The sequence below is a fragment of the Barbatula barbatula genome, assembly GCF_947034865.1.
Source record: "Barbatula barbatula genome assembly, chromosome: 5".
NCBI classification, from domain to species: Eukaryota; Metazoa; Chordata; class Actinopteri; order Cypriniformes; family Nemacheilidae; genus Barbatula; species Barbatula barbatula.
This window is the reverse complement of record NC_136769.1, coordinates 15,529,985-15,673,203: the sequence shown is the minus strand read 5'-3', so window position 1 is coordinate 15,673,203 and position 143,219 is coordinate 15,529,985. Positions and strand designations below refer to the sequence as shown.

Here is a 143,219-nt window from a genome sequence, read left to right as displayed (position 1 = left end):
AACGTTAATAGCGCTGTTTTCATGTTGGACTACTTACAGTGAGCTAACAAGGTGTTTTGTTGTTGGATGCAAGACTTAATTTAGTCCCGACATCGAGCCTCTGAAGATGCTGTGGATTAGTTAGATTTCTCAACGGAATGTGCAGAAGACATCAGTTTAAGTCACTTTACATCGGGATGCTTCACAAACAAATGTTAGTAAAATGCTGGATTCAAAATGGGTCATATTTTCAGTTTTTAAATACATGACTCGTTTGTCACATACAAAAACAATGTGCACATTGTAAAGACATTTACAGAACATTCCCTCAGGAAACAGCGCCCTCAGTTTTTAAACAAATAATCGCGTTTGTGTTGTGTACTCTCACTTATACAAAAAAATGTGTTTTTAAAGATGAGGCAGTGTTTTTCATTCACTTAATGACTGGATTGGACTAATTGACTGGTGGTGAAACAAGTCAGAACTGTTCAGTGATGGCATGCAAATGAAGACAACCGCAGTTTAGTCTGTCGTCCATAAAATTAATATGTCAAACCCTTAAACACCCCTGGAATGTCCTGTGGGGTTTAAGGATGTTTTAATTTAGAGTAAAATAAAGTCTGCTGTTAAAAGGATAGTTCACCCAAAAATGTAAATTCTGCCACTCAGTCTAGTTCCAACCCTTTATACATTTCTTTGTTTGAACACAGAGAAAGATATTTGGACGAATGCTTGAAACCAAACAGTTCTTAGACCCCATTGAAAAATGGGGTTTTGTGTCCGTACAATGCAGGTCAATGGGGGTCTATGCTGTTTGGATACCAACATTCTTCGAAATACATTGCATTGACATGAGAAACAAAGAATTGACATTTTTTGGGAGAACTTTAAAGGTGATGTACTGCACCTGCTCGGCAGCTTCTCGACTCATGGCAAGAGCCAGCTGCAACTGTAGCTCTTCCTCACCGCTGGTCTGAGGCCTGGCTTGCTCCAATTCTGAAGATGCATTGGGTGACGTGGCTGAAACACAAAAAACACATGACATTATCATCACTGCAACAACACCTCTTTTGGCTGGACTCTTCCTCTGTGAAGCAATGAGCATGCATCAATAAACAGAACAACAGGCTGAACGGGTTATATCAGTTACTAGGTTAATGCTCATAACCTCAACACCATGAGAACTAGGCAAATTTGATAAAGGAATGCTATTGTTCTGATAGCTCAAATAAGTAATTCATACACATAAGGGAATTCTAATTTTTGGGGGAACTATTCAATCTAAATTGTTGGATGTGAATATAGAAGACTCCAACCTGCATGCTGGGTAGGTGAAAACAGACTGATCATAAGTTTGTTGCTACATCAGCGGACGACAGCTTAATGCTGAAGTACCGAATACCAATGTGTATTTTTGTTATGATATGTTATGTGTATTATTATGAATATTATTTCTCTCTGCACTTTGCCTACAAAACCATCACTGATTTGGCAACCCCATATCTTAACTCGGTAATTCAAAACCCGCCCAATCCCTGTGCTCAGCTATCGAACAATGGGCCTCATTCATGAAACAGGAGCAGAACGATTTTTGTGTTAATCGTTCGTAAAGTCGTTGTGATGTACAAACGTTATTCATAAAAATGTGCGTATATTCTAATTCACACCAACCATCGCATCTCCAGAATAACGCGCAGTGCCTCCAAAGCTTTCTCAAGCACCACCAGATGGTCGTACTCAGAAGAGCACCAGGTCCTTTATTTTAGCTGACTAAAAACGCTTTGGTGGACACAGTTTAATAGATTAATTATTCTAAAAGAATAAATAAATACTTTGCCCTGTATACTGTGGGAGGCTTACCGAGAACAGAATGAGTCACCTCATACCTGCTCAATATAAGCATATTGCATGAGTTTTTAGTGTAAATGTTTCTCTGTGTGTTATGATGAGAAATAAGGGTCAGTAGAGGAAGGAGGATTGACAGTGTGATGCGATCGCTTTTACGTTACAGCTTTACATTGTGTAGTTACAAGTTGTTTGCGAAATTTGCACAATTAAAAGGTTGTGTATTTTTAACTGCAACTGTAATGTTATATTATATTAATTTATGGCCATACCGTCCAACACTACAATAGCTCTTCTCCTGGCACTGATTGGATTAGCAAACCCTGTGTTTAGTAAACCGACGCACCATCAGCCAGCTTAAAAGCACATGGAACAGTCACAGGTCATTGAAAACCAAGAACCTTGCAAAGTACATGCCAAACAAGGTCAGAGTTAATACTGCCGCACACATGTGTGATGCCTCACAAATACACAATTGGGTTAATGTCCAGATTTTTTGAGGCTCCGTCATTAGTTGGAGCTCTCATCAATCAATGGATTGCCTAGCTGTGATCAATACAATCTGACAGCCATTAGGTTGGCGAGTCTTGATGCATTGCTTCCATAACGATTAGAAAGATGCGACTTGAGACCTTCTGGGCCTTGAGAAATCCAAGAGTTTCCCGCTTTCAAACCCAGAGGGAATAGACAAGAAAATACAACCAAAGGGCTTGATTCTCTGGGAACAGAAGTAGAGGCGGGAAGAGCTGTGAGATCACAGATGACATCACTCGTGCTCAGGCTCATGCTAATATGAATCATTAACTTGTTAATGTAGGTGAAGTCAATTTCTCTATTGATAGAAATGCAATATAATTTACATTGATGTGTATTTATACCGGTTTCGGGTATTTATTGCACCACATTTTCTAATGATTGAGAGAGGAAATAATGCAGTTGATTGACTTAAAATGCCCTTTTATACTGTCATGGTGAGTAGTGAATATTGTAGAAAAATTCCACACTAGTATTATATGCGTAGATCCCACAAAAAGATGATGTTTATAAAGAGGTGACACTCATGATAAAGTGAAGGAATCAGGATGACGACAGTTGCAGTCAAAATACAGAACCTTTTAATTGTGCAAATTTCACAAACAACTTGTAACTACACAATGTAAACAATTCCCTTCCCCTATAATAACATCCAAGTTTAGACTTATTTAACAACTGAATAGCATGCAAAGGTAAATAGCATACATAATATTTAAGAAAATAAATAGAGAACAGCGCTCCAAATTAACTTTTCCCCTTGTTAGCACCATATCTATGGGTAGCACTGGTGCTCCCAACTTCAAGAGAAAATGTATACCATCTGTCTGTATAGTTGAATACAAAATAGTAACAATTTGACCATTACAACATGAATATGATGTCACAATGGCTTCATGATTTCCTGAAATTCTTTTTCTTCATAGAACAAAGGCTTAAATTAGATATGTGAGCGGAAAGCGTTCAGCCGCAGTGTGCGCACCCATTGTGTCGCAAATGGAATAAAATACGTTACCGCTTATACGCATGCGAACATCCAAAAGCCTTCGTTTAGCGCACGTTTATATAGAAAAATTGTGTTACAGTAGTGCAGCAACATAGAAAGACGCATTCTGTTTGAATATCCGGTCAGAGTGCAACAGTGAAAAAGAACCCCACCGAAACGGTGTTGCCCAGCGCTCCGCATGTTGTTTAAGTTACATACACCGGTAATGCAGTATATTAAAAATTCCTATAACAAAAATACACACCAGTATTCGGTATGAACCGGTTTACCGCCCAGCACTACTTGAATGAACAAAACACACAAGATTATGCCAGAAAGCCTGTTTTGTCTAGCATTTTCATTAGCACAGGTTTCAAAGAGTTAAATAAAATCATAAATGAGTGCAAAGAGTTGTGAAAATGGGAAAGGGTGTCAGATCTGCGTAGAAAGATTATTCTTAATCCTGCTACTGTGACTAAGTAAGACAAAAGTAAAAAAAGAAAAGAGCAATTCAATGTGTTTTGTAGCTTTAATGAGAATTCTTCTGTATTCAATTTGGCATTAAAGCCTGTAAAGTGTTGAGAACTTGATTCAACTTCTGTAAATTTCCTACCTGTTAGACATGATAGCTCTCATTTATAATCTACTTCAATGTTGAACAGCTGTAATGAATGGCAAAATTAAGAAAAATTTATAAATTAAATGGAGACATCAGTTGCAGTACTACAATCAAAATTTTGCCTTTTATTGATACAATTATGTTGCTGCAAAGTGAGCATTGCGCAAGGTGTTAGCAACGGCGGTTCGTTGCAGGATTAAGCTGAGCTGTTAAATAGTCATATTTAAATAACCAGAAACGTGAACCAACCACTAGGAAAATACAAGTATCAGAACGGCAGACACTAAATCTGATCGGGGCACAAAAAAACAGGATAGGGACATCCCAAAATAATGTTAATGTAATCTGTTATTTCTCCATTAATTTGGAGAATAAATGTGAAATTATTAGAATGTGTAATGTGCGATTTAATCGATTGACAGAACTAATATATATCTATATATATATATATGCTGTACAAAATGATCAACATATAAAATTGCTGGGTATTATTCTTTTCATTTTAAAAAGCCATTTAGAAAAACAAATTCATACAAACATGACCAAATGAAGTTTAAAGAATAGCTGTCGTACATGCAAATTTACATTTAGATAAGCAAAATAACTAATGATGTAACCACAAAATATAGAACATGCACTGAGTTATAGTTTGAAACGATACATTAAAAGAGCTGGAACAAAGTTTTGCTGGTTACAGTGGCTGTATAAAGGCATGCAGAATCTATTTAAAACACAGCTCTTTGCTTGGCTAAAAGAAACAACATTAAACTAATAGCCAAGAAAGCCTAATCCACAGCCACAAACAAAACACGGGAGCTAAGGGGAAACAGATATTCACTGCCCAGCTGTACTTTCTCTTGGTTATACACACATACAACTGTGAACGTTTACTGACACAAAGACATTATTATCTGTAGTGAGGATGTTTTTAGTATAGAGCTAAAATAAGCAAATGGAAAGATTAAAACCATGTCTCGGACACAGAGCAACCACACACACAGGAAATAATGCTAATTTTGATATCTGAACAAGACTTGATGAGAAATGTTTGCTAATTTAGAAACCAGAGAGGTTTTTCTAGAAGTTCCATCAGCAGTTATCAACAGTACAGTGATTTTTAGTCATCTGTCTAGAACATTTATAAAGTTGTTGACAGCATATGGGTATGCTGACACGACATGATGTCTACATTCGCTGACAACGACTACATTATGAGAAAGACTTTAATTAATTTATGTAGTTTTGCAAAAGTAATATTTAAAGTGATCAACTTTCACTTTTATTTTACGTATTGCAAGATTATCCAAGTATAATAAATTATTATTAAAATGTATATATTATTATTATTTTGGCTCGGTTTCATGTGGTCCCTGGATTATACCAATCATTTTACAACACAAAAGTAAAAAGTCTGTTTAAAATCTCTTTCGAGAGACCCATTAGATCAGTGTTTCTCAAACTTTTCATGCGAGCCCCACCTGTCCCCAATATCTAAAAAAAAGGGTAATAAACTTTAGGTCCACTGTCTGTCTTGGTTTTCTCTGCAGGTGCCGAATCTCCAGTTTTCTTTTCATTCCATAAAATCATTCTTGCAATTTATTTGCAATCTGATGTTGTTTTAGGTCATTTTAAATTTTGAGTGTATGGTCAATAATACAGTAAATAATAGAGATGACAAAATGTCCACCGATCTGTCGTGCCCCACTTGTCATGTCTCTATTCCCTACCAGTGGGGCCCGCCCCACACTTTGAGAAACACTGCATTAGATGGACACTGTATTTATCAAAAAGTCACTTAACATAAACAATGAAAGACATATATTATTAAATAGTAGAGACGAACGGATATATCAACCAATAATCTGTAAAAACAGCCAATGAACAGGGACGATATATACAATAAAAGAGGGCAGGAAAATGCAATTATTTTGTGCTCTGCATATAGAAATGTTAAGAAACATTACCAGTTTCAATGTACAATATTATTAGACATTATATGAATTAATAACATTCAGAAAGTTAAGAAATATAAATTGAATCTTCAGAATCTGTATCGTTATCGGCAGTCAAAAGAGAGAATTAATTTACAGTTTATTCCTGTACGCTGTATAAGAGATAGAGGTCGGCCGATATTTAATTTTTTTTATATTTCGGCAGCGGCCGATATACGCGTTTGGTTGCGCCGATTTAAAGTCAGGCACGTCCGCAGGCAGCCCTGTGTAATTGGTGCGGTGGAACGTGCTGCTGCTGCAGGTGAAGGATCACAAGCCAAAACATTTGGAAAATTCAACAACAGTCCTGGGAGATAAAGGCATGGCTAAAGTTCTGATATTTCAAAGACATATGCAGTGCCGCTGCTAGCCCTTTTGGTGCCCTAAGCATAATTCCATTTTTGCTGATCTGAAAAATGATCTGATCCGTGACTCAAAATCATTAGTATGATCTGAACTGTTGTGATCCGTTGCACCACTAGTTTTGTTTCTTTTACACTTTTTTCAATTTAATTTAATTTAAAATTTAATGTGTATCGAATATTGGAATTATAGACTGAATTGAAGATGAAGGCACTACTAAAATGGTAACCATGAATGGTTCTTGTGTTTAGTCATTGCTGTCTGAACAAAAATCGAATTAGAAATGTTGCGCGTCTACTTATTATTAGTGTGACATTTTAGCCTCCAAATGAAGGGAAAACTTCAAAATATCAGCCGTAAAAATAGGCAAAAAAGATCAGCAGCACATATTGGCCATCGACTGACCCTGACCTCTAAACATTGGCTATAGTCGATGAAGAGCTATTGTAGTGTTGGACGGTATGGCCATATCAGTCGATCTCTAATAAGAAACACCCTTCCATTAACGTTAACAGTTTTTTGTAATTTGATGTAAAGTTAATAAAATACAAAGTATAGTGTTGCAAAGGTACATTTAAAAAAAATATATATATACAAAAGGATTTACGATGTTGATGGCCGATAAACGCTTCATCAGTCTTGTGAAGAAGGTCCAGGTGTAAATTTGCTTCTGTTATATATTGTACTGAATTAATTTCACAGCTACACCTTTGCTTAACTGTCCTAATCTATTTTCTCACAGTCGGATAAAGTGCAAATTACATTCAACTGAGAGCCTGCTTGCACTTTCTGGAAAAACAATTCCAGGAAACTTCCACAGGAACGCAAAACACCCTCCTGTTAACTGCTTTTCTTCGAATTGTCTGTTTTTCTTGTTATTAATGACATTTACACACAATTTTAAACGCTATTTATTTCTACCAAACTCACTGTGCAGTTTTCACCACATTAGCTTTTGAACTTAACGCTATGCAGGTGCTTGAAAAACAGCCTGACTTCCCTCAAGCAATCAAATTTTTTTATATAGTGTGAAAAGAGGAGGACATATGCAGCTTCCTCACTAAAGCAGACCTGAGCAAAGACCTCAGGGAGATCAGGAATTCTGTCTTCCTGTACAGAGTGCAGGAAAAGGGGCGGGACGTCGAAAGGAACGCACATGTCCGGGGCAGACATACAGCCACTCGGTGCTGCAGGGACGTACAACAGAGGATGTGTCTCCTGCTGAGTAACAGCAGACATGCAGTTTCCTGGTCTGCAGCATCAAGAATTTGCCCCATGCACTCCGAGCTCCAGGTGTGCTCAGTTTCTCCTTCGTGCTCTCTGAATGAATTAACCCAAGTTGACTTTTACGACGACACTGTCTCAGATCAGGCGGTTGCTGTTAACAGCAACATTTAAGACTTCGAGGGAAGAGATCAGCATGCTACCAAACTCTTATTGTTGACAGAGGGCCTAATATGGTACTGGAGAATAAAGTAACCTTTTAGATGATTAAAAAAGGTACAGCTTTAGTTCCAAAGCAACACTTTTTTCAAAAAAACCCATGCAAAATTCTGCAGCAAGCAAAGTCTGTTTGTACAAAACTAAAATGCACATCATTATCATAGTCCTACGCATTAAGCTACCAGTATGACTGAACAACCAGTTAGGAAGACATATCTCAAAACACAAGCTGAAGCAACTTACATCCATGATATGATGCAGGTGACCCCTCCGACTTTCCGTACTCCTCGGAGTAGCTAGTGGACAGGTTGGGCTGGCTTGAGCCGCGGCCAAAGCTGATCTGATTATTGCTGCCCACGCTGGTGGAGACCTGTGCCATACGCTCCTTAGTCTTCAGGGCCTGAGAACGTTCACCCTTCAGGCGATCGTCATCCTTGAGAAGCACCACCAGCTGCTTGGACTTCTCTCTGACGTTGATGCCCTGGTCTTTGCCGTCCCGATCAATATACTGGAAATCTTTGAGCGTCTGAATAGCAAAGATGTTCTCTTTACACTGCAGTGCCACTCGCTCAGAGCCCGTTTTGATCAGGTAGTCTAGCAGTGTCAGGGCCTTGTACACGTGACGCCAGTTCTTGCCGTGGTCATTCAGCCTCCTCCAAATCATGCTCATTATCTCTGAAAAGGCCACCACATTGTAAGTGAGGTCGGCGATCTCTGACATCAGAGAACTGGAGGGGCCCCACGGGTCATTGGAAGTCGCTTCTCTGACCTTCTTCTCTGGCTCTGAATAGTTATTGACCACGTTTTTCATTTGTCTCCGAATCGTAGAGCTCGGCATGGTGGTGTGTAGTGTTCAAATCCTTGAGATTACAAAATCAGTTCTCTTCCTTAAAAGCAAAAAAAGTCTGTGGTGCAATAGTTTGAAAGTTTAAACAGTTTCTCTGTGTTACTCTGCGCCTGCTAAAACCATTTCCACACAGTGAAGAGAGCCAGCTCGATGAATTCCTCCATTACCTGAAACACAAAACCAAAATGTCAGACAGAAAATAAAAAGGTTGGAACAAAGGCAGTCATTTTAACCAAGCACAAACTGATGATACGATTTCAATCTAGTGACCTGGAAAACACAGATCATCACAGCATTTGTCTTTGATCAAAACATTCTTGTATGTGATGAAAGTTCAAAGGCTTTGGAGGGAATAGACATTGATAAAGAGAAATGGAATGTAGCTGTGCACAACATGAAGTTAACATGTGATGTGCGAGGAAAACGTAACGGTGACGTCAAATTGGTTCCTATTACTCATCTTTACGGTAAGACGATACTCTGTTGGCATGTGGGAAGGAATTGCACCGTACTGCACTTTCCGTCACAGCATGGCATGTAAAATCAGCCAATATTCTTGACAAAAAGACTTGGTGTTACTATAGTTAGTATAGTATATATATATATGTATACACATTACTAATAATGTGGCTCATCAAACAACACATCTAACAAAGATTCAGGGTCCTACTAAATACACGTTTCCTGTCGCACGCTGGGATGCTTCAATTGCCAACAAAACATCTCAGTCTATCCCATAAATTCATTAAAAGCCACTGAAATGTGACTCCCGCTTTCCCGCAGAGCAGCCAATAGAGCGCTGCTTTCCGAGCAACCCCCACTGCCTCTCGCCCAAGTCTGCATACACATGAATGTAGCCACAGCCTAATGAAACATCTGCTGCTTTAATGACCGATTCAGGCTCAGCACATCAGAGGAAGAGAGGGGCAACTGTATCACCGCCGGAACAAAGCTCCAGTGGCTCTCACTGTGACGGGGGCCCAGGAAGCCAGCACACAGGCCAGGGTCTGTGTGAGCATCCAGGGCAGGCAGTGTCCTCCTCCATACTAAAGAACAGGTCTGGTAAAGTCTTGCCAATATCAAGGAGTCTCAGTGATTGGTGTTGAAGCCGAGCCAGAGGCCGACCATAGCAAGTTCTGTGAGAAGCTTCTGACATTGATTTCTCTGTCTTTAGAGAAAGATGAACTTTTGATTTTCTCAGCAACATAAAACCTGCCTGGAAAATGAACTAAATAAATACTTTAAAATACTCGACTCTTGAAAGATAGGAGTGCAACAGATTGTGATTTGTGAGAGGAAATCAAGTCCCACAAAATCTGCTTTGAGTCTATAATATAGAGTTTGGAGAAAACACTTCTCTCGCACTACATGGAAACAATGCTTTTTCAGAAATCAAAGTATTATATCAACACCAGATGACTAGAATGCACTCATTCTGAGAACTGTTGAATATCTCCTTGAAATGGCCTTTAACGTTTGACGAAACTAACAATATATTTGTCCCTGCTTGTGAGGTAGTACTTTTCCAGAGTTCTGGAAGATTAGCGGGTGGGCCCTGGTTGTCGAATATGCTGATTGGTTAAAAATTCATGCTGCATTTTGTTCCGGTAAAAAAAACATTTTAAAAGTTTGTTGCGGTGCTATAGTTTCAGCTGTTTATTGTTTGAAATGGATAAAATATACGACAGATGAACTGATGACAAGGTCCAGGCATTATTTTGTGTTTTTGCTGATGACGAAAACCAACGGGTATTGGAAACTATGACTGCAATGAAAAGTTATACTTAAAAGTACAGCGTCGGCTACCCAAGCTAGGCATTGTCGCATAAAAACAATTTGTGAGTGTCTGTCGCTTTATGTGAAGTCATCGTTGTTCGACATTACCGCCCCCTTCAGGACTGGGAGGAGCATTTACATGCAGTCCTACATCACAGGACTGATTTGCCTAATCTTCGCGGTAATTTAAAAGCATCATTGTCTACAAGTAAAACCAAAAATACAACCATGTAGTACAAACGACCGTTACTGACCTCACTATTCCTCCATCATCTAAAATGCAAGTCCGCGGGCCATGCCAATCCATGACCACCTGCATGACCCTTGCACAGCGAATATTAATCCTGCTAAAGAAAGGCCTAAGGAAAAGCAGATCTGCACAGCTCTGAAGGACAGTTTTCCCTGATATGACTCAGTTCTTACAAAGGATAGCTTGCATGGCATGTGCCAACACGTCTCTTATCTTTAAGGGTTTAGTCTGGAAGTACTAGAGCAGGGTGTGTGGTCGCAGAGACAATTCAGCAGCAAAAAAAGCAGACGTTAAGACTTGCATGAACTCTTCCACCCAGGGCAGAGATGATCATGTCAAAATATATATATATATTTTTAAATCAATGTCATTCTTTATTCCACACAAGTCAGGTCTTCTTAACCAGTGAGAGCACTTATAACACGGGTGTATTCGCAAGGCACAGGTAAACAAGCTGGTTCTGCCACTTTGAGCCTTAAATGCTTACAAGTGACCTATAAACAAGAAGGCGAGATGTCTCGGAACTAGGGCTGCACCTGTATGTACAATTTGGCCAATAACAATAACCAATAATTCTTTAGCATTGGAAGTTGACAACAGTTATATTGGCCGATATACAGTAGCTTGATATAAAATTTCCTAAGACTGAAATAAGTCAAAAAGTGGAAAACTGCTTTTATTTGAAAGGTTGGTTCACTTCTGGTTCACTTTTTTCCCCTGAAAATCATGTACCAAGCCTACTTTACACTACTTAAAGATTCTTTAACCTTCAAACTTTTCTGGTATGCGTTTTATTTTATAGAAAAATATGAAAAAATGTCTCGGGTCTCAAAACAGAAAGCATTCAGACAGCAGTCTGATTCAGACAATATGCTTTTGTACTTATGATTGACACATTCATAAATACTGTAACTTCGTACTGTACCTACAGAGACAATGTTTTGCTAATAGCAGTAAGTGAATGATCACGACAAAGATGGCACTGTACTGTATTTTAACTGTGAGAAGCGTGCAGCTGAAGAGGTTTAACCAGAGGACATTTTTTTTCTGCTGTAATATATAGGCCTACATGTTATTTTCGGCCAACACGATAACATTACACCTACTCAGAACATGTAAAGTATTTAATGTACTCAATTGCCTTGTGCTTGAGTAAAAGTATGCTCCCTTACTGAATTAATGAGTTAGCCAAGACATGAAAAATACTAGAAAGCGCAGTACTTCAATGGCTAAATTAAGACATGATCTTCTCTGAAGGGAACATCACTTGCCCTCCAGAGAGCATGTTTGTCTGATTAGAGGAAGGAAAAAAGGAAAAGCAAAAGTAACATACAACGTTGCTTAATACCAAGGGTGTGTCCTCCATGAGTTCAGAGAAGCCTAAAGGTGAACTGTCCATGCTTTTGGGATAAAACTTGTTTCCAGTCAAAGTTTCATACAGGTATAACATTTTCCACAATATTTGTGGCGTTCCAGCTGTAGTGTCGACAAAACAAACTGGTCAACCCACAAATCTGTACGAAAACTTCAACAAAGTGGTTACACAATAATCTCACAGAGACACCGAAAACAAAACTAACCCAGGAACAACGTAAATAAAGACAGATAAAGTATTTCGTAAAAATATAACTTGGATAAACCAACGTATAATCGTGGTAAAAAATATGTATGTAAGCCATTATAGACAGGCGGAGATACACGTACACTTCTTAAACAACGTTAACAAGAAATCCACAACTGAAATAAAATATTTAAAACGACGCAATTCAGACAGCAACGCAAAAAATGAGAAATGAGATAATAGCAAGCTAGCACCACCATACTAACAATACGCCTCGTCGTTAACCAACTTGCAAACTCGTTTCATAATAATCCTGGAAAAATGTGTTAATAACCATAGTTATATTAAAGACGAAAGGGGCGAATCAAACGTTTCCTTGAAAAATAAACTTGCTAGCTACCAAGCTAACGTTACAGAACGTTTTAAGGGGTTAATGGACTCTTGTGAGAGATACAAAGTGAGTTTGACTATTAGCCGCTCATGCTAGCCAAATGTAGCTATGCTCCGACTAACTTGCTCGTTTAACCAAATGTTGCTTTCATTTCACGCAAACCCCCACGAAAACTCGACTTGACCAAACCGATTAACTTTATAAACTAACTTTATAGAAAAATGTTGTAATTGCGTTAAACTTTAAGCCGAAATATGCGCGGTGTTGGTTGGAGATATCGCCACAGTGAGATAAGCGATTAGGTAACAAAATCAGTAACTTACCAAACCTCCAGTGATGATGATGACTGGGAGTAACGTCCGGCATAAGTACAAAATAAACGTCTGAAAGGGCTAGAAACTTTATTTTCTAGCAAACACCCGGGGTTGGTGCTATGTTGGAGTGTGTGTTAGTGTTAGTGTTAGTGTGCTGGGCTTGTGTGTGACACCCACACCGTTCAACATGGCGCTCTAACTGCACATTCATTTTCCTTAGGAGGGGCGAGACAAGGCAAAGGGTGTGACCAAAGTCACTATGCTTCATTCTTAAAACTGCCTTTTCCCCAAGATATGACCACAGAGAGCGTCTAAATGACCATTAAAGTCAACAGAGACACTCGTGTCAGATGTGCAGCTAGATGAATTGTATATTTTCCGTCACTGGCAAATAAAAACGTGCTCTTGAATTACCGAAAGTGATGAAATCAGCGGAATGTGGCCCCCAAGTGGACTTGTAGATATCTCACTGTGGCCCCGGGGAGGACGGTTTCTAGGAAATAAACATCACATCATATTCCTGTAATCTTTCATAAGAGAGCCTGTATCGGATAATACGCATATAATAATAATATGCATATTTCACAGTAATTTGGGATCCTTAAAGAGATAGTTCACCCAAAAATGAAAATGTTGTAATCATTTACTCACATTCTTGACATTTCGAACCTTAATGACTTTCTTTCTTTCCTAAATACAATTGAACATGTTTCGAAGAATGTTGATGACAGAACCCATTGACAGTGAATGTTTTTGTTTACCATGATTTTTTAAAATATCTTCTTTTGTGTTTTGGAGAAGATAGAAAGCCATACAGGTTTGAAATGACAAGAGGGTGAGCAGGCTTAATGATGACAGAACAATAGTTTTTACTATTTACATTCCTACAAACCTGTTGGAATTGTTGTTAAACACCATACATGGTTGGTACAGGAGTACTAGTTGACACGAGTAGACCAGCAGAGGGCAGCATGGTCAATAATTTACCTTCAAAAACAGACGTGTGTGCGCAATAAAAGGACCTATGTGGACATTTTAAATTCATTTTAGTCCGATGGAAGGCGTGTGAATATGATCACAGTTATTATTAATAGGCTATAGTCTAGATGTGGAAAACGAACTTACAACTGACGTGTTCAAACGTGTGTACTTGTGACCGGAGCAGAAGTGCGATCACTTTTTAAATGGCTGTTGTGACTCTTAGCACACAAGCCCTCCATATGTTATGTTACAGAGGAATAATTTAACAAAGGTTTCCATTTAACTGTGTAAAAATGTTGTTTGCATGGTTTTCGTCCAATTTACTCTAGTCTGCATGTGGTTAGATTATTGTATTATTGAAGTATTGTTTAAATTACTCTTTTAAACATTCTTTAATAAATAAATTGCATTAATAATTTGGTTGGGAAATATAATAGCTGTACAGTTGTAGTTTAAAATAACCCATGGGCATCGATTAGCTTGCCAATTGTTTAGAACAAATCAGTTTCATTTGTTTAAGAGGACATGTTGTTAATGGATTTGCTTTATACATTATGAAAGAATGGATTTGCTTTATACTTTATGAAAGAATGGATTTGCTTTATACTTTATGAATATCAAATGAGGGTGTAAATGGTGATTACTCATAAAATAAATTTGAGCGATCTTTAGCAGTTGGTGATGTATACATACATCTGTAGGTGAGATGCCTCAGCTTGTGGTTTCCTTGTTGCACACTCAGGAAGTCATTTTTCTGTCCACAATCTAGTTTTTATAGAAGGTCTATAATAACTACTATGTCAGGTGTGTTGCTTCGGAATTGTTTTAAACAAAGTCATACTTCTCTGGAATCAAGCAATAAAGGTAAAGAGCATAACTAAATCTTTTGATCATGGCAGTATAGTCGGTATGTTTTAAAACTTCATCTTGATGTAGTAGTTGTGAGATATCAACAAAGGTAATTTTTTCTTTTATCATCCTGTGATCAAATGAAAGCATTATAATGCATTTACGGGAGAAGATACAAGAGCGTGAATCCTGTTCTGTCCTACAATACATTGAAATTTTGCCATACTGTGCAGTCTTGTATCACATGTAATCACAAGTGTGAATGCATCTGAGATTCTTCAAGTGTCCGTTGTGGTGCGAGTCACATTTAAAGTCAACCACATGTGTTGAATATTGACTTTGTCTAAGGCTAAGGCTCTGTAACGAGCAAGCGGGACGAGAGCCGTGAGGGAACGGCCCGTGGTCTGTGTGCGTATGGACCCCATACTGTTGTCTTGCATCTCTTATAGTCAATGACAAGTACCTCTTGAATTTGACATCTTAGTTACATGATTAATAGGAGAACTAAGATGGTGTACATTGCAGCACTAAAAAAATTAAGTGAGGAAAAGAAAGATCATTTGTTGACGGGCCCTGTTTTTACCATGAATTAAACATGAAGGTCAGTGAGGGTGTTTTCTGGGCGGATGAGTCATAGAACTCTATAGGGAGATTGACTCATTTAAAGATTTTTTAAAGATTTATTTATTTATTTTCAACCAGGGCTGTTTATAGACATTACGCAAGCAATGAGCAGTTGTTCAACATACAAACTTCCACAAGACACATGCGCTGTTATCTGATAGCTGTGTGGGACAGCTCATCACTTGTGTTGTGTGTTTTTCTCACCTCTAATACGCAAATCCGGCTTTCTGATGAGAGGACGTTTAAGAGGGGCTATTTTTTTCGTTGTGCTCCTCATTTTTTCAACTTTTCCTGTTTCTCACGTGGCTTTATTTCCTTCTATTAAAGCACACTGAGACAGGAACTGCCACCCCTGCCTGTCTCCCACACGTTTTTTTCTGACTCTCTCGCTTTCTCACGCATGTTCACAGTTCATTCTCACAGTTCAGTTTTTTGACAGCGGACGTGCTTCTGTCCTTGTCAGTGGACGGTCTGTTTCAGTGTGGATGCTCTGAGGACAGCAGCTCCCAGCCCAATTTGATCCACCGTGGACTGTCGTCATCACAGCTGTCCCAGGATGGAAGCGGTGGCTATTTACAACTTCTGCGCCACTGAAAGTGACGAGCTGAGCTTTCAGAAGGGAGATGTACTGAAGGTAAGACATTCAGTGTCATTTAATGATGTGTTTCAGCATTACCTGTGAGGTTTTTTACACACCAATGTTGTTTTTAAAGCCACAATTGTTTCAATTCTAGTGTTTTTTTACACTAGATCACCAATATGGAAGATGATCCTAACTGGTACACAGCAGAGCTGGCAAACAGAAAGGGCTATGTGCCCAAAAACTATATCAGCCTAAAACCACACACGTAAGTATCAAAGCATCAATTGATGTCAGTGGATAAATGCTGGTTATTGACTGCTGTTGATGTAAGGCAAAGGATTCTTCAATGAGAGCTATTTAGGAACTAGATTATTTTTGTATACTGTGGCAGGCTATATGAGACCTGTTATATTGCTTTTTGTTGTCCTTATGTTGTTCCAATTGCTACCATTGCTGTGGGTAAAAGCGTCTGCTAAGTGACTAAATGTAATTTTGACCATAATACCAATTGTATATACAATCAACTGTATGTGTAATTTGCAATATGTGCTATAACCAAATCTTTAGCTTTGTAATCTGACTTTTTACTGTTAAAATTAACAGTATTTTGGATGAAAACTTTCTTTGAATGTCAAAACAAGGTCATATATGAAATAAGTATGTGGAACTTAAAACTCATTAAAATCTTCTATTATCTATAATAATAATGATAATAAGAAATATAATTGTTAAACCACTAGCTATTAAAGAACAACCTTGAACAGTAAACTTTCCTATTGTCTATATACTAATCATTTCAAAGTTTAACATATAATAAGACATAGAGCAAGGCATATTTAAATACAGCAGGATGTCATATATTTTGCAGGTTGTTGCCATTATTGCATGTTACATGTTTGAACAACTGTCCACAGATGGTTTGCGAGCCGTATCTCCAGACATGTGGCTGAGAATCGACTGCGTCAGCGCGAGTGCGGCAGCTTCTTGATGCGAGAAAGTGAGAGCGCGCCAGGAGAATTCTCCCTGTCAGTCAGGTGAGCGGGTTCCATCGATCATCCCAACCTGCCAGATTTGATCTATTTTTTTCCTGGGGTCATTAAGGCTGTTTGGATGTCACATGCATGATAAAAGCATGGGTAAAATTGGATTACAAAAAAATATGGTTGGCTTTAGGAAAACACATCTGACCTACTTTTCAAAGGACAGCAACATCCTCGGCTGGTTTAGAAAATGCATCGGGAAGTGTTGTGAAAATGAGAGCATCAGAAATCTATTACACCTGGGCAGAGATTTCATTTAAAATTTATCAAATGCTCTGGTGCGGGGTCACATTATTATTCCGTTCGGCTCGTTATTCGGTTCTTGATGGCAAACACCTGGACCTGCACCCAGCCTTGAGCAGAGTTGACCCCAGGTGTGGAAGTATGACTGTGGGACATGAAAATGACAGTGCTGGTCCCTGATAGAGATTAGTTATGAGATTATTGATTAATTAGATATTAATTATGTTATGTTATTGTTAAAATCACCTTCTATTCCTTTTTGGGTCGATATATAAGCCATCATTTTAAAAATTGTAAAAGGTTTCTGTTTTCGTAGGGCAAATCAGTCATCTGTGACAGTTTAGTGTGACGTATACAAAATGCATATTTCTCTTGCTTTTATGATTAACACCCTGACGTGAGGATGCTCATGGCACTTAGTTTGCCATTTTACTTTTCTACTCAAAGAGAGGTTTCATTATGTTGCTTAAAATGGCAAGGCAGATTACAAATTCTCACTGTCAAATCATCTTCACCTCTTGAGTGAGTGAACGGAGAGAATACCAGCAAGCAGGTAAACCTGTATTGGGGAGCAATGGTTACCACTGTGCTTTTCGGTAAAAAAACATTTGACCGTCAATAACATATACAGTATTTAAACTAGACTAGTTAGCAAAATACTTTGTAGTAGTCTATAGACTAAAGGCCTTAGCATGTGCAATACTCAACAAACTTGCTAAAAACCACAACATTTGGCGACTGGGTTGGCGAATGTGGGTCATTCTTATTGAGACTGAGGGCTTCGATATGCTGGTGTCTACTGAGAACCACAAATGCATCTATTTAAGCATCTACTTACACATCTATTTAAGTACATTCTTTTCATTTTAACTCTACTGGCCATGTGAAATCAAGACTGTAAACTCAGATTGAGTCTATTTTAATCAGTCCTTAAATAGAATTACATGATCAAGCACAAACCCTCTGACTTTCAGGAAATTTTTGAGGAAGTATACTGTGCGTCACATTCACAGTCATAAGTTTGAAAAAGTTCTAGTTTAGGTATGTATGGATCACACTTCAAATGAAAACAAGTGAGTTTAGTTTGCAAGTAAGATCGTCTTTTTGTTGATTCATGCTTCTTTGCAACATCAAGATATCTTTTTAACATTCTGAAAGCATTTATCTTTTCACTAACTTTTCCTTACACAGTTGAGTATTGGGTTTGGATCACCAAATTATTTAACCGTCTGGCAGCTTTGAACGTAACATTTTCAAAAGATTAGCAGAATCTCTACTAAACACATCAAATAGCAATGTGAACGTAACTTTATAAAAAGTCTCCTAAGAAATGTAAAATATTGAACTTGCTCTGAGAAAGTTTGAACCAGTACTCCTATAGAAAGTATTATTTAATACCTCAACATATTTACTGTGTCTTAATATAGATAAATATACCAAATGGAATGAAACATTTTGGGGATATATTTATCATTTTTTGTCTCCTCTGAGCAGCTATGGCGATCACGTACAGCATTTCAAGGTGTTAAAGGATAGAGATGGCTTTTACTTTGTTTGGGAGGAAATCTTCCCTTCCTTAAATCAGCTGGTGGAGTTCTACAAGACCAATAGCATTGCAAAGGAAAAGACTGTGTTTCTTAGGGATACAGAACACACACAAAAAGTAAGAAGAAACATATTTCTTAAATCTAAATTCTTAAAACGGAATAACTGTTGGTAGCAGTGTTTAAAAGCAAGTGTGATGGCATTCATTTAGATGTGTGATTTTCAGCCTATTTTGATAGTTTTAAGTATGCACTACCTGTCATTTATGCAAAACAAAGCGTAATTCACATCACAAATATGTGTCTGTGGACAAGCCAGTTATTGTTCTGTGGTATCTGTGTTCAAATCACTGCTGTAATAAACTTTGTCTGTTATTGTTTCCCAGCAGAGGCCCCATCATGCACATGCCCTGTTCGACTTCCATCCACAGAACAGCTCCCAGCTGCACTTCCTGCGGGGTGATGTCATAGACCTGCTGGACTGCTCAGATTCTCAGCGGTGGAAAGGTCGTTGCCGTGGACGTGTGGGCTGTTTTCCTCCGGAATACGTGCAGCCTGTTTATCAATGACTACAAAGGAAAATACATAACAACACTGAGTGTACATATCGGTCGACTGGAGGAACCTTTTTTATTGCTTTTAATGTGACATGAAACGAGTGTGTTTGAAATAGACTCTGTAAGCAAAGAGACAGAATTAATTCAGGCACAGTTACTAAATACACAGCCGACACTAAAATGGCACTTTTCAGCTTTTAAGCTTCTAAACTGTCTACTATAATGCACGGCTATAAACAAAATCATCATGCGTACTTCATAAAAACACACATTACAATGCCAAAAGGGAATTTTGTTGACACATTTTTCAAGAGATTTCTCAATTTGCTGTATTTATAACACTCCTTTTTTGTACATAATGTTCATAACTATGTTGTGTTTTATTTCAGATGAAGTATTGCCATTTTGTCGACAAAATAAATATAAAAGCATTTATAAACAAGTACGTTGAATTTTTTTGGTCTTTAAACCACACCATATCACATTGTTAAAGAGTTAACAGTTTTCACTTCCAATCCAAGCATGCTTTGTTATATGGGGACACTTTTGGTTGCACTTTATTTTACAGTATGTACACTTGCGATCAACTGATGGGTCGAAATATTGGTGTTTATGGATGTATTGGTGTTTATTACATGTACTTCATATGGGTTAGAGGTAATAAAACAATTAATTACACAGTAAATATACAAGCACAATAGTACGGTAAAATAAAGTGCTCAATATGGGGTACAATATCTTAATTTCGTCCATCAGAACTAGCCAACATTACATTTTTGTTGAAACATTAAAACGTCACATTAATACATAAAACACAAAAGACGTTTCAAACTTATTTGTGACACAAACACAACGGGTTGGTTTTAAATAAGTTCGATAAAAACAATATTGGTTTTTATTATTATTATTGGTTGAGTGTTAGATCACGTGACTGAGGTGTGCCCGTTTACCTGCTCTCGCGCCTCCCGCACTCATTAAACTTCACTCAAGAGTAGGAGGCGGCACATATATGCACGTGTTTGTTGCTTTTTAGTATTTAATATCGTCAACAACAAAAAAACAAAGAGGTAAATTCCAAACAAATGACTGGCAAATCCGTTTTAAATGTACAGTAAAACAGTGTGGAGCTGGAGTAATGGCACTGTCACAGGTACAATGCCTGGATGACAGTCACATCAACCTGAGAATCAGCGAATCCAAGACGGACTTCTTCTACAGCGAGGACCAGAGACATGCGCTCGAGACACTGATACACGAGGGACGGGACGCCTTTGAGGAGCACATCAAAACCAACAACATTCGCTCTTTTCTATCGGACCTTGAACTCGAGAGGATTCTCGACACTGTGGAGGTGTACAGCCCGGGATCCCCTGATGAAAATGCGGAACTTTACGGCGAGAGTGATGGAGAAGACGTGTCTCTCCAGTACTGGCCCGACCTCTCGGATTACCCTACCCCGCAGCTGGATATCGGGTGGCCCGACTGGGCGTCGTACCGTGGAGTGACCCGTGTTCAAGTGTACACTCAACCCCCTTATGATGGCCAACCACACATAAAAGAGGTGGTCAGAAAAATGATCGGCCAAGCACAGAAGGTAGATTATTGGAATAATAAGTACTTTTTTCGTATATTTTCTTCTTTTTTTTCTGACTCTTCTTGGGAAGCTGGTCAAAGTCCACTGAATGCGCTGAGTTCCGATGAAGCTCATAAAAAGCATGTTGTCATATTTAAAGCTCCATACATTGAAGTATGAATGGGCTAGTTAAATAGTAAAGAGGCTTTTTAGTTTCATTTTATTGTTTATTAACTATTTCCGCAAAGTTTTGTTATCATTATTATCATTAAGTTGTGTAAAGCTAGTTATATATAGGTTTAGTATATTATGCCATTCTGCGCTTCTCCTTTTTGGAGGCCCTTTTGGAGACTTTCAGCTCCTTTTTAATGTTTTTATTCATCTTTTTCTTTTATGTATCTCATTTTTGTCTGATAATATATGTGATCATTTTTAACGACTTAACTCATGGTCATAATTTCTTTCTCCCCACTTTTAAAATGTGTTTTATTTGCGTCTCTTGCAGGTTGTTGCAATCGTCATGGACTTGTTTACAGATATTGACATTTTCAGAGATGTTCTGGATGCAAGTTTCAGACGGAAGGTTGCTGTGTATATTTTACTGGAGAGTGCAGGCGTGACACACTTCCTGAAAATGTGTGATAATGCAGGCATTCACACAGGACACCTGAAGGCATGTTGCATATACTACAAACTTATTAGACCAGTGGTCTCCGTGGGCACCTGGTAGCCCGCATGAACTCTGTAAGGTGCCCGCTAAACACAGGGCTCACCAATAAGGCTCAAGACAGCTGACAAATCTGTGACTATACCGATCAGCCAAGTGCTACATCGTCATGTACGTTTATTATTAGCAAGTGTTATAAGCTTTAATATCTGAAAGAAAACTGAATTTGGTTCTGTGAGCGTAAAAATAAGGCATCACATGTTTAAAGTTTGAAAGTATGTTATCAACAAGTAGCCCTCTAGAGGATTTTTGATATTTTGGTAGCCCTCGCTTACAAAAAGGTTGGAGACCCCTGCATTAGACCTACAATAACAAACTGAGCCGAGCAGAATTATTTATCAGTAGAGAGAGAATCTCTGAACATCTGCAGTTTAATGAGTAGCTCTGATTCTAAACTTAGCTCTTTTGTTTTCAGTCAAGAATGATTGCTTATTGTAGTTACATAGATAACATAATAGATACATAGCTATATGATGATGAGATGTTTGTTAAAGAAAGATTTGTTGTAGTGTGTGTTTATATAGACTTTAAACTTCAAACCAAAAAATCTAATAATCCATTGGATGTTCTGTGATAGAAGAGACCAGTTTAGACTTTGCTACATCGTCTTCTGTTAAACCATAAGGAATGATTTTCTTAAAGGTGCAGTGTGTGAAATTTAGCGGCATCAGGTGGCGAGGTTGCGAGTTATGACTCCGCTCACTCTACAGCTCTCTTTCAAAGTACAATGGAGGCTAACACGGGACTAAGATCTCCTCCCGTTTCGCTTCTTTGCCAAAGAAGATAACGTATTTACGAAACATTCCATGCAGCGGACCTGCGGTGTACTATGTCGACTGAAAAAGCACATTCTAAGATAATAAAAACATAACAGTTCATTTTGTGAGGTCTTTATACACATCTGAAGCAATAGTTATGTATATTATATTGCATTTCTGACAATAGATCCTCCGAAAAATTACACACACCACCTTTAATTCTATGTTTTGGGTTTTATTTCAGAACTTGAGGGTACGCAGCATCAGAGGGGCAGAATTCTTCACCCGATCTTCAAAGAGAGTGTGTGGAAGTCAGAGTCAGAAGTTCATGTTTATTGATGGAGACAAAGCAGTATCCGGCTCATTTAGGTACGTCTGGTCAATCCGGTCTAACAAGATTATTGTAACACTCTTGTGCGTAGAAACACTCGACAAGCTAAAACATTCCAATATTATTAACTTTAATTATCCAATACTACAAATAACATAATGGAAACCACAAGCAACATAACATTAGATATATACAATACCAGACAATGAACAAGGGAACAGATTGAGTATTAATAGTCCATGGGTGACGAGGCTGATGTCGGGCAGGTGTGGGTATTACAGATACGAAACAGGTGCGTGACAGTGGAGGACTATGGGTAATGAAGTCAGAGGGAGAAACACGGGGACAGACAGAGGGAACCATGACAGTTATAACTTAACAAAAATATTTGTAGTTACATTTAATAAATTCATAAAATAATCATATAAAAACAGCTATTTTTCTTGACTTTACAGTTTCACGTGGTCTGCCTCTAGACTGGACAGAAACCTCATCACTGTGCTGACCGGCCAAGCGGTCGAGATTTTTGACAGCTTGTTTCAGGACATGTATGTGATGTCTAATCGGGTGTGTCTGAAAAAGATCAATGTGGGCTGTGAGCCTGAACCAGAGATTCTCCCTCAGGCAGTACCCACTCTATTCCCCACAACTAACACTGCGTTCAAGCTCAATAACCCAAAATACACTCTGGTCACTGGCTGCACGTTCACTACCAATGGACCTGACCAGACAAATTCCAAAAATGACATCACTAAGAATGAAAAAGAATCTGTCAAACATATCATAGCTGCACCAGTATTATCACCTATTCACCCGGGACTACTCAACCTAGAGAAGGCAAACATGATCCATTATGTGCCAACCTGGCCCGATCCCGAACCATCAAGTGATGTCATTGGTTTCATTAACATAAGGGACAACAACAAGCCACTACAAGCACATCTAATGCGCTCAGAGCTCTTTGAAGTCTCTCAGGCCATCCGATTTAAGGATAGTATTAGTGAGCCAAAAGAGCCTGTGATGGCGCATCCCATATCCAAACCCCCCTGTGATTCTGAAGCTCCAGCTCAGACACAAGCCTGTACAGAAGCCCAAAGCAGGTCAGATGAGATGGAGAAGAAAGCTGAATATTTTGATCAAAATCCACAACAGGAGAGCAACCAGAGCGAGGATCTTATCTCACCTTTACAATCTTCACAGCCCGAAACGGTGAATGTGATTACAGGCAACAGAGAAGCACCAGATGTGATGATAATAAAGAATGGAAACATCCCTACAGACTCTCTGGATTCCATTTCTTTTAATGCTAAAGACGATACAGCAAGCTCAGAAATGAAGCAAATCCTGGATACTCGGCAAGCTCTCCAATGTCCTGGCCAAACTCCAAACAATCCTGATGTAAAGTCAATATCAGACTCATTTGAGAGCCTAATTGGCAAAGTCATAATTGATGTGGATACAAAACAAGTGTTAGCAGTGGATGCGAGACAACAGAATGGGTGTGATACACACACTTCTAACACAGACTCCAACTTCTCTTCCTTGTCTGATTATTATGATTGTTTTAATCCTCTGACTGATCTGAGGTCTGAAAGTGAGGTTTTGATACAAGAAATAACGTCAGATTTACAATCACATAATCAGAAAAACATTCAACAAGAGCAGGAATTTCCTTGTTTAAATTCCTTCAAAGCTCAAGACACTACAGATAAAATGACCTTATTTGCCCCAACACTTTTGAAATCATCTTGCAGCATCATTTTCAGTTTCCCATCATTCGAGTCAAACTCAATCTCAACTGTTCCTTTCAAGAACACCCCTTTTTTAAATGGCGAATGTGCAGTAACAACTTCAACAACTTCAGAGGAATACTTTGAGTGTAGTGATACGGTGGGATTTGGGTTTGACGGTAATGTGATCGAAACAAGCACACAGCTCAAAGTCAATGACTTCAACCGAAATGAACCACATGACACAGACAAAGACTCCATACGAGCTGTAACAGTACAAATACAGAGGCTGACAGAGGGGAGCAAGCAGGAAGATTATAAACTCTGCGACCCTGAGTTGAGCTGTCATAATGTGGCAGGAAGTGGATCAGAGAAACAATCTGTAATGGAAATGACAGTCAACAGTCACTTGGAGACAAAAAACCCTGAGACTGTTTCAAAGACTGAACATGATTATCAGGATCAGACGGATACAAATATTCACAGATACCAAATGCACAAGCCTGAAGTTACACAGGGTCCAGTAGTACATACACCTGAGATGATATTAGAAATACAACCTGAGAAACTGGAAACTGAAAAAACACAGTCTGAGTTTAGTCTAGATTTCATGTGTGAGGGAGAGTCTGTACAGATAGTCGAGAAATCTGTAAAACAGCCAATGTTAGACTTACAACCTGAGGAATTGAAAACTGATAAAAGGCCTCTGATAGACTTTCAGCCTAAGATAAATCTAGATTTAATGTGTGAAGGAGAGTCTGTACAGATAGCTGAGAAAACTGAAAAACAGCCAATGTTAGACTTACAACCTGACTTAAATCTAGATTTAATGGGTGAGAGACAGTCTGTACAGACATCTGATAAACAACAAATACAGCCTGAGGAACTGAGAACTGAAAAAACACCAGAAATAGACCTTCAGCCTGATTTAAAACATGAAGGACGGTTTGTACATACTGTTGAGAAAACTGAAAAAACCCTAACACAAGATTTACAATCTGAAGTAAATCTCGATTTAAAGTGTGAGGGACAGTCTGTAAAGAACGCTGGGCAAAATGAAAAACCCCTAAAGCGAGACTTACAATCTGAAGTAAATCTAGATTTAATTTGTGAAGGACAGTTTGTAAAGAACGCTGGGAAAACTGAAAAACCACTGATGCAAGATTTACAATCTGAAGTAAATCTAGATTTAAAATGTGAGGGAAACATAGCAGCTATTTGTGCTTCAATCCTCAAACCTTCTGAATTAAATGGCTGCCAATCACAGTCACCAACAGATGTTGAATCCGTCTGGGTTTCAGCTGTGCAGGACAAAGCAGCTGTAGCTCCTGTGATACTAGAGAACACCACTGTGACAAAGTCCACAGACCTGCATAACATCGAGGAACGCCAAAACATTTTCGCTGATCTAGAGTTTGAATCCAAACATCCACCCAACCTCAAATCTGACGAACATGTCAATGAATTAAAACCAATGAATGCTGCGCACATTCAAACAGGGTTGAAGGAGAACCCCGTGGAGCTCAGCACCATAGAAAACCATATAAACCTGCCTGAAGATTTTGAAACAGTTGAGTTGTTGATTTTGGAGGATTCTGACCTCCAAGAGATTGAGGAAAAAGGGATAAACCGGTCAGATCCCAGAAAGTCAAAAACTGCATTGAGTGCAGAAACAAAACATCATAAAATCAAGCCTGCAGGACTAAAGATGGTTCATGCTAGAAAGCCGAAAGAGAATAAGTCTGAGCTTAACAGTTATCATGTAAAGCCAACGTGTCATTTGACAGCTCCTGTGAAAAAGAAAGAAAGGGAGCGTGTTACTGCCATTCAGGTGAAAAAGAACCCGCCGGAGGCAAAACCAAAGCTTGACTGTCAGGTTAAGAAGGTAAGATTTTTTCACTGAAGTTACTAAAACATTTGAAGAATTGCATTGAGCTTAATGTTACTAATGAACAATGTTTTCTTTACTCAGCAACCACATCAAACATCAGACAGAACTTCTATTGCTAAGGAAGCCAGCGGCGAGATATCTCAATCACACATCACCAAACCACCCAGTATGAATCACTCACCAAGACACCCAGCTCCTAAAGCTGAAACACATCCGTCTGGACAACCACCTGGTCACAGTAACCCCTGTAAAACCACACATTCTGACCAGCATGTGTCAAGGAAACTTTCTGCATCCACAACATTATATAGTTCATCTTCTGGAACTTCATTTCCAAGACAAATCAGAATTTTCAAGCAGACATTTAAAGAGACTCCTGCAAGCAAAAAGAAAAAAGAATGAGGATAAGGTTTCCTTGTTTAATATTTGTATTACATTTAATGATATGCAATAGAAAACAAAATGAAGCCACTGTTTTATTATAGTTCATGTTTTTCCCCTACACAAACATGTTTGTGTCTATAATGCACATAATGTATAATGTCTCAATAATGGTCGCTTTAATTATTTTTGATTCAAAATATTGAGATCATATTTAAATCATCATACGCCATAAACTGCATTAATCTTTAAAATAAATTATTTCTTGGCTGGATTTGTCCAAACAGTGATGTTCAATGTTGTTTGGTTGCCAAGTTAAGAATGACATGCGGGTGAATTAATGATAAATTCCTTTATATTTTTAGGGGAACTATCCCTTCAAATGCATCATATTCGCTTCATAATGGAGTCGCTGTGAAAATGATGCAAGATTTTATAACAGGAACTTGCAAAACATTTACATTTAGCAGACACTTTAGTCCAAAGCGATTAACAAATGAGGTAAACAATAGAATCAATTGGAACAACATATAAAGGCAACAAAAAGCAGTAAAAACTGGTCTCATATAGCCTACCACAGTATACAAAGCAAAGGATTTTTTTAAGGATAGAAAGAATAGAAAAGAAAGAGAAGTTTCAACTAATCGGTCAGGGGTTGACGGAAGAGATGGCTGCAGAATCTGCTGATCTTTTAGCAGCGGGCAGATCATTCCGCAAATGTGGAACAGATCCAGAGAAGAGTGAGAGGTTTGTTTCCCTTTTTGGTATGACACTACAAGACGTTGTTTGTTTGCAGGGCATAGAGATCTGGTGGGTGCATATACAGTATAATCACATGCAACTCCTGTGAAACATCAAAAAGATTACAGCAAACGTTGATCTCTGTTTTACATGGAAGTAAGATTAGTCACCCAAAGGTCCTTTAACAATATCAACTTAAGTTTTATTACACAGCAGCATGCAAATACAAGTCATATCAGTAGCAGCAAGCAAATTCTGATACGTAGCTTAAAGGGCCGCAATAAATTCAACGCCACTACATCTCACACCCAACCTGAAAATGTTTGTATTTGTGTGTGACAATTCTGCGTTGCTGCCAGTTTGACATGTACTTCCCATTAAACGATTCCAGTATTGACAACTACAGAATGATGGGAGGGACTCATGTATCCAAAAATACAAATCGAGAAAACAATGCATGCTTAAAATTCTGTGGCGATTATGTGTTGATTTCAGTATTAATGTGTAGAGAACACAAGACTGCAAATTATTAACAAAGATCTTAAGGATTTGTTACTTCCCTAAGAAACTGTCTGGCTACTTATGATTAGCTGGGTCAAATAAATCAAAGTTTTGTGGTACTTTCCACCAGAGGTATAATTGAGTTCTAAGTTTATCTGAATCACTCTTGAAGAGTCAGAATGGTTGACCTAAAGAAGAACAAGCTATACTGTACATCTGACGAAATGTAAAAGTATGAAAACAAACCTGTAGAAAATATCGAAAACACAAAGCTGTAAAATATCTTTTTCAAAAACAAACACCCTTTTATTATTCTGTTTGACAAAAGCAGACGAGAACAGGATAAACAACCAATTACTTCACAGCTATCATGGAAGTCATTTATGCATTTGGCTGACTTGTTTGGCATTAAGAAATGTGTAAAAGGAAATGATGAATGCCCCCTGCTGGCAAATCATATAGATGCATTTTAAAATAAGATGAAGAGCCGTGAACCGTTCAACATCTTCAGCATAAGCATGTTTCTGAACTCTGGCTTAGAATTGTACAACAAAGTCCAAACACTGTGTTGTCAATTTATTAACCCTGCCAGACTCAATAAAGGGATCTATAACATACATACATAAAACTTTCATTTTTATTTATTGTCATCAAGTGCATCAAGTGAATAAATATAAAAGCCTGAAATATTAGTTACATAACAAAAACCCTGCACTTCACTTGAAAATGAAGAAGTTCTCATAGGCAAGATATTTAAGGATTCTGGCAGCCATAGACAAACATTTATGAGGAAAGACCTCTTCTGTAGTTCCATTAATGGCGAAACAAAAAAGCTAACGATTTTAATATATTAGAAGCAGGAGAAACATTCAGTCAAGTACATTATGAAGCTTTGGCTTCTACCATAAGCAGGACTTTTAAGTGCTATGTTGAAGACTATGAATGTACCTTGCATTTGATTTAACTTTAAATAAAAATTTTAATTAAATATAAGTGCTGTCAGCATTTACCACTCAGCTATACACAAACATCTAGTGGCACAAGAATAACACAGATGAGGCACTGACATGATATGTAACAGCATTCGGCTATCATATACGGTTGACATATTGTTGGCCATATATCAGTGCTCACCATCCAACGAATAAACTACAGTAGACAAAAGAATGATGAGATTAAAATCGAAATGATTTGGTGGCCATTTGAGCACACAATTATAATTTCAACATATTACACATAAAACAATGTATGATGGATTTGATTGGGGAGAAGGTTAATGACACATGCTATAGCTATAACTGACAAAAAAAATCTTGACCTCTGTGCACATGTTAGGTAGTTGGCCCCGTTAGTCATCCATGCCTATATTACGGAACAGGTAGGACATGGACTCTCCATTGTGGATCCGGCGAATGGCTTCAGACAGAATCATGCTGATGTCCACTGTCTTTATCTTAGGGCACTGAAGTTTCTGGATCTCATGTGGAATGGTGTTGGTCACGACTACCTGTACAACACAACATGACAGCAACACAAATGTCAGAATTGATGGCAACACGGTTGTGATTTTTAAAGGAAAAACCTGTACCTGGACTACTTTCTTCTGTGGATCAAAACTGAATAAATGAGGAAGCATGTCACGGTATTCCATATAGTAAATTATAAAGGCTGTTCCAAGGAAGAACAACATGAGGGCGAGGGAATGATTACAAAGTTGAACTTTAAACCAAAAGTTATTGCAACACTACATATAATAAGATGTAATAATGACCTCATGTATGGCCGACTCCTCTATTAGTCGAGGTGCATCAGAAGACAGGATTCCATGGGTGGCCATGACGAAGATCTTGTAGGCACCTCTTTCTTTCAGTGTTTCAGCTGCTGCCAGAAAGCTATCCACATCATCGATGATGTCATCCTGAAGATAACAAAAAATGGGATATTAAAAGCAATGACTCAGAAAAACCACCTTGAACGGAGGAAAACATATGAAAATTTGCTTCCAAAATGAGATAACACTGTTTTAAAAATCATGTTTTTTTATTGTGCATTCCAATTAATATCAATCAAACTGCAGTCAGTTTTGTTTCAATTTAAGCCATAAGTACTCAAAAATACAGCTTAATAACACAATAAAACATGATATAAAAAATATATTAAAACAGAGTTATCTCATTTTAGAACCAAACTCTTCAGATATCATCCTACCACTCACCACTATGATGGCGATTCGTCCACCCACATCACCCACCACAGTGATTGGAGGTTTTTCTTTGGGAATTAGCACTACGCAAAAAAGAAAAGACAGCTTGATATAAACTCTAAAGTCTGAGTAACTGAGAGAAAGAGTCTTAATGACGCAAGATTGATGAAGTGAGATTCTCACAAGGTATCTCTAGGCTTGGATGAATGGCCCCCATGTTTTTGACAGTGGGTGGGGAATGGCGTCCATCCACTAGGTCCGATTCGGCATCCTGGGCTTCACCGTGGATAACAGCGATGCCCAGACGTAATCTTTCAGCGAATGATTGGGCCCTGTGAGAGGAATATAAGAGTTCATGTGCTCAAGTTTGAACAAAATGAACATCTGGCTTTACTTTTTTACACAGATATATTTAAAAATAAATCTGGGGACTAGGTTAAAACTACAGAACAAATACAAAAGTGGTAAAAGATCTGCACCACACATTACAATAACCATCTGACAAAGATTTCAGATAAAGCATCTTTTAATTGACTAAATGTGATGTCTACTGAATCCATGTGATAAAGCACAAATAAGAAATAAATTTACCTTTTGGCTGATGCTGGAGATTTGGCCACAATTACAGCATTTCTGTAGTCAGGAATCTGGAAAAGTAAAAAAAAACATTAAGGCCTCACAGTCTCATTATTAACTAATGGCTACCTGTGCATGACCTTCCTTTGAGGCAGGGCGAAAAATAAATAAAAAACCTTGAGTGAATGAATTTATTCAGCAGTAAAGTCTGGGAGAAAGTGCCAGTGTCAGTAATGGCAAGCTCACACTACGTGCATTTTGGATAGATTTCCAAGGTCTGCGACAAAACCACTGAATAACCTGAGGGGTTAAAAGGACAGGCAATACAGCAATAACAACTATCCAGACAAGTTGTGGAGTTCATGCAAATGAGATCTACATAAGGACTTACTTCTTCCTGGATGTACTGCAGCAGGAATGGCGAGGCCCTCAGATTGTCAACTGGAATGTTGAAGAAACCCTGGATTTCCTTTTGATGCAAATCCATAGTAATGAGATGAGTCAGACCTGCTCGGAGCCACGATGGTCGGAAAGAACAGACAAAGCAAATGAGAAAAACCACATTTACCCTTAAAGCCAAATTTAGGGAGGGACAATTCTGTCTAAAATTCTGACATCCAGGACAGACTCGCCTGCTTTACACATCATGGAGGCAAGAAGCTTTGAGACGATGGAGCCTCTCTTTCTCATTTTGCACTGTTTGCTGTAGGGGAAATAGGGAATGACACCGATGATGTTCCGTGCACAGGAAGTCCGGCAGGCGTACACCATGATGAGCAGCTCCATGATGGTGGTGTTAACATCCCTGCAGATGAAGAAAGCCTATTTAGTTTTCAAAGAATTCTGATTCCTATTGTTGTGTATTACAGCCCCTTACTTGGACACAGTCTGGATGATGAAGACATCTTTACCCCTCACAGACTCTTCAATTTGGACCCTTGTTTCTGTGGGGATACAAAGCAAATCTTACTTTCATTTTCATTTTTGTCCATCTGACCCTTTAGACAAGTTTTGGAATACGCCCATTTCAATATACGCAAGCATTACCCAAAACAAAACAGTAGCTCTGATACTAGGCGTTTTGTCAACCGTAGTATGGCATGCAGAAAATGAATAATTCCCTCTTTAGCCAGCACCAGAAGTCATCCCAGGTGTATACTAAATTGAATTTAAACTACAAAGATGGCTTTACCTCTGTTAGTTTCCTGATAGACCTGCACCTTCCCAAGCTCAACTCCCAACCTCCTGTTCAAGAAGGAAAGTTCAGAGGAATATGATTCAAACACAACGCAAAAATCACAGTGAAGAAACCTACATATTAATCCTTGAGATTCTTACATTTCCAATGAGAACTTACTCAGCTATCCTCTTCCCCAGCTCTCTGCTGGAGGGGTTGGAGTTGGCTGTGAAGATGACCAGGCCTCCTTTGGCAGTAGTCATGTCCTGACGTTTTCTGGTATCTACCTCTAGGGACTCAGGCAGTGGCTCCCTGGGCACCCAGGCACTGCTGAGCCCTTCCTAACAAAAGGACCACAGGCACACTGTTATTTTAACACCAGACACTTCCTGTTAGCACAGAGGGATGGTGGCATGCATAAACAAAACAAGCATCGCACTATGACGTGGAAAACTAACTCCTCATAGCTTTATATGAACCAGACTTTGTGTCAAATGTGCGTTATCTCGTCCTGTGATCAGGTGTAAAACCGTCTGTCAATAAGCACTATTTAAAATTGCGATTTATGACCTATACGTAGACAAAAACATAATTTCGAGTCTACCTTACTGTAGCGTTATCACTTAAGTTGCTAAGCTAGCTGCCTACATATCTACCGTAAATAGAGAATGGGAAGGATGATTTCAGCTTCAATTATATTGGTGTTACATATACCATATTTATGGTTGTATGCCGTGAACTGAAAATATCAACAAATCTCACCAGTTTTAATGTTTTTATTATAGCTCTTCGACTGGTTGAACGTTACAGAATCACATGCAACAACGTGAAAAGTACCCAAGATGGCCACTAGACGCACGGCGCTTCAAAATAAAAGTCTCTCGGATTGTTCTCTTGCACGTACTGTGACTTTTCTTTTTAAATTTCACCTTTGAAGATTTTTGTAGTAAATCGACTGAAGGAATCAAGTGGTCTCATAAGTATTTACTTAAATTATCTCATTCATGTGTACGAACTTTATATTATTTTACTTCCTCAATTATACGGGGTACAGCTGAATTTTTTCAACGTAAGAGTTTGTTTTCAGTTGACCTCACATGAATAAAGGTTTAGGCAGGATTTCGATGTCTATTGTTTATTATCAGCTTTTGATTACAGAACGAAAGCTCGTTTCATTAACGATTACGCCTATTACACATTACTATACCTGCATACTACCATCTAGTGGTCATAATTATTTGTTTTAAATAACTTTATACTTCAGTTCAGTTGAAGCACTTCATCTTTTTGTTCCTTTTCTATTCTAACGCCGTTATAAAACACGTGGGAAAAGAATGGAAACAGGAAATGAAAGCTGAACTTTGCAGATGAGGAGAAAAGCAGATGGCGCAAGTTTGTGTTTGCTGACTAGATTCAAAAACCAAGGGTGAGACCATTAGACTCCATTAGCCACAAAATGGAACTGAAAGCACGTTTTAAATGGAGGACTAAACATATCAGACACTAGTTGGCCAGTTTTTCAAAAGGGTCATGAAAGCAACACACAATCAATATCACAACTAAAATGTTTTAATACTGAAAATTAATTAGTTTAAACACACATGATCCCAGGATCCTGAGTTGAAATGGTAATGGTAAAACATTTATGTAAGTAAATCACAATATTTTAGTGACCAAAGAAAATTTTCTCATATTTAAAAACCACCAGCCAATGTGTTTTTTTAAACACACACGCAAACACAAACTTTTTAGGCATAAAGGTTTACCAACATGTAAGCATCACTCTCTTTCTCTCATAATGAGCAGAAGTAATGGTGAACAGGGAAGGAAGCAGCTGCAGAAAGAGCAATTCCCAGACTGTCCCCTACACTTGCTGCAGCCATGGCGAACTCTCTCTCACGGTCAGCAGTCTGTTCAAAGACACAATGTATATGTTAGCACTGTGGACTATTAATGGCTATATGTGTCTCTAAATGAAAGTACAGAATGAGTGAGGTTCACATACATCCTTGCTGATGAAATAGAAGGTGTTTACATATGCTGCTCCTCCCAACAGACCCTCATAAAAGACAATAATAAAAACCACCCATGGGTTTGGCAAGAACTGGTAGTATACTGCGACACTCAACAGTGCAGCATTCACACACTGAGAGAGAAAATGTGAGAGAGAAATCTGAGTCACAAATCTCCTAGCATTACAAAAATAATAATAATCAGTATGTTTACATTCTAGTATATATATAATATAACAAGGACAATAATTCAGACAACATTTGGGCATTTTGAAATAATCAGCAATGTGTTATCATGGAAGATTTACATTGAAGATTATTTTCCAAATCTATCAATGCCCCAACAATAATAATTAAATCGTAATATTAATAATATAATTAAAATGTCTGTCTTTGAATGTTGTTGCATGTCTTATACAAAATTCTTTTTATGCTTTTATGATATTGATAATTTGTATTGTGTAGCACTTTGAGAGTCGTGTTACACAAGTATGTACTATATGCAGCATCAAATCTAACCTACATTTTATATCCATTATCATATATCACAGACCCTCAAGATACTGTCATTGGCATCAGCCATTGAAAACCACTTAATTGTAGAAGTATGCAACTCTTACCTGTAAGAGACAAAATAGCAAGATTTTCCTGATCTTGAAACAGAAAAGTGAAGTCCGGGAAAAAAACACACCAATCTGGTAAAGGGTCTGATACCTGCAAAATAGAGCCGTAATACATTCCTTTGTAACATCATCGCACAAAATCAAAAACACAATTTATTATTTCTTATTAAACAACATTCTTGTATGTTGACTGTTGTTTTAGTAGGAGCCACTAAAAATATAACTCAAAGGTATGAAATTCAGATCGATATGCAACGTACCAGCGATATTGTTCTGCATGTGAGAGACGGGAGTCAGGAAAGTAGAGCAGCTCAATCTAATGTGTGTGTGTGTGTGTGGGGGAGAAAGAAAGATGACAGTAAATGTTACATTATTTGTCTCTATAAATCAGAGCAGGGGCAGTACAGACAGCACTCACCAGTCCTTGGTTAATGTAATACTCCGCGAAGTATACCAAACCAAGTGGTACAATAAACTTCAGAAGACCCTAAAGGAATAAAATAAGTAAGCACACATACTGAAGAAAGAATCAAATGGAAAGAAAAAGTGCACTCCAGTCCTGACTGTAACACAACAAGGTAAAACTTAGATACAAGTAATGCACAAGACAGACACCTAACCCTTTTTATTTAAAAAGTCACTTTTGAGCAAATAAGATTCACATAACTAAGGACCAAATAAATCACAAAGCTTACTTTCATGATGTATAGTTTGTCAATGAAGGACAGAGGTCTGATGAGCTTGCCTTCTGTTAAAAGGAAAACATGGAAAGGACAATTATCAGAATGATTCACTATAAATTGACTTGAACAGATGTTCACCAAAACCCATCACCTTGTTCCTCTTGATGTTCTGTATCCGCCAGCTCCTCAATTAAAGGACGTCTCTCCTGAACATTCTCCACCGCTGAAGACCTGTGAATAACCTCAATGTCGGTCCACTGCGGAAATGAAGCTGGAAACGTCAGCAGGAAGAAATAGCTAGAAGAGACAATGGAAAGCAAAGAGTACATTTTCACACAAAAATGTCTTCACAGGTATATATGAAAGTTAAGGAAGTTCTTCTGACCTGACTGCCAAAATAACAGGGACAACCAGCATAATCATGAGAGAAATACGGGGTGTCAGACCAGCCTGTGTAAACACAGAGTAGAGAAGTGCTCCTGCAACCCCTGCTGCCCCTGTGCCAGACCCCCAGCCATTTAACACGTTTCTTTAAGAAATATTAGAAGAAATACATTTTCAAAAGCAGTGAAATCAAAGAATTAGGATTAAGTAAGTAAATAGTATAAGAAAATACATGTGTTTTTTATACTGCACACAGTATATTTCTGGATGGTTAAAAGGATGGATCTCTAAGAGGCCTTACCGGTTGAAAAACACTGACAGGGAGAGAAAGGAGAGCTCCCCCAATCCCGCACTAACACTAGCAAAGACAACACCTGAGGAAAGATTTAGAGATTTAACGAAACATTTGATCATTTCTTACTGCAGTTCAATAGCAGGAGAAAACACACACAAACACGTATTACCAAATATGCTCATCAATACGGTTGAAGAGAAGGACACCATCAGGAAGCTCACTACTGCCGTGATGAAACACACCAAGACACGGAAACTATTCATTAATAAAAGTTGAAAGAAAATATGAATATTATAAACTAATAGTAATATTAATAATCAATAAGTTGGTAAAAAAAATTAAGCTGTCTGTCAAGCTGTTACAAGCCACTATAGTAATACCTTCAGTGCTTGTCAAATTTATTAGACCACCGGTCATAATAAAGAGAAAACTATTTTTTTAAGAATCTGTCAAAAACAGATGTATTTTCATTTACTACACAAATATCAAACTGAATTGACGAAATAGTGTTTATTCACATATAAACATAAAAAACTTTTGTGTGGCCTTCTTCTGCCTTGAGCTTGCTCTTGTTTTTATTTAATTTTCAAAAGTCTCTGTTGCTATAGACGATAATTTGTCATCTAAATAAAAAAAATCATAAAGTGCACTACAATTTTTCTGCATTCATTTGAAAACAGCAAATTCATGCATAACAACAATCATTATATGTTAACATTCTGCTGGATTAACCATTACAGAAACCAATACTGTTAGTTCCATTGGGTCGTGGCGGTCTAATACCTTTGTATTGTAGCACTGTAAATATATGGATGTTTGTAGTTAAACATAAGCATGTGTCAACTTTACCCATAAGGCATTTTGTGTATATAGAAGGGTGCTGCGAGTTTTATTATGAGGGTGGGTAGTATATCAGCCAGCAGCACAGCCTTAAGAGACATAAAGAGAAATATTACATAAGGTAATTCAGGGAGCAAACATACGCTTAAATGTGAGTGACAAGACTTACTGCAGTGGATACAGGATTGCAGTCATAGCGGCTGCTGTTGCTGTTGTTCGACGTTTCTACATTAATCAAACTCTGTGGGGTAAAGAGGATCAAAAACAAGAACATCCGTTGACTTGACTCTGATGGCATTGACATAATACTGAATTCTTGTCAATCACGTGAAGATGCTTACATGTGCTGTTGTGTTTTGGGATTCTTGTTTTTTCAAGATGTCATGAGCAGCACTCAGCATTACCACATATCCAAAGTTATTGCAAAGCCCCAACAACCTAGAGAAAGAGATAATGAATATTGCTGCACTTAAATCACGTGTTCACAGTAAACGTTAAACAGACAGATTTACATACCAAAACCCAATACAATTCCTCCAACGTTGAACACGACCTGGGAAAATAATATCTTATGTTAAAATCCCTATTCCTTTTATGGGTATTTCTGATTGCAATGTTAAAGCCGACATTAAAGTAGCCCACCTTCACCGTCAGTTGTACCGACAGGGTCAGAGTTTACACTGTCTGCTTGATCCATTGCGAACACTTTATATCACTCGACGTTTAACCGCAAATGTCCATAAAATTCACTCATTACTTAAAAGGTCGGTATGACCATAGCTCATCTGAAGAGATATGCATGTCAAAACAATAAAAACCAAGGCGAAACGGGTCCATCTTAATCCACTTTCAATATCTAATATTGCGCAAGTTGACATAAACATCACTAATCACAGCAGGAGGTGCAACACAGAAACACGTCCGACTGCGCTCTGCAAGGAGACATAAACAGTTCTGCCACACAACACCGTTTCACAGTCAACTCACAGAACAAATCATTTCAATTTAATTACAAATAATTATAAAGTATTGCACTAAGAAATTAAATATTTACAGGTATATATGGACTATTTTCCATATATTTCAAATCATTCCATTAATTGTTAAACCCATTAATTTTATTTTCAGATAAAAGAATTCATCCAATAATTATAATTCTGTCTTCATTTACTCACTTTCAAATAGTTCCAAATGAATTTCTTTGTTCTGGTTAACACATGAAGATATTTGAAAGAATGCATGTAACCAAACAGTTCTTGGCTTCCACCATTGACTACAAGACATTTATACAGATTTTGAACAACTTAGTCACCATGAAACGGAAGTTGCTTTTCCGTATTGTTACGTGTATCCGAGTGAATAGGGCTCTGCTAGTAGAAAACAATGTAGGGCGGGGCTTTATTTTCCATTCCCTTTATATTGGTTTGTTGAAAGTTGGGCCTGGAGGGGAGGACTAAAAATGCCTGGCCATTGGACAGTCAGCAAACGCCCTACCTCTTTTTTGTTGCTGACGTCATTTGGAGAAGATTTGTTGCATTATGTTTTTGATTATTTTTTTTTAATAATGGTGTGCACGGATAAATCATTCATAACCACTGCAACACTGTAAAATAAATTTTTCCTGTTTGATTCCATGGGGACATTAAGGGTGAATAAATAAAGACAGAATTTGTATGGTCCCTTTAAAACTAAAAAAAATGGGCTACTTAAATGTATATATACACACTCACTTTTGCAAGCAAGGTAATATTTTGTATGAACAACACCGTGAAAGACAAGAACAAACAGCAAGGCTCAATAATTTAGTCTGGAGGGTAAATACATTTACATATTAAAGCTGCTTTACGGTTTATAAGGCACTCCAATGTTCTTGATTGCTTTTTTTGCCAACGGTCTTGATCTACCATCACATACTGCACAGTTCAAAAGATGACAAAATATACAATTACACTACCAACATAGAACCACAGAACAGTTTGACACAACATAGAAAACGTCAAAACTGAGGTCAGCTGTGAGAGATACTTTAATATTTTTTCAGTGTCATAATAAACAACAACATACCACCGAAAGGCAGTTGTGCTTAGTACAAGTCAAATACAATTTATATACGTGTCTACAAGTACAAGAGCAATGTTTCACAAAGTGATACAGTAGCACACATGGGAGTGTTAATAAAAGATGAAGAGAAAGATCATTTTCCGGGCTGAAAACATCTAAATCTCAAGTTATTATATTACAATTTATTCATTAATATAAATACTTAAGGCCTCATCTCCCCTGATTTCATTAGGTTTTTTTTTCACAAATATTGAATGAAAAGGGAATGGGTCAAATAACAAGAGTTCAGAGCATTTCGTGCAATGGAGTTTCATTATTTTTCAGGAATAACATTGAAATATAAAAAGGCCTCTTTGGGTTTAGTAGGCATGGTTAGCCACAAAGAGAGACTCAGCACCAGCAGCACCCTTGTCTCCTGTAGACACATATTTCCCGGTACAGGCCTTGCTGTTGTTCTGTAGAGGAGAATAGAAATGTTATAAATTAATAATCTAGTGCCAATGGATTCAAATCTTCTATATACTTAAGACTTTGAATACATTTAAACATTGTTGCTGCTGGTTTTCAAGTCTGTACCCATACTTACAACAGCTCTCTTTAGGAACTCATCCTGGCACGCCTTGCCATTCTCCTTCTTGCCACCCCAAGCTTTGAGTGCGGATGCCTGCAGGGCACGACCATAGGAGAAGGTGAGTGCCCAGGGCCTGTGCAGGGGACACTGGTTCATAGCGTTCAGGTTGAGTGTGGCCTCCTCCTCACTCTGGCCTCCAGACAGGAAGGTGACACCTGTTTTTAGAAGCTGAAAACATTAGGATGCGGGCATACCTTGTAACGTGTATGTGAGTTATTGAAGTTATTTACTAACCAGGCACAGCAGGCGGAACGGTGCGGCGAAGAGCTGTGACGGTCGCCATGGCGATCTCCTGGGGAGTATTCTTATGGGAACAGGAGTGCCCAGCGGTTACCATGTTAGGTTTGAGAAGAGTGCCCTCTAGGTACACATGATGCTCAGACAGGGCCTTGTACATGGCAGCCAGAACCTTCTCGGTCACATACTGGCACCTCTTAAGGTCATGATCGCCATCAGGCAGAATCTCAGGCTCCACGATGGGCACAATGCCATGCTTAGGAAAAAGCATTCAGAGAAAATCTTAATAAATAATACGCATACATTTTTAAGATTATTCTGTGTGGATATACATCTGTGTATGTCTCACCATCTGACAGATGCTAGCATAACGTGCAAGCACATTAGCATTCTCCTTGATAGCCAGGCTAGAGGGTGTTGTGGGGGTGATCTTCAGCACACACCTCCATTTGGCAAAGTCCGCCCCATCTTTCTTATACTGGGCACAGCGCTCGTACAGCCCATCCAGACCTGCAATATAAAGTGGGAGTATTTTAGTCGTTTAATACTCTAAGGTAGCGACAGATTCTTGACCTTTGGATTATTTATCAAAAACACAGCTCTCTTAACCTTGTGTGGTGGTTTCGCCATTGGTGCCCGCCAGGGGGACAACACCCTTGTCCACTTTGATGCCAACAACCATGCCCCTTTCCTTAAGGAGCTGGGAGAAAAGTTTGCCATCATCTGTCTTCTGGTAGAGGGTCTCATGGAAGAGAATGACTCCACCGATACAGGGCTTCATGCTGTCATCTGCAGTAAAGAGCAGCTGACGGTACAGCCTCCTGTTCTCCTCGGTGTTCTCAGCATTGATACTCTGGAATCGCTTTGCTACGCTACCTGCGTAAAGTCAGCAGTAAGGAAGTATGAGATAATAGGTGTAAATGGGCAAAACTGCTTATTAGATATTTAACAAAAGGACCAAATATGTACCTGTAGACTCATCGGCAGCCAGAATGCCTTTGCCAGGGGCAACAATCCTGAGAGCAATATCATTCAGCTCCTTCTTCTGGTCCGGGCTGAGAAATGGGTAAGAGTGGGGCATTTTGACTCTGGGGAGAGAGATATATGGGATGATGAGATGGAGATAGCTCAGATTACATAAACAATAACTTTTGAGTATGATTTTTTTTTAAATCAGACACAATAAAACTAACAAAAGCTCGTGAAATTAAGTGATGACGCAAAAGACACACACCAAACCCGAGTAAAGGTCAAAGTGTTCAGATGGGCGTGTTTACTTCACACACCTTTCTGATGAAGGAAGGAAATCATTTATTTTTTACCAATTAAATAGATCTTATTAATTACTTTTAAACAGTCCTCACTCGAAACGTTCTTGAGATGTGACCACGAGTAAGGCACGTTAGAAATAACAGTACAATAAAATATTTGAATAGCAACGGAAAATGCTAAAATCTACTAGCGAAAGACTTTAGCATCCCGCTTCGTTCGAAATATTCGTCTCACTTGGAAACGGCACTTTATGTTATAAAGAAACACTCACCAATTGACTGCGGTTAGCGATGCGATAGCGTTACAATCACAGCGTCATTCACCGAACACGATATTTTCCTGCGTTGCAAAGAAGTTGAAATGAAGGAAATAATGTATGACGCAACCCGCATATTAGCCAATCAGGACGTGATAATGGTTTGATTGATAGCGCGCAGAAGGCGGGAGATCAAGTGACGCTAATTTTGTAGAGACACTGATTGGCCGATGTGCCAAAAGAGGCGTGCTTCAGAGTGACTCACTTTATACTTCAATTAGGGGCGGGTGTATATGTTTTGGTGATACGTGACTGGCATCACATGCTGGAAACAGAGCTCATGGTGATGTGGTTATACAATGTAGGCTATGCAAGAAGATACATATGACCTTGAAATTTGCCCGTGCATTACCAAACAGTATTTGGTACTGTAAATTCCTCTTTGAAGTTTTCGGCCTTCATTATGTTTATTGTCATATACACAATACAATTCTTAATCATTTGAATAGAATAAAGATATAGAATACAAATATAAGTGGGAGGTAAAACAATTTGTGATATAATATAGAAACAATACAATATATTATACAAAATATACATGATGTATATTGTATACAATATATAATATAAATGTATTCACTTCCCCTGTTTGCATCTGGTGAAGGTTTAGTTTCCATGGTTTCTCCAATAGCATTTCGGAATAGCACAGAGATTGTGAATAGCAATGTTCTATAAAGATATCTCATTGTGTAGCAATTTTATGAACCTTTATAGCATAGTTGGACAAGGACCTTGAGTTCCATGGCTCTTAACATTCCAGCAGCACTTCTAAACCCCACTCATGTTACTTTGAACACCAAAGGCCAAAATTAAAAATAGACACGTTCAATGGCTGAAAGCCCATGGTCAAGCTGAACCCCACATAAAATATTTCTGAAGGCAGTCGATTAAAAAAGTAAATATGATGTTGAATGCTCAGCTCAATCAATAAAGATTGTATGCAACCTTTATTAATGACGCAAAAGCTATTAACTAAAATTTCAGTGCAAATGTTTGCTACAAAACTAACCTGAACGTGCAACAGTACAACTTAATTTGCAACAGTTTAAAATAATTTGATTTAAATATGACTACAGACTACAAGCTGTCAATGATTATTTTGCAGTACAAAACAAAAGAGAATGGAGAATGCATGCTTTTTACCGTTATCTGGAGGAAGGAAGGTACGCTGAAGAAACTCCCCGAATGGAGGCAGAGGAGATCTGGATAGACTGTGTCACAAGACTGATGCTGGATGACCTGTATTTATTCAGATGATGTGACCTTTGACATTCCGTGGGTTGGGCTAATCTTAGCAGCACACAAGCCCACGATGCAACTGGAGAAGGGCGATGTGACATTCACGTTCCCCGGCATGCAGCAAAGAAAGGTTAAAGAGAAAGAGACACAGAGAATCAGGGCACTATGCTATTAAAGGAGTTGCTACAAACACACATTATTCCATGCAATCACAAATAAACAATGATGAAATGGGGGTGGGTCCAATAGATGAAAAGTAATAATCTGAATTCTTCTGTCATCAGGAAATGGATCTACTGTGACATTATGTCATGACCTTTAATCTTTGAAATATATTCTCTAGATTATCAGAGCCAATAGGAAACCATAGAAAAAATAGAAACTTCAAAGATCAAATATCTTTCCTGTGGCTCAGTGGTAAGAGCATTGCAAGGTTGTGGGTTCGATCCCAGGGGATTGCAGATACCTATGTAAAATGTATAAGATAATGCAATGTAAGTCGCTTTGGATAAAGGCGTCTGCCAAATGCCTAAATTTAAATGTAAATAAATTATGCCCACCCCAGATAAATCCAAGACAATGCAAATGTCAAAGTGAATTCTTTAAAATTCTAACATTAATGCTTGGTGGCCAATAACTCTAGTGGACACAACACCTTGTAAAAAATCTTTAATTCTTAGAAAAAAGTACACTTATAAAAATACATTTTGAAAATGTAATACATAAAACAAATTACAGTTAAGGATTGCAGCTGCTTTCTGACAAGAAAAGGGACATCCAAAAGTCATAGTAATATATTCTGGATCTAAGTATATCAAAATCTGGCCACAAAACTGTATCATATTTTACAAAAAGAAAAATATATACATGCCTTTCATATTTTATAACCAAGATGCCTTGTAAACAATTAGTAAATCACTGGACAACATTTTAATTGCACTTGTATAGTGTTTCATGTCACTGGAAAATCATCATTACAAATTTACCATCTATCAAATTATACCAAAGAATGCATAAAGCAGAATTAAAGGAAAGTTAAAGGCGGGGTGTGCGACTTCCAAATTCCGCTTGTTTAGACAAAGTCGGGCTGAGTACCAAAACAACCTTGTAGCCAATCAGCAGGTGCACAGTACGGACATTAGTCGAGCCGAGCTATGACGAATGCGAAAGATGGGGGTAGGGGTGTGTTTGTTTTGGTGATTTGAACTTCAAGAGAAATCAGACATCCCGCCTTTAACCCAAAATAAAAGTAGACCTTTTTACATCAACTTTCATGAAAAAAATGGCAGATAACATTTTGGGGTGAACTTGCCCGTTAAGTATTACTGCTAAATACTATGAAAAGTAATGCAACGACATCAAAAATATGTTAAACTGTTTTGTCGAAATGTATACTGAATGATGTGCAAGCAGTATACTTAATTGTTTAAAAGTATGTCACTGGATAAAACCACACTCCACGCTGGTTGTAGATATTGTGTTTTATAGGTCTCACACAGCAAAGCTCTTCTTTTTCTCTACCAAATAACTATTTTGGCTAAAACCTTTTCAAACGTTTGAAATGTTAATGCTAAAGGATGATAGTTTTACAGAAGGATGTAAGAATGTACCAAAGAATCCAATCATTATAAAACACTTAAAAATGTCTTGTGTCATAGCTAATTGTGACTTGAGCAGATTTTAAGGTGTCTTTAATGTGAGGAGGCCCATCCACGGTCCCTTTATCCTTTTACTTAAACTTGATCTCAAAGCAGAAGCAGTTGATGGAGTCACACTCTGGAGGTTGACAGGTACAGGCACAATCCCACATTGCACACTGCAATAAAGAAGAAAATCATAAAATCATATTATAATACATGTCATAAACATTCATATTTATAGGGATGTTTGCTGTCTAATTGTATGAATGAAGTTCATCTCTACAACTGGGAATAATAGCCAGTGCGTCACTTACATTAGGGGAAGGGCAGGAGGAGTCAAGACAGGAGCGCAGAGAGGGTGGACGACAGTCACATGACTGGGCACACACTAAACAGTACTCACAAGGAGAGAAACTCGCACAACAATCTGAACACTGAGGATTACACTTGGCCTGTGAGGAAAGAGAACCGGGGTCCAAAGTGAAAACTTAGAAAGGAAATAAAAAAGAAGAGACTGGCTCATCATGATCTGATAGCGAGTTCTACCTTGAGACAGTGATGACACCACAACACACCCGCAAGGAAAATCATGTAGATCCCCACTGAGATCATGATGATGGCAGGCAGAGGGAGGGAGAGAGCCCACGCAGGAACAGCCTAACAGAGGACATTATATAGAGAGTGCGGTAGAATGAAAACATCAACGTGTTTAATACTCACGAAAATCTAAAAGGTATTTAGTTCTGCATTAGCCAACAAAATAAAACTATTGTAAACAAATCGTTAACGGTATTGTTAACAAATCGAAACCACGATGTAAAACCATAACTATTTTTATATACATCAAACGGGACGCCCAGAATCAGAATGAGCATCTATCTGAAAGCCGTCATGGCAGTGATACAAACTAATCTTGTCAATAATGAGGCTAATAAAAACTTACCATTATAACGTCCCAGCATTCCCAATACAACTCACGGGAATTTTAGTTATCTCAGCAAATTTAAGTAAATGTTTACTCCAGTTAGCGTGATGCTAAATGTGGCGGAGTTGATGATCAGTGTTGTCCTGGCAACACATTTGCGACTTCCGGTGACTGTATGGCGGGCTGGAAGGGTCAAACTCATTTCATACTAAAAACTGGTTTGGCAGTCGTATGTCGTATTCGGTGTTGGGTAAATAACTAAATACCATTGCTACTTTAAATCAACTTTGTATTTAAATAACACCATCTTTAATGATGGTGTCTATAAAGTAATTAAATCCCACATACTTCTCAAAAGCATTTAAAGCCATGTAGCGAGATGTAAAAACAACAACATTTCAACAAAATTTCAAACCATCAAGAATTTCCACCTCTTAATTTTTACTCCCAAATTTACATTTCAATATTGTTTTATACAGTTTACACAGAATATTTGATATCTATAGTATGTATAGTATGTTTTCAATATCCCTGCTTGCAATAGTTGTATTTGACATATATATATAATCTGTATTTATCTGTATTTTATATATATATAAATACAGATTATATATATGTCAAATACAACTATTACAACTGTTATATATATATATATCTTTATTCTGTGTTAGTTATTTGTATGCACCATGGGTCTGAGAGTAACGCAATTTCAATCCTCTATATGTATGTACTGTACACGTGGGAAAATTGACAATAAAGCAGACTTTGACATTGAAAAAGTCACTGACATCGACTCTGTGGGATCAAAATGTGTGCCATGAATGACTGTATTGATGAAGGAATGAGGTACACCGCACTTGCAATTAAAAAGGGGGAGGAGATTGAAATAAACTCTGGGTATACCAAAGAAAACCTGCTCCCGACCAGGTTAGGTTTACAGAGTAAGTTACTATAGCTACTGAATCTGAGTATAAGTTACCTCTCTTTTAGAAACGGGCTTGAGTTACCCCATTCCTCGCATTTTGAAACGGAGAACCTAGAGTTTCCCTCATTTCAGGGTTAATGTACTCAGAGTTTTCACAAAACCTGCTATCTTATTCATAATCACAAATGTATTTTGAGAATTAGATTTGTGATATATTGGGATTGTGGTTATACAGATCACTCTGCTAAATGAGACATGTAAATGGATCGAATGAAAGTATTTTTAAGAAAAACAAGACACATTTTAGTAATTTGTTTTATTTGGAGTACAAACAGTGTTGTGATTTAATTTTAATTACTTCAATACTTTCATTTATTTAAAACAATTACAGATTACAGAAAACAAATCTCAAAATCTTTAATGAAAGATCAACATTTTAAGTAAAGGGCTCTCGAACATTCTGTGATTAATTATCTGGCTTTACATGCTGCCTTTGTCAGTGCTTTATTCAGTGCTAAAGTGACAGGGAGTTCAGCCTTGATAAAAAGCCTGTATGAGGGCTGGCAGAGAGAGCAGCAGGATGCATGTAAGAGAGAGAGGGGAGAAGGACTCCACTCCATCCATAATAGATGGACCATTGTAGGCAGTCTCATAAATGAAGTTGTTGAATTGAGATGTCTTCCTGAAGACTTGCATTCTTGGGCCATATTGTGGGTACATATCTGGGTGAGTACTGTAGTCCACGGACAAAATACCAGCCTGAACCCACATGTCACCCAGTTGACACATCAGAGGACTGCCTTCATCATCCTGTGAGTGAGACAAACGTGAGTTACAAATGTGTATAGGTGACAATAATATTCAGCAAATTTTCAGAACAAAAGTCCACACACTCGTGTCCAATTGTAAATCTAATTGCGTTCAATGTCACCAAATTCAAAAGTGACAGCTGAATTTAAACAATGATAATACACATACTTGCTGTGCGTCCACAGGCTCTGTGCAGATATACAAGTCAGAGTCGATATAGGGGCCACAGGGTACAATGTTTGTCTGGAAATCCTCAAGACCTGGGGCTGAGGCAATAATAACAGAAACTTGAATTAAAAATAGATCATGTCACCGACTCATCTAATGATAATTTATGTGTAATAAAAAAGATATATGTGGTTATTAATATAATTCAGTTACAAGCACAAACAAACACTCACATATGCCATTTCCGGTGTTCCACCCCACTACAGAACATTGAGTTCCGGGCATAAAATCATGATTAAACATGTTGAACGACACCACATTGATGTCGTTTGATAATAGTGGTTCTTGCATCAGTTCCACAAGTGCCACGATGTTTTCTGGACCTTCGTTGAAAACAATATTTTGTACTGGGAAAGTCATCTCCCGGTCGCAATCCCTGGCTAAACCGACCACCACTGACCAATGAAATGGCATCATGGCTCTGAAGGATGAGATGGATGTCAGTACACTTATCTGTGATTGAGTCACTGATTTTACAGAACCTTTGATTACCCGTTAAAGCAGCTAGCAGAAGTTATGACATAGTTTGGAGCGATCAGTGTTCCCATGCACGCATGGGTACCAAAAAAGCGCAGACTAGCCATCATTGGCCATTTCCCAAGGTTATTTTCACACAGGTTTTCTGAGGAGAAAAGACAGCTTGAGTTATTGTTCGTGTGTGTGTATGAGGTTTTTCTACATTGCATTAGAAAACAGCATTATAAACATACTAAACATTGTCTTGATAACAAAGTTTTAATGCAGAAAGGTTTTTGTAGGAGTTTGTGTTTACGAAACATAATAGCTTAATATAAAGAAGTACAATATATTTGAAATTATATAAGTTTCACATATAAGTATATAAAAAAATTAATGAACTTATATATAAAACCTAAATATATGTGAGAGTATACAGCATATAATACTTAAAACATTTAAAGAATTCAGTCCCCACTTTGACCGAAAAAACATGTTAGATGGTGTGTGGGTGATGATCATTCTCAATATTAGTATTAATTTATTAGTGAGCCATAAATCAATAGAATTAAGGTAAACATCACCTAGACTAGCACTTACAACACCAAGAACATAACATTTCTGAATTGCCCGGAATTAATCATATGTCACTTTGGATAAAAATCTGATTTTCTAACAGTAGCCTGGACAATTACAGTTGCAGAGAAAATAACTCTGATGTTTGTCTTACTGCCTAAATTTAGACCAAACAAACCTATGAGGGTATGAGAGGGAGCTGTCAGATAGGGCTTCTGATTAGACAATAAAAGGAACCAAATTAAGGTAGAGAGTGAAATGGAGGGATTCAATTAGTATATGGTGCAAAAAAATATATACATATGAGAGGATTGTGTGAATAGCAGTTAACATACGTGGACAGGTTACATTCATGTCAATTTCATCTTCGATGGAATTATATCTGACAAAACCCGTTCTTTCTGCCTCTGTATAACCACTGATCCATTCCTGATATTGAGAAATTCTGGAATACACCCCAGGGTAGTCAGGCCAGGCACAACCGTTACCAAAACTCACAACACCGGCCTGGACCCAAATAGGGCCGTTTCGGATGACAATTGGACCTCCAGAATCCCCCTATACAGTGACAGAGAATTAACAACAGTCTGTTTTGGATATCTTGTGTCTGACAAGTAAACGTTTTAATGGTAAAATCCTCTTTATGTATTTATAGGTAGAATATTAAATTAGGTAAGTTTAATGAACATTTTGATACCTGGCATGAATCTTTTCCTCCCTCCAACAGTCCAGCACACATCATGTTGTCTGTTATGTTTTGGTTTCTATAAAGGCAGCCACACTTTCTGTTTCCAACTATAGGCACATTTACATCCTGCAGGTTTTGAGGTGAAGGAAGAGGCTCTGGGAGAGGTTGAAGAACGAACATGATCAAAACTAAACAACGACTCAAAACTCAAGTCAATTTTTTTCATATCCAGACGATGCATTGCATGTATAAATATAACTAAGTTTCTTCTTACCACCAGAATTTACAGCCCCCCAACCTGAGACCCACATTTCCAAGCCAGTGTTAAATGTGCTTCCCGCTGCGGCCAGACAAGCTGGTGTGATGTTTGCAGTGAAGGTCACAGGTGAGGAGAGTTGAAGAAGAGCCATGTCATTGTCATAGGTTAATGGGTTGTACTCTGGATGTGATATGATTCGAGCTATGCCTCTGGACACCTCATTTGGATTGGCGAGTTCCTGACTGTGTCTTCCCAGAAACACTGTAAAATTGGAAGGATCAGGGGCCCTGAAAGGAAGAAAAAACAATTATCATTAAAAGTTTTAATGAAGATTTTTAAGCCTAGTTTTGGTAACTGAAATTGCGATAATTATTTTAGTTACCCAGGAAAACAGTGAGCTGCTGTCAGAACCCAATCATCATTGATGAGTGATGCACCACAGAAATGGCCATCATTGTCATGAAGGCTGACCTGCCATGGCCAAGCACCGTTTGGAGCCTCCTGTCCCCCCACTATTTTAGTGTTGTGTGTAGCCCTGCCACACACTTGGAGAAAAGTAAAGGACTCTTAGACTGACACTCACAGAACAATGGTATGTGCTACAAATGTAGTCGTTAAGAGATGAGAATAATTTACCATCAGGTTGGCAGTCACACCCTGAAAACAAAAGAAACAAGATGAGATGTCAGTAGTTTTCAGATTTAACAAAAAATATTTATCAGATTAATCATGCACATTTAATTTACGCTTTCTGTTACCATTCTGTCTTAAAAACCTGTTAAAAAATATATTTTCATCAGACTATTCAAGCCGACGCACCATAACTAACCAGTCACTTTACTGAAATGTGTCTTTAAAAAATTTGACTTGAAGGCATATGCTTAAATGTTTGAAATGGGCTTTATGACAAAGATATAATTGTAACAACATATTGGTTCTTTCATTGCAAAGCTAAATAAAAAATGTAAAAATGGATGACTTCTTTTAAATAATAAATTCGAAACTGTTCAATAATGTGATAGAAGCTGGTTCATGAAATTCCATACTTTTTTTTCAAACAGGTTTTGTTTCTTAACTTAATGTTTTGTTAAGGTTAGAGCCGTATACAGCCATGGAAACAAACAAGAGCCAAGTCCACATTTTAATACCAGTCCAGTGTCTATTGAATTTCAACAAAATCAAACCTCAGGAGGGACATAAAGTCATTCAACAGCAATTATGAGAAAGACTGACAGCATGACAAGAAACATGAAAACTGTGATACAAAACCAGTGGCCTGTATCACAAAGCGAGAAGATCAGGTTCTGCTGTAGCACAAACGTTCTTTTTCAACTCCGGTTTGATCCAGAGTTTGTGCACCTGAAAGTGTGATACTTGCGGCAAACAGCCAATCACACGGAACATTGAAAGCATCATCAGTTTGATTGACTTTGTCATGATCCTGGTTTTCGAGTCTTGTGGCAGGATCATGTCAGTCCCATGTGTTTTGTGTGGAGAAAGAGCATTGTTTTGGTTTGTCACGCCATGCTCTCTCTCCGGTGTCGCGTCCTTTAGCCCCGCCCCTTGTTTCCCTGTTAGCGTCCCATTAGTGTTAGTCTTGTCGCTGGCCCTGGTCCATCTTTCCCTTAGTGTTTCATTCCCCTCACCTGCCTCGTGCAATCCTCCTGTTAGCTTTCCTTTAGTGTTTTATTCATGTCACCTGCCGCACCTCTCCCTGTGTCATCAGTCCTTGTTAGTGTTTCCCTTTATCTAGTCCCAGTTTTCCTCTGTCCCTTGTCGGTTCATTGTCATTATCATCCCTGTTGTAACGGCACCTTGTTGGATTATTCCTGTTCCAAGTTTGTGGATTTTGTTGCATTATTATTCAAAGAACTTTGTTTGTTTTGTCCCCCTGGTGGGAAGTTTTAGTTTTCATGTGTCTTGGTTTTTGTTCATGTTTTCCCCATCGTGGGTCTTTTGTTTAAATAAAGTTTTGTTTTCTCTCACGTCTGCCTGCGCTTGGGTTCTGTCCATAACCGTGACAGACTTCTCACGAGTATCAGCACAATTCACTCTTTGGGTGAAGATGAAGAGATAAATATGAAAAATTAATTGAAACACATTTACAAGGCAGGTATAAACACTGCTGCAGTGATACTTTGAGAAGGCAGCTACTGACTATATCAATGCAGAATAAACTAAATTGAAATAAGTCATATAGGTTAACAATAAGATCAAAAGATAATGTGTATGCTTTATTACTTTAAAATGCTTTATATATTGAAGTTTGTTTTAATATGAATATAGTTATATTAATTGCTATGTTTAATATTAATGAATTCATAATAATTATCAACTCATATAATAATTATATGAATGTGTTTTGAATTATAATCAATAACTGTAAATATACAATACAAATAAACACTTAGCAGCTAAATATTTTCCCCTTAACATCTTATCACTTCATTTGGAGCGAGAAATACTGTGCAGGGTAGCCGTGTAGCCTTAGCTACCATGGTGACGAAACCCGCTCCAAACCAACCTTCTTGAGCCCGAAAACTCGGAGTATGCTCAAACTAAACGCAAACTTACCTGGATAAAAATCCAGACCAACTTCGTAATATAGGCCACAGGTCATCACATAAAAAATATTCTGAACTTTTTGTAAATATTACTGTTGTGTTGCTTAAAAGTGAATATGAACTTGTTTTCTTTGCAATATTTGAGGTCTGAACAAATACAGAGCATCTTTTTTGTTATTTTGAGTTTCTTACATTTTTATTTCACATTCATTTTCTGCAAATAATTGTTAGTTCATGAAACAAAAAGGAGCATTTACCTAACAAATACCTATAAATAGTCCATTATTGCTGCAATTTTCATGCTCAATCTCAAATTCTCATGACAATCGAAATATTCTTTAATCTTGTATATTACAAATGAGTATATGATATTGGTTTGATCATATCAGTTTCTTCATTTTCTGTGCTTAATTGAGAGCTGTAGCCCTCTTAATGTGCTTTTAGAAATTAATAAACTTCTTTATGTTTAATAATACATTTTATAAGGGTAAGTAAATAAATTAGACTTTATATAAATATGAATGCAGTTACCTTTGGTAAGGAGGTTAAGCACAAAGACCAATGTCAGTTTCCCCAACATCTTCATCTCTTTGACCTCATTGTGAGCTCTTGATCTTATATATCCTGACATCTCCACACCTCTCTTCAATCTCTCATTGGTGCCTGACTTACCTTAGGCACACCTAAACAATGACAAAAATACCTTTTTTTCCAAAGATTCTGTAGATTACTGAAAACGAAAAACATTTACAACATTAAAAACTAAATTTCAACGGAAGACTTGTTGACTCACAAGATTTTGTTTAAACTACTCACTCTTGACATGTTGACATGCACCTAATCTTGTTTACTTTACAATAAGGTTGTATTTGTTAACATTAGTTAATTTTACCTTCCATCAATTAATAATAAACAATACTTTAAGTGTTTATTATGAAGTCATATTTAAAATTCAAAAACTTTAAAGCATAAGTAACATTTGTTGTTACGAGTTTAGTCAACTCAACGAGAAATGAATTGAGTTTTCTTATATTTCTAAGTTGTATAAATTTAAGGCAACTATTTAACAAGTTGATCCAACAAAAAACAACAATAAATATGTCAGTACGTTAATAAATAGTAAACAACTTTCTTATTATTAGATCATGCATTTACAAATGCAACTTTATTAAAACATTAGCATTTTGTTTTGTGACATAAATGGGTTTCTGTAGGACTGCAACAATAAAAGCCCAAATAAAATAAAAGACAAAAACTATGTTTTATTTAAAAACTAAATCACTTAATATTTTAGTACAGATAATTCACAGACTAATTCAAAGCTAATTTAAATTTGTTCTCAGAAATCATAGTAACCAAAAGGACAACATGTTTGGTTGGCAGTGAAACTGGTTTTATTATTGTCTTGACACAGTAAAAACAATAAGCATCACAATAGCTGCAGATATAACAAGGTGTGTTCGCTTTCTATTATAGTCTATTTAAAACAACATTGACGTAAGGTCATTGTACTTTCATTGAATCTCTGCCAAATGTACTCTGTCACAGTCCTTTGTGCCCTTAAAAGCTTGTGATGAACAAGAGAATCTCAAAATCTTTTATTTCACTTCTTAATAGGCTACTAAATTATATGATGACACATTTAAGTTTTTAAGCTTTTTTTCCTGTCATGCTATTTTTATTTGACTGAAATTTGTTGTATTTTTATTTGTTGTGCTTTCTGTTGCCGTTACAAACTGCATTGCATTGGTGATTTGTAATAAAAAATGGTTGTGAAAAAAATGAAATAGCGTCAAATAGCTCATGGGATCGCTCTGTGCTTTGACTTGTAAAAGCTTGTCAATCATACATTGCAGAGACACAGGTATTTTGGAACCATGTCAAAAGGCGATGCATTATTAATGAATGTCAATGTCAAGTCAAGACAATATTGACAAAGTGAATTCAAACCCACAACAAAGAATTTCTATCGCATATAACTTTGACTAAACGCTTTAAACTTATACAAAAACTATTTATGTATACGTGAAAATATATTTAACATTCTTCCATTGATGAAATATACATTTTGAAAATGGAATTACACTGAATTATGTATAAGCTATTGCTCACCAAACCACTTTCAAAATTATGAAAATAAATTCTTAACTAAATTTCCATAAATTAATGCTCTGGGCTGCATTTTCCGAAACCTTCTTAACGCTACTTCGTTCTTAAGTTATACCTTAAGCTGTTGTCATGAACGTGGGGTGAGACACGGACAGAGGACCCAGGTGCAGACAGCGGGTCAGAGGTTAACATATATTTAATAAATAATAACACAAAGACCCACGTGGGGGTAACATAACAAAACATGATATGGGTACAATAACAAGACAGGACTAAAACTACCTACACTTTAACAAGACTAAAATAAACTATAAACATGAACATCAAAACTACACTAGACTTAACTAAACTTACAAGACATGTGAACTCACCACACAACCACAATGAACCAGCACAAGACAGAAGACACAAGGGCATTAAATAAGGGAGCAAATCAAGAGGGGAACAGGTGTAGGGCATTAATCAAAACCGAGGTACGAGACGATGGGAACAGAGACGAGACCGGAGAGAGAGTATGGAAGGCCATAACAACAATAATTGCCTCTCTCCACATTAAACATGAGGTTCTGTCATGATCCTGCCACTAAACCAAGAGAAACATGACATGATGCGGCACAATCATGACAGCTGTACCTTATCCTTAGTACGTGTTTCCCCAAACCTTCTCAGTTAAGTTTACCTTCTGTAAGTCATACTTTCGTAAGGATGGTCTGGAGCGATCATTCAATTCTATTTAGTATTAAATGTACATTAACTAGTTTTAATTTTACAAAAATAAAATATTAGGGTTCAATACACTCAGTGTAGGCTGTTGAAGTGTTTTTATGAATAACATTGTCATACACTTATGGTTGTCAGCCCTAGGCATTTGAAACAAATGTCCCAGGATTCAGTTACTTAAAAGAGGCATGAGTCATGACAGATTTTTTGTTCTTCAGTATGTGAATATTGTATTTGATTGCCTTCATTTGAATAGGTTTGTTTGTTTTTCTGTCACATGGCCGTGAAGGCTTTAAAGTCTTTTGTGAATGTTTTTTCTTGAATGTTGATCAGCAACATAGTCACACTAACGGCTCAGAAATACAGTGGGTAAAATAAGTATTCAACACGTCACCATTTTTCTCAAGGTGCTGTTGAAATGAAATTCACCAGAATTTGGTTACAATCCAAATAATCAATACATACAAATAAACAAATTAAGTTATGTATAATACAATGGAAGGAGACAGGGAAAATGTATTTAACACATGAAGAATGGGAGGTGCAAAGAGGCATGGATAGTCAAGACACCAGCTGAAATCTATCAGTAATTAGAAAGATATCTTGCCCCTTGTTAATGGAAATTAACTTTCACAGTTCAGTTCAGTTCAGTTCCAATGCAAATAGCACTTTCACAATGTGCATTGATCCAAAGCTTTACAGGAGAAAATAAGAAACACTGAAAAACACTGGTAAAAAGGTAAAACACAGCACAGTGCATGGTGTTATTCTAGAACAAGCAAGATTATTCTAGTAAATAATATCTAATAAATGCAGTCTCCCGGTGGTTACTGTAGCATATTATGCATTAAGTGAATGCTTGGCTGAAAAGATGTGTCTTTAAGCTAGATTTAAATTGGGAGAGTGTGTCTGACCCTCAAGTAGTATTGGGAAGGCTATTCCACAGTTTAGGTGCTATGTATGAGAAAGCTTGACCCCCTTTGGTGGATTTAGTTATTCCAGGTGTTATCAAAAGTCTGGAGTTTTGAGATTTTAGAGAGCGTGATTGGTTCATCAGCTGGTTCGGCCCCAAATGATGGGATATAAAAGGGTGTCTCATTACAAAGGTGTCATCTCATAATGGCTAGAAGCAAAGAGCTCTCTCAAGACCTTCGCAACCTTAATGTAACGTATCGATGGCATTGGTTATAAAATGATTTTGAAACTTCTGAATATTCCATTGAGCACTGCTGGGGCCATAATCCGGAAGTGGAAAAAACATCATTTCATCAGAAACCAGTGGTGGACAGTAACGAAGTAAATGTAATTCGTTACTGTACTTAAGTAGTTTTTTTGTGTATCTGTACTTTACTCAAGTATTTCAATTTTGGGAGACTCCACTACACTTCAAAGTCAAATATGTTACTTTTTACTCTACTACATTTTCAAAATCAGTCGTTCCTTTTTATTTATGAGTCAGTAAAAACGTAACTGGTAAAACGATCCACCAATCACAGTACATCACGCGCTTTGTTTGGAACTTGCCCCTGTTGTCGCCTTGGTAACATTATCTACGAACATACGATTCAACATCACAAAAGATTCAGTGCAACTGTCTGCAACAGCATAACATTTTGACTACCAATGTTAAGAAGAAACTACCGAATCTAACTTGCCACAACACCCATGGCCTTATGCGATTTTTATGAAATTGTTGAAAAGAAGAATGAGTCTTTCATTTTTAAGTGCCTTCTCTGAGTGAAAAGAATGAGAGAGGAGGAATACACCTGTCTCATTTATCAGGAATGAAGATGGGCTATATTCTTACATTACCAACAGTCTTCTTTCAAGAATTCTAGTTGGAGGAATGTCTAATTACTTAGCGAGAATGTGCTGTTATATGGTTTAGTGAAACCACTTAGATTAGTACATATTTGTTTTTACGATCATTTTGTTCCATTGCAAGTCTAAGTTTAATAATAAAAACTTGGAATACTGTTACAAATAAATGTTAAACCAAAACTGCTCTCAAGTCCTGTTATTTAATTTTAATAGACATCAGTGTCTGTCTGACAAATTAATGTAATTTTATTAATAGATTGGTGTGCCAAGAGTGACATTAGAGTCTTCACATAGACTGAGTTAGGCAAGAGTCCTGTGAGAAAAATGATAATAGGACATTATAGCCATAAAAACAAATAGTACTTTGATACTTGAGTACATTTGAAGGCAAATACGTTTGTACTTTTACTCAAGTGAAAGTTTAAAGGCAGCACTTATACTTTTACTTGAGTAATATTTTACCTTAGGTATCTCTACTTTTACTCAAATACATCTTTAGTGTACTTCGTCCACCACTGTCAGAAACCAACCACAACCAAGTACTCCTCGCATGATTTCTGACAGAGGAGTAAACAGAATAATCAGAAGAGTGGTCCAAGAGCCAAGGATCATTTATGGGGAACTTCAGAAAAACCTGGAATACAATCGGTTCAAAGTAAACAATAAGTAACACACCGCAGTGGCCTGTATGCACTCACCACGCAAGACTTCATTGCTGAAGAAAAAACATGTTCAAGCTCATTTAAAGTTTGTTGCAGAACATTATTCTCCCAGTATTTCACAGGCTTTTATTAAAGTCTGGTCAGATGAGACCAAAATTGAACACTTTGAATGCCATAATACACACCACATTTGGAAGTCAAATGACACTGCACTTCACCCCAAAAACACCATACCAACAGTGAAGTCTGGAGGTGGGAACATCATGGTGTGGGGCTGTTTTCAGCATACGGCACTGGCAAACTTTATAATTGAAGGAAGGATGAATGGACAAATGTACAGAGACATTCTTGATGAAACATCTGCTGCCATCTACCAGAATGATGACGATGAAACAGGGTGGACATTTCAGCAAGACACTGATCGCTAACACATAGCCAAGGAAACTCTCTATTGGTTTTAGAGAAAGAGCAGAGCTTAGAATTAATGTCTTACCTGCAGGGTGACAAATAATCGTAAAATGCCATAAAACTGATAAGAAACTAAACTCCAAATATAAACGAAACAGAACATATTTTCAGAAATATTCATTTTATAATCGTAATGCTCCTAATTTACGTTACCTATTCAATTATTTTAGTATTAAATTGGACATATTAAAAGAAAACTGTAATTAGCCCTCATTTAAATGACTAACAATGAAATGTTTTCATGTCTTCCTTATAAAGTGCTGTATTGATAAAGTGGTTAATATCCCTATCTATTTTAAATATGCAACTTCTCACCTCTTTTGAGTTTTTGCTGAAGTGCTGGGCCGAATTCTTCATGCAGTAGCAGGAGGTGAGAGTTGTGTGAGCTAACAAAGAGCTATCTCTTTTGAAGTGCAGGCTTCAGAATACTGGAAAGTATACTCTGGCAACATTTATTTCTAAAATCGCTGGCAAAATCACAATTAAACAACATATTTCCGATCATTAATTAAACCTGACATCAACTATAGCATTCATTTAGTTTCCTATAAGCTTAAATGGGTGGTGCAACAGTGTTGTGCATTCTGATTTCTTTACAATGTTAAACGTGCTGGATTCTCATGTTTAACATGGTCAACTTGTCAAAAAACTAGTTGGACATGCTTTTTCTCAAAGGGCGCTTTCCCAGGGGTCCTAAACCCCATGGAGGCTATAAATAACTATGTCAGAATCGTCAGAGCATGCTCTCACTTCACCTGGACAGTTGGGAGAAGGTTAAGTCAGATTCCTTGGGTTCTAGATACCATCAGGACCAGATACAGGATGCAATTCCGACGCAATCCCAAACTACACAGACATGTGACGATAAGAGTAACGCGGAGGTGCATCCAGATGTTGCAGCCGTGGATGAACAAGAAGTGGCTGTCACTGGGAGTTTCTTTGGGGAACATTCCAGTGAGACAGTTGGTGATAACAAAGAAAGATGCTTCCCTGACGGGGTGGGGAGCAGTTTGGGAAGGCAGGTCTGCCTCCTTGGGAGCCCCTTGGACTTCGGAACATATCAGCGTAATGGAAGTCAGAGTGGTTTACCTTTCAGTGTACATACCGGGAGTGACTAACAAAGCATTTGTTGTCCCAATAGGACGACTTTTGGGAGAGTGGCGCCTCCATCCCGAAGTAGTAGGACAGGTTTGGCAGAGGTTTGGTGTGGCAGGAGTCGATCTGCTTGCAACGGCAGAGACAACTTATTGCGATCTTTGGTATTCTCTGGTCGGACAAGGGGGTCCACTGGGGATAGATGCTAGGGTTGGGCCAATAGACAATGACACCATCCTTCAACGATGGTTGACAGCCATCATGATGTTGGGCTTGCATCGTGATTCCCCAGCATTACGCAATTTTCGTCATCAGGCAGGTCTGCAGTCATCCACACATCACATTCACAAGACAAATGTTGACAGTCGAGTCCACAGTATGACATTCTGTGTATGTGTCTAGCTCGTCCATTTGCGCTTACCCGCGGTTGAGTATGATTTGGAAGCTGCGCAACGCGTATGCGTCTGAGACGGGGGCAGCCACAGAAAGTGAAAGCAACCAGTGAATTGTAGTAATGCGCACACATTGTGTGTGTGTAAACTTGTCAATGACAAACTGAACTGTTCGCTTCCGCAATGGCAGCGGGAAACATTAGTGAGGAAACAGACTTTGGTCTTCCAATTCTTAAGGGGTGCATATCGTTTGTAACCAGGAAGAGTTATGCGATCACCTGCTTGGGACCTTATGATTGTTTTAAACTCAAGTCAAGGTGATGTTTGAACCCATGGGTCAAGCTGACCTTCAGTTTCTGACATGGAAAACTGCTTATCTTCTGGCCATATGTTCAGCCAAGAATGTTGGTGAATAGCAGTCGCTGTCAGTCAGTGAAAATTGTTTAAGATGGAAGGCTGAGTATGCAGGGGTTTTTCTTTGGCCAAACCCATCATTTTCACCAAGGTTCTTAAGCGTGACACAATAAATCATGTAATTGAACACAATGCTGTTTGTCCAGACCCCCATGCTTCAGCTGCAGGGTCTGTTTATATTATTTTATGTCCTGTTAGGACACTGCGTACATATATCGCCCACTATGGCAGTCGCACACACAACCTTTTGTATGCTACGACAAGAAATGTACAGGCAGACCGGTGTCAAAGCAACGATTGTCACATTGGATAGTGGATACAATCTCACAAGCGTACTCCGGTCAATCTTTACCTATCCCTGGTGATTTGTTTGCCCATTCAACCAGAAGTAAGGGTGAATGTAGCAAATCCATATTCTTTGGGGTCAGCTGTTTTATCAGCTGTTAGGACACCAGCAGGGGGAAGCAATGTAAACCCCTCGTGACCCTGATGGTATTAGTAATCCAGGTAAGGACCATGGTGAAGGTATGTCCATAACTATGGATCTATGAGACCAAACGATGACGTCCCTATTCCTTGTTACTCAGGACGAGCTGAGGCATTCCAGGCAAGAGGAAGTGGTTGGTCCATCAAGATGTTATATAGTGGCCTACCCCAAAGGTCAGTCACATGACATTGTTGCTATCTGTGAAACGCAGCTGTGTTTGCAGTGGTATTTATTCTATTTGGGGGATATATGCTGTATATATCCACATTAGTTTAAAAGGAAATAAAGCTAAATCATAGAGTTGGGTTGCCATTTTTTATGAATGACACGCATCGCAATATACACGAGCAAACACACAGTGAAATTTGTACATGCACTGTGATCTCACTCGCTGTTTTTCTCAATTTGCACAAAACAGAGCGAATACAAACATTAAAACTCTGTATGCAACCCAGCAATAAAAGAAAAAAAATCAACAACCATTATTTCACCAATATTGGGCAATAGTCAGCAAGCTGACTGTAAAACTATACTGTAGGATTTGAAAACTTTACCATATAACATTTTCCCAAGACACACACAAACATGAATCTGACGTTCTCCATTTTTCTGACAACAAAGCACCTGAACACAACTAGCTCGGAATCATGACACCAGAAGTAATTCGTCAAATATATATTTTAGTTTTTGTTGTAAAAATGCCTGACAAGATTGTTTCACTAAAATACATTTTAGTGGGTGTCTTCTGTAAATTAGGGAAAAATGTACGATATTAATTTTTTGCTCTGAAAAACTAAAACAAAAATGCAATTTAATTAAAAAGAAAACCTATAATTCTTTTTAAATAATAACAATTTAAATCAGTTTTACAATTATTGTTTTAATGCTTAAATAATTATTTTCGTCTTTGACCCATGTACCGAGTGCTCAAAAAGCCAACACAATTCTTTGGATTCTTTGGAACAATAAAAGAGTTATGCTTGGTTGGTTCACACATGAACATGTGATGCACCTGATACTGTATCAAAGTTACATTTGGAAGGATGGGTAGTTTAACTTTTAGCCTACTCTGGCACCTGGGCAAGCGGTCACTTTAGCATTTGCTCTGATGTGACCGCACAATAGAATTATTTGGCAAGACATATGACAAATGTAAAGAACAGACTGTGGAAAAACTCTAAAAAAAGACCTATGGAAATACAGCACTGTTCTCTAAAACATCTTATGATGGTGACACAGCATTTTTTACTTAGAAGTGAACTTTCCTGCTTTACAGCACACAAAGACTAGATTAGAACATCTTTCACCATGTGCTGGATGGAAGGCGTGACTGCTTCTTTATCTGTATCTATGAATCTGTTCTCTATGAATGTAGAACTTAATACCATGTAAGACCTTTCAAACTTCATCACTTTGTCTCTAAAACAGTAATATTCCAGGAGCAATATTAACAAGTTATTTTTCATGTCATTTAACACCCAGCTTGTAAATTTGCATTCTGTTTCTGTAGTAATTTCATTTTTTTACCGCATTTCAAAAATACCTGAACATTTTAGAAAATAAAACATTTCAAACAAGCCATTGCGGTGCAAGGGTTTTTGAGTTAAGTTAAAAGGTGTTTCTACAGCTTTAAACTTGATCAGTACTAACAAGTATTATAACAAGGAGAGATATCAGCTTTGATGAAAGAGCATAACCTCCAGTCCACCCTGCAAAGACAGAACTACTTGTGTTTCCGGCACACCCCACGGTGCGACACGATCTCACCATCCATCTTTACAATACCACAATCACTCTCTCCAAAACCGCCAGGAACCTCCGAGTCATATTAGATGAACCGCTGTCCTTCAATGATCACATATTTGCCTACAGGCCCATCACTGGATCTGCACCAGCATACTTTCACACCCTCCTACACTTCTAGACCCCATCAAGAACCCTGCTTTCAGCCCGTAAATGGCCTTTCTCCTTCACAACTCCTTCCTGGTGGAAAGTTCTCCCTAACTCAGTCCGGTCAACCACATCTCTCACAACATTCAAAAAACTACTTAAAACCCATCTCTTCTGTGAATACTTGAATAACAGGCAAATGAAGAAAAAACGAACCCTCTCTCTTTCTCTCAACTTCTAGCTTTTGTTGAAATAGTGACTTAGTATTAGCACCTATTGTATTATTGCTTCTGTATGACATATCGCTTGATCGCTCGCCCGACTCTCTGTAAGTCGCTTTGGATAAAAGTGTCTGCTAAATGACATGTAAATGTAAATTCTTTAATCATCCACTAGAGGGTGATGCAAAAAGTCCCTCTCAAATTCTCCCAAAATTACTTTTAATGTGGACATTTCTCGAAATATCTCCTTTCCACAGAAAAAAGAGTCATATACAAGTTGAAGGACATGTGGGTAAATACAATTTTATTTTTCGGCGATGAAAATAATCCCTGCCCTGTACACACTAATTCATGTGCTCATTTCAGTTTTCTTATCAAACAACTCTGCAGTTAAATGTTCCTAAAATAATGATTTGTATTTTTTGACGATTGTAACTTTTAATAATCTAACAAAAATGTTCAAAAACAGATGACACAGGTTCCACTTCGGTATACCCCTTCAGTACCTCATGTTCCCCACTAGAGGTCTCTCTTAAACTGGTTTCTCATTAATTAAACACTTCCTGTTTGATTTAAATGACACCAACGTTCGAACAGAGCACATTATGCAACAACCGCATTGAAAAACACTGTTAAAACTTAAATTTGTGTCTTTGACAGTAATACAATAATGGCAACTATACATGACGATCAAATTGTCACAAATTTCATATAATCTATTTACATATTTGTAAATCTATGAAATGATTCACAACAGATACATTAATTACGCCTAAAATAATTTGACTGACAGTAATAACACAATGCCTGGCTTTCACAGGTTTAACCAATCCTCACACTTTCTTTCTGCATTTGCATGTGTTTTATGTGAGCCAAAAATGCATTACAATATTTTCCTTCTTGTTGTAAATAAATACATATTTTTCAAGTTAGTCATAATTACCTGAGTATACATGTATAAGGATCTTATCTCCTGGTGTCAGTCATATCAGCATCTCTCCACCTCCTGCAGCTTTACCTGTGTATAAACTTACATTGATCGAGCTCCAGTTCAACCACTTGCAGCCCCTCTTTTGCAGAATACAAGACAAATTAAGGAATCAAATTGTTTTAAGAATTTTTTCGTTTTCTTTGTGTCACTGTCTAACGTGCAGTTGAACAAGGAAATGAACAAGGAACTCATTGGCACCTAGCAAACACTAAGAACATTTTCCAAAGAGCATCAACAAAAGGAACATAAACCTTACATTACACCTAATTGACGCCTCCTGGTGCTGTAAATAAATAATAATCTAAAAAGTGGTGTATTTGGATGAACAGACATCAAAAATATTTATGAAAACAAACATTTCTATTCATTCTACTATTTATATTCTTTTATGGTTTCTCTACAACTACAATTGCTATAACTTATAAAAAAGGTTCAAATTTCTTATTAAACACTCTTGAAAATAAAGGTGCTTCATAATGACATAGAATAACCATTTAACAACCTTTAAAATTCGAAGAACCTTTCTGTTTCACAAAATGTGAAAAAGGATTCTTTAGACTATAAAAAAATTTGACAGAAATGGTACTTATAAGAACCTTTGCCTTTGAGTGAATGGTTCCTCTAAGAGTGTGAGAATCCAAAACATTAGTCATTTGACTTGTAAAGCCAATATTATTGTACTTCAACCTTTAAGGCAGCGTTTAAAGTGTGATCAAAATCTATTTATTATACCCAGTAACAGTGAAAACAAATTATGATTGATTTATTGTAAATCACTCAATCTCTTTCTTTCTTAATGGGCAGTTCTTCGCCAGAATAAAGCTGCAAAGTGAAACAATTGTGAAATTATCACAAATCTAAGCAAAAAACGATTTAAAAAATGTATCTTCAAACTACAAAATAAATAAAAACACAACAAATAACACAAACATACATTTGTGTTTGTTTAGTGTCAAGACTGATGAGGATGAAAACACAACAGTGCCATTGCAAATGATAAGCTTCTCAAATAACAACCATGCAAATTGTGAAATCACATGGTTTAATGTGACGGCGCCTTTGTGAGACTTGGAAATTCCACGTAACATTAAATTCAACACCATGTCGGCTTGATGTTTACTTAAAACTACTACCCGGGATTCAGACCTTTCAATATTATAAACTGCCTATGTAAGTTATGAAGCCAAATTTCTAGAAAGGTAATTAATCATAACTACACATATACTGTATTTATATACAGTAAAACATATTTTAAAACATCACATCACAATACAGATGCTACACCGGACAATGTAAATTGATTGATTTAGCATCTCACTATTACAAATCTTTTGAATTGAGTGATTTTTATCCTATAAATACAGTATTAGTCAACTTTATAAAATGCTGTTTAAATTATATATTACACATATTCCTATTTATTTCATTTATTTTTTGCTGTATGGTGTGGCATTAACCATTACAAACAGGATAACACCTTAAATCATCTTTAAATCTAAATAACTTGGGAGATCATTAAAGATAAATCACCAACAAAAGCAAACCGAGGACCAACCGAGAATGGAACAAGAACAGGAGTTTAATTCATATATGGAAGTAAACTAGACACAGCTACACATATTCAATATCAGCCAACAAGGTAAAAATATATCACAACACATGACACAAAAAACAAAGACACAGAAAACCAGTCAAGACACTTACGCTAGACAACCTACATGGTAAACGTCAGGACTGCATTCTGTTTCTTTGTGTTTCTGTGTGTCTGTGTTTGTTTCGTTCCAACATTTAGTGACTCTTCACAGGATTTTTTTATTGCTCAGAGGTTGTTTTTCCTGTCTCAGGAGATTTATGGTGTTCTCAGTTACATTGAGGTTTTAATTTAAACTTTAATGTTTGCTAAAACAGCTTTGGAGAAATTTAACAAATTATTAAATACATTGAGTATAAAGCTGTTAATGTAATGTGGATTTGTGTCAAATGAAATATTTGAGTTTATATTGAATTACAATTAACGCATGTAAACATATTAACATCATAAAAATTAATTTCAATTCTTTGATGATTGCACACAATGTCCTAGTGAATCAGTTTCACTGACATGTGTTTAGGAAGGTTGTTCGTTTTCCGTTATGGGGAGAAAATGAATCTCCTTTAGTTTGACTGGAATAAAGGAAAAGAAAAGAGTATATTTAAATGAAACTACACATGACAGTACTTTAATTCATTTTGACTTTCCTATCAATCTTAAAATATGATCTGTATTTGAACACATGGCATTCATCAGAAAATATGGTTACATAAATGTCTGTGCTAGTTGTGTAAAGAATTGTGTTAAATTCTAGTTTCTACCTGTCCCTGTAATAAGAAATGTAATGCAAAAGCATTTATTTGATCAAATAAATCGAATACACCCAGCTTTACTTCAACTTCAACACAATAGTTTTTTTCTAAAAGTATGCCTCTCATAGACATGTCAGTCAACCTAATAGCAAACATTGATTGACAGGCAAACAAAGTTTCAGATTCAAAAGTCTCTAGAAGATCGGTTTCAGAAAAACTTTAGACTCAGTTAACCGTCATAAGGATTTGTCATGGGTTGGATTACAGTATCAATTAATGAGTACATTTGAATCCTTTCACCCTGCACATTCCTGTGGCATTGACAAAGACAGATGGCTAAAACAGGCTATCTACAAAAAAAGGTAGTAAAACTGGTAAATTCACATTTTCTTGATGATTAAGATCAGGGCGGATTGGTACTTTAAATCGGCCCTGGAATTCTTGAACACGTGCGGCCCTCCATACATTCCGGGGTGGGGGGCTGTCATTCTGATTCCCTGCCTTGGATAAGATTTCAGCATCCATCCCAAAAGCTTTTTATAGTTTCAAATAATTTGCTATTTGATGCTCTTCAAAACAGCAATTTATGTTGGACAAAAGACAGGTAATTTTTTTGACACAAAGCAGATGTGTTTAGTTTCAACATAAGGAACTTGTGACATAGCCTATGCATGCTGCACATGAATAGGTGTCTTTGTCCTGCATGATAGAGGGCCAATTGTAGAAACAATCTCAATGATTAGCATCTTTTTAATTCTGTTAAAAGCTTGTAGTTGTGTTATCAGTTATGGGCAAATACATTTCTCTTCAAAAGGTTTACGTAATTTCGCTCACAAGGTCATAAAATATAGAAACAAACCAAGCATTCATCCCTCATTAGATCTCTCATTTAAGAACCCAAGCGCAGACAACAATGCAAACCACAACGTACACACTAAACGTACACACTAAACGTAAATAAAGTGCTGTAAATAAAGACTAATCTAAAAAGTGGTGTATTTGGATGAACAGACATCAAAAATATTTATGAAAACAAACATTTCTATTCATTCTACTATTTATATTCTTTTATGGTTTCTCTACAACTACAATTGCTATAACTTATAAAAAAGGTTCAAATTTCTTATTAAACACTCTTGAAAATAAAGGTGCTTCATAATGACATAGAACAACCATTTAACAACCTTTAAAATTCGAAGAACCTTTCTGTTTCACAAAATGTGAAAAAGGATTCTTTAGACTATAAAAAAATTAGACAGAAATGGTACTTATAAGAACCTTTGCCTTTGAGTGAATGGTTCCTCTAAGAGTGTGAGAATCCAAAACATTAGTCATTTGACTTGTAAAGCCAATATTATTGTACTTCAACCTTTAAGGCAGCGTTTAAAGTGTGATCAAAATCTATTTATTATACCCAGTAACAGTGAAAACAAATTATGATTGATTTATTGTAAATCACTCAATCTCTTTCTTTCTTAATGGGCAGTTCTTCGCCAGAATAAAGCTGCAAAGTGAAACAATTGTGAAATTATCACAAATCTAAGCAAAAAACGATTTAAAAAATGTATCTTCAAACTACAAAATAAATAAAAACACAACAAATAACACAAACATACATTTGTGTTTGTTTAGTGTCAAGACTGATGACTGCCTATGTACACACTAAACGCACACACACACACACACACACACACACACACACACACACTAAATGTACACACACACACACACACACACACACACACACACACACACACACACACACACACACACACACACTAAACGTACACACACACACACATACACACACACACTAAACGTACACACACACACACACACACGCACACACACACACACACACACACACACACACACACACACACACACACACACACACACACACACTAAACGTACACACACACACATACACACACACACTAAACGTACACACACACACACACACACACACACACACACACACACACACACACACACACACACACACACACACACACTAAACGTACACACACACACACACACACACACACTAAACGTACACACACACACACATACTAAACGTACACACACACTATACGTACACACACACACACTATACGTACACACACACACACACACTAAACGTACACACACTAAACGTACACACACTAAACGTACACACACTAAACGTACACACACACACTAAACGTACACACACTAAACGTACACACACTAAACGTACACACACACACTAAACGTACACACACTAAACGTACACACACACACTAAACGTACACACACTAAACGTACACACACTAAACGTACACACACACACTAAACGTACACACACTAAACGTACACACACACACTAAACGTACACACACACACTAAACGTACACACACTAAACGTACACACACTAAACGTACACACACACACTAAACGTACACACGTACACACACACACACACACTAAACGTACACACACTAAACGTACACACACACACACTAAACGTACACACGCACACACACACACACACTAAACGTACACACGCACACACACACACACACACTAAACGTACACACACGCACACTAAACGTACACACACACACACACACTAAACGTACACACGCACACACACACACACTAAACGTACACACACGCACACACGCACACTAAACGTACACACACGCACACACGCACACACGCACACACACACACTAAACGTACACACGCACACACGCACACACACACACACACACACGCACACTAAACGTACACACACGCACACACGCACACTAAACGTACACACACGCACACACTAAACGTACACACACGCACACACACTAAACGTACACACGCACACACACACACACACACACACTAAACGTACACACGCACACACACACACACACACACACACACACACTAAACGTACACACACGCACACACACACACTAAACGTACACACACGCACACACGCACACACGCACACACACACACTAAACGTACACACGCACACACGCACACACACACACACACGCACACTAAACGTACACACACGCACAGCACACGCACACTAAACGTACACACACGCACACTAAACGTACACACACGCACACACTAAACGTACACACACGCACACACGCACACTAAACGTACAACGTCAATATTTTTTTATCAGCACTTTACAGGTTGGTTTAATGCCAATGTCATTTCAAGTACGGTGGAGAAAGATACAGGTTTTGTTAGATGTTCCAGGAAGTATCTTTTAGTTAGACTCTTACGGGAATCTTTGGGGCCACTATTTAAAATATAGCCGTACTGAAGCCAAGAATCTGTAGAATGCAAACCACATTCATACTGCATGTTTTACTGTTCTTATCTATAAAACAGATGAACACCAATGACTTATACAATTACTTTTTATTGTCATTTCAATTAAAAAAAGATTACAACTTACAGATATAGCTTTACAGTTCACATTTAAAAAATCATAACAAAAGTGTTTTTCATTAAAAATCACACATGTTTACAATAATCAAATACTCTCTTTGGTATTATAAATATGGTGAGAAAATTATTCGTAAGTTTTACGTCCTCAAATTTAAATCAAAACTTGTCCCAGGTGCGGTGCAGCTTGAGGTTATCATAAGCTATGCAACAGTCGGTTACAACCATTAAAACTGAACCACTCAAACCCTGGCCATTTCCATAAAGTGCAAGATTGCTTAGCAATGCTACAATGCAAAAATATGTATATAAAATGATGAGCTGACAGCACAAGGGTATCTTTCTGGTTGGGAATTTAGATTTGCATTCGTTTTACATGACTTCCAGTGTAACCAGTACAAATAGCCAGTACAAATAGAAAAACATTTCTTGAAAGAAAAGAAAAATGGGCTCTTAACCCAAGAATGAATAAATCATTAACAGAAGTTAATCAGTCAGGTTAATTAGTAAATTATTCATATTAGTTTACGATCACATTTCAGGCAAATACTTCTACCCAGACCTTACTTACCACAGCTTTGATAAAAGATCTGGAGAGCCGTAAGTGAAAACAAGAGAACAGTGGTAAAAGACAAGGAAAAGGTTGACGGTGAGCCATTGGGGGAAGAGACTTCTTTCGGGGGGAAAGAACCAACCACAGATCTCAGGAAGCTGGCATAGGTCGAGACTTTAGTAAAGACCTGGATATCTTGACGTGTTGCAGTTTTGTTACTGCTGCTGGTTGGTATCGATAGAACGGCGACCTGGATCCATGACTGGCCCAGCTTACACATCAGAGGACCTCCCTGATCACCCTTCAGGAGAGAGAGAGAGAGAGAGAGAGAGAGAGAGAGAGAGAGAGAGAGAGAGAGAGAGAGAGAGAGAGAGAGAGAGAGAAATTAGTCTCTCTGACACTACCAAAAATGTATTTAATTTTACTGTTATATACAGCATATAATTCCAGCACAACCCTCAGTCCTGGTATTTTTCCATTCTGTTAAATAATTTTCCAACAAAAATTATATTTTGCAGTTGTATTCATTCAATGAAGTGAACTTACCTCCTGTAAGGTAAAGGAAGTTGTACAGATACTGTTATTTGAAGAAACGATACAATCCACAATAGAGGTTTGTATTTCCTGAAGTGTTTGGTTAGCTGTTAAAAAGAAAACGAACAGAGAACATATGAGGAGAAGGATTTTTTTTTAATGTTTTAATCTTATGTCTGTGCTATTTTTGACTAATGTATGTAGTTGTTCTCTTTCTTAATCTGTAAGCAAGCGTTTTCTTTAGGCAAGGGCTTGCAGGCACTCTGATTCATGCCTTGTCTAATAATTATTATGCTCAAATAAAAACACACTCTTCAAACACTCACCTCCTCCTGATCCTGAGCCCCAGCCTGCCACCCAGCACGATGTATTTACTCTTAAGCTGCTATCCCCTGTGTCCACGCAAAGGGGCTGAATGAAATCGGAGAGTTTGGGGGGGCTGGCCAGAGACACGATAGCAACGTTGTCACCTGTCACATTGCTGATCGTGATGTTTGCAACTTGTATGGAGATCTCATTGGCGTCGGTAAGTTTCTGATTGAGACGGCCCAGGACCACGGTCCAGTTGAAAGCATTGGTAGATCTAAGCACAAGAAGAGACTTTTAATAAATCCAATCGATTTGTTTTGATTCCAAACTTCTGGCCACTGAAAATATGGCATTACCTAGAGAAGCAACTGGCAGAGGTCATGACAAACTGCTGAGCGACCAGCGTTCCTCCACAGACGTGACTGCCATTGAACTGCAGACTGGCCATCCAAGGCCACGCGCCAGAAGTTGCGAGGGAGCTGCTTCCTCCAACACGAGTGTTCCGTCGGGCTCTTCCGCACACCACAGCTACAGACAAAAACAGGATGCATCTAAGATATCTGATATCTTTTCATCTTTTTGGGTGCTAGAATGCCACAAAACAGGTCTTTTTGACATTGATTCAACAATGAAGTCTCTTAGATTTTGCTCTGACTTTCAGTGTTTTCCTGCATTACAACTGACAGCTTATTGCACCAGCAACACAAAGTTCATTGGTTTGGGTAAAAATCAATGGTTTTTAAAAAGTAAAAATAAATCTTGCCAGGTATATATCAATAATGGCCACATCAATCTATTCCAATCTAAAGGAATCTTACGTGCAGCGGTTGTAGTAGCCGGTGTGGGAGTAGTAATGGGCGGTACACTAGTACAGTTCACGCTTAGATCACTATCAGTACCGTTGGAGACGAATTTAATAAAGACTGGCTGTTCGGTGGTGATTTGTTCTTTGATCCAACTCTGGTAGAGTGAAACTCTTCCGTAGACTCCGGGAAAATTATCCAGAGCACACCCGTTGCCAAAGCTCACTATCCCAGACTGGATCCAGACCGAGTTCTGTTTGCTGACCAGAGGTCCACCTGAGTCACCCTGTAGGACACAAAACAGGTTTAAGCGAGAGTTCACCGAAGAGTGGAAAATTGGTCATGAATTACTCTCAAGTCGTTCCACAACGTAAAACCTTTGTTAATTTCTGGAAAACACAAAATACACCCAAAGCACAAAAAGTATTCTCTTCGCTTCATAACAGTGAGGTTTACCCACTTTAGTCACATTTACCCACTTTAGTCACATTTACCCACTTTAGTCACTATTTCAAGAATGTCTTTATAACTTTCTGCACTTTGAATGGTAGTTGCGTTGCTGTCTATGGGGCGGGGGAGATTGGGGGGAAAGGAGCTGAGATGGAAGGTCAGAAAGATGAACGAAGGTCTTACGGTTGTGGAACGACTTGAGGGTGAGTCAGAGTTAGTCAAAAAAAAAATAGTAAACAACTGCTTTAAAGGTTCATCCAAAAATGTAAATTCTGTCGTCATTTACCCTAACATTGTTCCAAATCTGTATACCTTTCTTTGTTTTGATGAATACAGAGCAAGATATTTGGAAGAATGCTTGTAACCAAACAGTTCTTGGCCACCATTGATTACCATTTAGTAGGAAAAATTACAATAATAATCAAAAGTGCCCCAGAATGGTTTTCTTTCCTACATTCTTCAAAATATCTCATATTAAGAATTATATTATATTATTTCTTATAATTTTTTTTATAAAGAAATGTTTCCTACTATGGTAGTCAAAAGTAGACAAGGCCTGTTTGAAGTACAAGCATTCTTCCAAATATCTTTCTCTGTGTTCATCAGAATAAAGAAAATTATACAGATTTGGAACAACTCGAGGCTGAATAAATGATGAACGAATACATTTTTTTGGGTGAACTCTTCCTTTGAGGTCATTAATGACAACACAGTTCAAGCCATCTTACATGATCTACACAACAGTGACATATAAATAATCAGAAGTAACAACTGAGAAAATACCTGACAGGAGTCTTTCCCTACTAGTCCAGCGCAGATCATGTTGTTTGTTATTGTTGATTTGTTGACATAAAGGCATTTGCACTTTCTGTTTCCAACGATGGGCACTTCCACTTCCTGTAGAGGTTTTGTTCCAGCCAGAGAAACTGAGAAACACATAATAAAAAAGAATCAACTGAGAATAATAACATGTCTCAGGTACAGCAACAGTATGTAGACATAATAGATTCTTACCACCACTGGCAGTTTTTCCCCATCCAGTCACCCAACTTGATGTCCCAGTGAAGAACGTGCTGTTCTCCGCTGCAAGGTACACTGGTTTTATATAGACAGTAAACTCCACAGGCGAGGACAGATGCAGAAGACAGATGTCGTTGTCATCTGTTTGGTCGTTATAGTCCGGATGATTTATGACTTGAGAGACAGTTCGGTTCACCTCATTGGGATTTGGTCCTGACTGTGTCTGTCGGCCCAGGTACACGATCAGATTATTGATCGAAAGGCTGTAATTTATTTTTGAGATCAAAAGATGACAATCAAAATATTGAGGAACATTTAATTTTCATTTTTTTATTATTATTTTATGGTAAGGGATTCATTCGTTACCTGGGAAAGCAGTGAGCTGCTGTTAGGATCCACTCCTTGTTAATGAGTGACCCACCACAGAAGTGGTATCCCCTGTGAAGACTGACCTGCCATGGCCATGCACCAGCAACAGCATCTTTTCCCCCTACTATTCGACTGGAGAAAGGTCTGCTACTTTCAGCTAATCAGTAAATAAAAACAATGTTTGAGATTAATAATCAATAGCAACAAATTTGGATTTCCCAATATGTAAAAATGCTTACTTTCAAGTTGTGCATCACACCCTATAATGCAAAAACAGTTCAGTTACCAATAAGATCATTTAAAACATTGCGATATGAAAACAATAGAGAGCAACTATTCGGCTTATCAAAAGTATAATAAATGATTAGACTGAACAGACTTACCTCTCACTAGGAGAGTGACAGCAAACACAGCACTCAACACATGAAACACCCTCATCATCTCTGATAACCGCACAAGACTCCTGCACTTTAAATACCCCTGTTAACCTGTTTTCCACACACACCCAGTTCTCCATTAGCTCACGATCTCTTATCATATTTAAAGAAGACACGCCTTCTGTCGGTCTGTCTGTAATCCTTTTTCAGGTAAATTTGCTGAGCAACCGGTTTACATACACATAGTGTTCTGTCACCAGAATACCTGAATGCAGAAACAGGGATGAAGCACGTGTTAGTGACTCTCAGTCTTGTGCTTATCTGAAGTATGCGAACTGTAACATGCAAACGATGAGAACGTGTCAATAAACAAGTGTTTTTTATAATTTCTTTAGAACACTGAGTCAAGATTTTCTTGTAGTTCAACTTGTAGAGCACGGAACTTTAGATTATAGCATCAGCCAAACATGCAAATGAAGTACATTTTCAATGCTGAAATAGACAAACTCAAGTCAGACTAACACACAAACTGATCTATCACTTGCCGGAAAATATGTTAACAGAGGCAAGGTAAAGTCCTGGTTTAAAACATGAATGCAAAGAACTGAACTTTAACGTGCATGCACGTAAAAAAAGATTTAGCTTGACCTACAAATAACATAGAAAGGGACAAGATTCTTAAACTGGTACAGGAAAAGGAAGTTATCCTTCATTCTTCAAAAAATTCCCCACAGAAACAAAAGGGTGAGTCATGGAATGCGATTGGCAGCTCGAGAACACAAGTTTCGTGCATCTAAAACACAACAATTCGTTCAATAGCTCAACTTCCTGCATTACAACAAACTAAAGAAAGGGTAGCCTACAGAATTGTGTATTAGTTTAGAAGTTTGTGAAATTGTATTTTTTATATATTTCAAATATGTGCACGCATGAAAAGGACTGATGATGATGTGATTAATCTCAGTGTTTTTTAATGATATCATGTGCTACAGTGTTTGTAGCTATTCTCTATTGATGCTATTTCTGTAGTTTCATTATAGTAAATAAAGATCATTTTCATCTTCACTGTCCTCATTGAAAATATTGCTACCAATATACATTGCAGTATATTTAAATGTAGCATTTTATGGTATTGTGAAATTATTTATATTCCAAACGTAAAAAAAATCGAAATAATTTCAATTTTATAAATAATCTTTAAAACTATGACCTTTTTAGGCGAATGAGATCAATGCACTCCAAGAGGGTTCGGTTCACCTGGCTGACATGCATGCATTTCATGAATGCACCTAGATAAACACTGCTTTTACCACAATCATCATCACAAACTGGATCTGTCTCATTCCAAATGACATATAATCACACCTATTGGATTTGTGTTCTGTATTTGTATTATTAAGGTTTTGAGCAGTGTCTCTGCTCCTGAGGCCTAAAATAATGTATGCACACTTTGTTAAATGAATCTTATTGATTTAACATGCACTTGAAGTAAGTTATAATTATCAGTGTATGTACAGTATGTGTAGGCCTACATTAAGAAAGTTGTTTTAAGATATGTACGTTTTTAATCATTTTTAAATGCATTGTCCTTGTAACAATCACCAGCTGGAGTGCCATTGAGAACCACCAGAGGACACTCCACATCAGACCATCACTCACTCACAAACTACATTTCCCAGAACTCACTTCCCGGACTCATCATCACTGATTACATTCATCTGTATCTCATCACCCTGTTTTGTCTCACACTGCATTTCCGAGTGTTTCCCTGTGTTTGTTTTCTACCGTGTATCATCTTGGATTGTTTATGTTAACTGTGATTCTCTGCTGCCTGCCTCGACCTCTGCTTGCTACTGATTCTGATTTTGGATATTCCCTTACATTGCTGACGCTGTTATTTGACCTCTGCCTGTTGGACCATTCTTTGTAATAAAGCTGCATTTGGATCTAACCTGCCTGTCCCGGAGCAGTTCATGACAGTCCTAGTATAGTTGTCTTGATGTACAATTGTTTGTTCAGTAGATGCACTCTGTGTGCAGTTGAAATAGTTAACATATATTTTTGACCACAAACGATAACCTCTTTCAAAGCTATGTTAACCACTACTAGGTTTTAAAGTCAGCTGTCGTAATAACATATCTTCCTCAAAAAACAAAAAACAAACATGAGAACCATATACGTTTAATTGTACGACAAGACACCTAGACACTGTTCTCCACGAGTGTCAAACTAATAAAATCATGGCCGAATTCCAAGATAACAACAAAACAAAGTTACAAGAAAACAACAATTGAAGCAACTGCAATCTACAATATCAAGTGCCAAAAAAACTTTTTTGTTCTGTTTACAGTATATGTTTAGAGTATAGGCTTTTATATAATCTGTCAGATTACGCAATTTATTTCAATAATGATTATTATTGCAATAACATATTAGAATTATGAAATCATGTAAACGTGTTTTAAATGAATTAAAGCATTAATTTAAATTAATCTTACGTGTTTTAGTTGCTGTAATTGTACAGACAACATTTAGTGTTATGACAGGCACACTCTGAGTCACATCACATTAGTACCGTTAAAGATTTATGTAATAAAGTTGGCTGGTAGTTAATGAAAGCATCTAAAACTACTGACAACATGTGAGTCACCTTTGTTCTGTGAAGCTGTGACCTGAGGGATTTAAAAACAAATGTCTTAATTGTTTGTCATATTCAAGTGGAAACATTTCGTCGTTTTTCCAGAAATTCCTAAGGATTTTATTTCCCTCCAAAAAACATTGGTTGCTTTTCAGTTGTGACGTTAGGCATCCTCTTTTCTTTGATGAATCAAATGTAAATGAAAATCTGAATATTATGCTTACATAATCTGGAAAGTATGCACAGTGCTTTACATTTTACTCATTTTGTTACGTAACAGCCTTGTTCCAAAATGGATTAAATTAATAAATGGAATAAAATAATTCTACAAACATTAGCCTATAATAACAATGTTAAAGAAGTTTATTTGTTCACATGTACATGAGTAAACACACTTTGGGAACAATTACAGCCTTTATGAGTTTTTTGAGTATGATGCTACAAGCTTGGCACGTGTATTTTGGGGCAGTTTCTTTCTCCTTTGCAGGACCTCTCAAGCTCCACCATGAGCTTGTATGAGGAGTGTTGGTGGTTTCATCCAACTCCATGTTTTAAACAGCCTTATAAAAACCATGATTCAGACCGTGTTAGTGGATAATACTAAATCAAATTTTCTGTTTACAATATTTATCAATATAGTTCATTTAGATAAAAACTACTGTGTGGAGATGGAAAATGTAATGGATGTATTTTAAGATAGGCCACGTTAGTCAAGCTTGCATCAACCAATCTCATCAGGAGCAGCTAATCAATGTCAACCACACTAGACTCTGTCCAATAAAAGATGCTTTCTTATAGCTCCTTTACAGCTGTTTAATTGTGTCAAGCTAAAAACCCTGCTCCATCCTCTACTATCTGGCTGCATCTATCAGATAATTGTACTTTCATCCTGTTATGCATTATTTTCACTTCTTGACGTGCATTTTTCTTTGTTTATGTGGTGTCCTTTTTATTATAAATATAATAATGTATACACAGACCAATGTGAAGGCATACATATTCCTGATATGGTTCTCTAAGGCGAGGGATACAGTATTCATTGCAATCCTACTCTATTAATGCATGCCTCCATGGACAGGCAGAGAGTTTGCCCAGTTTTATTCTGCCAACCTTAAATATTGTTATTGTTAAAATTTTCGACAATAGGGGTCCTGACAGAACTATATTTTTGAGACATAGCACAAAGAGTTTAGATAAAGAGACAAAACATGTTGCATGTTCTTCCTTTATTTGGTAAATTAGGTCAATGAAGCCATGCTGGAGATACCTCAAGTTATCTGTCATGTTATGAATAGATGCACCTAGAACAATCTGGTGTAACCGGATCTATTTGTACATTACATAAGATCACTTGTATAGTTTCACTTAAAAACTTAAGGACACATTGTGTTTGTGTGTCACAGTCCTGTTATAAACATATGTGTACATGTTTAGAAATATATAGAAATTGGGCTAAGGGATTTAAATTTTGTATTAATTGTGACAGAATTTCTTTTTTAATTTCTTTTAAACTGTTTTGTTATCACTGTCATTCCATACCTCCTTTTACCTGGATTTAAACATCCAAAGTACATCCAAACAGATCAACACTGGAATGCCGACACATTTGTAAAATAAACATTAACCCTGATCATCTTGTCAAACATCTACGATTGTTCTCCAACTATACAACACAAAGTAAACACGGAACATATCAAGGTCATTGAAAATGTCATTCCAGTCTTCCATTGAGATTATGTCAGCTGAATTACCTTGACAATGATCACCTTTGTGCCCCACTAAAGAATTTCTTACAGAGAAAATTGAAAACATAAGAGACGAAATAGTAAAAACTCAACCACCAAGTCTGTTCTATGAATTAGTATCAACCATCGCCCCAAAAAGAAAGGCTACACTGTTTTTCACATATAAGACATGTAGATTTAATTAAACGAATTGCAACATCTAAACCTACAACATGCTTATTAGACCCCATACCTTAACTAAAGTATTAAAATATTTACTACCTGTTGGAATTGAGCCCATTTTTAACATTATCAACTCGTCAATTGATCTAGGCCATGTCCCAGGACCCTTTAAACTAGCCGTCATTAAGCCTCTTATCAAGAAACCAAACTTAGACCCCAATGAACAAGGAAACTATAGACTTATTTCAAATCTCCCCTACCTGTCCAAAATACTAGAAAAAGTACTGACCACTAAGTTGTGCTCTTTCTTACAAAATAGTGAGATACATGAAAATAATTTTAAGTCGGGCTTTAGACCGCATCGTAATACTGAAACTATTCTCGTTAAAATGACAAACGACCTGCTTATAGCATCAGATAAAGGTAACATCTCACTCCTAACATCCCACTCAATAAACTAAGTGCTGTGTTCGATACAGGTCCGGATTCGGACCGGGAGGAAATTCGTTCTGGACCAGCCAAGTTCCAAACAAACACGCATTCAGACACACGTGCATACACACAGGCACGCTACGCACACAAACCAGTGATGGGGGCCTACCATGTAGAAAGCGTTTATTGCTGTTAGATGCGCTTCTTATGAAACATGTGAATGAGAATGGCTTTTTGCATTTTGTTGAATAGAAATGCAGCACGTAACAGTTAAGACAGTCAACGTAACTACGAATATGACGCCATGAATATGATGATTAGCATATGAAGAGTAGGCCTAGATTTGCTAAAAATAACTTGTACATACGTTTTTATTTTGCATTCAAATTAATATCAATGAAACTGCAGTTGGGTTCTTTTGATTATGTAATAATATAAAATACAGCTATAACACAATAAAAACATGATTTAAAAAAGATTTAATCTGAGCAACAGTATCTGTTTTTCCAAATTAACCCTTCATATAGTTGATTTGTTATTTTAAGTTATTTAAAGTTGTTTTAAATGTTTTAAATAACAAAGTTATTGTTTTGGGGATTTCTGTACCAAACTGGATGAAGCCCGGGGCCCCTGGCCTAGTCTGTAATCCATCGATGGGTTTACATGAGCCACGTTTTCTTTCTTACGGTAACATTACATTACTTCCCTGATAAAATCATTGTAAACAAAATCCGGCCAAAAATCCCCAACACTTAAAACAAATTCATCACATGCCATGATAAACAAAACATACTGACTGACAAAGGGTGAGATCCTAATCTGTCAGTCATCATTCAGTAAATACTATATTTCTAACTTTTTTGAATAAATATATAGGTAAATAAATACAACGTCAACACAATTTGTTCATTCTCTAGATTAATTAAAAGACCTCTACTTCCATCTAGAGGACACAAACTGATACTGCAACTACACTTGCATCCCATTCCCTCCAGTATATTTCTGTATAGATGTTTTTATACACACTACACCAAAGCTTAGAAATAAAAAAACGACATATGACCATTGTGGAGAAAAATAGAGAATAACAGAATGAAAAGGAGAAAGATAGAGAGAGAATATTTGTGAATGGCTCTCTGTTTTGGCTCAGTTCCTGTTTCAGTGAGAAGAATCATGAATTTCCCTCTAAATGTAGGACGAGGGAAGGATGTCTTTCCTGACTAACCCAGCATGTCTGCCATGCCGTGTGTGTATGTGTGTGTGTGCGCGCGTATGTGTTTTATTGGTTATTGGTGCAATAAAACGAATAATATTTGTAGAAAATATTAACAGTTTAGCTATTATATCAAACATTATGACGTGACTTTACTTTTGTTTTGTTATTTGCGCAAATTTTATTTACAAACAAAGTTCCCATCACAACATTCCATGTGCAGCTAAAGCAGCCGTTTAGTTTTTCATTTGTTCTGCACAGGCTTCAGCATGATTCTGCATGGTTTTCCTGACTGTCATAGCATTGTATTGCTGCCGTGCTCTATGGTTACCAATGGTTACTGAAGCTTCATCTCAGGCATGAGGCTGGGCATCAGGGGGTCCCACCATGGAAACAGAGTAAGCTTCAGTTCATTGGGTCCCACGGCTCATTGCCAGGAGTCACATGGTACCACTATGACCAACCCCCCTATTCTTTCCCTTCAGAATCCATATATGAGTGGGGGAAGGGAAGTGGAGGAGGGAAGTGGAGGGAGAAAGAGTAAGGGTAGGGTTGAAAGTATCAAGGCAAGGTGAAGACCGAATTAACAAACGAGTCAACGGGAGAGAGAGAGAAAGAGAGTGAGTGAGAGAGAGAGAGAGAGAGAGAGAGAGAGAGAGAGAGAGAGAGAGAGAGAGAGAGAATATCCTGGTTCCTCGGTTATACTGGAGAGTAGGAAATCACAGCTACAGCATTGACCCTGTGCCTCTGCTTTAGCCCATAGCCTGAAGCAAAGGAACACCACCGGAGAGAGAGAGAGAGAGAGAGAGAGAGAGAGACAGAGAGAGAGAGAGAGAGAGAGAGAGAGAGAGAGAGAGAGAGAGAGAGAGAGAGAGAGAGAGAGAGAATATCCTGGTTCCTCGGTTATACTGGAGAGTAGGAAATCACAGCTACAGCAAAGACCCTGTGCCTCCGCTTTAGCCCATAGCCTGAAGCAAAGGAACACCACCGGAGAGAGAGAGAGAGAGAGAGAGAGAGAGAGAATAGGAATGATCAGGAGCATTTGGCTGGAGAACAGGCTGTCGGAAAGAGGGGACTGAGAATGCATCTCAAAGCCTCATCTTCTGGGCGCTCCCTGGCATTGTGAGGACATCTGTGGATTTTTGTAAGGATTCCCAAATTAGGAACGCTGTGTTGGGAATATTGCACTGAGAAGCAGGAACGTTGGGAATGCTGTGACATGAGTGGGATTATGAGGCGGAAGAGGGATCGCTGAAGCATGGAGCAGGTGAGACAGAACAACACTTACACACACAGAGAGAGACATGTTACTCTTTTGCTTTCAGCAATGCTTTGGGCAGAGATGCTCACATCACACTCTGGCAGCGGAACAATCCTCACTCAATGTGTGTGTGTGTGTGTTTCAGTACACTACAGTGCAGCTTGCTTTTTCTTAGCTGATGTTGATTACATTATGTTCTCAGGGTGATGATGTCATGCAGAGAAAGTCCCACAGCATGTCACATACAAAAGGGATGGTGTCAAAAGTGCAAACCATTGCATATTTCATTTGATCCAATGCTGCTTGAAATCTGACATGGGGTAACTTTGATACTCTGATTGATGAAAATGCACCTGTCACCTGTACAACTCATCCTAAGCGATGACCTAAACATTTTCTCCTGCGGTTTAGGGAATGTCAATAATTTAACGTCTAAAAACATGCAGTATTTTTATGAAGTGAATGAAAGGCGGTAACGTTACTCCAGGCAGTTGCTTCTCATCAAACAGTTACAATTCACAAAAAATGTTTAGGGCAGCACTGGCTAAGAGAGAGAGACACCATGACACTGCAATTATTTTCGCTTTGCTTGTGTGTTTGTGTGTGATATGTGTCTGAATGCCGTCTGGCTTTCCTAAACAAGATTTATCTCTACACAAGCTTGTCACATGGTGTTTTTCTGCACTCCGGTGATGAATTATTCATGTGCTCCGAGGGAACACTGCATGTCTACAATCACGTCTTGCATGAGAATAACATCAGCCAGTTTAACTGATGGCATCCACATGCAATTGTAATTGGTGGCACTAGGTGCAACCTTCGGATGGTTGCTGGGAACAAATCAGTGATGTGTAATGTGGCATAAGGACACAGCTGACACCGGATGGATGGATGTCTTAATGTCTGAGAAGAGCGGAGAAAAAGCTTTATTTGCTGTCATATAATAAAATGTGTGAAGCAGAAGTTTTGTTGATGTTCCCCCAGATGTATAGTGTGACATTCACATCTGAATATTGACATAATAAAGCTGAGTTATGAGAGGATTAGCAAGATGCTGTTATGTAAAGTATCTGTGTGAGCAGAGACAGGTCAGTCATGGAAGGCGTGTGTGTGTGTGTGTGTGTGTGCGTGTGTGTGTGTGTGTGTGTGTGCTCCTGCATGGAGTATTGCCAACAAGCAAATTGCTAGCTAGCCAAACAGACCACCATGGGCTGAAATTAGCAGTAGATCAATAGTTAGAAAAAAACTGTAACACACACACACACTTGGTTTACAGGTGCAATGTGTTATGGGTAATGAAGAAATTAAACGTTAACGCTTAAGGTTTCTGAATCTTATGCATAATATTTTTTTTTCTTATACTTGACAATCTACTCTATACATAATGAATAAAGTTTATGTGTGTGTGTGTGTGCATTTAAGTGTGAGAGTGTTGGTGAAGGTCGTCTCATTGATCATACACTGTATATGGAATTACTCTGTAGACCAGTAGCAGTAGCTGCCTCATGAAAGCACATTAAAACTCATGAAAGTTTCATCTCTCTATAGTCATCATAAGATGCCTTTGTTTTGTCCACTGTATCTGGATTTCTGTATAACATGGTAAGATTACATGGATATGAGGGACATTTTTCTGGTTTTTTTATTATTTGAAGAATGTAGGAAAGCAAACAGTTCCGGTGCTCTTTTGACCACCAATGTCATTTTTCCTACTATCGTAGTCAATGGTAGTCCAGAACGGTTGAACATTTTTGGGTTTAACTGTCCCTTCAACTTGTAAACATTATCAATAAGGTTTTAATCCAAGCATTTTTATTGTATGGGGATATATACAGTGTATATATATTACTCTTAAATGGAGCATGCACTGGCTGGTTTTACAGTTTTTCTCAATTGTTTAGACACATTTTCTGAAAGAATGCCTCATATTCTCAGAACTCTACACACAAATCAAAAAACACAAACACAATGGGCAAAACCCCTCAATTCTCCTGCAAAATGAAACTTCAAATTCAAAACAATGTTCTTTCTTCTCAAAATGGTATTTTGTTTTCAAATGACAAACACAAACCATCATATGAATAAACATTTATAAGAACCAGTTGAACACTGATGTGCTCTTTATAAAACACTATGATGAATGGAAAACTCTTCTCCATTCATCATAATGACTTTGCTCTTTATATGGTTCAGTGTTACACTTACTACAGACAGTACATATATAAGTGTGTAATAAAATATTTTTAGTATATATATATATATATATATATATATATATATATATATATATATATATATATATATATATAATAGTTTTTGTAGTCAGAACACACAAATACACAATAACAAATATATTTTACAGTTTTTCTCGATTGTTTACACACAAATATTGGTACTTGAGACACAATGACCACAACATGTAACTCATTCACCAACCCCCTGAACCAATTCTGCTAAACTACAAGCACAATTCCTGCTTTACACTCACATTTCAAATCTAAAAGACACTTTTTTCAAAACACTACACACAATTCTCTGCATTTGGCACAATTTTCAGAAAAATCTCTTGTTTTCACAAGGAACACACTGCCATTCAAATATGCACACTGATTCAAAACAATGTACAGTGTACATCCCAACCAACGCAAAGTTGCGCATACAGTGGTGTACATACAAAACCACAGAAGAATTTACTGTATACAGTTACAGTAAAAAAACTATGCTGCATCTCTTCGGCTTGGGTCTGGCCACAGCACCTCATCCACATCACAAGCAATGTTTTTCAGTCCAGCCATGAAAAGCATCAACTGCTATATCTCCACATGTGTCTTCCATAGCTTGGAGAAGGGGTATATGCATTTGTGACAGGTGTTTGCCAATGTGATGAGTCAGTGTGCATATTTGAATGGCAGTGTGTTCCTTGTGAAAACAAGAGATTTTTCTGAAAATTGTGCCAAATGCAGAGAATTGTGTGTAGTGTTTTGAAAAAAGTGTCTTTTAGATTTGAAATGTGAGTGTAAAGCAGGAATTGTGCTTGTAGTTTAGCAGAATTGGTTCAGGGGGTTGGTGAATGAGTTACATGTTGTGGTCATTGTGTCTCACATACCAATATTTGTGTGTAAACAATCGAGAAAAAATGTACATAAACTGCCGATATAATTTGTCAGGATGTTAATGTATTTTTCTGAGTCTGCTCTATTTAAAGGGATGACTTGGACTGCTCAGATTGGTGGGTGGAATGATACGTTTATAAGTAGATACTCTACAAATCACAGAAGTCATTACTGAGTAAAGTTTGGTGAAATCACATACTTTTATGACACAATAAACTGGAAAACACACGTAGAAGCAGTAAATTACACAGAGCAGAAACATTTGTGTAATGTTCTATTTACTCATGTGAAGTATATTCTGCATTTTTACATTATGGAAATTACACAATTAACATATAAGAAAGTATGTACAGTATATGTATCTACAGATATATGCATAATATTAAACATGTGAGGGTCAGACAGAAATGTCATATTGTGGTGTTTCAACATTTGCCCAAAGGAAGTGATGTACTGAGAGAGGAAGTGGTGGTATGTGGGCGATGCCACATGTGAATTAGGAGGAAACAGGACGTTAGTCCTTTACAAGCGCAAGGATATGCTCTCTGTGGTCAAAAGCGGACTCTGTATCTTCATCTCAGCTCAAAATTGGAGAAGATGGTAGTTCATGTATCACAATACCATTCATAGAATTTCCTCTTACTGCTGTTTTTTTACATGTAGCTACTATGCTTTCCTGTTATAATATGGCAATGGCAGGTAGTTAGGGAATAAAATATAGATCCACTCCACCGTTTTTGAGTAAATGACGTTAGTATTTTGACCAAGTTGGTCACATTAAACTACATCCGTAATGGCGGCAGACCAGCTCCAGGTATCTCAATGTCGAGTCTCACTGGTTCTAAGAAATGCCAGATCCAATGAGACTCAACGTTGAAATACGTGAATATTGTGGTGTGAACTATTCCTTTAAGTGTAGTAATTTGTTAAACAGACAAAAACATTCAATGTGCACAACAAAGCACAGTGCAGTATGGTCCATAGATTGACTAGAGGGAAAGCTTCAGATTTACAACAGCCTGTAGCAGCCAAAGAGGACATAGGGTCACGAACTCTTCAACTTCTCCCCCTCGACACATACACACGTCCCTGTGGACCCCTCAGATCTAAAGCTGTGTGTCCACTCAGCAGATGTACAATATTATAACATAAAAACCACACACAGTGTATTACAGGGTGCAGTCTCCATTGATGGACTGAATGACATGATAACGGACTGTACAGTAGCTGGAGAGCTTTATGAAGAGCACAGTTTGGATATGATGACATAAGCATATGGGAGGGATTTAGCCGTGTTGAAGGCTTTGTTTATCAAACTTTAACTACCATTGGCTTTTCAACAACGGTTCGCTTTCCTGAAGCTCAATTGGAAGACCATCTAACTAGCAATGCCAAGATCATGGGTTTAATTTCAAGATTTATTTTTAGATAGCATACAGATTTACTAAAATGATCATGAACAGTAATTTCTGTCAGCTCGCCCGTATTGTGGTTTTGTTATTACACATAAAGTACACAACATTCTCATGAGACTGGTTTCTTTGAAGAATATTTAAAGAGCTTTGAGTATCGCAAAACACTCTTTCTTTACACTCTGCCTCTCTCTGTAATGACAGCCACATGGCCTGAGTCGGTTCCAGGGTACAGTGCCACGTTCTCTGTATTTCTCCGCTTGTTTCAGCTTCAATACCCTGAGGATAAGAAACTTTAAGGCGCTCCCTGATGTTTTCCGGAGTTGTGCAGTCACAAAATCTCCCACAAGTCCTTACACTTCAGGTTAATCCACGAGACAAAATAAGCATTCAAATGAAAAGCTTTGTTATGTCTTTTTCCCACCATGACCTAATGTACTCTGCTGTTGAGTTTGTTAACTTGATCTAAGTGGGATAGCAAGTGAGGTCGCTGTGGGATTGTTTGCCCGGTCTCTGTAAATGTGCCGTCGGTCGGCCAATAACAATGAGCCAGCTTGAGTAGACTTCCTACTGTATATTTACTCTGCAGTCGTTTCACACCCAAGGCTTCCCGCAAATCAAACCAACATACCACACAAAGTCAGCTGCTCGCGTTGCATTCTTCCAAAGGAGATCAAAACAAAAACGCCTTTGTGCGCTATTTTTATTCATTGTTTCAGAATAAGCCCCAAATCCAACATTGCTGTGTGCTTAAACGACAGGTCTGATAGCAGTGACCTTTAAATCAATACTACATTTGCATGTCTGTTTTTCTGCATCAGATTGATAGATCTGTCATTACCAAAGCCTGACCTGTAGTGCACTCGACTAAAGTGCATTGCATCTTCCCATTCTGCAGGTTCAGTCTTTATTCCATATTGGGATATTTTACTGGGCTAAACATAAAATAACATTATTTTATTAGAGTGAAAGTCCAGTAACCAGTGACTACAAATATTACACTGTAGTAAAGCTGTATCTAATGTAACTTCTCACAACAACGCACTCTACGTATCTTCCTATCTCTGTCTCTCCAAGTCATGCACCTTCATTTTTCAGCTGTTATGTCTTTTAGATCCCTTTTATCTGTCTGGGTACAAAGAGGGCTTTATTTGCGATGGCCTTGAACGCACCGCGCTGTGGCGCCCGTCACGCGTCAGTTAATACGCCGCACCGCCGCCAGGGGGAGCGCCGCGCCTCTGACTTCGCAACAGCGATTCGTGCAGCTCGCGGTGGGACAGGCCGAAGGAGAAACGGAGCGGATTCGCATCGGGGCGAGGGAAGAGGGAGGGCGCTGCGGGCTCACCAAACAACGGGAAAAGAGGCGAATGGACGGAGGAAAAGCGGATAGGTGAATGCCACGGCGCTTATATCATTTTAAACAGCCTCGTTTTTGACATTTATGCAAAACATCGCATTTACAACACATTCAACTCGCAAGCCCCTCTCGGTGTCACCCTGAAAAACAAGTTAAGCAGTCCAATGAATGGAGTTGCATTTTGCCTTGTCGGAATACCTCCGTATCCAGAAAGCGAAGTAAGTGTACGACTTTTCCTTCCTAAGGCGAACGATTGAGATTGTGAAGAAGTATTTACGATGCGGAGTTTGAAAGCAATGGACGTGTTTGTGTTGGTCAGAGAGTTCACGAGAGGATTTAGTAGCGTGGCGGTGATGTGTACAAACTGATGCGAGTTACCTAGAGAAAACAAATCTAACCTTTAGTTTGGATTCATAGTCGGTCACATTTGTACGACATTGACATAACGGTGAACAGCGAGAATGTTACGCCATTCGCACGTTGTTTTCATTTACTTATCTGCTTTAAAATCAGATTTAACTGCGGAGTCACGTGCTGTCTGTTTGTTGACGTCGCGTGTTTTTAATAGGGACCGTGTCATTTCCCAAAAACAAAAACGTGCAAGTCATATTGGTAAACGGTGACGATTGAAATGAACACGTTTACATCGTTTCAAATATGATCAGTTCCTTTTTCTTTGTGTACAATGTCTAAGAAAAGAGTTTTAAAACAAAGATCCAGTATTTGTCAATCTCAGTTAACTGTGTCATTGTTTGGGTGTGTACCAAATCTGTTTTTACAAGGGAAAGATTTTCCTCTGCTCCTCATTTGTGCTGATGTAAGGCAAGGAAAAAATGAGCATCTGCAGTATATGCAGCAGAAATAGACGGATCATTGGCTAGCCCATAGGCGGAGTTTGACATTCGAGCCAGGGGGGGCAAAAAAAAAAAAATCATTGTAGCAGCTGGGACCTGGGCTATCAATTGGGGAACACAGCACTAACACATATGGACACAACAAACATGCTAAATAAACACATATATTAATTTTTAACCCAAAGAAGAAGAAAAAACAGTATAACAATACAATCATTCTATTAGTAAACAGGTAAGCCACTTGACTTTGCATCGCATCTTCGGACACAATTAGGATCAACGCAATAAAATGCGGACCACTTTTGTTAAAATATTATCTTCAACTAAAACGAAAAGATTTTTAAAGTTTTTCTTTCCTTTTTTCAAAACATTGTGGCAATGAGAGCGATTAAAAAACAAGTTATATTTCGCATTTTGTTGTACTTCATGAAACATGTAAAACATTTTGAGACAAGGGGAAAAAATAAAAAAGACGCCATGTGAGAGGCAACAGTATGCATAGATACAAAACTGCCTTTCTCTTATAAGTGTGACAAGACGGAACATTTTCAACTGACAGTCACACAATAATCCCCACTTTAAATTTTTATATCAGTGGGACCCCCGTCCCCATCCCTCAAAAGACAGCATATTGAAAGCAGTGTTTTGAGTTTAAAGCAGTTATTTGGCAGAGAAATCAAATTTACAGACCTAGACATTGTCCAGACTAGTGCAACAGTAATTTTCGTTTTTTGCGTCCAGCATATGCGTCGATAATAGTCTCAGGTGAGAGCTTGGCCGTAATGTCGCTTTCGATGTGAAGGATCGCAAGAGATGAAAACCTTGAATATCTGTGTCATTTGGAGCTCGACGTTTTAAAAATCTCCTTATGTCCATATTTTTGTCCATAGCTAGCTGAGAATCGCTGGACTTACGTTACTTGTCACATGACCCAGAGCCCTGAATTTTTTTTTACTAAAGGAGTATATGAAATCAGATGTATTACCTACCACCATTTAGTTGTTTTGTTTTATTTAAGATATTTATAATATATAATTTTTTAAAGAATGCAATTATTTTTTTTGTTGAAACAATGCAATTACCCGTTTCAGCCGCCAGGGGGGGCAATGCTCCCCCTGCCCCCCCGCAAACTCCGCGCATGGGCTAGCCTATAGATTACATTACACGATTACAGTAATAGAGGGTTTACTGCACAGTTTGGTCAGCAGAATAAATGTATCTGCTTATGATAATACGGTTTAGAAGCGCAGTGGCATTAGTAATGGATCATGATTTGCATCACAGCGTCTGACCGTTCTGTACATTCATTACATTGGTCAACAAAATCCATGTGTCATGGGACAACAATCAAAGCTAGATGTATTCTTTGAGATATAATGATAGTAATTGCACAGGTTACATAAAATATTTATTCTTTGAGTTACATCTCTTCCATGGATAAAAGAATGTCATATGGGTTTGAGTAATGACAGATGTTTTTCGTGTACTATCCCTTTAACAAACTTGTTGGCCCTTTCTTTGGAGATAATGTAAAAGTTATTTTTGACAATGGCAGGATAATACCCTTTTTGAGTTTGACCGTTAAGTAATCTTGATACATGTGATGACTTGAGTTTATGCAAAATATTTCATTGAAATATAACATGAATCTGATTTGGGGGCAACTGCCCTGAATAAAACCTCCTTCAGGAAGTCAAAAGACATTTGAAAAGATTGAGAAAAGTGTGGGTTTAGGACAGGTTGGGTGCAAGATCAAAAACGGCATAAAAATATCTTCTAAAGAGAAAGAAGACCCAAATAATCTATAAATTGTCACGGAACGTTTCGGACCACAGACGAGGTATTGCAGAACAATGCACTTTATAATATTGCACACACAAGAGAAACCGGATAACAGACACAAGGTTACAATGACTAGACATGACAACGCACAAAGGAACACAATGCCAATATTCTGTATAGAGTCTGATGATGAGGCTGATGACAGTCAGTTGCGGGTGATGTCAAACACGGGACAGGTGAGGGAGAATGCTGGGAGGTGAAGTGCGAGGGGAAAACTGGGGGGAACAGGCACGGGGACAGACGTGACTATGACATAAATTTATCCCAGTGTTGATTTCTTCAGGTGCTTTGGTGGATGTGTGTGAGCGAGAGAATGTGTGTGAAAGTGTGTTGTCAACAGTGACTGCCTCTTTCTCATTCATGCCTAATTGAACCGTGATTCAATTATCATAAAGAGGTTAGGCAGAGAGGGAAGACAGGGTTAATGCAGAGTGAAGAGAGAACATAACATGTTTCAGATCATTTGGAGAGACCAGCCGCCTGCATTAATTCTACCTGTAGAGCAGATCCTGCACCTAAATTCCTTCTGAAACACTGCACCTCTGTCATTTCTACTTCCATTTCACATCTTGTGAACATGATTCTTATCTCAAAACTCCTGATGAACATTACACCATTACAAACAGAAGCCTGCGCACTCCAGCCTCGTTGCATGCTGTAAAAATGACAAATTCTTTGTAAATCTGTGTTTAAACATTCATCTTGAAATGGCCACTGAGATTTTCATGATGAGCTGTGCAGGGTTAGGATTGAAACTGAAAGCCAGAGATGGAGATGGATGGAAGAAAAGTACTGATGAAGTTTTGATGTGCACTGGCTTGATTGTAGCTTAAATCACTTACTGCATGGAAAATGTGTGTACGTAAGAGGGAGAGAAGGAGAAAGAGAGAGAATATATATGAGGGATAGTTACCAAAGAGCGGAGGTCCATTAGCACTCAGGAATTAACTTTCTCCATATGTTCATTTAGAGCTGCTTTATGTAACGTTGACCACTTTATAGTTACTTTAACTTTTCTCTGAAGTTGTATTGTATTCAGAGAGTCATTGACTACGTTTACATGCACCCTAATAATGTGTTTATTATACTGGCAAATATAATTTGATTTAAATAATGTGTTTAAGCTTATAACTGCAGTAAATATAATTAAAGTAACATATGTGGTGTACGTTGTAAACACCTTAATCGCATTTATGCTGCTCTGATCAAGGTGCACATGTGCATCTGTCACGCATCTTAAGCGAAAATCCATCAACATGACAACACAAATTGCTGTCAGCAGTCTCTGCTCCTATCCTTCATACAGAAACAGCGCAAACGCAATGACAACCCAGCAAAGCAAAACGAGTCTCACGGTAGTTTGTGGCATAGACACAAAATTTTGAATCTATTTATTTGTGTTCTTTGAAAACACATATATTCCCATTTTTTAATGTCACTTAGCACGATTTTCAATACACAGACTGCTTGTGTATTTACATTTTTATATTTAGAACCTGATATCATACAAACTTTAGAGTGTGGCTAACCAACACCTTACTTCACCCCGTACCCTAAAATCACAGACGCAAAGGTAAATTTTGCTACAACATGAGTTTCATCTAGAGGTAGCAAAATAACGATAAATGACTACTATAACCCCGCCCCTAAACCTAAAGTCACAGGGGAAAGGTCAAATCAAAAGAAAGCATAAGAATGAGATCGTAGGAAATAGGAAGTCACAGGAATGACCGACCTTGTAAAATAGTTATGAATTCCCATCAGATTGCGTTGATGTATACAGTATTTGTACATATGAAAGATATGGCTTCTTAAAATACATTGCTGACTAACAAGAAAAAAGGGGAAATTCGTGTCAGTAAACACAAATTAATAAATCACAGTTTGTGACAATGTCACAAATTCCTGTGAGACTGTGTTGAACACACAACTACTATATCTGAGATTATTGTTTGTGCTGCGTATTAGAGGTCTACCGATTGATCGGCATCGGCCGATTGTGCCGGAAATGGGGACATGGGCTAAAGGCTGCGTCTGAATCTGTCAGACAGCGCACCAGTATTAACTTCTCTTTCGCGATTAAGAACAGAATCACTCAAGGGTATGCCAAAAAGTACATTTTGTCTAGTATTTTCGCAAGCACAGTCTTCAGCGAGTTAAATAAAGTCTAAAATGAATGCAAAGAGTAGTGAAAATCGAGAGAAACAGCGTGTTCAATTCACCATACCCGAAGCTGAATTGTTAATAAGTGCAAACTTCAGCGTTTCCCAAAACCTCTCACTGTTTAGACTTGACCATACTTCTGTAAATATGCAGTTTGTTAGCCAGCTCACACTCCCTGCACGAGACAAATGCAGTAATATTGCCAAAATCACCTCTCTTATGTGTATGATGATTTTTGATGAGGATGTGTCAATTTGTGAAAGTGACTGCCGTTTAACACGTGGCACTAATGAATCGCGTTTATCCCACCATTGCATAACATCTCTGTGAAGATTCGACTGTGAGATTGGTAGTCGAATCAGGTTCCTCTTATTGAAACATCGAATCTTCTAATATTCGGGGTCACCCCTAATATATATATTCATATCTATAATCAAAATGATGTGGACACTCAAGCACCACAACCGTATTCTTGTTTAACATGAAACCATGAGTTTTAGTCATCATGGCTTTCATTCCTCTTTACTAGACGTTGGAACAAGGCTTTAGAGATTTGCTCCTATTCCGAGTGTCTGTGGGGTCAGACTGATGCTTTGTGATGTGGTCTGGGGTCAGTGTTCCAGATTCTGATTTGATACCAGATTCAAGAAAGCATTTCGATTGGATGAATAAATAAACCATAACTTTTAAAGGTACCTGTATTCTTTCCAAGTGATCAAGTATTAATGTCCCGTAAGAGGGTGTTTTTAATTCTCTCTCATCTCATTCTCAGATCACTTCAGTGCTTCTTTGAATTCAGGAATCTATGCAGTGATTCAGGAATTGATGCACACTTCTCCATGATGCTACAAACCCAAATTTAGATCAGCTGCCTTTCGGAGATCTGGGTGGGGCAAGATGACACAAACATCATCCACTGCTAACTTGTCATGTCTATGACCTTCAATAGCATAACAGTAACTTCCTAACACTTATGTGTCTGAACTGCAGTCACATTACTGCTGCCTTAATGTCATAATAATGCTCCACCCGTCCAACAACGCTGACTCATAGTATTAAAATGGAGAAGCAAAGTGTAAGACATGTGTGAGCAGTATGTGTGCGTGAGATTGGTCTTTATTCGGGGAGTGTTAGTCGCATTGTGGAGGGCTGGTAATGTGGGAGCTGTGCTTGAAGAATGAATCGCTGTAGGCTTTAGATGTTGAAGGCTGAGCCCCAGATGGGCGTTGGCCTTCACAACAACTCCCAGCGGATGACAATACAGATAATGGACTTTTTATTGATCTCCTCGCTCACTCTCTCAATAACCCGGTGTGAACCTGAGGAACCATTACACAAATTATCTTCATGTTCGTGATTTTTCGTGATAGCATGCGGTGACTCCAGTGGCCTGTGTTTCTGTGGTAATAGCCATGACAGTAACAGTGATCCTGTCCATCAACTCATTCAACCAGAGAGTCATGACTGGTGCAGGCACGAGCTTGTGTTTGTTCGCAAGCATGCTTGTGCATATAGGTTCACCGTTTGATTTAGATTTTATAGAAAAATATGTTATTTACTACAGAAATAAGGTGTGATATGATCTTGATGTCCCTGTCATACTATTGGTTGAGCTGCTAACATGTGACCATGTGTCAACATATGTGTTATTTTTTTCTTTTATTCAATTCAAATGTATTTCTATAGCTCTTTTTACAGTTTGCATTGTTGCAAAGTGGCTTTATATTAAATTTATATTAATACAGTATTGACAAAAGAAAAAATATATAGTAAATAGATAATAATAAAATGACAAAAGCATATTACAAAATTGCAACAACCAAAAAATATACGAAACGAAAAATCTACAAATAAAAGTTAATTTAAAATATGAATAAAAATACAATAAACTACAATCAAAACTTTCCTCTGCTATAGAAAATCATTGTACGATTTAGAGTGATTATACATAAGTTAAAGTGATGAACCATTACATTAAATTTGAACCATATCAATGCATCCCAGTTTGATAGTCCGAGTAACTTTCCGAAACACCCTGACCATTTGGACACAATATTTCTCTGTTAATCCGTCAAATGGTTTGCATGCTTGATTGTGATATTGGAGCAAAAGTCAACACTCTCCATTTATGTCAGAACAGGGTGGGCGGGGGGCAAGTTTTGGGTGATGAAAATGCCATTCCTCCCACTGCATGAACATTTCTGTACCCTGCAGAAAGAGCGAGAGTGGAAAACCAGAGCAGAAGTAAAGGAATAGCAGGGCTCAGGGCTGTTATTGGTATTGGATGGGGAGGCGTAATGGGAATCACACAATGGCTCTCTATTTCCGAAGAACACAGAGGACACAGCAGCTTATGCAGCTCAGCTTGTTGATGGTACACAGCTGGTGTGTGTTTGTGTATGGGCGAGAGAGAGGAAGGAAGGAAGAGAAGAATAAAGAGAGATAATACTGTATACTTCGCTGTAGTCCAAGGTGTGAGGTCATTGTCCAGTTGAATCTATAATGAGTAGGGCTGGTTGATAAACATAAAATTTATATATTTGTGTATTTCACAATTTTAAAGGTGTTTTATAAAGGTATCTAATTTAAAAAGAGCATGATCTAGATAAAATGGTGAAATGTTTTATCCTGATCCAAAGTTCATGTACAAACTTGTTGACCGCGTCCTCATTTTTATCCATATTTAGACACACAAAATCCAGTTATACACACAAACACACTCCAAAATACACAGTTTAATAAAGGCTTGCATTCTGTATATGACTGAACATGCAACCCTGACCCCCAAACACAAACATCCCTCTCTGTGTCTGCATTATGGGATGAGATGTTTTTCTCTAGGGATGCATGTCCAGGCAGGCCGGGATTGGAGCCTGGCACTTGCCTTTCTGGAGTGGCTGATGGGGAGATAAGCCAAGCAGAGGCAAGAGAGATCTACAGCCTGAGGGCAGGGAGGATAGAGCTTCTACCAAAACGTATTCATGTTATTCGCTTTCTGTGCGGGTCTGTCTGCATCAGAATTATCTTTTTTGTTTTTAGGACCAGAGATACTTTGGTTTGTTTATTATGGAATTTTTATAATTTAAATGATGTTGTTTTTTTCATAATTTACAACCATTTACATTAGTATTTATAGCAGTTAAGCAGTTTTTCTGACCTTCAGAATTAGTATGTGTTTGCTGTTTGTTGCCTTTTAGAATTATATAGATGTAAATGAGACTAGTATCATCAGCAGCACAAAAGATTGTGGGTTCGGTTTCCAGTATAAAATGCAGTAAAACTTACAACTTGGAAAGGTAGAAATCCACAAGACCACAATGCATACTGTCTCAAGGGAGTTATACACGGTTGGAATTAAAACATTTTCTGAGCGTCAAGCAGTGAAACGCCTCTATGGTGTGAAGAGAAATGAGTATTCCACATTTAACTAGATGCAGTATAACGTCTGCGTAGTTGCTACCGATGCAAAATAATTCACACTATCGTATAGAAAGGAGGACCTGAATCCTAAATAGAAAGTGAGATGTAAATGTGGGAAGTCATGTGATAATGCTCTCAAATTCATTGTTTCTTAGTATTTTCATGGTCCCTTTAAAAGTTCTCAACACTTTGACATCTTGTTTATGACTCCAACATTCCACCATACTTCGTGCCTCTTGCATTGATCCTTTCAGCTCTTTTTCACACTCTTCTTTGAGTCACTGCCTTATTTGGTTATCTGTCAGCTGAAATGAATACACATTTCACTCCCTCCCCAGTTCACTCTCCGGTCCTCTTCTATCTCTCAGCTGTTTGTGTAGGTCTGCTGATGCCGTTTTTATAAACCGTGTTTAAAGATCTCCAGTCATGGTAAGGTCATCATAAGTTTGATTCCCATAGAGAACACACACTGATAAAATGTACTGTAAAGTGCAGCGTTGTGTGTACGCGATAGGTAGGTATGGCATAGCCTATGCAGAGACGCGTACCCTACACCGTAGCCTGGCATGCACCTTTCCAAAACTGTAACAACATGTCAACTCAACGTGTACCTCAAGCGCTGTGATCACACCGTGTCTACACCGGACACGACCAGCGCCATACGACACAAGACATTAAAACACATTTGAACCCATTATAATTTAACATTTTGTCCACACTGGATGCAGGATTACCCGACAAACCCAATAAGAACAAGCAGGTAGTCATGTCCCATCACGGTTGTGGCGTCCAGACACAGTGTTAATCTGAACCCCTCCCTCAGGTCAAAAAACTCTTTGATAGCGTCATGTAGGGCTGGGCGCAATGACAGCATATTCTGTGACCGCTGAATAAAATCAGAATCAGAAAGAGCTTTATTGACAAGTATGCTTGCGCATACAAGGAATTTGTTTTTGTGAAAAGCTTCCAGTACACAGAGACAACAACACACAGACAAAAAATAGGCAAATAAATAAGTGTATAAACAATTGTGCTAGAAATGATAATGGGATTGGATTGAGTAGATGCAGGGATGTACTAGGATAGAGGGGTAACAAATATATAAAGGGATATTGCACATTTGTATTGCATAAGTGGGGAACATTCAACTGTTCATGAGGTAGATTGCCTGGGGGAAGAAACTGTTCTTGTGCTTGACTGTCCTGGTATTTGCGGCACTGAAGCGCCGGCCAGATGGCAAAAGTTCAAAGATGGGGTAACTTGGATGTGAGGGATCCAGAGTAATTTTCTGAGCCCTTTTCCTCACTCTGGATGTATACAGTTCTTGAAGGGTGGGCAGGGGAGAACCAATAATCCTTTCAGCAGTACGAACCGTTCTCTGTAGTCTTCTGATGTCTGATTTTGTAGCTGAACCAAATCAGACAGTTATTGAAGTGGCAGTTATTGAAATGTCGACCGGAATGTAAATAACAAGGGCTGGTTAACTCTGTGCTCTGCAAATTGGGTGTTATTATGGAAAAAAACATGTGAATTAATTCACCCATAACAAATTAACAAATCAAATACTCTTTTGACCTTCTTTCAGTCTGTAGTTTCGTGATCCTCTATAGTTCGTGCAGGGGTGCAGTGTTCTGCACGTGCATATAAAAAAGCTTATTCTTACGTATTTCAGAAGTCAGGTCTCTTTCTAAAGCTGTTAATTGTTTTAATAAAGTTACATTTTAGGGGAGTCAAGGGAAACTTGCTCAATGATGCTTGCCACTGTTGGGATGGAGGAGGGAAGAACCCAATCGCAGGCAGCATTACTGAACACAAAGCACTTTCTTGGCAATAAATGAAAACCGGCGCGCTGCTTATGGTGTAGAGCAGTGGTCTCCAACGTGGTGGACGTGGGCACCTGGTAGCCAGCATTTACACCGCTAAACACAGGGCTCAACAATAATGCTCAAGACAGTTGACAAATCTGTGACTAAACCGATCACCCAAGTGCTACATCATCATGAACGTTTATTATTAGCAATCTTTAAGCTTTAATAAATTCAAGTGCAAAAATATTTAAAAGAACACTGAATTTGGTTCTGTGAGCATAACAATAAGGCATCACATGTTTAAAGTTTGAAAGTATGTTATCAACAAGAAGCCCTCTAGAGGACTTTAGATAATTTGGTAGCCCCCTGGTGTAGAGGATACGGCGTACATCCTACGCATGAACCTAACATGCCCTTAAGTCAGTTTGGATGAGTTTGGCATTTCTGTTTGTTTAACGGAAGCGAAAGAGTTTAATGTCCAGCTTGATATTTGCTAGTGGATCTGTAATTGAGTGTTAGACATTACATCGTTGTATAGTAAAGTAGTATTTTGTTTTTTTGCATTATTTCCCCCCCAGGGTCAACTTTAAATGTAGTTTCTTCTAATAAAGATATTTTTCCCCTCTCTCTGACGCCAACGGTTGATGTGCCTTCAAGACTTCCTCACATGAAATTGACTAATACCACGTTGTTTTGTAAATGTAGGTGATCATTTGTTCATGAGTTCAGCTTTTTAATTTATTTTTGCTTTGTTACTAGAAGTTTGGAAACTTGCTGTACATTCCTCAAAACTGCATGAACACTTAATTTAAATATCAAAAGATTAGGTACATTTTTATTTTATGGTCATTTTTAGGCACAGTGTTTGAGAATGAGGTTAAGCAACTGAAATTATAGAGACTGGCATAGGGGTTCTCTCTTATCCTTACTTTTCGGCCTCAAGAAGAAAAGGAGAACAGGAAGTGCTGCCCACATCTGTAAGCAACATTTGCGTGACTCCTCAGTCTGCCGGGTCTGTTAATATAAATCTCACATGGCAACAACAAGAGGCTGGGGGGACAATATACCTATCCGAGTGCCCACACAAACAAACACCGACTGTATCTCTGCACATAAACAACTGGAAAAAGTGCTGATGGCAAGAAGCATAATAATGTCTTCGTTATGTGTAGTTATGTGTCTTTATGTTTGAGCAACGCGTGCCATTTTTAGGACAGGAAACTGAAATTATCTGTCGATAAGACTTTGTATGTCTACTAGAAAAGACACATGGTTTTATCAAGTCTGCGTCTCTTCTCTCCTCCTCTCGTTATTTATTACATTCTGTGATCCTCATTACTTTTATCCCAGTGGAAGGCTTAAGTTTCAGCCGCCAGGGTCCACATGTACAGTTCTGCAGATGTGAACACACACACACATACGCATAAACAGAAAAAAAGGAAAGAAACACGTCATCCATATAGCCCAACATTATAATTTACATCTGCTAATTACATGAGAATGAGTGAGCTGAAGAGGCCCAGCAGACACAGGCCTGTGGGTAGGGGGTACAGGGCCTCTTCTGACCACAACATGCCTTCTCTCTCTGGAGCTCTTCAGCAGCCAGGCAGAAATCACAGCGAGAGGAGTGATGGAGAGCAGGAGATGATTAAGAGAAGTGGACGTTCCTTGAAAAGTAAGAAGTGATAAAGCAGAACTTACAGACCAGCAGAGAAGAGAAGAGAAGCGAGATATCACCGGATATGATTTTTACTTTGCTGGGTTAATCCCCTAATGCCAAAATGTTTTACAGGGACAGTATACTATATAGACATGCTGTGTTTTTCTAACAGTTTTCTACTGTCAAATGGTCTAGATTTGTTTTCTAAACAAATATTCCATTAAAATTATATCATTTGAGTCAGAGAGAGTTGCCTGTAGGCTTAATTTTTTGTTAAATGTAATTTAATCAGTGTTTAATAATCATATCTTAGTGCGCCATAACCCTTTGGGCCGTGGAAATATGGATGCCAGGAGGCATGGTTGCCATGGCGATGGGGTGTGGTTGTTAAGGCAGCTGTAGTGATGTGGAATTCAGCAATGCAGAAAGAAAACCACACAGACTCTTAAACACCATTCACGCAAACTTTAAAGGCCCGGACCGATGCCGTATGTATTTTTAGTGCCGTACAATTTCAAAAGAGTGTCCGTGTGGTGTTCTAGGATCAGTATCAACTCTCCAAATCCAAAGCATAAGTGCTTGTATGTGTCAGCGCCAAAACAGGCTGGGCAAGATGAGAAAATAAAAAATCTTTCAAAAACATATATCAGATATTTAAAAATGTACTTGGTGTATTAATGTTGATTTTGCGTAATTACAAATAACATTTGCACGATTTTATTTTAATAAAATTGAAGACTGAATGTACCTGAACATTTTAAATAGTGTAACCGGCAAAGAATCAAAAATATTTAACATTTGATCCACCTAGATGGAATGTAAACATACTTGTAATTTATCTCCAAATATAAATTTGTATGTGTTTTTGCAGCATTTATTGGGACATATGCTGAAATAAAATCTTGGACAAATAATAAAAACTGGCTAAAAACCATTTTAATACACCAAACTAGATGCATCTCTTTTAATGCACATAATCTTTCCTGTATATATTATATTTTTATGAAAGACACTGGTTAACCAAATTGACAAAAATCAATTAAACCACTTGACCATGTTGCTTATACAGCCAAAGACCATTGTTTGTTGAATACATTACACTGAAAATCAAGTATGATGGTCAACAAGTTCAGCTGAAGTGATTTTATTTTTCTCAATGCTGAAAAAATATCTGATAAAAAGATATCGTCATGTCTGGTAGTGTTTATACAGTTAAAAGGTTAGTTCAGGGTTAGAATAAAAATTCTGTCATGAATTTCTAATCCTCAAATCATTTCACAACCGCAAGACCTTTGTTCATCTTCAGAATACATATTCAGGGAGATATCTGACTCCTCACATAGACAGCAATGCAACAGACACTCAAAGCGCAGAAAGTTTAAAGACATCATTAAAGCGGCCTAGACTCAGTTTCTGTATATCTCATTTTAATCTTGAGTATTTACAGAATAGTATCACACCCTTGAAATATCTTTAGTTTGATCATATTTATAAAAGACAGATACAGCTGTACGAATTTTTTTCGAAAACATGTGACGTGTTATTACAAAATAAAAGAGTAACAAATAAAGTCTTAATACAATTTTTATTTAAATAAATTAATATTTTATGAGCTCAAATATTCTAATATGAAATTATTGAAAAATGCCCATCCTTAGTTAATACTAATTTTTTAGAATAATGATGAAATATCAATGTATTATACCTAAGAATACCTGACACACCCTTAACATTTCAAATTATAGCACACAAGAGTTTCTAACCTTTGCATGCAGCAGTTTGTTGCACCAGGGGTTCTTCTCTTTGATTTAATTTCTTGTCAGGTGTCTTCTTCCATAATATTAACAAAATTGCTCCTTAAATGGTGGTTACACAACCTTGACACTTCATGAATTTGACTTGACACACGTTACCCAAATTAATTATAATTGACTTATAGGGCTATTGTAAGATTATGCTATGCTATTTTTTATGCTATTTGTTTTATTGAGAATTTTGTTTTCAAACAATCTGAATTTTTTAGTGTCAGGTTTTTACGATTATTCTCTCAAAATGAATTAAAACCAGAATTTCAGTCTTGGTCCACAGAAAAGAGAATGTATGCAGGTAATTAAACCCTTTTACAAAAAAGTTTAGATTCAATTATTTCAGTTATTAGTTTAATAATTTTTTTAAAGCATAACTTAAGATAAAATAATGTTCTTACATGATAATGTAAAAAAAAATGGCCATATTGTGGAACCCTGATTCAGGGACAAGGGCAACGCTTTTCTTGACAGATCTTTGGAATGTCTTATTGCTCTTATGTGGTTCAGCATTTGTTACCTCTCCTAGTGTGTGTGCATGCACATGTTTGCTTACATGCGTGTGTGTGTGTGTTCATGTGTACTCCACATCTGCTCTATGTTCAGTTTCTGCTCTAATCTCGCTGGTCTTCATGTAGAACAGGTGCAAAACCCCCAAACCCCTTTGACTTCCGCTCATGCACATAACTCACGAGATCCCATCACACAAATAGCTGACATTTTTTTATCCTCTTGCCAAAATATACATTATTCATTATTCAATTATTCAGAGATTTATTATGGAGTCTGCAATGTGTCTAATATGTACAGGGCCAGAGGACGATAGAGTGTTATTTAAACATCTAAAGATGGCTTTGTTATTGATGGTATTACATTTTTTTGTTTCAACGCATTAAGTTTTTTGAAACAATATTTCTTGTATAATGTTGTACAAATAAAACTGGCCTTACTTTAAAGTGAAATACAGAGTTTTAGTATTTTGGATAAATTCTTTCATCATTTACTCTTCATGTCATTTCAAACCTGACTTTGTTTCTGCTGCGGAAAAAAAATATTTTAAAGAATGTTGGTAACCAAACAACACTGGACCCCATTGACTTCCACTGTATGGACAAAACATTTGTCAAAATATCTTCTTTTGTGTTACAAAGAAGAAAGAGTCACATACAGTTTTTCATCAAAATGTGGGTGAATAAATATTTTTTAATTTCTTCATCCTACCGGGTAAGCATTTTCATGTTTAAACATCTGAAAACACTTTGGAATTCAGTCAGGTTTTGTGAATTTGTCAGGTTTGTGGTGTAGTGCTGCCATCTGTTGGTCAAGTCTATCACTACAAGTCACTTTGTTCAGATTCTGTTGCCCATTGGTGAAAGGCTTTGCTGAGGATTACAGCTAAAATTAACCAGCTTAAAGCAGAGTAACTGTTTTTACACAGGCACAAAAACATACCCAGACACTAAAACATGCATAAACAACTACATACACACAAGTCAGTCTAGACTTTCTTACTATCTAGTGCTGACCAAATAATGTGTCGTATCGTCTATTGTCTAAACTTTGTGTCACCCAGGCCTTGTTTAAATGACTTATAATGAAAAATCAACAAACATTATTTTCTCATGATTTTCTGCAGTTTTACCTTTGGGCGTGACGCACTTCTTAGTCATTCATAATTTAGTAATGTTGGTTGAATTCTCAGCTGTTCTTCTCTCTTGTGTGACCAGCAGGGGACAGGCTACAGCTTTCCTCTCAAGAAAGGATTTTGCAGCTTTACCTAAAAGACAGACATCTATATCTGTTTCATCAGCATGTCTTGATGAATGAGGTTATGTTTTGTGTGCGAGGATGAGGGAGATTTGCTCATATCAGAGCGTGTGCTGCTCACGTAGCTTTCAGAGCTCAGGGGTATTTATTTGAACATAAGGGCTCTGTGGAAATGTTTGTCTTTCTCAAGATGAAGTGCCAGAGAGGAAAACTTTATTGCTTAGATGTCTCTATTCCAAAGCTAGAGAGTAAGAGTTATACTTTATTGTCCTTGTTACAGGAAATTGGTCCTGGACCCAAAGCTGCAATTCAACACAATAAACAATAACATCATTCAAATACCATGACAATTTGTTACATTTAAAATATTAATAGTCACAGGTACGAATTATTTCTTGTACCGATTACCTCTACAGAGAGGAATGCCTGATGGCAGTATTTGATACATTGTAAATAAAACGTGGCTTGGATCACATACTATAGTCTGCGCACTCGTAAAGACCAATGACACATAACAAGATTGAAGTGATACATATTCTCCTACACCCATAATTTTCATTGCAATTTTTACAAGATTTGCAAGCCCGCTCAAACAGTCATTAGTATATAACGTAAACAAATGGGAGAAACACGCAACCTTTGGAAGCACCAATACTTATTATCCAGGAGAGATAATCAATAAGACATACATCGAGGGGTTGGAGCTGATAGCCTCGAGGGCAGTGCTCCTACATGTGGCGCGGATGCGAATTGGGCGACCCGGGTTCTATTGCAGTCTCGTGGTCGTTTCCCGATCCCATCCTCTTCCCTCTCCCACTTCCCATCCTGTCCTCTCTCTCACCACAACTGTACAAATAAAAGGCATTGCTTCTCATTGCTGTACGAGAAACTGTTTCTATAGGTCCATTTTTGTCTCTTAAGGAATTTTAGAATCCTATCACATGAGACATACAATTTTCTTCATAGTTAAAAGGTTGACTTTAGGCAGAAATCGGTGACTTTAAATTCTGATTACTGGTTTTTGAAATGCAAATGATCTGTCGGTGCACATTAGCAGTTCATCCCACAAGGCTTTGGAATAATTGTTCTGGTTAGTTTATGCAGGGGACACCGAGGTGATGAAAAGAAGTATGAAGTTAAGATTAGGCTACAGGAAGTCTTGATATTTATATAATTACAGTACAACTGATAAAATATTTGTCATATTGGATTGGATTTGTTAACACGTGCGTATTTAAGATGGTATTATTAAACGGTTGTTGTTATTTTAATGCACATCGTAACACAAAAGAGTTTTTGTACTCGTAAGTGTTTTCGTAGGCATGTTTTAATAAAAAGTATGAGCTTATATATATTACCCGTATTATTATAGTAATTGCTCCCTTCTGTGATGACTTTTATGTGCGCTTTATTGTGTGCTTGTCCTGCCTACGATTTCGTGTGTGTTTTTTTTCTATGTACAGGTTTTGGCTGTATTTTTTTCGTGTTGGTACACGTCTAACTGTTGGCAGGTGAAACCAGTCGGTCTTCATTTGTAACGGATTTCAGGTGTGTGTGTTTGGTGAGGCTAAATGAGAAAGATTAATCTCACCCATGGCCAGCTGTCTGTCACTCTCTTTCACACTCTGGAATGGACACCTGTTTCTTTGGTTAGATATTTCACGTGTGTGTGTGTCAATATTTGGTTATTGACCTGATACAGTAGATTATTGTATTTCTGTACATGACCCTTTTTTATGTGCATGTCTCATGTTGTGTTGGTGACAGTGTGATTGTGTGTGGGTGCATAAATGATCGAATTGTTATGTTCTGGGAAGGTTTAGGCAAGGAATGCGGCATTATGAAGACATCATAATATACAGTACCTATGTGTGCATGTTAATTTTGTATTTATAAACACATACACATACATGTATACATATTTAGCAGATATTTTCATGTATTTATGTATATTTGCCAATTATTTAAATAATATTGATCAAATGAATAAATGTTTATATATTATGTAAAAACAAACTTTAAGTCTGGATGCGATTAATCACAATTAACCGTTTGACACTCCTAATTTCATGCCCCCATTACCAAAGATTTGTTTTGTCAATTGCAAAACGTCTGTGTATATATATATATATATATATATATATGTGTGTGTGTGTGTGTGTGTTGTTAAGTAGCAGCTGGTTTTGGTGTGTTCGTCTGGCCGCAGAGAGCAGCTGCAGCGAGGTGTCTGCCACTGGTGTTTTTCTCTGCCAGCCTCTGTTTTTCTGTTGTTTTTCTCTGTCTTTGGTCTTACTCCGATTATGCTTAATAAGATGATAACGAGTACGTCATGTAAACACATAAAACGGTTTTCTTTTATCAGGGAAATCTCATATACGGCGTAAGCTAAACCCGATCGTCAATGGTAGTTTTTTGCCCACTACTCAGATTTTGCGCTGCATGTAAATACATTTACCGGTTTTCTCTCAGTTTTGTTTATATAAGTCAATCATGCCTGACAGCACAATAGTAAAATGTCGCCTAAAAGTCCGCTCTCGAATCACACATTTGATGTAGAAACTTCAAAATTAAGAACTATTTTACATTTGCAGATACGGCAGACATGAGAAGAGATATAAAAATACAGCTTCTGACCGTTTTCCTGCTGCATTTTTTATTACTAAACAGACTATGGACGATGATGTCACTGCATGCGAGACGCCCGTCAAGTTTCAAACTTCCATGTAAATGCGGTTATCTGCATAGCCGGTTTATTACTATGCATGTAAACACGTGAAAACTGGTTTCTCTTTAAGCTGATTTTTGATAGATATCCATTTATTTTGTGCATGTAAACGCACTCACTGACTCCTTGTGTTTATTTAGTTTGAATGCATTTTTTGTACGTGTTGTATCCGACTCTTTAAAGCAGAAAGTAATGTTTTTACTAGCAGAGCCATTGTGTTTGTCATTATTAGGGGACTTTTAGAGAGCTGGGGGGGGGTGTTTGCATTGCTCAGTTTGATGCCCATTCCACACACACAGACAGAGAAAGGGCTCTCGGAGCAGCAGCAGGTTTTAGCAGAGCTTCAACATGTTGGACTTACGTGGGGTTTAGACACGTAGCTTTAAGGCACATGGCTTTAGAATTTGTTTCTTTTCATGTTGTTTCTCTCCGTGGAACAAAGGCTCTGGTATCGAGAGATGGTTGGAATTGCAAGATTAGATAATATAGATATCCGAGAGCTCTGAGGGGCGAAGCCAAAAGTTTTATGGAGGAGACGATGATGAGGGGCTGACCATCGAGATGAAAGTGATAAAGAGAAAGAAAGCCAGAGGGATGCAGACGTCCAGAAGAAAACAAAGCTTGAAAAGAACGAGAGACTGAGATATGAGAGCATGCAAGTGAGAAAGAGATACAAACAGGAAAGAGGCATGAAAGAAGAGCTAAATGGATGAATGAAGAGTGTAAGACCAAAACAGAGAGAGAGAGGGAGAGAGAGAGAGAAGCAAGGAAGAGAAAAGAAAGGGGGCCGGCGCACTCAGTGACAGAGAGCTAGAGGTTAGAGTCATTCAGGGCAGAGAGAGAGAGACAGAGAGAGGTGAATGATTTTGAAAGTCAAGGAGTAAAATGAAAATCATTGAAGCACAGCACATGGGCAAGACTGTGTTTTAAAAGCTCAGATTTAATTTATTTTTCTTTACCCGGCCTCCCTGGATCCGCATCTTGCCAGCACTTCCACGTGCTCACCACACACATTTTACTTTCTGCGAGGCTCAAGTTTGTGTCTGCATCTCTTTCATCTCTCTCCTCTGGTCATCTCACTGCGCTTGTAACACATTTGGGAAGTGAGAGTGCGGGAGGTGCCGAGTTTGTGATACGGTTTGTGATATCAGTTTAACTCTGGAATCCTTTAAGAAACTCAGCGGCACGGATTAAGAAAACATGAGGAGATCCACGTCTGGACTTTTTCCACTCTTTTGGAGAAAACGGACACCTCTGGACTTGTTTGCTGCCTAATTCTTTTTAAATTCTAAATGTGTCTTTTGTGATTTTTGGGGAGGACTTCTGGTTCTTCGCGTTTGCGTGCGAGCTTCTGCACACTCCCGTGCGTTTATGTGTAATGTGGTCAGCGGCTCAGGTGCCACTGGCGATGCCCGCTGTGTGCCCGCGTTTGGGAGGTAAGGAATGGTGTTTTCAGGATGCGGTAGGGGTGGACTGCAGCTCTCCAGAACCTCGCTGTATCTGGGTGGCTGTGTTACATGGGGAAACACCACAAATAAACATTTCCAACCTCCAAGCCGACACTTCAGGGAGCACAAAAGGCATCAGTGTTGGCAGAGATCTGCCGAAACCCTCACAGACCTGCAGGGTAAGCTGTTTTTGTGTGCGTGTCTGTGTTTGTGTGTATGTGTGTTCGCTTGTATTTGCACACACCGGTAATACTTTAGTTAAAAGCAATTTGCAAGATTTGCTAGAATATGCATGCTGTCATTCATTTTCGTATAACAAATAGTTTATTTATACAATACTAAAACTGTTTATATTTGAATGGAGAAAGCTGTTTAAATAAATTGAAAGTTAAGTTATAAATATATTGAGGAAAGACCGACTACCAACAATTGTATTTTGAAACAAAAATGTCTTTATTGAACCAATTGTGTGAATTTTATCAACTCCATATCTACATTAAAGGCTTCTTAAAAGCTTCCATTCAAAGTTTTGTACCACTTAGCCAAGACCACTTTAGACCAGACTTTGTGGTGGGGGTCAGAACTCCGAAAAAACTAATTAAAAAAGTCCAGATATGGGAAGCTTTTTGTGTGACTGTATGTATGTATGTATGTATGTGTGCGTTAAAGGGATAGTTCACCCAGAAATAAAAATTATGTCATAATTGACTCCAAATCTGTATACATTTTAGTTCTAATGAACACAGAGAAAGCTATTTGGAAGAATGCTTGTAAACAAACAGTTCTTGGACCCCATTTAAAAATGACGATGGTAGTAAAAAGTGCCCCAGAAATGTTTGCTTTCCTACATTCTTCAAAATATATTATTTTGTGTTCAACTGAAGAGAAATGTATAAAGCAAATGTTCCTGCTGTAGTAGTCAATGGTGGCCAAGAACTGTTTAGTTACAAGCATTCCTCCAAATATCTGTTCATCAGAAGAAAGAAATGTATACAGATTTGGGACAAATAGAGGGAGAGTAAATGATGACTGAATTTTCAATTCTGGTTTTACAGTTCCTTTAAACTGGGTGGCTGGAACACATTGATTTTTAAGGGGTTACATTTAGTGCATGTTTAGTTTTTTTTGCATGTAAGAGTCTGATTTGTCTTTCACTTTCATACGTACACAAACTTTATCAAATGTCAGACAGAGACTCGGGGCGCTTAACCATACCATAGTCAAACCACTTTTTAATAATATGCTGGGTCATGAATAGGATGAACTATTCCACATCACCCCAATAAAAGCAAACTAAGCAGCACCATATTCGGTCCATCAGAATGCCTTTAGAGTTGAAACCCCTTTTATTCAGACTCTCTGTAAAAGATTTAATAGTCCGAATTTTTAGTTCAGTATCAAGCAGTGTTTCTCCTGGATTTTCGGACTAAAACAGAAGGTTGCCAGGTGGTGTCCTTGTAAAAACACACACGTGTTGGAGGTTTACTGTATGCCATCACTGTACTGGGACCAGCGCTGTGGTCTCTGCTATGATATTTGTCTGTATTGTGTGCTTAGTGTTGGAAATATTAAGTAAATACACACCAAGTGACTTGTCGATGTGGATTGGGCTGATTTTGATTGAATTTGAATCAGCTATAAGGTGCCATAAGAAACACAGCTGTTTAGTTTTAATGTATTATACGTTGCTGTGGAAGTGTGGACAGCCAAATGGAGAGTACTTTAATATATCATGAGTCCTGGTTCAAGGTTTTTCCTTGATTTCCAACTATATCTCTCTATATAAGCATTTTTTTTATATTATGGTCTTGTTAACCTCATGTTAATTGGCATGCTTGGGTACATGTTCATTCATTCATGTTCCCTACAGCTCCTTTTCTTTTGATTCCTGGATTCAAAGGTGGAAAACCCTGTTTAACAGCGCGCTAGCGGAACTAAAAGAGCTGACAGACAGGTTTCAAAAACACTCACACACCTCCTCTCAGTCATCTGTTTTGTGTGTATGTGTGTGTGTTGTAGTCACAGGGCCGGGTGGATTAAACACTCAACATTAATTACACTCAACTTTTCGGCCCATTCAGCTGTCGGGAGCGTATTGTTTCTGGCCACAGTCTGTGAGCGTGTGTAAGCATAGCCTGCCAAGACAGAGGACTGGACACATACTGAAACCTTCATGACACGTGGTACACTGAGGATATTTTGCACTCTGCAGTGGAATTACTGTCAATTAGAGCAAAAATGTGTTGGGTCTGTGGTAACCCATCATCCGCAGGTCATAAACTATGACCTCCTACACCCACCACAGTTAAGATCTGTACTTTGAACACTGCTATTATTTTAACAGGAGAGCGGGATGATCATTTGACATTTGTGTTTTTACGCTTAGCAGAGAACCATGCTATTCCCCAGGGACTGGGTGTCTGCAGGGTCTTGAAAAGTATTAAAAGTTGATCAATACATTTAGAGAAAATGAAGGCCCCTAAAAAGTTTTTTAAAAGTCTAAATGACATTTTTCAAAGGTATCACATTGTGTATTGTATTTTAATATTTGTCCAAAGAGGTTCAATGCTAAAGTTTGCCTGAATTAATTTATTGTGTAGGCGAATAGTGGGAGGTCCATTTAGACCCGGTTGTTAAACAACATCGTTGACTAATGGAGAAATGCAAGTTTTCATGCAAATGGTTTGAGGATAAAGAGTTGGATCCATGGCTGAAAGCCGTCTCTAGGAATAACGTGAGACATTCCGCTCTGTCTGTGTTTCGGAAGGCGATTATCATTACTTCGTTTCTCTTTCTAATAAACCTTGCATTGGGTTAGTCTCTCAATTCCTTCTCTGGGGCTTCGTTCCCACCCTTCTGAGTTATGTTGAATTTTTAGGTGTTATCACAAACTAAGACTGTTTAGTTGTGCTATTTTACAATCAGTATAGTAGATGTAAGTTAAAGTGTCGCCATGGAGATGGGGTATTAAAATGTATGGAAAGAGTGGTTGCACTTTATTTACAATACATGTACCTATATTGTACTTACAGTGTACTTACCGAAGAAAGAACTGAGTGGATACATGGTGTAAGTTTAGGTTTAGGGATAGATTCAGGGTTAGTACCTAGTTATTACTTTTTACTGTATTAAGTACACAGTATGTACATGGGAAACAGGACTGTGGGAAACAAACCTCGTATGGTAGTCAATGGTACCCCACACCGGTTTAGTTTCTTACATTCTTACAAATATCTTCTTTTGTTTTCAACAGAACAAAGAAATGTATACAGATTTGAAACAACAGGCAGGTGAATAAATGATGACCGAATTAAAAAATGTGTGTACTGTCCCTTTAATGCATCGAATGGATGGACATTTCTGGACCACAGTGTGTACAGTTGTGTGTGGTTTCTGGGGTAATAACAGGGTTTTTTATTCTCATGCGGAGAGGAACCTTGTGGTCGAAACCTGCATGTTGTAGCCTGCTGGAGCCACTCTCCCTCTCTGTACGTCCCCCTCTATCTCTCTCTCTGTCTCTCTTAATAGCCTTTGCGTTTGTCTGAACATGTCTGGGCTTAACAGTAACCCTTATGGAATTCACACATGCCCCAGGTACTTTCATTATTTTATTTCCACGCCTTTTATTGTGTCTTTCACTTTTATTTGTCGGTTTAATACGATCAACAGGCCCATGCAGAATCTGCTCGTACACAACTGCGCAAGAGCTCAGCAGATCTCTGAAGATCGCAACGCCTGTCATTCACAAAGTTATACGTGTTCTTTGATCTGTTATAAAAATGTTTTGACAATTTTTTTTAGCTCTTGATTGTGTTTTTAGGGCAAAAGACTGCAGTAAGTCTGAAGCTTTAATACGTTTTAATTTAATATATTAAAAAGTTTTTCCCACTGAAAATATATCAGATTTTCCCGTAAATTACACTCAGGCATCATGCACCTGTTTCAATGTGTTATTTTTTTGGAAGATCTATTGACAAAAATGCAATATCATATACATAACTATGTGTTCAGAGGTGTATAAAGACCTTACACACTGAAGCGCTATGTTTTTATTATGTTAGAATGAGCTATTTCTATCTACATACACTCCGGGTCCCCCTTGCATGGAGTTGTTTATACAGTAGCCCTAAACATACAAACAGCTCTACAGAGCGTGTTTCGCAAGTACGTTATCTCTTTCAGCAAAGAAGCGAAAGCGTGACGACATCTTAAGGCGATTGCACATTGAGTCCAAAATATGCATCCAAAATTTCCGCACATTAAAAAATGTAACACACCGCCTCCGATATTTTTGTCCGTCACAACGAAATTTGGACCTGGTTTGATTTTCTGCGTTTCCGTTTAGATAGCATTATAAGAGGCGTTTTGACGATTCAGAGACACTGTACAAATGAGGGCCAAATATGAAAAAATGCATATGAAAATTTCCGACTATACTATATAGTTCTTCGAAAGGGAGGTTGCGTGCTGGAGTGCTGCTAAATTTTCTAAAAACATTTTCTTTTCCTCTTTCCATTTTCCTTTTCTTGTAAGAGTTCAGACACAAGCACAGAAATGAAGACAGCAGTATAGACAGAAATAGAGTCAGTCGAAAGCGAGGGGTGAGCCTGCGGTTGGCTGCTGGATTATAGAGTAGGAGTTCTGCTGAGTGCAGAGAGATGTGTGGAGTTACACAAGGTTAAGAGAACAGAACTGAGAACTGAATGACTGCGTTTCTATAAAGTATGCTGTCAATAAAAATCCCCCTGCTTTTATATTTATCCTGTATATTGGGTTGAATGGCTGGCACAGTTCACAGGGAACTTCCTTTGCCTTAACCAGATTATAGTTCCTGTTATAGTGAAAGCCACAGTCCTGGTCGTGTTTTTTGTTTTAGGTTAAAAGGTAAAGAGGTTTTTTTCTTGCAAAATAAGAGGGTGATGATGATGTCAGTCTATATGAAACAAAACACCCACACATAACTATGTCTTTTATCAGAGCCATTGCTTGAATACACTGGACCCAGCCCCATACATTCAGCAGTGTCATGACGCGTTCCGTGCTCCCCCTTTTTATTTGGGTCCAGGACGATATTCCTTTCTATGGTCATCTCTTTCATCCTTTTGCAAATCTCCCTTCTCCGAAGTGCCATATAGCATTCACAATCTTGACATTTTTGGTTTATGACCCTCCATCCTCCTGTATTTGTATCTGAAGTGAATTTTGGGTTTTATATATTAAATTATAATTTATGGTGTAGTACATGGTTTTCCATCTTTAGTACATTATGACATGGAAGTACACACAATATTATAAAAGAACTAAGCAAATTTGCACCGAAACATAATACTATACTGAATACTAAAATAATTCCATCAAAAATTGATTTGGTGAGTTTTGTTTATTGTTTTCTTTTTTCGCATTGTGCTACAGCGAAATACATCAATATAAGTAAAAAAGGTGTTGAGATGTATGGCTTATATTCTGTTTTATATGAAACACTTTTGTTAAGTGTCCTCTAGGAACTCCTTTAAGAATGCGGTCAGCACAGATATGACATCACGACTCCCAAATGTGGCAAGATGTTTCCCATACCCTCCCCCTTCCAGTTACTTTTCCTCACGTACCCAAGTGTTGTTTGCACAGGTGGTTTGGGTAGATTGACAGATCCGAAACAGTTGGGATGGTCATTTAAAACAACAAGCCGTTATTTCTTACAATTCCCTGCCAAGAGTATTCCGCAATTATCACATTAAACGTGACACCTTTATCACACAACTACACAAGTATGCATTTCCTAATTTCCACTCAGGACTTGTTTCTGGCAAAGCTGGTCATGAGTCAGAGCATTAAATGAAATGTGCTTTTTAAGTATGTCGCATCTTACTGGATTGGTAGCTTTGGACAAAATAACATAATGTGTTAAATAAATATCTTTCTCTCTTTCTGTGTACAGGCAAAGGGACGGAGAGATGGAATATCTTCATCCAGTGAGAACCCTCGGCCAGTGGTCAGGAGTGGGGCAGAAGGACTGGGCGTGACCTGGCAGGGTCCACGTACACTCGTGGTCCACAAAAACTCACAGGGCTTTGGCTTCACGTTACGTCATTTTATCGTTTACCCACCAGAGTCTGCCCTGCACACTAATCTCAAGGTAAGAATGTTTGTCTCGGATATCGCGAAATAAAGCTGCAATACTGACCGATCACAGTCAAGGGGCATTTGGTATCTGAAATAAAAGCATCCGATACGAAAATGGCATAATGAAGAGATTAAAGGAAGTAAAGCGTGAGCGGTATAGTCAGACGTGAAATCACTTAATTGTTTCTAATCCAGCCCAACCACACAAGAAACACAAGAAACACACCATCCCTGTTTATAAAGGCTCAACTTTAATCTAAAGACAGAAACACTCGCAAAATCAAGGCTTTTGTTATAAAATAAGGTTCTTCAATGGTTATTTGCAGCACATTTAGCAAAAAAGTGTCTTGCCAATAAACAATAGGCCTGTGAGGTTTATGAAATATTCCTGTTTAAATCTATACTACGCTTTATCAGAACCATCTGTCTTTCATCTATCACAGAAGTTTACACCTCAGTTTGTTCAAACAAAATGTCTTGAACCACATGAGGTCAATTTTAGAAAGTATGAAGTCATTTTTGGCTTGTATTTTGTTCGGGAAATAAAAAAAGTTTATAAGTAAAGTAAACTTTATCTCATGCTATGCTGTCTGATGCTGTGGCACTAGGGATTGTATGCACATTCTCCTAGTTTGTCTCCTGACTGGTGGGTGTTAAATGGTGCGTGTATGTGTGTGAGAAACAAAGCCCCATTATTATGGTCTATACGATTGGTGGCCCTTCTATCACCAGCTGCAGCTTGGTTTTCCAATCAAAAGGACTGTTTTGTTTGACTGGTGCCACACACGCTTTTGGGCTGGGCCGTACCAGTTCTGCTGGGACAATGTGTTCTGGTCCATTCACTGTTCCTTGTGTCTACATGGTCACATGACATTATAATGACTTCTGTCACCCCACCAGCTGAATGTTAAAGATGCAGTTCACCCAAAACAAATTCAGATTCTGTCATCATTTGCTTTTGCTTGGATTGATGTTGGTTGTGAATTATAAATCTTAAAGTCTTTGAGTCGTGGTCGGGCTCTGCCCATCTGTTTTCCCCTCTGACTCTCTCTTTCTGTTTTTCTCTCTGTGGTGGCAAAGCCGCAGTATTGTGTGAGTTTGTTAGGAAAGAGCAAAGTCAGCTCAGACTAAACATTGGGCTGCTCACTTTAAACTGCCTGATCAGCGTTGCGTCTGCGTGCGATTTGAGACATCAGTTTGCAGCTTATTTTTTTGAGGTTGTGCATATGTATTATCTAAACTGTGCCCTTTGTTAATAAAGATGCACACTAACCTAAATATTATAAAGACAGCTCATGTTGAGCATCCCAAACATCTGGGGTGTTTGTGAACAGTTGTTAAGTATGGTGTTAAACTGGGGTCTTTCCAGAGGGGCTTCATGGTGATTAATGCAGAAAGTTGACCGTATACTGTTTTGATCTCTAACTAATCTTAAAAGCGGTTACACAATACACGATTGAGTTCACTTTAACCAAAGCTAAATAAGAAATGCTGACCTGAAAAGGGTTTAACCCCCTAAAAGTAGTACATTAACTGTGTGGTCGTTGACTGGAGTGGTTCAGGTAAAAAGAGGTCCTAGTGCTGCCACCTAGTGCTGGGACACTGTACTGACATAAATGCACTAAGTGACCGTGGACAAACTAAATATACACATGTTTCTCTTTGTCTAGTCTTTTTTTAGGTTGTAATTTTGATACATAATGGGGATAGACCCATATTACACAGACATTAAGTAAAATGATATATGATTTAGCGGGTCCTGGAGACATTTTGGATGTCTCCCACGTGAATTTCACGTGATTCATATAATCGACCCATTAGCAGAGAGCTCCATGATCTGAACTCATTTAGATTCCTATATTAATCGTAACATCATTATGTCTATATCTAAATTAGTGTGGTGGCTGTGATCTAACTGTCCATTTGTTTCTTGTTAGGATGAAGAGAACGGAAATGGAAAAGGTGAGTCCATCCTTTGTTTCTGTATCTGTGGATATTTCCATTCATTCGTCGCAGAATGTCTAGACAAGACACATGGGATTATTTGATGTTTATTTGTTTGACTTTACACTTTCTTGCTTTTTTCTTTCTGTTTATTTTTTTTTTGCAAAATTAGTTTAAAATTACTAATATAAAAACTAGATGGCACGTTTTATATCTCAATCTGCATTCAGATCAGTTAGGCTTCTTTAAGCATTGAATAAATTCCATGTCAGTGGTGCAGCTACAAAACTGAGCAACTAATACATATTTTCATAATGTCATATTAGTGCCTACCAGGCAACTTTAAGGACTTTAAAATCCTCTGCACAAATACACACATAGCTTCATATTATGGGATGCATGTGACTGAGATTGAAGGCAGATCCTGCATTGTTTAGTAACTGGACAGATTGTGCTGACGATATGGCACGTATCACAAGTCTCACAGTTCTCGGATCAGTTTATCTATTACTGCCTCAAACCTGTTAGTTCACTTTTGCAGTCTGTCTTTGCCCCATCCCATCATCCCATCAGCAAACACTGGCATCTGCATGCCAAACGTATTCCACAGCGCCAGTCTAAACATCTTCATGCACGTGTTTGTTTGAGTTTTTGGGACTTTCTACATAGGAAAAACAGCTAAACACAGCATTACAGTTGAGGTGTACGTTTTAAACTTGATTTTGCTAAACACGGCATTAAAAATGTGGCATTTAGGGCACCTTTGATAATGATAAAACGGCAAGATGCTTTGCTCCGACTGAAGTTGCAAGCGGTCCTAATAAAAAAGAAAATGCATTCTTTTTTGTAAGATGGTCTTAGCTGGTTCATCGCGGTCTCCGAGCCAGAGCAGGTGAAATGCCTGGAATCCTTTAAAACCAACAAACATACCTGCTGGATAAAGCTAGTAGTCTAGCAAACGCGCATAGGCTGTTTTTCTGATTATGTTTTCATCCAGTGTGAATAGCCTCTTTGTGTTTATAGGTTTACCCTTTAACATCTTAAATGTTTTGTTTTTGTGCAGACTATAAATCATACTTTTACTTCATTGTGTCTTCTGTGTGTCTCATATAGGGCTTTATCGGGGTCGCCTGGAGCCCATGGACACCATATTTGTTAAGAATGTGAGGGAGAAAGGCCCCGCCCACCAGTCTGGCTTGCGTACAGGTAAAATCCACTGAGAGTTTTTATGAAAAACACACACGTAACCCTTCATGTCGATGACAAATCAAGATAAAACTCTAGGTATTGTTGACACAGATTTAGTCCTGAAGAGTTTTAATCCATGTTTGTGAGATTCCACGTGCTGAGAGATTTCAGCTTGGACTTTTACGTCATTACGTCATTCCCCCGTGTGTACTTTCAGCGTGTGATACTTGCTCGCTGAACTCAATGCCCCGCATGGTCTTTTTCCTCTTTGGAGCCCTCCGCGAATAAGGAATCTACCTCATGACGTCACAAGCATTTATGGGCAGGATCAAGCATAACGAATTGAAATCACTGATGTTATCTGACACATTTGGTAATCATGTTTATGCCTGTGATTAACATGACTTTGAACTTGAAACGGAAATATTTTCTTCCTGCGAAGTGCCGGTTTGTGAAACACTTTCAGCAAGACAGAAGGTGACTCATTATCAGTGTGTGTGTATTTGAGCAAGACTCATGGCCTCTTCCCTGTCAGGAAATGTGTGGTGAGTTCAGCTGCATGCTGTGAGGAAATATTCCAGGGAGGCTGGTGTGTAAATATTGATCCGACCTGCTCTCCTTACATTGTTTCAATGGAAACTAATGGAACAAATCAAGCTGTTTCATCTACAGGCACAACTCATAATAAACATATTGGATTTGATGCTATGAAAGCTATGTTAAATAGGACCCTGTCTGTGAAAGTAGGCGAGTCTCATCATCTAATTCTGAGACAAAACAAGCATCAACGTTTTATTTCAACCATTTTTTTCTTTATAATTTCAATCTTTGACATGGCGTTACTCAGTCAATATTAAAGATACCAAGGTTATGTTTTCACAGAATGTTCTTCACATTATGTAGGATGATTTTATAAAGCAAAAAGTTTGAAAAAATAATTGAAAAAATGTATTTGTGATTTACACAGTAACAGTAAAGAACAGTAAAAAAAAAAGATGTATACATCACAAATTATTGTTTACAATATTTTACAGTTTCTTTCTTGCTTTATTATTTCATATATATGTCAATGCATTTATGTAATAACCTATTTCTATTTTAAATATTTTAACACATTTATTTCAAATACATTTTTGTAGAGGATCAGCGCCCCTTAACCTAGCCTCTTACGGCCACTGTTTGATCCTATAATCTGACCCTGACATGAACCCTAAACATGACCCGTGTTCATCCAAGGAAAGCAGTGAACACATGGAATGGGCCTGCTTTATCTTTGTTTCTTAAACAGACCTTGTTATAAAATGTGTTTCATATAAAGTAATAATGGCTTTAGTGTACACAAGAGCCTTACAGCAAACTGTACAATTTGTGTCTGTGTATTTGCAGGAGACAGGCTGGTTAAAGTGAATGGAGAGAGTGTGCTGGGTAAGACGTACTCGCAGGTCATTGCACTGATTCAGAACAGGTGAGATCAAATACCTAAACAATCTGCAAATAATATGGTCGTCCACAGATATCAATGCTAACCTGGAAGTAATAATGCAGGTGAAGAATGGGGATCTACAGCATTATTGAGATGTTTAGTTAAAAGTTAAGAAACCGAACATAAGTAAACGGTTACACGTGAGTCTTGTTCATGTGGAATGTGTGACAGATGTTTTGAAGTAACAGAATGACCTAAGGCAGGTGTTTACTGTCTGGCCCATTACGGTGTGTGTGCATATTACTTAGAAAGGTCGGTTTTATTACTGACCCATAGGGTTAAGATTATTTTTGTACTTAGATTAAAATACCAAACACCTGAACTGGGGTGGGGGGATTTTATACAAAATGTTTCCTGTATACCAATTCTCTCTTTCTCTCTCTCTTTCTTTTCTGTCCAGTGAGAGTGTCCTGGAGCTCTCGATAATGCCAAAGGATGAGGATGTTCTTCAGCTTGTGAGTCTCTCTCTCTCTCTCTCTCTCTTTTTTTTTTTACATTGTGTCAAATTTGACCGCACAGACTAAAATAAATGTAAATTTCTAAAATAAAAGTCTGACACAATAGATCTCTTTAGTTGCGTATCTGAATCATCGAAGGATTATTTCTTTCGCAAGCATGCTGGTCATAAGATAAATACACGCATGCATTCCTCCCTCAAACACACGGCACCCAAACATTCAAGCTCGCATAGTTTCTTCGCTGCACAAATTACTCAATTACCCACATGATCAGACATGCAACTCACCAAAGTCAGAGAAGAAACCTTTACGGGTTTGCACATACAGACACACGCTTTGTACACACTTGAATGAATACTTGGGTACTCATGCTGGGCGCATTACCCATAAACCCTCTTGAGAGACCCACTCTATCCATTCCCCTTTTCTTTCTCTCCATTTCCATGTTACACCCCTCCTTACACTCGCATCAGCTACATTCCAGGAATGACATCATCAGTTATGTGGCCCCTCCCACACTCCCACAGGGTGGAGAGACGACGAGACTGAGGGAGAGAGAGCAGGAGAGAGCGCGAAAGAGAGGGAGAGAGCATTGGGTTGGGTAGGGCTCACCATAGACAGAAAGAGAAAAGAGATACAGGGAATGACGGGAACAAAATCAGAAATGACAACGAGACATGAACTTGAGAAAGCAAAAATCAGGACTTAACAGGTAAATGGAAGTGGTTATAGAGAACGCTATTAAGAAAAGAAGCGGGAGAGGCAATGTATACATTGGGGAAAATGCTTCTTTAGCTCTGCGAGTTTCCTTTCTCTCTGTTCTATTATCTCCTGTATTTTCATGTATTGTCATTGTGCATGCGCTGAGTTGATATGATTGTCTTGAATCAAGCAGCTTTATGTCAGCCAGTCACGGCTCTGTTTTGATAATGAATTTTTAATGTAGCACATCTTCAGTTTGTATCGGAGTGTTTTGAGGTCAATGGTAATGAGGGGCTGGTGCTTCTGGTCAGCTTGACTTCCTCTCTTAGAGGAACACAGTTGTCATTGTATAGGTTGTGGAAGTTGCTGAGGTTTAAAGTCATGTGGCTTTGTAGGAACATTATCGTGGATCTCTCATGATTATACTGTACTTGTACATTTAGAATAAAAATAAAAAAAGATTTAGAAAATATTTTACATAAGCTAGTAATATGCATTCGTTAAAGTTTGTACACTGTATTTATTAAGTTATTTATTTATTGCTGTCTTTAATATTTATGAACAACCAAACGTTTTTGGTTTTGCAAGTCATTTGACCATTGGTGATTCAGTAATTAATATTTAAATATTAGGATGAAATGGCTTGTACAGCCAAAATTCAGATGGACAGTTCATCCAAAAATTTAAATTCTTTCAACATTTATTCACTCTCATGTCACTCCAAACCTGTATATGACTCTTTCGTCTGCAGAACACAAAATATATTTTAAAGAACGTTGATGACCCAATAACATTTATTTCTGTTATATGGACACCAAACCATTGAAACACTTCTCAAAATATCTTCTTTTGTGTTCGTCAGAAGGAGTCATTTACAGGTTTTAAAAGAAGTGGGGGTGAATAAATAAGCTAAATGTTTTGGGTATACTAGTCCTTTTAAGGCATCAAACATTTGAGCTAATACATTCATATGATCATCCATACAAAACATTCATATGATCATCCTCTATCATAACCTCTGATCTTCTTCGCGTCTTAATGGTTCATCTGTATCTACATTTCATTTAGTTTGAACCCTCTCTCTCTTTTGCAGGCATACTCCCATGATGCCTACCTAATAGGTAACGATCCATACAAAGGAAAGGCCCAAAATCTTCCACCACCACCCCCTCTGCTCTACCCTCCTCATACAAAATCACAGCCTCCTGTAGGATACTCCCCCAGTTCTTCCCCAGCCTCTCCACTCATGGGACAAAACCAGCTGGACAACTGGAGCCGCTGGCCCTGTTCCCCCCCAGGTCCCTCTCCACCACTAGACAACCGCACTGTCGCTTCCAGCAACACTGTCTGGGCGGCCGAAGGAAGGAACTGTGAGCCAGGCGGTGTTGGTCACAGTAGCCCTGCCCACCGAACTGAGGAGATCCAGTATGGAATGACTGACAGGGGACGGCAAGCAACCGGGCAAATGAGAGGAAGCTCATACTCATCCTTTTCTTCCTCCGTAGGATTGATGAGCCCACTGCATCATGCTCATTTTGCCAATCACAACGTGGGTACTGCCATGGGGCACACTGGAGGTCGCAAGGAGAGTCCGCCCTGGGTGAGCCCTTCTCTGTCGACTTCCAGCCGCAGCGAACGCACCCAACAAGCTCTTTCCAACTGGTACTACAGTCAGGTACCCGGTCGGGAGCGTGAGCGAGAAGTGACCAGTTCTCGCTCCATGCATCCGCGCCACAGGAGCTTCTCACACGATCGTCTGGGTGAGCTCGGGAGAGCCAGACGTTCCCAGCATACAGCTGTTCCCCACAGCGTGTCACAAGACACTTTGTTGCTGCTGCAGCAGCATAGCTCCGCAGCGCACGGTGACCCCTACTGGAGCCATGAAGACTGGCAGGATGAGCATGCTTACAGGCAGCACCCATCGGCTGTGTCGTATGGGCACAAATCCTCTGAAAACCTCTTGGCAAGCCGGTATGGGCACTCGGGCCGTTCACTGGAAACTCTCAACCGAGCTGTTGTAGGGACGTTCTCTCCCCAGCTGGAAAGACCCACCAGGGTCCAGCAGCACCCAAACAGGACTGATTGCTATCCAAGGCGTTTCGGTCAACACAGAGAATCACATCATCAGGCAACCCAACATGAACTGCACCAAATTCAACATCACACACCTCAGCACCTTCAACACACACCTCCGCATCCAAACCTCACACATGCAACACAACACATGCACCACTTGTCTCAGGCACCACAACAACCTCAGCAGGCAGCTTTACAGACAAGACATTTAACCTCTTGCCAGAGTCTAGACGAAGAGCCGATCGGCTACCACAGCTACAGCCCATCTTTTAACCGCAAGACTGGTCGCATCCTGCAGCAAGCCCAGTCATTTCGAGACCCCTCCTATACAGGTCCACATTTCAGTTGGAACCCTACACCCAAAACCAGTCCTCCGGAAGAGCTTCCCATCTCGACTACTCCCTCCCCAGCCCCAACAACAACCACCTCCACAACTTCTATTTCCACACCCCCTGAAGGACAAGACAAAACTTACCGGCCCACTAATCACGACAGAGGGGCCAGGGAAGCAACAGGTGAAGCCCAGGCTCAGACACAGGAAGTGGTACTACGCCAGAAACCGCCAGTTGGCCGCAGGGGTGCAAACGCATATGCCATAGCTCTTGATTCCAGTGACCCTATACTCTTTACCTCTGACCCTAAAGACCCCCCTGCCAAAGCTGAACGTGCTATTTCACATCGCCGCACCAATGGTAACCTACCAACCCTCTCCATAGAGGATGACTCTCTGGCTTCAATTCCTTTCATAGGTAAGTCCTTCATTCACATCTCTTTATGTTCTCCCTCTTAACTCAGAACTTAAGTCATGTACATCATTGGTTCTCAGACTTTTTCGTTCTAAGGCCTCCTTTGTGTAGAGTGCATCGCTTTGTGGCTTCCCAAATAAAGACTTATTATCTTAAACAATGAATTTGAATTAAACCAAAAACATATTCAGTTATACAATGCCGAAATATCTTTTGGTTGGATGGCTTAAAAATAAAATCTTTAAATAAATTATATATTTCATTGAATATCTGTGGCCCCTGGATCCATCTTGCCCCCCCAGTTTGAGAATCGCTGATGTATACAAAGTTTGTTTTTCCTACTTATTCTCTGTGTCACTTGCCCGCTATATTCTATACATGGTTGTGACTTTAACAGGAAAATTGATTAAATATCCATTAAACAGACTGATGGGAATGTTATAGAGTGACTACACTTGCCATAATAACTCACAACCCCACTGGTCTTACCGTTCATTTCCTCTGTCTGCTCTACCAGTCCATACATTTGGTAACACTGGAATGTCCCTCGGCCAGACTGACAATATTAGTCGTCTGGAGGTGAATCAGATTTACTGGATTAAAATTAGTCCACTTTGTTTTTCACAATCTCCATTTTCCTTCTGTTCCAGTGCCTCACCCAATCCATCCTGTTTCTATACTTGATCTGCAACAAAATGATTCAATAGTCGTTACGAGAAGTGACATTTCATTGGCTGGTTGACATTTATAGGTTTAGACATTTGTGTGTGTGTTTCTAAGATACACTATCATTTCTAAATCAGACTAAAATAAATAAAGTGACATCCTCACACAAAATATGAATAAGGATCAAGTATTTTGTTTTGATTTTAAAGCATGGTAGTTCTCTTTCATTAAGTCTTTCATGTGGATGACACAAACGTGCATGTGTTGTTTTTGTGTGTTCGTTCTGGCCTCCAGCTCGTGCTAATCTTGTCTCTGCTTGCCCTTTATTGCTAAACCATAGTGCAGGAGGAAATCTACTGCAAAATGGCTGTCTGAATGCAACACATTCAAAACAAACTATGACAGACACGTACCACCAAAACTGGTCATGCTGCATGTGCTTATGGCCCAGAGACGGTTGGCAATGAACCTCTAATTCATCTAATTATACGTTACAGATGAATCAGCTGGAGTGGTATTGATTTTGCAGTTGTCCTTAAAAGCTTTGAGATGGGCTGTTTGGCATCCTTTTAGTGCTATTAAGAGTTTGTAATGGCAACATTAGAAAATAACAACCACAGAAATACACAGCCGATTCACAGATCTCCGTTGCACGGTTTCTTATACGTTGTTTTGAATCCATAAAGTGTTGTTAGAGCTGTGCTTTCATTCCTGGGGAGGGTTAAGCCTAAAACCACTACGCTTTGCATAAAGCCCCACCTTTAGCATTCTGTACTCGCGTACACCGAAGTGACTGATTCACAGTGATGTGAATATGCACTTTTGCAGGATAACACACCCTGTGTATACAGGGTACAAGTCTTCGGTTTGTACATTTGTGTTGTGTTTGTGAAAAGATGTGGAATAGAGTGAGAATGTACATATTCAGGATTGGTTGGTTAGTGGAGGCAGATAAATTAAACAGAAACTAACAGAAACAAGCTGAGGCATGCATGACCAGAATGATAACACAACAGAGTTTCAAACTCAACCTGACATGTAACTGGATTTGTTTGAACATATCTACACTATATTCAACAATTTATACCATGTCTGAATTCTTTTATTGTATGAAATCATGCAAAGAATGGACTTTTTGGAGAGTGGGTCATTGGGGGTGTGGAAATTACATTTCATGCAGTGTATAGTGTTGCTATGCGTAAAAGTAAACAGGCTGCGTTGTTGTAAAGCCGAAAATGAACGAATAACAACGTTATTGGCTTGTGAAAAAAGGAGTCGACTCTGAATCATGCAAACGAGTCGTCTTGTCGCTCTAATTATTGTTCCGGGTCAGATTAGTGTCACTCGGTGTAATGCCCGCCTACGTTCCGTTTCCGACTCTGCACGTGGTAGGCAGCGGACTAGACTATCGGACCATTCAGATCAAAGTGGCTGACAGAAAGGAGGGGATTATACGGATGAATCGCCGAACATATCATTGGAGAATCAGTCAAGAAGTAAAAATAACCATTATTAGAAAATTTACGTTTTTACACTGTGTATGTACCTAAACTTGTTGTTGGGCACTCCATAAACCAAAGTAGGATCTTAAAAAACACAAAATATTAACTCTTTAAACAAATATATGTGAAGTCTATGTGAAGTCTTCGGTTTTGGAAGTGATTCACAAATACAGTCAAACATTTCCAAACCATTTTTCCCTTTTTCTAGTTTTTAAATAAACACCGTGTGCTTGCTGTGGATTAAATCATGTCAGCATTCCAACAACAATCCAAATTTGGTGGATAATTTTTTGCTTAATTTTGAAGCAAATCTCTTTACTTTTTAATTTCAAATTTTTGAAAAAGTTTGACGAAGTAAGAATGGATGACAGTAGAGGGGCTGGTGAGCAGGGTTTTTGGGGGTTAAGGGTGAGGGACACACTCTAACACACTGAGATATTACTGGACACAATTGGCACACTAAGCTCTTTCTGTAATCAATGTGCTCTTTGTGTCTCCAATTAAACCGAGAGTCTTCACTGACTATTTACACGCAACACACCAGAGATACATGCACATGCCTTTACTTTTAGGAATATGAACATTCTTTTGTAAAATCATGTTTTCCACTGTTTTCTCTTTAGACTAAACACAAATGCTTGGTTACATTTTGATTTGTGACGCTATAAAAAGAAACATCCCTTGTTTGTTATTTTTGCATTCTTTGCAATTTGGTTATGTCGAAATGTAACTAGACAGACTGCACATAATGGCCAGTGAGGGATCGCTTATGGGGTATGTCCATAATGTAGACTGGCTGAAGTGTGTAGAGGGGAGAGAAAGAAAGAAAGAAAGAAAGAAAGAAAGAGAGAGAGAGAGAGAGAGAGAGAGAGAGAGATCGTACCCGGGCTGCAGTAATGATGGCCTTTGTTAAAGCCACAGAACAGCTATTTCTGCCAGTGGCTGGAAAACAGGCACAGTCCAGATTCCACATCCCAGATTGAGAATGTTTCCGCCCCTGCTCCCTTCCAAAGAGAGAGAGAGAGGGGGATTGGGAATGCCTGTGCCTCTCCTTTGGCTCCTTGGTCACTTCCAGCATTGAGAACTGTGGATATAGTTGAGAAATAAATGGAAATAAAAAAGAAATGCATTCGGTTTAAAGGGGTATTCAGGCAAGAAATAAAATTTCCACATGTTTGACTCACCCTCAAGGCATCCTAACTGAATATGAGTCTTCTTTAAGAAGAGAATGGGATTGAATGGGCGTCGACTTTTTGAAGCTCCAAAAAGTGCATCCATCGATCAAAGAATTGCTCGACACGGCTCTGTGGTCTTAACAAAGGTCTTCTGAAGCGAATGAATGCGTTTGTTTAAGAGAAATATCCATATTGCCAGCGCTATTGCTATTTCCGGCAAATGACGGAGACAATTAGTTTTGGGTTTTATTAACTACTGTCCCTGGCATCCCAAAGTATAGACTGTGCTTCATGCTTTACACCCTCACAATAAAAAAAACTTTAACTCGTATGTTATGCTTCTTTCTTGTTTAATAGATTGTAAAATGTATATAAAAATATGAATTAAAATGAAAATAATGAGAGGTTTAAGCACAGTATGAAAAGAATATGGTTGTAGATAAAGAGTCTTTATGTGATCTCTAAAGAGACAGCTGTGTAAATCAAGTTTCAAGTTTATTTAAATAGCAAGTTTACAACAGCCACAAGGCTGACCAAAGTTCTTTACAATAAAAGACGGCATCATAAAATTAGGAATACAAAAACTGCGACCTTAAAGATAAAACACAGGAATACAAATACTGCAATCACAAAAAGAAAATCAGACTGTTGTCACAGTGAGACAAAGAGATAAAAGAAATTAGAGGTATGGACATACTTTAACGGGAACTGGATTTTTGCCTGTTTAGAAATTCTTGTTTATGTTTTAGTTGTAGTTAAGTGCTGCTGCCACCTGGTGGTATAGTGATGGTTTGCTTTGATATCAACGTGCTGCCAGTTTTTGAATGTATAATGTCATTCCTGCAGATTATGAACAACCTGATATATAACCAGACCTTTAACTGCTGTGGTCAAAGAGGAAGTGGAAGCACTTGTAGATGAGCGCTTCGAAACAGACTTTGCATGCCTTTTTTGTGCCACTACAGCGTCATTAAAACTTTAAAAGTAATTGCTATCTTTTATAAACTGTTTTTTTGAACACTTCCCATTTGTTAATCAGGTAAACAGATAGTCCCGCCTCCATAGTGCTGTGTTGGATTGTTTATACAATGTTTTTACAGAAAACAAAGTTCTTTTGAAATGTCCATGATAAATTGTCATTTTAGGTGGTCCATGCTATTAAGAATGTCTTCAACAGAACCAAAAAATTATAAAGTACTATGGGAGTCAATGGGGGCCAAAGTCAATACATTTTTGGGTGAATTATCACTTTAAATAATGCATACCTGCATCACCAGACCTCCCCCGTCACACACCACTTTGGGAAGAAGTGAAACCATGTCTTAATACAAAGAGAGCTTGTACATTTCATTTCCACATTGAGCACATATTAGTTGAAATTTCATGGAGGGCTGCGAGTCAGGTACAGATAGTTTATTCTTTATTGTTTGTTGGCTAGGTTTCATTGCTCATTTACCATTGCCATTCACAGTTTGTTCACACTGACGTGTGCCTTTTGTTCAATAGCTTTTTTCAGTAACACTCGATTGTTTCAGTGAGACCGAGCTGTAAGATATAATTGTTATTGATATGGGAATGCAGTTTTTGCACATGTGTATGTGTGTCAGAGAGAAAGTGAAAACTTTTCTAACCTTTCCATTCTTCCTTTGCTTCCCTTTCATCTTTTGTTTCCTTTGTTACAATCTTACTCCTTTTACCAATTTAACTGTCTCTTATTCTTGTCTGTGTTCCTTCCTTCCCTCCTTCCTTCTCTTCTTTCGTTCCACTCCTCCAACAGATGAGCCGACCAGTCCAACTGCAGATCTGCGGGCACGTCATGTACCTGCCTCCTCCGTCGTTTCGAGTGGCGGTCTTAACTCCGCCCCTGCTGTGGCCACATGCCCCACCTCCCCAACCTTCACCTTTCCCCTCAACCGTCTTTTCTCCCTCGACTGCAGTGAGTGACAAGAAAAAAGAGTGCAGTGTTTTGTTTCGACGAAAAGTTCAAGTTCGCCTGTTCTGATTAACTGTCTTGTGAGATTGAAGTATTAAGTATAGATGTAACTATTCCTGCCTGCGACTGTAGATGCAAACAGGTTTTATGGTCTTTACTCATTTGGAGAGTTGAATATTCAGAAAGTGCATGTCAACAATCTAGAGATCCCTGTACTGCATGAATACTCATACTGCACCAATATATGAAGTTACCTTTGAGTAGAAAGGTGCATGAACACGTGCATGTCGTACTCCATATGTTCACGAGATCAGTCGGGAATGCCGTTCCATTGCCTTTGGACTTCACTAAAGACCTTCAAATCCCCTCTTAATACTGTGATGTCACTTCCTTCACTCACCTGATCTCACATTGCCCTCCTCCTGTACTCAACTCTCCTTCATATTTCTCTTTTCCTCTGTATAATGAAAATTTTTGCTTGTTTGTATTGAACTCCCTTTGTCTATGTCTCTCTCTCTATAAGCAGGTGATGTCAAGTCTAATCGTCGCTCCTCTTACCTGTTGGCCATTACCACCGAACGCTCCAAGTCTTGTGATGAGGGGCTTAACGTGTATAGAGAAGAGGGCAGGGTCTTGTCGTAAGTGTTGGATCAAAGTCATTTTTTTTTAACATTTACATTTGATCTAGCTTTTTACACTCTTAGTTATTTTGACTTCTGTTGATTTAATGTTATTGTGGTCTTTTAACAGGAGGCTTCCAAAAAGAGTCAAAAGCTTTTACAATAAAGGGGTGAGTTCAGTTTACTAAATGAAAAGAAAATTTAATATGCACCATGAACCAAATATTGCTTTAAATTTCTCTTCCAGTAATTGTCTGTATGGAGTGCAGCAGAGATGACGTATTTTTTTATGCAAATCCCTGAAGCGACTTAGCTTAGAATTTTGAGGTGGCACGTGATTCATGGAGCCTTCAGATAATTCCAGGAAGTTATGTTTTCTCTTTAAATGCTTTATTTCTTAAGTTTTTTTTTTATTCATTATATGACTTAGGTCTTTAAATGAACTAAAAGTTCATCACAATCGGTCTGTTTAGTCGCAGCTTTATGCGTTATTTGTAACTTCCGTGAACCGCCATTACTGTGAAAAAACTGTTCGTCGAGTTGACATCACTCTCCCTCTCAATGGCTCTGGCCGGGACGTAAGACATATATAAATCTTCACAATCACACATATAAATCTCACAAATTATGCAACATGGGCCCAAATCTCTAAAAACATGAATGGGGATTCATTCACAGAGCAATTACTTACTATATTTATTTTTAACAAAGTTTGAAAGTTGTTGAAGGCTTGGTGTTGGTGACGTGGATATCAGGTGACCATAGTGTAGTCTGTTTATAGCCTCATGTCAGCTTTCTACTTCTCATGATTGTGTTTTAAAGGTAACGACTATTGTGATTATTTGTAAAGATGATCTAAATAGACAAAACGTCTAATTATTGCAAACCTTTGTTAATCACAGAGCTTATTTATTAACGATCGATGAGAAAAATCCATAGACTTCCGGTTGTGGGAACCAGTGCGATGCTAACTTCCGGTTGGCCTACAAAAATACGCCATCCTGCAACACTCTAGTTTTTAACGCAATAATTCATGTTAGCGCAAACTTGTGGCTTATGTTTAACCCTCACGTGTGTCATGGTTTAGTCTCTGGACAGTCTGGGTACTGCTGACGAGGTTCGCTCTAAACGACACTCTACCTCTGAGCTGGGCAGTATCAGCTACAGTGACGTGAAAAGAGAAGGCTGGCTTCACTTTAAACAGATCCACACTGAGAAGGGCAAGGTAAGAAGAAGAAACAACCAGAGATGATAGAAAAAACTTTCATACAGTCTTATTGTACGTCACTGTTGTTGTTTTGGAAGATCTGAGCTGGTAACCGTAAGGTTGAAGAGTCGTGGCCAAAAGTATTGGCGGTGACAAATTTTGTGATTTGCAATGTTTGCTGCTTCTGTAATTTGAGATTATTTTGCAACATTTTCTATGGTAAACTGGATATCTCAAGTAAGCATATCTTTAATTTTAAAGGCGTTTATTGGCAAAAACATACAACTTTGTTTTTCACAACCTCTGCCATTTGCTCGGGCATGCCGGATATTACCTTCTGGGCCAAATCCTGACTGACCTAACGTTTCTTGCCTAGTTGATCACAATTTGTGGGCATCTGCTTAACCTCTCGCTTTTTGAGGATTGACTACAGGTTTTCTATATGGGATTGACATCTTGGAAGTTTTTTTTTTTGTAATTATTTAAAATGCATCGGATCACTCTGCATAAAAATCTATAAACGTGAATAAACACCAAAACAATTTAAGCAGTAACTTTGCAAAACACAGCATCATTGCCAATACTTTTGGCCATGGCTGTAGGTTTAAACCCCACAAAAGGCAATTCATGAACTTAAAGGGACACTTCACCCGGTTCACACTTGAATGAATCTCGTTCTTCTGCAGAACAAAAAAAGAAGATATTTTGAAGCATGTTGTGCCCAAACACCACTGGCCTCCATTGACCTCCATTGTATGCTCACAAAACCACTGAAACACTGGCAAATCTAATGTCATGTTCTCTGATTTGATCTTACAGAAGGTAGGTAGTGCCATCTGGCCCTGGAGAAGGGTCTTCTCTGTGCTTCGATCACACTCGCTGTTCCTCTACAAGGACAAGCGAGAGGCGGTGCTTAAAGGGGCGGCACTGGGGGGCGGAGCCGAGGAAGAACAGCCCATCAGCATCCGGGGTTGCCTGGTAGACATAGCGTACAGCGAAACGAAACGCAAGAATGCCCTGAGATTGACAACTCAGGACTTCTGTGAATATCTGCTTCAGGCGGAGGACAGAGAAGACATGCTGGAGTGGGTCAAAGTCATCACAGAGAACAGCAAGACGGACAATGAGGTGAAAAAACCATTTCAGCATCGTTCATTTGAGTTTTCCAGCACAACAACACAAACTCAAATTTTGTTTCGTGTGACGAAAGACATATGGGGGAGTGTCTATGAAATGAATTCCTCCTTTTTAAGTTCTTTATTCGTGTGTTCCTGCAGGAACTGGGTTTCTCACGACAGGCTCTCATCAACAAGAAACTTAATGACTACAGGAAGCAGAGGTGAGTTTAGCGAGAATTGTAACCGTGCGCCGCTGCCATGCGTTGTCACCAACATTATTATCTTTTACATTAATACCCTTCATGTTGCCTTGCATGACATTTCTCCACAGCAGTGCACCTCCACGCTCACCAAAACACGAGGTCAAAGATGAGAGCAGCCCACCTAAATCTCCATGGGGCATAAACATCATGAAGAAAGCTAAGAAGAACAGTCCTAAAGCTTTTGGAGTGCGCCTGGAAGATTGCCAGCCTGCCAACAACAATAAGGTGTGTGCATAATGTTTGCATCAATATTTATTTTTAAATCATTCTGTTATAGTATAATATTCAAGTATAATATACAAATATAACAGTTACGCTTGACCATGATGGGTAACAAATGTATGTTTGTGTGTAGTTTATTCCCCTGATTGTGGAGATCTGCTGTGGGTTGGTTGAGGACATGGGGCTGGAGTATACAGGCATCTACAGAGTACCAGGAAACAACGCAGTAGTGTCCAGTCTACAGGAACAGCTAAACAAAGGCTGTGACATCAACACTGCTGAAGAGGTGAGGTGTTTACTCGTGTTTACACTTGATCTTTGTCAGACACTGGCTCTATAAGTCAATATACTGGTTATTTTCACTTCCCATGTGTGAGACATGCTTCCTCATAGTGACACTCAATGACATGCTCTTCTGTTCAACAAAAACTCTCTATAACTGCTTTCACTTTTTTACTCGTGTGCAGAGATGGCAGGACCTGAATGTGGTCAGTAGTCTGCTGAAGTCCTTCTTCCGTAAACTTCCTGAACCTCTCTTCACTGATGGTGAGATATGAGCAAGCTACTGGTTATTTCAGTGTTGTTTTAGGTCCATGAAAATAAAATTGTTGTATTTTGGAAAGTACTGTATGTTATGCATTTACATTTTCTTGTTCTTCTGCTGTTTTTTGCTCTCGTTTCCCTTTGAAGACAAATACAATGACTTTATTGAGGCCAATCGGAAAGAGAATGCCAGTGATAGACTTAGAACCATGAAGAAACTGGTATGACTGTATTTTCATATTTTGCATATCATTCTAAAAATCACATTCTGATAAAAATGTACCCTTTTACATTTCATTCTCGGTTTATTCATACATCTCTCTCCCTCCCTCTCTCGCCCTAGATCCGTGATCTACCAGATTATTATTTCCACACTTTAAAGTTTTTAATTGGACATCTAAAGACTGTGGCAGACCACTCTGAGAAGAACAAGGCAAGTAATGCATGATTTTGGATGGGATTCATTTTTGTAATGAATAATCAATTACAAAAACAATCCCTTCCCCCTAGAGGGCAGTGTTCAGGTTATGGGATTTGTCATGGTTAACTTGAGCAGGTTGGCATTAACAAAAAATACGTTGGATGTTCAGATGGAGCCACGTAACTTGGCGCTGGTCTTGGGCCCCACTCTTGTCCGGACGTCAGAGGACAACATGACAGACATGGTCACCCACATGCCTGATCGATACAAGATTGTGGAGACACTCATTCAGCATGTAAGTCACACGAGTAGGTCATACAGCAGATTTGACAGCAAGTCTTTGTTTAAATTATGAGCCTTAACTATCGATCACCCTTTCTGTCTTTACAGTGTACCTGGTTTTTCAGTGAAGAACATGAAACGGATGAAAAGGTTAGTTTTGTTTGTGTGTAGTGAGTTATTTACATGATGCTTAATAATAACCTTCATTAGAGAGTAGGCATGTAACGAATCACTGTGAACCGGTTGAACAACATTTTTATTATGTGATGATTCAAGTCGGTAGAAATGTTAAAAAAAGCGATACATTTTATGAACGGCAGGGGCCGCTGTGTTTACTGCAAACGTGTAAAACGTTGATATGCTGATATTTCTTTCAAAGAAATCCAAGTTATGAAAAGCACAGTCTTATTTGTTTATTAATGCATTTTATATTGAAGAGACTTCATTTTTTATTTGATTTGGATTTGTTTTCAAGTGCCAGTTTAGTTTTGTTATTTGACATCCAATATATTTTCATTTTACAAAGAAATGTGCAGCATTTGAGAAATAATAAAAGGGTTGAAAATAATTTTCAACTTTTTTAGTTAAAAAAAGGAGCAAATCAATGGTTGAATTTGTCTGTAATAGTAAACGAAAGGAAACAACATGAAACAAATGTCTAAATATTTCATGTCGCCCCTCAGACACCGGTGGACACAGAGGATGTGCAGCCTGCACCTAACATAGATCATCTACTGTCTAACATCGGCCGAACAGGCCTGCTAGGGGATGCATCAGGTGAGAGAGTTTTACCATTCAAAGCCAGCAGTGTCCAATCATTTCAGTGTCCATAACAACAGCCAATTGGTGCCACTGATAGTACTGTCAAAGAAGACTAATCACATTCCACGACAGATGACTTACACATATAAATACTTTCATTTGCATGTCTGGATGTACGGGTCTGTTGAGAGTGGACTGTAGAGTAGTGGATTGCACATTCATATTTCGATTTTCCTGCATGTTGAATACACTAGACTTCTCTGTGTTAGTTTTCATTTGACAAATCTTTTTCATTACATTCACTTTCTGCTATCTTTCTTTGTACATTTCTGCATCCCTCTCTTAGCTGAGCCTTTGGAACAGCCACTGCGGTAGGATGGGTTCACCCTGCCATGACCTCTGTGTGTGCGCGTGTCTCTGTGCATGTACACGAGTGTGTTTTAATGCTTTGTCTGTGCGTGTGCGTTTGTGTGTGTGTGTGTGTGTGTGTGTGTCTGCGCGCCTTCTCCCCCTCTGACAATCACAGTTTCTGCCCCTGCTACACCAATTTTTTCAAGGGTCGATGTCATCAGTATGTGCCGTGATGTCATCAGTGTATGCTATATCATTACTGCTGCTGATATGGGGTGCTTCTCAATACTCAAATTGTAGTTTCCTCATTTCCTATGTAGAAGTCTTGTTGAGACAACTGATCTATACAAATTACTGGATTGCTCATAATGTCACTGCACTGAAGCTACCGCGGTGCCATTTGGTATGCCAAAACGTTCTATTAAATGAATAGGGAGTTATCATATATTAATGATAAAGCAGTAACTTACCAGTATCTAAAGTCTCACAGTACGTTCTTACATTGCAAATGTCTCAAGCATGTAAATAGTTAATTGTCAGGAATTTTCTCGTCTTATTAGATATATAGTGAGTTACCTTCATTTTCACTGCACATACATATCAGATCAGCAGACTAACAAGACACCTCAACATACGAAAAATGTGCTTATTCTGAAATCTAAATACAGGCTGTATACAGTTTGTATAAATGTTCTTTAAGTCATGCTTTATGACTTAACATTTACACATCTGCCATTACAATAGTGTGCTATACACTCTCACCAATTTACATTGGTTTCTATACATCGCTATTCTGCCCAAAATAAACAAAAACCTTGGAAAAAAGATCAAAAGCAACAATTAATTTAGACACACAAGTGAACTTTAAACTTATTAGGCACACAATAGGCTGAAAATTGGTTATTTTAGATCGTCATTGTGGCGAGGGGGTGCGTGGTTCAGCAAGGTCTGCAGCGGCAGAGAGACCTAGGAGACGAGCGGTAAGTAAGTGGGGCAAGTGCAAATAATAAACACCCGTATCTCGTTCCAGTGCGGGCACGGAGAGACCACATATAAAGACCACGCGACCCCAGTGACATTGAAAGAGACATTGACTGTGCACGGGTGTACAACGTCAACAGAAGGACTATACGCTTGGAAAGGATTACTTTGTTTTATATTGGACTGCGTGCTGAAGGTTCAGCCGCTTCTGTTTGTTTGCGTGAGACTGTTTTTGTTTAAGAAAGTGAATAAAGCCCTTCACAGTCCACCCAACCTCGTCCCAGCTCTTCCTTCCTGACTACTAACCTCGTTACACTGGTGCCGAAACATGGGAAGGAAGCCACCACCGTCATGCAGTTACCACCAGTGTAACGAGGTTAGTAGTCAGGATGGAAGAGGACGAGCTTGGCTGGACTGTTGGCTTATCAATGTCACTCAGGCCGCGTGGTCTTTATATGCGGTCTTTCCGCGGCATGACTGGAACGAGACACAGGTGTCTATTATTTGCACTTGCCCCACTAACTCACTGCACGTCTCCCAGCTCTCTCTCCCGCTGTGGACCTCGCTGAACCGCACCACAGCCATTTTGACTGTTATGCTGCGTCCAAATACTCCCACTTGCAGTCTTTGCACTTGACTACTTTCATGAAGCATTTCCTATTTTTGGCCAAAGTGTCCTAGTGGGCGTGGAGATCCCAAGTGAGCATATAGTATTTCTAACCTGTTGGGACACACTAGCAATTGCAAACATGTAAGGTTAATTAATGTCGTGTTTCTAAGTATGTGATAAAAAGCAGTTTTACTGGAGTTTTTTCAATAGATTTTGTAACACCAAGTTTTAGTTCATAGTTAAGACGACGTAATCCAGTCATTTATATAGATCAGTGGTTGAGATATGTGTTGAATGCAGGATACATGATTGCGGATCTTTTGAACGCAGTGACATTTTGCAAAGACATGTTCTTGAAGGAAGTGAGGATGCACAGTGAAAGAAATGAGAAACGCCCATGATCCCCTTTGCTTCTCGACCCTGTTCACATTGGAGCTTATTTATTCTACTGATGTGGTTTGTAATGGATCTTGTGTGAACACTGTCTCATAATCACTGTTTTTGGGGGTAATGCTTAATGATTGATACAGAGGTTGAAACAGGTCTCTGCAGATTAATATATAAATTACTGACAGTTACAGGAAGTAGGAAGTGATGTCATAGTTGTTTTATCCTCCTCTGTGTCTCTCATTAGTACAGCATATAAACTTAAGATGGTACAGATATATTCACTGTTTTCACTAACTTTCTTACAATCTCTCTCTCTCTCTTATAAACCGGGCAGACTCAACCAACAGTGATTCTGCAAAATCTAAGGTCAGTATTGACCAAAACTAATTTACAATTTTATTTCAATGTTGATTACCTTGCTGAGAGAATTGCAGGTTTTGAATGCTGTGAATTAAGATTACATTTATGTTCATCATCTGTGATTTCATATTTGTTTACACAACAGTGATATACTTAAAGGTCCAGTGTGTCATTTTTTTATAGGATCTATTGACAAAAATGCAATATAATGTACATACCTGTGTGTCCAGTGGTGTATAAAGACCTTACACAATGAAGTGTTATGTTTTATTACCTAAGAATGAGCTGTTTTTGTCTACATACACTGAAGGTCCCCTTGCATTGAATTCGCCATGTTGTTTCCACAGTAGCCCTAAACAAACATACACAAACTGCTCTACAGATCGCTTTTTGTAAAAACATTATTTCCTTCAGCAAAGACGTGAAAACATGACAATATATTAGTCTTGTGTCAACCGCCGTACTGCTTCGAAGGGAGGAGTGGGCTGTTGGTTGCAATTCGCAACCTCACAGCTAGATGTCGATAAATTTCATACCCTGCAGTCTTTTTTATATGTTTGCGTTTGCATGCCCCCAAAACGAATAATTTTAACGAACAGTCAAAACAGCTTTAGTAAAAACAAATTGTCATGTAAATGCCTCTTTAGTGTTTTTGTTTTATGAATAACTTGTTTATTATCATGATTTTTCAACTTTTCCCTTCTTTTCACATTTCTCTTAGGGATCATGGGGATCAAAACGCGACTTCACTGCCAAGGATATCCTGACGTTATCGATTATGTCGGCTGTGACCCGCAAACGCAGAAAACGGCATAACGGCCGACTGGTGGGCAATAGCACAGATGACGATTCTGAGCCTGGTAAATCCAGCGTCTCCGAAACAGACGATTTACAAGAGATGTGCCAAGTGGCATCCTTCATGGCCCCACGAGCAGAGGGAGAGGACGATGAAGATGAGGAGGAAGACGATGAGGAAGAAGGTCAAAGGCAGACAGCGCAAGTGCTGAAGGAGGAAGTTGTTCCCTTCATTTCCTCAACAGAGGAAGCCCCGCCTGTTGTGCTACTAAGTGAAGAGGAGGAGCAGAAGGCAGAGGTAAAAGGTCGCAGTTGGAGGGGTGACGACGCACGTTCAATTGTGTCAGGATACTCCACTCTTTCCACATTAGGGCGGAGTTTAGCATCAGAGGGGCGTGGCGACGACGCAGATGACGAACACAGTGAATTGATCAGTGAAACAGACAATGAAAGTGGTTTTGCTTCGCGCTCCCTCACCCAGGAGCGCCCAGAGAAACCATCCCGCTCCACCCCAAACACGTCACCCGAACCAGCCCCACCACGCAGTTTCCTCTATTCGCACTGTAAATCCCCATCTCCCTCTAGCTTCACCCTCCATCCGCCTCCTTCTTCCATCCACATCACCCCCAACCCCGAAGACAGAGGAACTGATGCTCGCTCCTCCACGCCCTCCAGCTCGTCAACCGCTTCCCAGCGCCCCCACAGCCGCCACTCCTTTAACTCTCATCGGCTCATACAGTGCGACACGCTGGCACGCCGTCGGCTTAAGGGAGACAAAACCAAAGGTTCCTCCATGGACCTTTTAGAACTTTCCAGCTCCTCTGCAACCGAAGGGGAGAAGCGACCCACACAGGGTCATGTTCCTGATTCCTCCCTGTTAATCTCTCCATCACCAAGATCCCAATCCTCCATGAGAAACGAGTGTACTGTGCCTGGGAGTAAAAGCAGCTCTTTGTCCCCGGGGCAGGGGTCCCTGGCGGATCAGGTACGAGCTCGGCTTCTCCTGGGCTCAGCTGACGATCTCCGCAACGTCGGGCTGAGGAAACAACTGTCGCCAGAGACACGCAGAAAGAAACGTGCGTGGAGGAGACACACCGTGGTGGTCTCCCCTACGGATTGTTCCGACAAGACAGCTGCCCTCGCTCGCTCTAACAGCAACAAAAACCTGCAAACGCATTCCCTCAAACCACTAGCTTCACCCTCTGCCGAACGACGGGACCATAGGGGGTCACATCCTGAGAGATTAGAGACTGAAGCCCTTAATGCACGACGGGCAATGCCTACCTCTCGCTTCCGTGATTTCTTATAACGGGGAAGACAACTTTGTGTATAGGCTAGTGAACCAAAAGAGCTGGATTTGGGTTTTGTTGTAGCGGTGTCTTCTAAAGTTACTTCTGCTAGCTGAGAGCGATCAAATCGCCATCAGAGCAATCCTACTTAAATGCAGTAAACGGCTAAATCATGAGGTGGATCACATGTGCTCCACTTTTCACTCCCATTGGTGGTTGATACATTGCATTGCAGGTCACAAGCGATTCAACTCTCACTGAAAATGACTTCCGATCGAGAATGCTGACTCGCCCTCTGTCCAAAATAATTTATTTACCGTTCTCAGACCTGCATGGCAAATGGGCTTTTCATTGTTGCCAAAGCTTTTTCTTTTGCGTGCTTGACCAGTCACATGACATCATGTCCTGCTTTACTGCCAAGACACTTTTATTTTTAAACCCCCCCCCCCGTGAACCAATTCTCTAAAAGCGCCGGTACAGTATTGGTTGAACAGTGTTAGCAGACAGAAACAGTGCTGATAGTAACCGTATAGTTTTAACACCAAGTGCATCATACCAGTAACTTTTATGCCACATTAAGAACCATAAGAGGCAGCGTGGTCCGTTCACCTTACTCATTTTGAGTAAAGGCTCATTGATGAAATCTCGTGTACGTGTGTATGAAATGACCTGTGTATGAGGTTGAGTGTGTGTGTCAGACTATTTTGTAACATTTGTACAAAGCCTTGCTTAAGTTAACCTTGTAAATACACATATTATATTATCATTTCTTTTTATTTAGGTTTTATATGGTTTACAAAAGTGCACTTAGGTGCACGTCGTTTTTTTTTCAAGGTGTTACTTGAAATGTTTTCTTTAATATTTTTGTTTGTTTGTTTTATACACAGTATATATATATTATACATATATTTTGTATGAATTTAATAAGTACTTTTATTTTGGAAATCTTGGGGTGTACGTGTTTTAACTCCGCTAGACTGTTTTTCCCCAGTTAATGGCCTTTCTCCGTGACTTACAAATACTATGCAGAAATCTCTTCACCTCAATGCAAAGAAAAGAGCTCTAACCTGCAAAGAGTGTCTTGTCACAAGCTGTAATAAATTCTTATTGCTAAGCATATTTCAGTCTGTTTTTGTGGTTGGTCTCAATAAAGTCTGAGGTGCAAACTCAGAACACTGATATTTGCGAGAAACAGCTTATTTATTTTCAAGACAGACGTCACAAAGTGCTTCACAGTTAAACACAGAAAAACGTCTCGGTTACGTATGTAACCTCTGTTCCCTGATGGAGGGAACAAGACGTTGTGTCGAAGCCGACAGATGGGGTTCGCCCTTGAGAACCAATCATCTCTGACTATTTTGAAAAGGCCAATGAAATTGGCGAATGAAATTTGCATGCCGGGCTCCGCCCCCGGATATCCGGGTATAAAGGGGAGCCGGCGTGCTCATTCATTCACCTTTTGTGCTGAGGAGCCTGAGAGCATCTCGTGACTGCTGCAGCGGACGGCTATTGTCGTGGCAAGAAGGACACAACGTCTTGTTCCCTCCATCAGGGAACAGAGGTTACATACGTAACCGAGACGTTCCCTTTCTGTCGGTCTCTCGACGTTGTGTCGAAGCCGACAGATGGGGTTCCTATGGAAAACGCCACGGCACTAGCCGCGTCACAATCTCTAGCGAAGCGACGTTGACCGGCCTGGGCGAGCCACACGTGAGCGCTATCGCGAAATTTGTAACCTTCCAGTGGGCAGGCAGGGGCTCCCAGAGCTTTTGGCAAAGATGAGTAGCCCCTGCCCTCTGCCAACTCAGACGGCCCCATTGGCGAGGGCCATCCAGTCGTAGGGCTACTGGGTAAGCGCTGTTCCTTCAATGAGGACGTGCGCTACGGAGACCACTTCCCACCCTAGGGGGGAATACAGTGGAGACACCAACATGGTCTCACCAAACAGGGGAGAACTCATGGGAGGTATGTGCGGAATGCCGCAAGGTGGATGTCCACCTGGGGAGGTCATGGGTTGCCACGCGGGGAACCATCTCATGACGACATCTCAGACGGAACCACCCTAGTGGGGGGTTACTACGTGTGGGGCACTAGGTCCGGTTAGAGCTATATGTAATAACTCAGCTTGATACCCGGCCATAGGCGGCAGGGCTGCTCCGCCGAGCCCGCCGCCCTGAGTGCTATTGATGGATGGACGGACTGCCTATTCTTCACCCTTGGGGAAAGAAGGGAGGCAGCCCATAGCGCACTGGTCCACCTCAGAAGGGGAATGGCGCTATGCGCAGGCGTACGCCCCACGACTGCTGGTCTCACCTGCTGGCAAGACTCGAGCTGCCGACTCCCCACGGAGGTTGTAAGCCTCTGCGAGGTATAGCGTAGCCCAACCCGCAGCTCTACAGATGTCTGCCAGAGAGGCGCACTAAGCCGATGCCCACGAGGAGGTCACACCCCGAGCGGAGTGTACCGTCACTCAAATGGGCACGGGCTAGGATCGGCACGACGTAGTGACGGCGTGTGCGACCCAGCGCTACAACTCTCCTCGGATACAGCACTCCCGTTGCTGACCTCCATAACAGACAAGAGCTGCTCAGGGCCTTGAAGCCCTCAGTGTGGTTCGAGTAGAGGCGCAATGCGCTTACTGGACACCCCACGTACAGGTTGGGTCTTTCTCCCGGTGTGGGAGCGCCTGCAAGTTCACCACCTAGTCCCAAAGGGGGGCGGCGGAACTTTGGGCACGTAAGTCGGCCGGGGTCTCAGGATCACGTGAGAGTCACCGGGCCTGAAATTTGGCAATCGGTGGACACGGAATGCTTGCAGGTGCCTCACCCTCTGGATGGACTCGAGCCCCAGCAGGAGAGCCAACCCCCCCTCGCAGAACGAGGAAGGGGCTCTCGGCAGGGCCCGAAAAAAGGGGACCCACAGGTCCACCTTAAGGTCCCAAGAGGGTACGGGGCGCGGACGAGGCGTTAGCCCCTCGCGCCCTAGAGGAACCTAATAATCAGGTCATGCCGCCCCAGAGGCTCACCAGCAACTGGTACGTGATAGCCGCGACAGCGGGTACCCACGTTCCAATGTGGAAGGGGAGATTACTCCCCAGCCTCTCCTGCAATAGGACAGCACGTTCCTGAGCGAGCAATTCCGCGGGTCTTCTCCTCGAGAAGAGCACCAGGACGAGAAGGGGCGCCACTTAAAGGCATCCAGCCTTGTGGGCATGGCCCTTGCCTGAGTGACAGTCTCCACCACTGAGGGGGGTAGGTCATCCAGGAACTCCTCGTCCCATCCAGGAGCCAGACCCAGAGGTCCGGCTCGAATGCCACAACGTGTCCACCCGCTGCGAGTAGGCCCTTCGCCAGGGGATTTGGCCAGGGGGAGTTGTCGTCAGGAGTATTAGCTCCGAGGACCAAGTGTAGTTGGGCCCGTAAGGCGCAACTAGCAGCACTTGATACTCCCTACCCAGACCTTGCACAGGACCTGCGCAATGAAGCTCACTGGGGGAACCGTAGTTCCGCTTGTCCCGCGGCCAGCTGCGCGCTAGGGCCTCCGTGTCGAGGGGGGGCCTCGACCAGGGAGTGCCCAGCGGCGCTGGGTGGTGTTCAGGGAGGCAACAGGTCCACCTGTGCCCGCCCAAACCACACCCAAGCCGGCCGCAGTGGTGGAGTCGTCACTACCCACGAGGAGTCAACTGACGAGAGAGCGCTTGGCTGTCTGGTTCAGGACACCCGGTGGCCGTGTGAAATGCAGGGGCCTTGCCACCTGCTGTCTCCACCAGGGGTGGAGTCGTCACTTCCCACGAGGCGTCAACTGACGAGAAAGCGCTTGGCTGTCTGGTTCAGGACACCCGGTGGGCGTGTGACATGCCAGGGGCTTTTCCACCTGCTGTCTCCACTGGAGGCTGCGCGCTAGGGCCTCCGTATCGAGGGGGTCCTCGTCCAAGGAATGCCCAGCGGTACTGGGTGGTGTTCAGGGAGGCGACAGGTCCCCCTGTGCCCGCCCAAACCACACCCAGGCCAGCCCGCAGGGGTGGAGTCATCACTTCCCACGGGGTGTCAACTGACAAGAGAGCGCTTGGCTGTCTGGTTCAGGACACCCGGTGGGCGTGTGACCTGCAGGGGCCTTGCCACCTGCTGTCTCCACGGGAGGAGGCGTTTTTGGGCGAGTTGCGATGACTGCAGCGAGCGAATGCCACCCTGAGGTTTAGTACGCTACACCGGTCGTGCTGTCCGGGCCAGTATGCTGGCTCTGCACGAGAGGCCGGAGCCTCATCAGTGCAAGCAGGACAGCTAGCAACTTGAAGGCAGTGATCTGCCAACGCAGGCGGGGGCCCGTCCAGCGACCCGACACTGCGCGCCCGTTGCACACCGCACCCACGCCCGTAGGGAGGCGTCTGTCGTTCCACGACCGGCCTCAAGACCTGCTCGGGGTTAGGATGCGACGGCAGCAGGCGTAATGACGATACGCCTACTGCCGGTGCGCCACGCTCTCCAGGGAACTCATCTCTGTAGTCAGTGCTGTCGCGGTCCCATGTGCGTCAACCCGAGGGGGACAGGCCACCCCCGAGGACACCATGCCCAGGAGCCTCTGAAACTGATTTCAGGGGACCGCTGGCTGCTGCCTGAAAGTTCAAGCAGCTCAGCACTGACTGTGCGTGCTCGTGAGCGAGCACACCGTCATGGAGACAGTGTTGAGTTCTCTACCAGGAAAAAGGGGAGCTCCGCACCAGGGAGAGCTGCTCTCTTTTTCCCGGCTGACCCGTTACTGACATGCCAGCCCCTCGACAGTGCCGAGGGAAACTGTACATGAGAGTATGCGGTCAGTTGTCATGAACCACGCCTGGCGTCTGACAGACACCAGGACGCGCTTCTGCGCCTCCCGAACGGCACCCTTGCAAGGTGCTGCTCAAGGTATGCAGCGACCCCTGGTTTTGGGGATGATGAAGTGCGGCTGTCGAAGCCACTGGACATCTCGGCCGAGGGGACGGTTCGATCGCCTTCGCCAGAGGGGTGGCAGCCCCGGCCTGGAGCACAGGAACATCCCTGCCTCTGCTGAGGTAAGAGGATGCCTGAAGTCCGGCGGAGGTCTGGCGAGCTGGATCGAATGCCGAGACGGACCACACTCCCAGCCACCGTGATGGTTTGAAATGCTGACCAAGCACCCAGAGACCTCACAGGGGGGGCTGCGATCTACTTCATCAACCCGCGGGGGTTGGTTCAATGACTAGCAGTGCTGTTCCCCCCGGGGGAAACGGCTCCGCTAAATCACCTGCCAGGCGATGGCGCAGCTCGACGCACCGTCGAAGCGAGAGTGCTGAGGGCTGCTTTATACTCGTCATTGCGTGCCGCCGCGACGCAACGTCGAGTTGCCGAACACCATCTTTCAGAGGGTGAGAGCGGCTGCAAGTGGGACCCAGAGAGAGACCTCTCCTTGTGAGAAGGCGGGCACTAGGCCCCCGAAGGGGCCCAGAAGGTGTTTGGGACACGGCAGGGACCGCCCCATTCCGACCATCCAGCAACCAGGCTGGGTCGGGCCCGATGGTTCAATCTCTCTAGGTGGTCCTTCTCTCGACGTCTTCCTCCGGGGGGCCACCTGCGGGGGCACCGGAACCGGAGTCGACGCTGGAGAAGGCCAGGGCTGCTGGGGGCAGACCACGTGCGAGACCTCGACGGCCGAAAGGCGGCCGGGTCACAGCAGGCCGGTCTGTTTCTACACTGTCAAAAGGCTGCTGGAGCAGTCCTTGACAGCGCCACCAATCAGCCGACCTTGCGAGAGGGGAGTCGGGAAAGTGGCCTTTCTCGAGCTCGCCCCCCTGCGCAAGATTGGGTCCGAGGCATCTTTCCGGGCCACTGATGTGGACATCGTCCGACCCAGCCTGCGCTGCCACCGCGGTCCCCGGAGGGCCAGTCGGCGGCGGCACTACTTGGGTCGGTCTTACCCCGTGGGGCTCTCTTTAGCGCCCTGGCCTGCAGGGCGGCCATGGCGTAAGAGTGGAGGCAGCTTGGTCCACGGCACTGCCAGCCTCAACACCAGCGATGTCGAGACCTTACATGCCCTGGACGGTGAGCCTAGGTCAAGCTCCCCAGGTGGCCGCCGTCTGCGGATACCCGCGACTGCATGCTCCACCCAGGGTGCATTGACATAGTCCCTAGCTGCCTCCCCGCCCCGAGGGAAGAGAGGGCGATAGAGTCAGCTAGACGGAAGCGCGCCGAAGGGGGCGCTCCAGGTCCTACTGAACTCCTTATGCAGCTCGGTAAAACTTGGCACTTGAGCCGGGCCCAATGTGCGAGTACCCAGCCGCGAGCACCAGGGCTGCACCGCAACCCGACGCTCACGGCGGTCCAAGCGAGCATGGCTGACATCTTGACGTCTGCTCTCACCTGTGCTCGACCTCCCGAGGGAGGGAGCTTCAGGGAATCGCCAGAGTCTGATGCCAGCAGGTCGCGCTCCGATGTTGCAAGAGACACCTCATCTCCATGGCTCGTGTCCGAGCGCGTGGCTGAGGAATAAGATGGCTTAGGACCATCCTTGGGGACCTGCTAAACAAGCGAGACGGGGCGCGAGCGGTCCGCGAGCCGACCGGCTGACGGATTAACGCTCACGATAATCCCCACATCACCCTCGCTGCTCGCCGCCGCTGACGGCAGGGCCGTAGCCGCTGCGGTCACAGAACGGGAAGCAAACGAGGTGGTGGCTTGCTCTTGACAGAACATGGCCAACGTGACGCAACGTCTGAATAGCCGTCCGCCCGCAGTGACGCAACGTCTGACTAGCCATCCGCGCGCAGTGACGCAACGTCTGAATAGCCATCCGCGCGCCGTGCGGGCAGGACGAATCCACGAGGCTACCACAGTGGTCGGACCCCCGAACACTTGCGGCAACCACCGTGTCCGTCCCCGTCCTCGATGAGTGTACTGCACCCAAGAGATCAGCGGGCAATGCCACGCTGAGGAAATTGCTCTTTTAGAAAAATACCTCAGGAACTGCCAGGACGCCCAGGGGAATCTCCGCTGCACCGCGTCGTAGAAACCGGCAATTCGAAGAATGTCATCAGATGCGAAGGCTCCGAAGCACAAAAGGTGAATGAATGAGCACGCCGGCTCCCCTTTATACCCGGATATCCGGGGGCGGAGCCCGGCATGCAAATTTCA

The 143,219-nt window shown here is 39.4% G+C and overlaps 9 protein-coding genes and 1 long non-coding RNA gene across 17 annotated transcripts in view; 3 read left to right on the top strand and 7 right to left on the bottom strand.

Annotated features, from left to right (window-relative positions):
- Nucleotides 1-13,374, bottom strand: part of epn2 (epsin 2) — a 20,140-nt gene extending 6,766 nt beyond the window's left edge. For both annotated transcript variants that reach the window (XM_079455892.1, XM_079455893.1), the window contains exons 1-3: nt 12,905-13,374; nt 8,000-8,770; nt 887-999 (exon numbers count right to left, since the gene is read on the bottom strand). In XM_079455892.1, the coding sequence (XP_079312018.1) occupies nt 887-999; nt 8,000-8,594 (708 nt within the window). In that variant the 5' untranslated portion in view covers nt 8,595-8,770; nt 12,905-13,374. The remainder of the gene's footprint in view (nt 1-886; nt 1,000-7,999; nt 8,771-12,904) is intronic.
- Nucleotides 13,375-14,563: 1,189 nt separating this feature from the next.
- On the top strand, nt 14,564-19,752 carry grapa (GRB2 related adaptor protein a). 2 transcript variants are annotated; one of them, XM_079455908.1, is made up of 6 exons: nt 14,617-14,740; nt 15,813-15,983; nt 16,100-16,197; nt 16,847-16,966; nt 18,710-18,878; nt 19,146-19,752. In XM_079455908.1, exons 2-6 carry the CDS (start codon nt 15,906-15,908, stop codon nt 19,326-19,328), a joined length of 648 nt encoding a protein of 215 aa, XP_079312034.1. In that variant the 5' UTR covers nt 14,617-14,740; nt 15,813-15,905; the 3' UTR covers nt 19,329-19,752. The 2 variants fall into 2 exon arrangements, with proteins under 2 accessions (XP_079312033.1, XP_079312034.1); XM_079455907.1 differs by having other exon boundaries at nt 14,564-15,983.
- Nucleotides 19,753-20,299: 547 nt separating this feature from the next.
- On the top strand, nt 20,300-26,995 carry fam83ga (family with sequence similarity 83 member Ga). Its single transcript, XM_079455884.1, has 5 exons — nt 20,300-20,910; nt 21,395-21,562; nt 22,619-22,743; nt 23,161-26,320; nt 26,408-26,995. The coding sequence occupies exons 1-5, from the start codon at nt 20,452-20,454 to the stop codon at nt 26,726-26,728; spliced, it is 4,233 nt and encodes a 1,410-aa protein (XP_079312010.1). The 5' UTR covers nt 20,300-20,451; the 3' UTR covers nt 26,729-26,995.
- A 1,243-nt stretch (nt 26,996-28,238) lies between these two features.
- On the bottom strand, nt 28,239-32,764 carry prpsap2 (phosphoribosyl pyrophosphate synthetase-associated protein 2). Of its 2 annotated transcripts, none has more exons than XM_079455905.1 (11): nt 32,668-32,764; nt 32,086-32,246; nt 31,921-31,973; nt 31,606-31,672; nt 31,361-31,533; nt 31,120-31,235; nt 30,744-30,799; nt 30,336-30,484; nt 30,165-30,235; nt 29,721-29,867; nt 28,239-29,456 (listed from the first exon to the last, which is right to left on the bottom strand). In XM_079455905.1, the coding sequence occupies exons 2-11, from the start codon at nt 32,166-32,168 to the stop codon at nt 29,298-29,300; spliced, it is 1,074 nt and encodes a 357-aa protein (XP_079312031.1). In that variant the 5' UTR covers nt 32,169-32,246; nt 32,668-32,764; the 3' UTR covers nt 28,239-29,297. The 2 variants fall into 2 exon arrangements, with proteins under 2 accessions (XP_079312031.1, XP_079312032.1); XM_079455906.1 differs by having other exon boundaries at nt 32,067-32,246; nt 32,668-32,753.
- Nucleotides 32,765-33,452: 688 nt separating this feature from the next.
- cln3 (CLN3 lysosomal/endosomal transmembrane protein, battenin) lies at nt 33,453-38,129 on the bottom strand. Of its 2 annotated transcripts, XM_079455897.1 has the most exons (16): nt 37,918-38,129; nt 37,385-37,527; nt 37,259-37,295; nt 37,084-37,180; nt 36,912-36,983; nt 36,752-36,831; nt 36,072-36,157; nt 35,909-35,981; nt 35,609-35,752; nt 35,375-35,520; nt 35,236-35,288; nt 34,959-35,027; nt 34,801-34,856; nt 34,538-34,631; nt 33,911-34,051; nt 33,453-33,815 (listed from the first exon to the last, which is right to left on the bottom strand). In XM_079455897.1, the coding sequence occupies exons 2-16, from the start codon at nt 37,437-37,439 to the stop codon at nt 33,699-33,701; spliced, it is 1,320 nt and encodes a 439-aa protein (XP_079312023.1). In that variant the 5' UTR covers nt 37,440-37,527; nt 37,918-38,129; the 3' UTR covers nt 33,453-33,698. The 2 variants fall into 2 exon arrangements, with proteins under 2 accessions (XP_079312023.1, XP_079312022.1); XM_079455896.1 differs by lacking the exon at nt 37,918-38,129 and having other exon boundaries at nt 37,385-37,722.
- A 303-nt stretch (nt 38,130-38,432) lies between these two features.
- aldoaa (aldolase a, fructose-bisphosphate, a) lies at nt 38,433-42,663 on the bottom strand. 2 transcript variants are annotated; one of them, XM_079455903.1, is made up of 7 exons: nt 41,215-41,380; nt 40,641-40,759; nt 40,281-40,547; nt 40,021-40,181; nt 39,669-39,927; nt 39,390-39,589; nt 38,433-39,258 (listed from the first exon to the last, which is right to left on the bottom strand). In XM_079455903.1, exons 2-7 carry the CDS (start codon nt 40,750-40,752, stop codon nt 39,163-39,165), a joined length of 1,095 nt encoding a protein of 364 aa, XP_079312029.1. In that variant the 5' UTR covers nt 40,753-40,759; nt 41,215-41,380; the 3' UTR covers nt 38,433-39,162. The 2 variants fall into 2 exon arrangements, with proteins under 2 accessions (XP_079312029.1, XP_079312030.1); XM_079455904.1 differs by lacking the exon at nt 41,215-41,380 and adding an exon at nt 42,403-42,663 and having other exon boundaries at nt 38,507-39,258.
- Nucleotides 42,664-43,152: 489 nt separating this feature from the next.
- On the bottom strand, nt 43,153-45,240 carry LOC306893840. Its single transcript, XR_013786631.1, has 4 exons — nt 45,082-45,240; nt 44,685-44,795; nt 44,453-44,590; nt 43,153-44,314 (listed from the first exon to the last, which is right to left on the bottom strand). It is a non-coding gene; the product is annotated as an uncharacterized lncRNA (long non-coding RNA).
- A 1,045-nt stretch (nt 45,241-46,285) lies between these two features.
- LOC306893832 (prostasin-like) lies at nt 46,286-52,252 on the bottom strand. The gene is made up of 10 exons (XM_079455895.1): nt 52,101-52,252; nt 49,642-49,662; nt 49,388-49,550; nt 49,021-49,292; nt 48,756-48,901; nt 48,394-48,616; nt 47,519-47,648; nt 47,200-47,447; nt 46,967-47,064; nt 46,286-46,798 (listed from the first exon to the last, which is right to left on the bottom strand). The coding sequence occupies exons 1-10, from the start codon at nt 52,198-52,200 to the stop codon at nt 46,520-46,522; spliced, it is 1,680 nt and encodes a 559-aa protein (XP_079312021.1). The 5' UTR covers nt 52,201-52,252; the 3' UTR covers nt 46,286-46,519.
- Nucleotides 52,253-68,585: 16,333 nt separating this feature from the next.
- Nucleotides 68,586-73,225, bottom strand: LOC306893831 (polyserase-2-like). Its single transcript, XM_079455894.1, has 10 exons — nt 73,052-73,225; nt 72,908-72,928; nt 72,666-72,825; nt 72,294-72,562; nt 72,063-72,205; nt 70,845-71,115; nt 70,383-70,554; nt 70,044-70,300; nt 69,730-69,824; nt 68,586-69,484 (listed from the first exon to the last, which is right to left on the bottom strand). Exons 1-10 carry the CDS (start codon nt 73,107-73,109, stop codon nt 69,194-69,196), a joined length of 1,737 nt encoding a protein of 578 aa, XP_079312020.1. The 5' UTR covers nt 73,110-73,225; the 3' UTR covers nt 68,586-69,193.
- Nucleotides 73,226-105,200: 31,975 nt separating this feature from the next.
- arhgap23a (Rho GTPase activating protein 23a) lies at nt 105,201-137,257 on the top strand. Of its 3 annotated transcripts, none has more exons than XM_079456902.1 (23): nt 105,201-106,049; nt 111,806-112,003; nt 113,928-113,952; nt 115,048-115,140; nt 116,509-116,587; nt 117,006-117,060; nt 118,859-120,590; nt 125,708-125,866; nt 126,387-126,501; nt 126,614-126,653; nt 127,571-127,708; nt 128,510-128,818; nt 128,968-129,029; nt 129,143-129,296; nt 129,427-129,579; nt 129,761-129,839; nt 129,984-130,057; nt 130,180-130,269; nt 130,427-130,552; nt 130,648-130,689; nt 131,223-131,316; nt 133,968-133,999; nt 134,715-137,257. In XM_079456902.1, exons 1-23 carry the CDS (start codon nt 105,801-105,803, stop codon nt 136,095-136,097), a joined length of 5,481 nt encoding a protein of 1,826 aa, XP_079313028.1. In that variant the 5' UTR covers nt 105,201-105,800; the 3' UTR covers nt 136,098-137,257. The 3 variants fall into 3 exon arrangements, with proteins under 3 accessions (XP_079313028.1, XP_079313027.1, XP_079313029.1); XM_079456901.1 differs by having other exon boundaries at nt 129,140-129,296; XM_079456903.1 differs by lacking the exons at nt 105,201-106,049; nt 111,806-112,003; nt 113,928-113,952; ... (2 more) ...; nt 117,006-117,060; nt 125,708-125,866 and adding an exon at nt 117,159-117,775 and having other exon boundaries at nt 129,140-129,296.
- The last annotated feature ends 5,962 nt before the right edge of the window (nt 137,258-143,219 follow it).

What these genes read in the sequence shown, in the direction of transcription:
- grapa (XM_079455907.1), top strand. Translation starts at nt 15,906, where the DNA reads ATGGAAGCGGTGGCTATTTACAACTTCTGCGCCACTGAAAGTGACGAG. An exon ending in AGAAGGGAGATGTACTGAAG is followed by an intron (nt 15,984 to 16,099) that starts GTAAGACATTCA and finishes TTTTTACACTAG; the next exon opens with ATCACCAATATGGAAGATGA. An exon ending in ATCAGCCTAAAACCACACAC is followed by an intron (nt 16,198 to 16,846) that starts GTAAGTATCAAA and finishes AACTGTCCACAG; the next exon opens with ATGGTTTGCGAGCCGTATCT.
- fam83ga (XM_079455884.1), top strand. Translation starts at nt 20,452, where the DNA reads ATGGCACTGTCACAGGTACAATGCCTGGATGACAGTCACATCAACCTG. An exon ending in TTCACACAGGACACCTGAAG is followed by an intron (nt 21,563 to 22,618) that starts GCATGTTGCATA and finishes GTTTTATTTCAG; the next exon opens with AACTTGAGGGTACGCAGCAT. An exon ending in GCAGTATCCGGCTCATTTAG is followed by an intron (nt 22,744 to 23,160) that starts GTACGTCTGGTC and finishes TTGACTTTACAG; the next exon opens with TTTCACGTGGTCTGCCTCTA.
- prpsap2 (XM_079455905.1), bottom strand. Translation starts at nt 32,168, where the DNA reads ATGACTACTGCCAAAGGAGGCCTGGTCATCTTCACAGCCAACTCCAAC. An exon ending in CTCCATGATGTGTAAAGCAG is followed by an intron (nt 31,236 to 31,360) that starts GCGAGTCTGTCC and finishes GGCTCCGAGCAG; the next exon opens with GTCTGACTCATCTCATTACT. An exon ending in TCCAAGCCTAGAGATACCTT is followed by an intron (nt 30,236 to 30,335) that starts GTGAGAATCTCA and finishes TTTTTTGCGTAG; the next exon opens with TGCTAATTCCCAAAGAAAAA.
- cln3 (XM_079455897.1), bottom strand. Translation starts at nt 37,439, where the DNA reads ATGGATCAAGCAGACAGTGTAAACTCTGACCCTGTCGGTACAACTGAC. An exon ending in CATGCAGAACAATATCGCTG is followed by an intron (nt 34,632 to 34,800) that starts GTACGTTGCATA and finishes TCTATTTTGCAG; the next exon opens with GTATCAGACCCTTTACCAGA. An exon ending in TCTATTTCATCAGCAAGGAT is followed by an intron (nt 33,816 to 33,910) that starts GTATGTGAACCT and finishes GTCTTTGAACAG; the next exon opens with ACTGCTGACCGTGAGAGAGA.
- aldoaa (XM_079455904.1), bottom strand. Translation starts at nt 40,752, where the DNA reads ATGCCCCACTCTTACCCATTTCTCAGCCCGGACCAGAAGAAGGAGCTG. An exon ending in ATGCTAGCATCTGTCAGATG is followed by an intron (nt 39,928 to 40,020) that starts GTGAGACATACA and finishes CTTTTTCCTAAG; the next exon opens with CATGGCATTGTGCCCATCGT. An exon ending in AGTTCCTAAAGAGAGCTGTT is followed by an intron (nt 39,259 to 39,389) that starts GTAAGTATGGGT and finishes TCTCCTCTACAG; the next exon opens with AACAACAGCAAGGCCTGTAC.
- LOC306893832 (XM_079455895.1), bottom strand. Translation starts at nt 52,200, where the DNA reads ATGTCAGGATATATAAGATCAAGAGCTCACAATGAGGTCAAAGAGATG. An exon ending in GAGGAAAAGATTCATGCCAG is followed by an intron (nt 48,617 to 48,755) that starts GTATCAAAATGT and finishes GTCACTGTATAG; the next exon opens with GGGGATTCTGGAGGTCCAAT. An exon ending in AGCCTGTGGACGCACAGCAA is followed by an intron (nt 46,799 to 46,966) that starts GTATGTGTATTA and finishes TCTCACTCACAG; the next exon opens with GATGATGAAGGCAGTCCTCT.
- LOC306893831 (XM_079455894.1), bottom strand. Translation starts at nt 73,109, where the DNA reads ATGATGAGGGTGTTTCATGTGTTGAGTGCTGTGTTTGCTGTCACTCTC. An exon ending in TGTCACTCTCCTAGTGAGAG is followed by an intron (nt 72,929 to 73,051) that starts GTAAGTCTGTTC and finishes TTTGCATTATAG; the next exon opens with GGTGTGATGCACAACTTGAA. An exon ending in GGCTACTACAACCGCTGCAC is followed by an intron (nt 70,555 to 70,844) that starts GTAAGATTCCTT and finishes TTTTGTCTGTAG; the next exon opens with CTGTGGTGTGCGGAAGAGCC.
- arhgap23a (XM_079456901.1), top strand. Translation starts at nt 105,801, where the DNA reads ATGTGGTCAGCGGCTCAGGTGCCACTGGCGATGCCCGCTGTGTGCCCG. An exon ending in AGCCTGCCAACAACAATAAG is followed by an intron (nt 129,297 to 129,426) that starts GTGTGTGCATAA and finishes GTTTGTGTGTAG; the next exon opens with TTTATTCCCCTGATTGTGGA. An exon ending in TTAGAACCATGAAGAAACTG is followed by an intron (nt 130,058 to 130,179) that starts GTATGACTGTAT and finishes CTCTCGCCCTAG; the next exon opens with ATCCGTGATCTACCAGATTA.